This window comes from Odocoileus virginianus, chromosome 20 (assembly GCF_023699985.2).
Source record: "Odocoileus virginianus isolate 20LAN1187 ecotype Illinois chromosome 20, Ovbor_1.2, whole genome shotgun sequence".
In the NCBI taxonomy this organism is placed as follows: Eukaryota; Metazoa; Chordata; class Mammalia; order Artiodactyla; family Cervidae; genus Odocoileus; species Odocoileus virginianus.
The window spans coordinates 40513407-40657585 of NC_069693.1; the positions used below are offsets into that span (position 1 = coordinate 40513407).

The 144179-nt window shown below is 44.9% G+C and overlaps 1 protein-coding gene, 2 long non-coding RNA genes and 1 other non-coding gene across 15 annotated transcripts; 2 read left to right on the top strand and 2 right to left on the bottom strand.

The window, feature by feature from the left end:
* Positions 1–2869: 2869 nt before the first annotated feature.
* Positions 2870–81645, bottom strand: LOC110139726 (uncharacterized). Of its 9 annotated transcripts, none has more exons than XR_011482233.1 (8): positions 81301–81645; positions 77057–77236; positions 52942–53081; positions 51611–51657; positions 50917–51479; positions 47690–50762; positions 4482–4703; positions 2870–3375 (listed from the first exon to the last, which is right to left on the bottom strand). It is a non-coding gene; the product is annotated as an uncharacterized lncRNA (long non-coding RNA). The 9 variants fall into 9 exon arrangements; XR_011482237.1 differs by lacking the exons at positions 2870–3375; positions 4482–4703 and adding exons at positions 38689–43019; positions 79662–79949; XR_011482240.1 differs by lacking the exons at positions 2870–3375; positions 4482–4703 and adding an exon at positions 38689–43019 and having other exon boundaries at positions 47690–47744; positions 50015–50762; positions 81301–81642.
* LOC139029922 (uncharacterized) lies at positions 78255–79342 on the top strand. Its single transcript, XR_011482241.1, has 2 exons — positions 78255–78345; positions 78961–79342. It is a non-coding gene; the product is annotated as an uncharacterized lncRNA (long non-coding RNA).
* Positions 81152–97519, top strand: SALL1 (spalt like transcription factor 1). 4 transcript variants are annotated; one of them, XM_070451310.1, is made up of 4 exons: positions 81152–81174; positions 82194–82286; positions 91331–94764; positions 95919–97519. In XM_070451310.1, exons 2-4 carry the CDS (start codon positions 82211–82213, stop codon positions 96357–96359), a joined length of 3951 nt encoding a protein of 1316 aa, XP_070307411.1. In that variant the 5' UTR covers positions 81152–81174; positions 82194–82210; the 3' UTR covers positions 96360–97519. The 4 variants fall into 4 exon arrangements, with proteins under 4 accessions (XP_070307411.1, XP_020753421.2, XP_070307412.1 ...); XM_070451311.1 differs by lacking the exon at positions 81152–81174 and adding an exon at positions 90041–90246 and having other exon boundaries at positions 82199–82286; XM_020897765.2 differs by lacking the exons at positions 81152–81174; positions 82194–82286 and adding exons at positions 83488–84984; positions 90041–90246.
* A 4392-nt stretch (positions 97520–101911) lies between these two features.
* TRNAG-CCC (transfer RNA glycine (anticodon CCC)) lies at positions 101912–101984 on the bottom strand. The gene has a single exon. It is a non-coding gene; the product is annotated as a tRNA-Gly (tRNA).
* Positions 101985–144179: the final 42195 nt, after the last annotated feature.

The following is a 144179-nucleotide window of genomic DNA, read 5'->3' on the forward strand; positions in this document are numbered from 1 at the left end:
TACTCCTTCCTGAATCTCTTATCAGGAAAGAGAACTCATACAATAAATCTTCTTACCATTTATTACCTGGCTGCCAGGAAGCTCAAGGATAAGTTTAATTTTAAAGCACTGTGACTATATTTTATAAAACTCATGGAAAAATTATCTCCTCCCTTCTCCCAGTTCTCATAGTTTAATATGATTTTTAAATGTTCAATTAAAAACCACGTGCTTCTTATTATGAGCAACCTCAAAATACGCTATGTGAGGAATAAATTCTAAGCAAACTAGGCTATAAGAGACAAGCTGCTGTGATGATACTTTTATAACCAAGTATTATAGGTGTTCAGGAAAAAAAAAAAAGGATTGTGAAAACATGTGTGCAAGTGTTTGAAGTGGCTTCAGTCATGTCCAGCTCTTTTGCAGCCCCATGGGCTATAGCCCACCAGGCTCCTCTGTCCATGGGATTCTCCAGGCAAGAATACTGGAGTGGGTTGCCATGCCCTCCTCCAGGGGATCTTCCCAACCCAGGGATCAAACACATGTCTCTTATGTCTCCTGCATTGGTAGGCATGTTCCTTACCATTGTGCCACCCGGGAAGATACCTATGATAACACACCTTATTAAACGTTTGCTTTATGTTTGTGAAGCTTATGCTGTCATGTCTGCAGACTTCCCCAGGCCCAGAGCTGACTTCTCTGCATCCTCCCCCTTGAAATGGGCCCTGTCTCCAATATTCACAGCCCCACCTCAAGGCTCAGCATGGAAACATATACACTGCCATATGTAAAATAGATGGTGGCAATTTGCTGCATGCCTTGGGGAGCTCAAACTGACAACCGAGTTGGGTGGGATGGAGTGGGAAGTGGGAGGGAGGTTGAAGAGGGAGGGGACATATGTATAACTATGGCTGATTCATGGCGATATATGGCAGAAACCAATACAATATTGTAAAGCAATCGTCCTTCAATTAAAAATAAATAAATTTTTAAAAATGATGGCAAGGTAAAGAAAAGAAAAGAAAGCCCTTTGGTATATGGTAATCTCAAACTCCTAATTCCTCCTTCCTAATCCCTACCTCCCTTTCCAATTTGGTAACCATAAGTTTCTTTTCTCTGTCTGGGTCTCTTTCAATTTTGTACGTGAGTTCATTGGTATCATTTTTTTAGATTCTACATATAAGTGATATCATAGGATATTTGTGTTTTTCTGTCTGGCTTATTTCACTTAGTATTGAGTTGGCCAAAAGTTCATTTGGGTTTTTCAGTAAGATAATATGAGAAAACCCAAACGACTTTTTTGGCTAACCCCATATTATAATCTCTAAATCAAATACAATAATAAAATTTTTTTAAAGTCTTTTGGTTTAGTAGCTCCATTTTACCAGAGGAAACAGTAACTCCTAGATTTGAGGAGACTTCCCAGAGGCCACTTAGAGTGGACACTTCCTGGGATGCCTGAGGTTCTTCCAACCACCACCCCTGCCCCCCGCCTCTTCCTCTCAGAACTGCCTTCCCACCCTCAGGGTTGACTGTATGTCATCTTCATGCTTTCTGACCCTGATGTTCTAACCAGAGGTTTTGGATCAAAGGTCAACCTCTGACCTAAGCTGGTTCAATTAACATCTGCCTCTTGGGAATGCTGAACTGCTAATAAGAGACAGCAACTAAATGTGTTGACCAGAGGGTACTGGTGGGGTGCTCCTGTGAGAAGGGAGAGTGATGTAGCCCGCATGCAGGAAGCATCAGAGATGCAGATCAGAGTTCCTATTGCCAGTCACTTCCTGGGCCCTTATTCCATTCCTGGGCTTTGATTCCATGACAGAGCTCTATAGAAAGTAAGAGGTTTTTTGGTTTTTTTTCGCTTTAAGTAAAAGAAAACTTATATAAAGTGACCTAATATGATAAAAGTATTACCAAGTGTCACTCATGTAGCTAAAAGTCCAGAAGTGATTCTTGACTGGTTTGGTTGCTGACCAAGGACCCAGCTTCTCTCTGCCTCTCTCTCCTGTGTTTTGTGATTAGAATTCATTCTCAGAAACCGTAGGGCCCCTTCCAGCTCTAGGCTTTCTGTGGTGGTACAAAATGGCTGCAGTAGTTCCAGACCTCACACCATAAACAATGCTATCCAAAGGAAGAGAGAATCCTTTGCCCTGTACATGTCCTAGGATTCACACTCATTGGCCCAGATTAGGCCACATGCCCATTTCTGAACCAATGGACAATCCAATATACTGTTTGGATTGAACCAATCAGGACTCTCCCTTGGGGCAGAAGATGGGATCTATCCCTCCAAAACCATGTGACCAATTGATATGGGAGAAAGAATTCCAAAAAGGACAACTGGGTATTTTCAGTGGACAAGAATTAGATGTTAGACAATTAATTAGACAAGAATTAAGAAAAAACAACACAAACCAACAACACCCTAAACACTTAACACATGATTCTTTTTTGTTTAATCTTTCTTTAGTTAATTTTTAACTTTTAACCAAAAAATCCTATCTAAATAGGTACCTTTAGTAGTAATCTTCACCTTTTACTTTCATTTATCCTAGTCATTTCTGGGAAGCCCCTGGAATACTCTTGACCAGTTGAAGTAGGCAAGAAGAAAAGAAGCCAAATCTTACTCATCAGGGAGATAGAAGTTCAGTTGGTCTTGGTAAATTTCCTTATCTCTACAAAAACTTAACAGAAATAGACTTATTGTGACCAATAATAAGATATGAACAAGATTTGAAAGAATTATACTAGTAAAATAATGAGTTAATTCATAATATTAAAAATGCAAATCCTACATAATTCATAATATTTAATTTACTTATAATAATCCATTTCAATCAAGATTTTGTTGCCTGACTCATAGTGAAGGAATCTTAGTTTAAGTCACTGTGATTTTTTTAAAAGACCATTTGTTTTACTAGATTTCTCATATTCACATAGTATGCACACAAATATTTGCAGAGAATAAACCTTTCAAAATCTTATTCAGTGAGAATAGTGAATAAAATTTCAAATCATCACCAATATTTAAGCCATCAATAATGCTGTATAATTTGCAGAATGGATGTACTGCCCGGAAAAAAAATCTAAAAGACAATAGCCATCCACCCTTTAAGAAAATGCTGAGTCACCAATGTGCCTGATGGCAGAGAACAATGTTGTATGAAGAACACAGAGGCTGAAGTCTCAAAGAGCAATAAAAACGTCAGACTTTTATACGTTGAAGACACTTTAGGAGTGCCTTATCCATGGATTCTCCTTTTGTTGTTTTAGTTGCTAAATCGCGTTGACTCTTTTGCAACCCTATTAACTGTAGCCTGCCAGGCTCCTTTGTCCATGGGATTTCCCAGGCAAGAATACTGGAGTGGGTAGCCATTTCCTTCTTCAGGGGATCTGTCGACAGAGGAATCAAACCTGAGTCTCGCGCTTTGGCCAGCAGGCTCTTTACCACTGAGCCACCAGAGATTCTTCTTTATGTTTACTCAAAAGGAATATGGGATTAAAATCATATGTAAATATGTATACAAAAATTCTTCCAACCTATTTAACTTCAAAATCCCAATGCTAAAATGCTGCCTGTTATTTATTTGATGATATTGTTTTCCTCCTTAGTGCTTTGTGAAATGATCACTACACCTTGACAGCATCCTGGACTCCACAGAAACATGATAGTTTCATAACCTAAGAGCTCCCATGATACAATCCCACTGCATTATTATTGCAGGTATAGTTTACTTTGCTGCTAGTGGCCATATGTTCCTAATGCTACTACATACATATGTGTGTGTATGTGTATGTGCTCAGTTGTGTCCGACCCTTTGCGACCCCATGGACTGTAGCCCACCAGGCTCCCCTGTCCATGAAATTTCTCAAGCAAGAATACTGGAAAGAGTCGTCATTTCCTTCTCCTGGGGATCTCTCCGACCCAGGGATCTCACTCAAGTTTCTTGTGTCTCCTGCACTGGCAGGCAGACTCTTTACCACTGTGCCACCTGCGAATCCCACATACATATATATACATACATATATATACATGTGGCTCAAATAGTCAAGAATCTGCCTGCAATGCAGGAGACTCAGGTTTGATCCCTGGGTTGGGAAGATCCCAGGGAGAAGGGAATGGCTACCCACTCCAGTATTCTTGCCTGGAGAATTCCATGGACAGAGGAGCCTGGCGGGCTACAGTCCTTGGGGTGGCAAAGAATCCAACAGGATTGAGCCACTAACACTTTCACTTTCATACTCCTTACACTATTTTCTCTTTGCCCCGCTCCCTGCCCCATATGCCTGCATCACAGCCGAAGTATAGTAAGGCTTCATGTAGAACTCATTCTCTGGTAAGAATACTATTTGTGGTTCTATCCAAAAAGGTCAGTGCATTTTTGCAAGTTTACAATAGCACAAATGCTATTATATTCAAACTTTCTGTGGTTGAACACCTGACTTCCTCAATGAATGTAAGATCTGTAAAACATAGTAACCATATTCAAACACATTACCATTTACTGACAGGCACTGATGATTCCAATGCAAATGAAGAGCAATTCAAACAAACAAATCCTTAGTGTTATCCAATGAAGTGCAAACAAGATCCAAATAAATGAGTGGGCACATTTACTTCCTGCTTGGGTATCTGTTCCTTATTGGTTGGCCTTTATGTCTTCAGTGTCTCCATCCAAATGGGATTCATCAGCCAAGTTGCCTTGTATCTCTGGCTGTTTCTAGAAAATTAATGCTAGAATTACTGTTTGATCCACGTGAAAACATGATCCTACCTCTTGTAAATCTTTCCCCTTGTTCATGGCTGATCATTCCATTACGTCATAATTATCATACAGCTATAGCGTAAATACATAGTTATTTCCATCTCTCCATCCAGATGGTCGGTTACACGATAATTACAGTATGTTTGTACTTACTGGGTTTAATTACCAGATAATCAGGAAGAACATGCAAATTGCTAGGTTGTTGTAACACAGTCCATTGAATCAAGGAAAACCTGTGTATTGCACATAAGTAAACAAGCTCTTACACGGGATTATGCCCTGTAACCTGTGACGACAAGGAGGTCTGAGGTTTGTTATAGGTCCATTGTGTGGGTTCGCATTACACTTGTTGAGCTCCGATTAATGTCCAGATTATAAGGAAATGTAATGGAAGAGATGATCGTGCTGCCACACCTGCCACGGGGACAATAGGGAACCCGCCGGAGGACTGACTGAATAAGGCGCCAGCTCTTGGCTCCAGAGTCCTACTCTGTTCCAACCTAGTGCTTTCCAGAGTCACGTGCAAGCATCCACTTTCAGCCCAAACATGTACCTGCCCAAGGGCTGGCAGAGAGCGAGGGCAAACCATCAACCAAACCAACCCCTCCCAGGAACAAAACGTCACTCGCGGAAGTCAACTTCCAGTGTGACTTCCGGTGTGTCTTCCGCTGTGTCCTTTTTGCCCCCAGTGCTATGTAGCTAAGCGCTTTTCTTCCTTCATCACACCAAGGAAAGCTGCCCAGATCAACATCTGATTCCTGTGACCGGACTGCTGTTGCACACTAATTTCCCTAAGTTTCCCCTTCGTGATTCCCTCTTGGAAATCCATCCGAGCTTCCAGAGTAAAGCAGTCAGCCTCTCCCCTCAGGGACTGGCTTAGGGTTGGACACATGCCTCAAGCCACTTAAGGCAATCTTAGAAGAGAACATTTTCCAGAGATGCCAGGAGAATCCCTTTTAGGTGTGAATGGTGAAATCGGAAGCTCCAAGCGCCACTGAAAGCCACCTTGCAACCATTAGGAAGAAACTTCAGTGGCATCACTGAGCGACAGGATCACACTTTACCTGAAACCTATATGGACATTTTCCAATTACACTGAAGGTACAAACTCCCTTTATTGTTTACCTCCCTTAGAGTTGAAGTTTCTGTCATTACCATGAGAAGCATAAAAACTTATAACTCTACCATGATTTATCTGCTGGTTTATCACAGAAAATCCCTTATAGATTTATCATGGAACTTTCTGTCCTACTACATAGACGTAAGCATCCTTCATGTTCTGATACATCATTTCTTCCCCCCACCCCAGTTTCATTCAGATATAATTGACATAATGTTGTATCAATTTTAGTGTAAAACATGATGAGTTGATATACATATATATTGCAAAATGATTACCACAATCAGTTTAGTTAATATTTATCATCTTACAGTTACAGACTCTGTGTGTGTGTGATGAGAATGTCTATCTCAGCAGCTTTCAAATATGTAATACAGTACTATTGACTTTAGTTACCAGGCTGAACATTACATACCCAGAACTTACTTATCTTGTAACTGGAAGTTTTTATCTTTGGATTACTTTCACTCATTTCACCCATCTCACCTTTGGTAACCGCCAATCTGCTTTCTTTATCTATGAGTTCGGTGTTTTAAAATTCCATATATATGTGAAGGGCTTCCCCAGTGGCTCAGCTATAAAGAATCTGCCTGCAATGCAGGAGACACAGGAGACATGGCTTTGATCCCAAGGTTGAGAAGATCCCCCAGAGAAGGAAATGGCAACCCACTCCAGTATTCTTGCCTGGAAAATCCCATGGGCAGAGGAGCCTGGCAGGCTACTGTTCATAGGGTTGCTAAGAGTGAGACACAGCTGAGCACACATGTACACATATATGTGAAATGCAATATTTGTCTTTCTCTATCTGACATCACTTAGCATCATATCTTCAAGACCCACCAGTGTTGCCACAAATGGGAAAATTTCCTTCTTTTTATGACTGAATAATATGCCATTATGCACATGCCAATATACGTTCTAGGTCACTTCAGTGTATATATATATACATATATACATACATATGTGTGTCTTTTGCATACATCTTATTTATCCATTCATCTGTCAATGAGCACTTACTTAGGTTGTTTTTCCATATTTTGGCTATTGTAAATAATGCTGCAATTAACTTGGAGATGCACATATCTTTCTGAGATAATGATTTCACTTCCTTCTGATACATGCCCCAGAAGTGAAATTGTTGGATCATATGGTAATTCTCTTTTTAATTTTTTAAGAGACTTCCTTACTGTTTTCCACCATGACTGCACCAATTTACATTCCCACCAACAGTCCACAAGTTTTCCGTTTTCTTCACAGTCTCTCCAGCACTTGTTATTTCTTGTCGTTTTGATGATAGTCATTCTAACAGACATGGAATGATATCTCATTGTGGTTCTGATTTGTGATGTTGATTATTAGTTGGTCATTAGTGGTGTCGAGTACCTTTTAATGTATCTGTTGGCCATTTGTATGTCTCTTTAGGAAAACTATCTATTCAGTTTCTGCCCATTTTTTAATCACACATTAATTTTGTCTGTGTTATTGAGCTGTACAAGTTCTTTGTATATTTTGGATATGAACCCTTTATCAGACATATGACTTACAAATATTTTCTCCCATTCCATAGGTTGCCTAATACATCATTTCTAAAGCTTATACACTTATTGCCTTTCCTGCAGACAGAGATGGCATGCCAGCATCTACTGTGCAAAAGGCAACGCCATCACTCAGAAATGAGAAGCAGAGAAAGCAGTCTCCACCATGAGTGGGGCTCAGGGGAAACGTGGTCTCCAAGGTTCTGCCCTGCTGTCTGTAGAGAAGCCTGGTAGGAGGACCCTGAGGCAAGACAGGTGCAGTGTTCCTTGAGGTAACTCAAGATTTACAGGGCAGGATGGAGAGGATCCAGGGACACTGCTAGGAATACAACTGATCAGCAAAACTAGAGGGCAAAGAAAAGACATGTGGCAGAAGCAGTGGAGAAGGGTCTTGGGACGGAGAGGCAGAATCAGGTGTGTGGATTGGTCTTGCATCCCCAGATGAAGAACATGTACTGGGTCACCCTGAACAGGGACTCCGTTATCTGACTTAGAGTCAATGCTCTGTTCAGTCGCTCAGTCATGTCCAACTCTTTGCCACCCCATGGACTGCAGCATGCCAGGCTTCCCTTCCTTCACTATCTCCCCAAGTGTGCTCAAACTCATGTTCATTGGGTTGATGATGCCATCCAATCATCTCATCCTCTGTTGTCCGCTTCTCCTCCTGCCCTCAGTCTTCCTGAGCATCAGGGTCTTTTCCAATAAGTCAATGCTTGGAAAAGCCATATCAGGCTGGACACTCATTCATTCCACAGATGCTCACTGCGTGTCAAGGTATAGAGACAGAATGGGTGACAGATGAGTGCAGCAACCATCACAGCCATAGAGTAATAACATGGGTACCCTATGTGGCCCTAGCTCTCATCCTTGTATCTATCAGAGGCAGACCATTAAACCAGCAACTGGCTCAGCTGGTGAAGAATCTACCTGCAATGAAGAAGACCTGGGTTCGACCCCTGGGTTGGGAAGATCCCCTGGAGAAGGGAGCAGCTACTCACTCCAGTACTCTGGCCTGGAGGAGTTGCCGAGAGTTAGACACAACTGAGCAACTTTAAAAACTAATAATAATAAAACATAGAAGTTGATAGTCTAGAAAAGATAATAGATGCTGTGGGAAGATAAAAGGAAAGAAACCAACCAAACTCAGGTTCATGGACAACTTCCTGCAGGAAACAAAGTCTGAAGGATGAGAAGTTTAGCTAATAGGCGAGCAGGAGGGGAGATGCTTTAAGCAGGGTTTGAGAGAGTTTTTCAGGAGGCAAGAGGGGGTACCCAGATTTCTAGGAGTAGGAAGGAGCCCGGAGAAGTTGGAGAGGGAACAGGAGGGAGAACATGATGAGAGGTGCAGATGCAGAGGTGAGCAGGGGCCACATCTCAGGGCCACGTCTCCAAGTCAGGCAGGCGGGAAGCCTATGTCTTTGCTGAAGGACAGTTTTTCACAGATAGGATGATGTGATCACATTTGCATTTTAGTTGACCATTGCCCACATTTTACTCCAAATACATCTCTAAACTACTTTTCAAAGGTCTCTCTCAAAGAGGCATAAAGGGCAGGGGAAACAGTATCAATAATTAATTTTTTATTAGAACTAATTTTCCTCCGAAACCTCTATCCAGAAGTGAAGAACAACCTGTGGGTACTTTCAGAGGGACTTGCAGTGGGAGCCCCTTCTGCATAGCTGTTTGATGTTCGAGAGGCCTTTGGAGCACTTTCAATAAATCTTTTAAACTCCATTTTTTCTCAGAGTTGGAAGCCTTGTCCTCAGCATAGGATCAAGAGGCACAACCAGCTTTTTCCAGACTCTGCTCATTGTGCATGATGGAGCTCCCAACCCCACCACATGCCCTGATCCACCTTGATTGAAATGCACTCAGAACTTCTTTTTTCTGATACACTGAAGCTTAAGAGGGACATTAACCAAGGATGCACTCAGATTCAACAAAGAAAGAGGTGCCTTGAGATTGATGACCAAAATTATGCCCTCAGCTGGGCTCTTAGGGACCCAGACAGATTACAAAGAAAGGTGAGATATGAGTTTTTATTCTCATGATTTGGCCTCCCTGGCATTTCTCCTATTTTCTTTTTTATGTGACCAACAATAATAATAATCAGAGGAAATAATTAATAAAACTCACGATCAGTAGCAGCATTGATAATCTTGTCTGCTGCTCACCATGTTTACAATGTACCAAGTCCAGAGCCAAGCACCTGGATTAAACCATCTCATTTAATCCTCACAATAACCTTGCCAGGTGGATATTATTATTCCTATTTTACAGGTGAGAAAACTGAGGCCCAGAGAAGTGAACAGCAGTTACCACTGTTGGGAGGGTTTGAACTCAGCAATTTGACTAGAATGCCCACAGCATGCAGGACTCTTGATTTCTTAAGAATTATTAGGAAATTGGTCCCAGGTTCCACTTGTTCACTAAGTTCTGTGCTGCCCGTCAGAGGGTAGAGATCTGTCTGCTTCCCCAAGCATTTCAGTCTGATAATCTCCCTGGTCAGAGCATGGTACGGAGTCAAGGGAGGCCCAGTCACCTGGGCCAAGTTTTCATTAGACTGTGTGCACTGGGGTTGGGGAGGCTCTTAATGATTATTTTCAGTCCCCGTTCCTGCTTATTCGGTTTGAGTTTTGCACGATTAATTAGGAACCTAAATTAATGAGAGGGGAAACACGTGTCCAGCTGGTCCTCGCAGATGTTCGTGGAAACAAACTCTCCAATTTGCACGGCACGACAGAGTAAACATGATGTGGGCAAGTCGCTCTGAGCTGGTTCTGTACCCAACACTCCCGGCTGCGAGGAATGGCCCCTGCCTTGGAGTCCGTGCTTTCCCAGTTCTGAAATAACATCCCCGAGGCGTCTGCTGATCCGATTCTCTTTGGTTCCAGAATAGGGCAGCCATGGTTATACTTCCTCACCTGAATCCCTGAAAAGAAGCAAAGTGAAATGCAGCACAAGAGCTGGAAACAGAAGGAGATGAGGAAAGAGCCATCCCTAGTAAGGACGAAGAGGAGGAAATGGTCTCCACACTTCAGTGATGAAGCGCATTCATAGGCACCTACCGGTAGTGGCTAAATTTCGTGTGTATTTTACCACAATAAAAAAAGAAGATCTCTTGGATCTCAGTGGACACAAGCTTCCTGGATGAGTGGGCAAGTTGAGATCACTCTGTAAACAATATCCCCATCCTATACTTCTGCAGCAAGCACCTTAGTCAAATTGGACCATTATTGGTCTACACAGCATTTATTCATGACATGTTTCCAAGGTTACTCTTGGCAGTGGGAAAATTGAAGTCATCAAGACAGAGAAGTATCCTGCCTTCACAGGCTTATATTCAAGCAATAAGCAAGCAAATTGTAAATCCCATCCCCAACAGGCTCTGTCCTGACCCTGTTTTATTTTTATCATTGACACTTATCATAGTTTAATATAATATATATGTTACTAATTTATGCTGTGTGCCTGTATCTTGTCACGAGAATATAAGTGCTGTTTTATTGATGTCATTGATATAACCCTGAATGTAGATGGAACGGAATGTGGCACCTAGTGTGTGCACGCAGACTCAGCCACTTCAGTCATGTCCAAATCTTTGCAACTCCATGGACTGTAGTCCACCAGGCTCCTCTGTTCATGGGATTTTCCAGGCAAGAATACTGAAGTGGGTTGCCATGCCCTCCTTCAGGGAATCTTCCCGACCCAGGGATTAAGTTTGCTTTGGTCTGTGTCTCCTGCATTGCAGGTGGATTCTTTACCCACCCAGGAAGCCTGTGGCACCTAGTAATCACTAATAAATGTGTAAAATGAATAAACATCAACAAAAAATTAAAAGGATAATTTTTGATTGTGAAAAAGGAAAGAAATAGGGTTCTGTGATGAAGTGTAACTTACGGAGAAAACATATTAGATAATTTGAGGTGTACGATTTTAATAGATGATCAAGGATGTGCTTTATTAAAATAATATGGCATTTGAACTAGCATCTGTAGGGAAAGTGCAAGCTCTCCATGGAGCCAGCTGGAGGGAGAATATTCCAGGCAGGGGGAAACAGTAAATGCAAAGACCCAGTGGCAGGAAAACTTTTTGTGTGTTAAGGGAAAAGAAAAAAAGCAATGTGACTGAAGTGTAGTAAGTGAAGGGGAGAGCAGTGGCAGGTGAGGTCAGCAGGGACCAAGTCCTGGAAGACCTCACAGGCCATGAAAGGAAATTAGATTTTATTCTAGGTGTGATGGGAAGCCATTGAAGCATTTTTTTTTCTTCATAAGATAGCATTTTTTTTTTAATTGCAGTAAAACATAAATAACATAAAATTGAACATGTTAGCCACCATCCTCATTTCTGTCTCTATAAATTTGGCTATTCTAAGTACTTATGACAAATGTCATCATATGATATTTGTCCTTTCATGGCTTATTTCACTCAGCATATCTTCATGGTTCATCCATGCCATAACACATACCAGAATTTCACTCCTTTGAATGTCAGTCAGTTCAGTCGCTCAGTCGTGTCCAACTCTTTGCAACCCCATGAACCACAGCAAGCCAGACCTCCCTGTCCATCACCAACTCCCAGAGTTTACTCAAACTCATGTCCATCAAGTCGGTGATGCCATCCAACCATCTCATCCTCTGTCGTCCCCTTCTCCTCCTGCCCTCAATCTTTCCCAGCATCAGGGTCTTTTCCAATGGGTCAGCTCTTCGCACCAGGTGGCCAAAGTGTTGGAGTTTCAACTTCAGCATCAGTTCTTCCAATGAATATTCAGGGTTGATTTCCTTTAGGATGGACTGGTTGGATCTCCTTGCAGTCCAAGGGACTCTCAAGAGTCTTCTCCAACATCACATTTCAAAAGCATCAATTCTTCTGCACTCAGCTTTCTTTATAGTCCAACTCTTATCCATACATGACCACTGGAGAAACCACAGGCTTGACTAGATGGACCTTTGTTGGCAAAGTAATGTCTCTGCTTTTTAATATGCTATCGAGGTTGGTCACAACTTTCCTTCCAAGGAGTAAGTGTCTTTTAGTTTCATGGCTGCACTCACCATCTGCAGTGATTTTGGAGCCCAGAAAAATAAAGTCAGCCCCTGTTTCCACTGTTTTCCCATCTATTTGCCATGAAGTGATGGGACATTTGAATGTATATACCCACATTTTGTTTATCCATTCATTCTCAATGGATATTTGCTTCCCCTTTGGATTATTGTGAATCATGTTGCTATGAACATGGGTATACAGATATCTCTTTGAGACTCAGCTTTCAATTCTTTAGGGTTCACACCAGAAGTGAAATTGCTGGGTCATATGATCATATGGTAATTCTATGTTTAATTTTTTGAGGAACTGCTCTAATTTTTTCTACAGTGACTGGACCATTTTACATTCCCACTGGCAATGCAGAAGGGTTCTAATTTCTCTATGTCCATGCTCACACTTGGTATTTTATGTTTTTATTTTATTTTTTTAAATAGCCACCTAATGGGCATAGAGTGGAATCTCATTGTAGTTTTGATTCACATTTCTCTGATAAGTAATGATGATGAGACTCTTTTCATGTGCTTATTGGCCATTTGTCAGTCTTCTTTGAAAAGATGTCTATTCAAGTCTTTTGTTTATTTTTTGACTGAGCTTTCATTTTTCTAGTCATTGAATTTTAGGAGTTCTTGTGTATTCTGGATATTAATCCTTTATTAGATATATTATTTCACTATATTTTCTCTGATTCTATGGTTTGACTTTTCACTCTATTGATAGTGTCCTTTGGTACACCAAAGTTTAATTTTTGATGAAGACAAATTTATCTAACTTTTCTTTTATCACCTATGCTTTTGGTATCAAATCCAAGAAATCATTGCCAAATCCAATGTCCTTAAGCTTTCCCCCTACTTTTTGTTCTAAGAGTTTTGTACCTTTAGCACTTACATTGAGATCTTCAATCCATTTTGAATTAAGTTTTGCATATGGTATAAAAAGAAAAAAATACAACTTCATTCTTTTGTAGGTAGATACCCAGTTTTCCCATTACCACTTGTTGAAAGGTCATCTTTATCCCATTAAATGGCTTTAGCATCATCATCTGACCTTATATCTCTCTTCTATTCCATTGATCTGTATGTTTGTCCTTATGCCAGTACCATAGTTTTGATTTCTGTAGCTTTGCAATAAGTTTTGAAATCAGAAAGTGCGATACTTTCAACTTTGTTCTTTTTCGGGGTATTTTGGATATTAAGAATCTCTTGAGATTCCATATGAATTTTAGAATGGTGCTTTCTCTTTATTTAAACAGCTGAGTTTTGATAGTAATTGCATGAAATCAATAGATTGTTTTGGGAAATATTGACCTTAACAATATTAAGGCCTCCGATCCATGAGCATGTGGATTTTAATGTATTTATGCCTTCTTTAATTTCTTTCAGCTATGTTTTAGAGTTTTTAGTGTATAAGTTTTATATGTCCTTGGCTAAGTTTACTCAAGTATTTTATTCTATTTAATGATATTGTAAATCAAAATTTTCAAATTTTTCATTGTTAGTGTATAGAAATGCAAATGATTTCTGTGTGTTGACACTGTATCCTACAACTTTGTTGAATTTATTTATAAAATTCTAACAAATTTTGGTTTGGTGAGTCTTTCTGGTTTTCTACATAAAAATCAGAGTATCTGTAAACAGAGATAATTTTACTTCTTCCTTTCTAATTTGAATGTCTTTTATTTTTCTTGCTAGAATTTTCAATGCTAATCTGAATAAAAGTAAAGATAGTGGGTATTCTTGCCTTGCTCTTGCTGTTAGGCAAAAAGCTTTCAGCTTTTCACCACTGAGTACATTAAATGTGAATTTGTCATATCCAACTTTTATTATGTTGAAGTATATATATATATCTATATCCATTTTGTTGAGGTTTTTTACACATGGATATTGAATACTGTCAAATGTTTTTCTGAATCCACTGCAATTATCATATGATTGTTGTCTTTCATTTTGTGAAAGTGGTGTATAACTTTAATCAACTTATGGATGTTAAAACATCCTTTCATACCTGGAATAAATCCCACTTGATTGTGTGTATGATTGTTTTAATATATTGATGAATTTGGTTTGTAAATATTTTCCCAAGGATTTTTGCATCTATTTTCATCATGGATCTTGGCTTGTAATTTACCTTTTGTGTGGTATCTTTGTCTCCTTTTAGTATCAGGGCAATGCTGGTCTTGTAAAATGAGCTTTAAAGCATTTCTTTTTCTTCAGTTTCTTGAGAATAATTTGAGAAGGACATGCAAACTCTCCTGTAAATATTTGATAGAATTCACCTGTGGTACCATCTGGCCCTGGACATTTATTTGTTGCAAGTTTTTAAATTATTGATTCAATTTCATCACTAGTAATATATGGGGAAACAGTGGGAACATTGTTTGGCTTTATTTTTTGGGGTTCCAAAATCACTGCAGATGGTGATTGCAGCCATGAAATTAAAAGACACTTGCTCCTTGGAAGGAAAGTTGTGATCAACCTGGACAGCACATTAAAAAGCAGAGACATTACTTTGTCAACAAAGGTCTGTCTAGTCAAGGCTATGGTTTTTCCAGTAGTCATGTATGGATGTGAGAGTTGGACTATAAAGAAAGCTGAGTGCAGAAGAATTGATGCAGAAGAATTGATACTGTGGTGTTGGAGAAGGCTCTTGAGAGTCCCTTGGACTGCAAGGAGATCCAACCAGTCCATCCTAAAGGAAATCACTCCTGGGTGTTCATTGGTAGGACTGATGCTGAGGCTGAAACTCCAATACTTTGGCCACCTAAAGCAAAGAGCTAACTCATTTGAAAAGACCCTGATGCTGGGAAAGATTGAGGGCAGGAGGAGAAGGGGACAACAGAGGATGAGATGGTTGGATGGCATCACCGACTCGATGGACATGGGTTTGGGTGAACTCTGAGAGTTGGTGATGGACAGGGAGGCCTGTCATGCTGTGGTTCATGGGGTTGCAAAGAGTTGGACAAGACTAAGCGACTGAACTGGAATTGCAATCAGTCTATTGAGATTTTCTATTCCTTCATGGTTCAGTCTTGGAAGACTGTGGGTTTCTAGAAATTTATCCTTTCCTTCTACACTGTCCTATTTGTTGGTATATAGTTGTTCATAGTAGTCTCTTATGATCTTTGTATTGTTGTGGTATTGGTTGTAACTTCTCCATTTTCATTTCTGACTTTATTTTTTTGGATCTTCTCTCTCTTTTCCTGATGTGTATGTCATTTGCTCAATCTTTTCCAACTCTTGGAACCCCATGGACTGCAGCCCACCAGGCTCCTCTGTCCATGGAATTCTCCAGGCAAGAATATTGAAAAGGGTTACCATTCCCTATCCAGAGGATCTTCCCAACCCAGGGATCAAACCTGGGTCTCCTGTATTGCAGGCAGATTCTTTACCATCTAAGCCACCACATAAGCCCCCTTTTTTCCTTGATGAGTTTGTCAAAGACATCAAATTCATTTATCTCTTCAAAGAATCAGCACTTAGTTTCATTGATCTTTTCTGTTGTTCTTTAGTTTCAGTTCCCTTTATTTCCATTTTGGTATTTATTATTTTTTCCTTCAACTAATTTTATTCTTTTTCACACTTTTAGGTGTGAAGTTAGATTTTTTTTAATTTGAAATCTTTCTTCTTTCTGAAGGTAGGCCTGTACTGTTAGGGACTTCCCTCTTAGAACTGCTTTTGCAAAGTTATTTTGGCTATTCTAGGTCCTTTGCATTCCCACATGAATTTTAAAATCAGCTTGCCAATTTTATAAGACAAAAACCTACTGGATTTTGACTGGAGTTGCTTTAAATCTAAATCTATAGATCCAATTAGAAAAGATGACTATTGAGACTTCTGACCCAGGAACATGGTGCACCTCTCTGTTTACATAGAACTTTTACATTTCTTTAAAGATCACTTTGTAGTTTTAAGTGTACAGTAGACAATTGACCAGTGTTAGTCACTCAGTTGTGTTTGACTCTCTGGGACCACATAGACTGTAGCCTGCCAGGCACCTCTGTCCATGGAATTCTCCAGGCAAGTATATTGGAAGTGGGTATTCATTCCATTCTCCAGGGGACTGGGATCAAACCCAGGCCTCCTGCCTTGCAGGCGGATTCTTTACTGTCCGAGCCACCAAGTCTTTGTCAAATTTATCACTGAAGAATTGGGTTGGCCAAAACATTGTTTTTGGGGTTTTTTCCCCATAAGTTGGTTCTAGTAGCGCTTCATTGTTTTGAACTTCATTTGAAACAATTTTGTTAAATTGTATTAAATACTGTGACAGCAGCAATCTCAGAGTGCATTTTTTAAAAATTTATCAAAATTGGTAAATTTTTGTGTAGCTATTTGAATACTGAAGATGGAAGGGGAAAAAAGCAGTATTTTCAGCATATTATGCTTATTATTCTAAGAAAGCTAAAAATGCAACTTAAAGTCATAAAAATGAGTTGTGCAGGGTATGGAGAAGGTGCTGCAGACTGATTGAACATGTCAAATGTGGTTTGAGAAGTTTCATGCTGGAGATTTCTTGCTGGACAATGCTCCATAATCAGGCAGATCAGCTAAAGTTGATAGCGATCAAATTGAGACATTAGTTGAGAACAATAAATATTATACCACATAGGAGACAGCCAGCATACTCAAAATATCCAAATCCAGTGCTGAAAAATATTTGCACCATCTTGGTTATGTTAATTGCTTTGATGGTTGGGTTCCTCATAAGTTAAACAAAAGAAAATCTTTCCTTATCATATAGCTGCATGCAATTCTCACTGAAATGTAATGAAAATATTCCGTTTTTAAGACAAATTGTGATGAGTGATGAAAAATGGATACTGCATAGTAATATGGAATGGAAGCAATCGTAAGGCAAGCGAAATGAACCACAACCAGCCACACCAAAGGCTAGTCTTCATCCAAAGAAGGTGATCTGTGTATACAGTGGGGTTGGAAGGGATTGGAAGCTCATAATCCTCTATTATGAACTCCTTCCAGAAAATCAAATGATTAACTCGAAAACATACTACCCCCAATTAGACCAACTGAAATCAGTGCTCGAAGAAAAGTATCCAGAATTAGTCAACAGAAAATGTATAATCTTCCATCAGGATTACATAAGACCTCATGTTTCTTTGATGAACAGGCAAAAACTGTTACAACTTGGCTGGGAAGTTCTAATTTATCTGCCATATTCACCAGACATTACACCTTTGAATTACCATTTATTTCAGTCTTTACCAAATTCTCCTTAATAGGAAAAATTTCCATTCCCTGGAAGACTATAAAAGGCACTTGGAACAGTTCTTTGCTCAAAAAGATAAAAAGTTTGGGGAAGGTAGAATTATAAAGTTGCCTTAAAAAAGGCAAAAGGTAGTGGAATAAAACCGTGAATAAGTTGTTCGATAAAGTTCTTGATGAAAATGAAAAAATGCGGACTTCCCTGGTGGCCCAGTGGCTGAGACTCTGCGCTCCTAATGAAGTGGGCCTGAGTTCAATCCCTGCTCAGGGAACTAAATACCATGTGCCACAACTAAGACCTGGTGCATCCAAATAAATAAAAATATTTTTTAAAAAAAAAGAAAATGAAAAAAATGTATCTTTTATTCTTACTTAAAGAGCAAAGGAACTTTTGACCAACCCAGTGTATTAAGCAGGAGATTGACATGGTCCACTCTGATATCTAAGCTAAAGAATAAAGGATTAGAAGAAAACTAGAGTAGAAAAAGGAAGACAATTGGAGACCAGGGCAAAGTCCAGGGAAATGATTATGGTGTCTTGGACCAGGGTGATGGCAGTGGTGATAGAAAAAAGGGCTGATTTAAGATTTAATTACATTGAGTCATAGGCAATTGCCTTTTTGTAGGTCAAAGAAGCTATATTATTGGCAGCTTCATATGGTTCAACCTGATATTTTAGAGCTAAGTTGGGACTTGGAATTTGCTGGTTGATTAGATGCAGAGGACTAATGAAAGGAAAGAATCAAAGATGGCTCTAAGGTACTCAGTTGAAGCAAATGAATGGATGATCATGCCATTTCCTCAAACTGGGGTAGGAAGGAACCATGTCGCCCATTCTCTTTGACTTCTTCTTTATTCCCAATTCTTTTTTCTTTCTTTGCGTCATCTTTAGTTTTTCAGGGAACACAATTATCACAGAGCTACATGTTTACTTTTAAACATGCATTTTTTCCCACCCAGCTCCCTGTCTGACATTTTAATGACTTTTGCTGGCTTAGCCTTTCATGATCAGGGCACACAAAAAGAACATATTTTCTGTGCACAGTTTGAGATTCGTGCATACTCCCTTGATTTTAATGCCATAGCAACATGCCCTTAACTTTTTATTTCTCTGAGCACGGCCCTCATCTGGAAGGGTTCTGGGCCACATTTTCAAGCAATTTGGTACCGATCATCATGAGGCTTCTGAGTTTATGGAGGGAAGGTTAGGAACGCAGGCTTGAGTTTATACTTAAATTACTATCCTAAATGACTCCACGGGGGGTTTCTTTTAGGGGTCACTGAGAGCCAGAGTGGAATGTTTTTCCTTCTTCACTTTATCCCAGACCTTGGGGCACAAGGACCATAAATGCAGGTAATGTGTTTTATAGCCAGATTCTCTAGGTTCATTTTTCCACCTCTCTCCCCACCCCCAGTGATAGGCATGAAACTCCACAGAACTGTCTGGAGACTCACTTTGTATGGCCTTGTTTCTACTTAGGCTGAGATGGGTGGCTGAACAACACTGCCAGATACACTTGAAGAGTGTGACATTTTCTGTCTGTGATTCACAGGACATATGTGATTGCCCTCCAGCCCAATAGTGAGGTCCAGACTGAAAAAAGGCCATTCGTAGGGAGTGAGCTTCTCATCATTGGAGGCATTCAAGTTGTGGTCAGACAACTGCCTGACAAAACTGTTAGAGCTGAGATTTTGCATCTGAGAGGAATAAACTTTTAAGTGTCCTTATTAACACAGACTGTTCCTGAGACTAAAATATTCTTTCACTATAGAAATTTATTGAACATAAACTGTAGGGCTGGGAATTGTACTCTGCATAGCAGTGAATGAGATGGACATGGACCCTGCCCTTGAGAAACCTTCAGTTCAGTGAGAGTGATAAATGGTAAATAACTAATTTACAGTGAGGCTATTAAAACAACTGTGTATGTCAGGTAATGGGTCAGAGTACTTGCTGGTCTTTTACATGAGTTATCACAGAGATGCTTCCTGATCTTAGGAGGTCAGACTACTTTACAAACTATGAAGTGCAGGCTCAAACAGGTTGCATAAATTGTCCAACCTTACACAGCTGTTACCTGCTGAAGCTGGAGCAGCAGCCCAGATCTTGCAGTCTCCAGGGTCTATACACCTACCCAAAACTCTGGTTAAGATTCTTACAAGACAGAGCTAGAGCCCAGGTCCTGAAGGCTCGGGTGTCCACACACCCTACCCCCACTCTCACCTCGAGAAAGGTAAACATTACAGGTCCCCTCAGCCCCTCTCTTCTCACTAAGCATACTAGTCCTTCGAGATTTTCAAATAAAAACCATCTTTCTGCTTTATGCAATTAAGTTTGCAGTTCAAAAAAAAAAAATTAGAATAACACATTTTACTTAAAACTTGAGGCCTGATGCTTGCCAGAACTCCCACTGTCATTTTGAAAGTGGAGAATAGGAAAGGAAAGGAGAGAGTGACTGTGAAGACCCTACTATGTGCTTGGGGCTTGTAAGGGCCCTACTGTGTGCTCGGCCCTGGACGAGAGCAAGGATTGGGCAGCTGGAGTGCGATGCACAGATGAAATAAAACATCTACTGCTTGCTCTTGATAAACAAAGTCTTGTTGCACAGATTAAAAAAAAAAAAAAAAAAGATGTGTAGGAGGTTGGCAGCAGAGAATCAAGGAAAGGATTAAGACCTGGCAGCGAAATGGGCACTTTTCAAATCTTGGGTCTTGCTGTGTGTCTTAGACAAGTCTATTTGCCTCTCTGAGTCTTGATTTCTTCATCAACAACAGTGTGGCCAAAGGAGCTTTCTGCGAAGATGGAAATGTTCTCTATCTTCAGGGCTCAGTACCGTGGGCTTTTGAGACATATGTGGCTTTTGAACTCCTTGAAATGTGGTCAGTGTGATTGAGCAGTGATGTTTTCATTTTATGTGATCATAGCCATCTTACATTTAAATAGTCACACAGGGCTAGTAGCTACCATATTGGGCTGTGCAAATCTAGAAAGCTGGGAGTTAGGAGGCTTCATCTAGTCCAAATAAAGTATAGAAAGAGAACCTCAGATGGGTCGATTCTGCTTCTGCAACTGTTTTTTTTTTTTTTGGTGAAACACTTGGGCTCTGGAGACCAGAGCTGCATCCCAGCTTGAACATACCTAGCTGTGAAGCCCTAAACAAGTCACTGAACCCCTCAGGGTCAGTTTCCTCATCTGAAAGATGGGAATAGCAGTAGACCTGAGTTCACAGGGGGGTTGCAAAGAAGTTAGGGAGGTAGTAAACAGGGCTTTCTCAGAACAAGGTCTAAGTCTTGGTAAATGCTCAAGAAATGGAGCTGCTTTTTAAAAATTCTTTTTTATTATTACTATTGCTATTGTCATTATCAATGGTATTCAGCCTCTGGGAATCACACTTTGTCTCCTAAGCAATTCACTCTTTATCAGAGAGGCATTGGAAACTCCCGAAAGCCATCTTTTTTTATCTCAGTTGCCAAAGTGAAAGGATGAAAGACAAGAGTCCAAAGTCTAAGGGTATCCTCTCTGTCAAAGAAACACATTTTCTCAAGTATAGAGAATCTCCTCCTTTCCAGCACCTGAGAAGATATTTGGAAAGTTTCACATCTTTAGGGCATCAGTACCCTAGAGAACTTTGCCAAAAGGATTAAGATTGTTCTCGGGTTTCTAGATTGCATGCTAAGTGCAAATCAGCAAGATAATGATTAAGACAAAACATTCAGATATTTTTATCTGGAAGAATATGTTTAAGATTGTTAAAATTTGCACAGATCTGATCGAGAACACAGAATTTTTTCTTTTTTTTTTTTTCTTGGCTTATTTTTAATGCTTTTAAGAAAGGAAACAATTCTTCCAGTATCAAAATCTGTTCTTAAATTGCTTTGGATCCCACTCGATGCAATGGTTACTATGGGATTTCTGTGTACGGGCAGCTCCCTGTGGAGTGCCTCTGATGTCACTAACTCAGCATTGAGCCAAGCAGGTCTCAGAAATGAGTGAGCTGGGCTGAACAGTAACCAGGGTGAAACAGAGAACTCACAACTCATCTAAAGACGGCTGTTGCTCTGTGTCTCCAACTGATGACTCCATGTTGGAATGTGGGCATTTCTTGACAGATCTTCAGCTTTTGCAAGAAAAATCAGAAATCTGGGTTTTTAAGTAAAACCCAGCATCCCAATTTTAAATGTTGGCTTAAAAAAAAAATAAAACCCAGGGACTCCCCTGGTGGTACAGTGGATAAGGATCTGCCTGCCAAAGCAGGGCATGTGGGTTCAGTCTCTGCTCCAAGAAGATTCCACATGCCTCCAAGCACTAAGCCCGTCATGTGCCACAACTACTGAGCCTGTGTGCTGCAGCTACTGAAGCCTGAGTGCCTAAAGCCCATGTTCCACAAGAGAAGCCACCACACTGCAATGAGAAGCCCATGCACCGCAATGAAGAGTAGTCCGTGCTCACCACAACCAGAGGCAGCCCGCACACAGCAACAAAGACCCAGTGCAACCAAGAACAAACAAATTAATTAATTAATTTTAAAAAAGATCTCAGTGGGTCACACAGAGAAGGTGAATAGGATGAACTGTCCTTATCCTTGCCCTTCTAGCGTCATGTGGAGAGCCTGCGTCTGGGACAGACCTCGGAAGGTGATTTTTAAAAGAAATCTAGACATCAAGCCAGTTCTTTTAACCTGAGGTCTTTCTGCTAAAAAAAATCAACACAATGACCTTTGGCCAAAAACAGTAAAGTCCAAACTGGACTAAAAATCAACAGCAAACAAGATTCAGGGAGCTGGCATTGCTGGGTCAAGGGTTGATTTTTCAAGCCCTATATTGCACTCCATTGGTTTCCAAGAAACTGAACCCAAAAAGTCCTGGATTATCTTGAATTCCTGGGCAGCAAAGCGATCACTGCTGTCATAGAATCACTTTCCCAGAATTGTTAAGAAACCAATGTCCAAGGTGAGGTCCAATTTCCATATAAATCATCCTGGAAATGATGGATGTCAGGACCCTTTTCATTCCCTACCATAGCAGCCTATGTCTTTCCTAACAGGAATCACAATCTCTAATTTTTACAATATTTGGTTTCCTTGTTTATGGGCTGCATCCTCCACTCCACTAAAACAGAAGCTCCTTGAGAACAAGTACCCTGCTGCTGTCGTTCACAGCTATTTCCCCAGATCCTATAACAGAATCCAGAACAATAGGGTTCCAAATATATATTGCTAACACATAATAAATTAATGACTCATCATCAAGGTCATATTTTACTGTCTCCAGAAGCAAAAGTTGTATTACTTCCCAAAGCAGGCCATTATTTCTTTGGACCCTCTCAGCAAACAGAAAGCTCTTCTAGAACAGTTCTATACCCCCACAATCTCTAATAGCTTCAGTTTTATCTCTGTGATCGCTCAAACTAAGCCTAGATCACACAGGCTCCTAAGTGCTGAAAGACATGTATCACATCTCTTTGAGCTTTGTTTTCTTATTCTTTTTTCTTTAATCCAGGCAAAGCCTATTCATTTCTCCATCTGATCTCTTTAAAAGGGAGAACAATGGTTGGGGGTAAGAGGGAGGTGGGAAGAGAACAAGAGGGTTCAATAAACAGTAAACCCTGAACATAGTGCCTAGTTGACAGCCTCACTGGTACTCTTACTTTCAATGGATAGTTTAAAGCCAGATGATCTGGTTTTTCAAAATGTGCATTTTTCAGCTACATCTGGAAACACACATTGAGAAATAAGCCAATGTCTTTGGGCCCAAACACAGTTCCATGTGAATGAAATAGAAGGATTCTTTGACTGTGTCTTTTTTTTTAAATTTGTTTTATTGAAATATAGTTAATTTACAATGCTGTGTTAGTTTCTTGTGTACAGCTAAATGATTTTGATATAGATATCGATTCTTATTCATATTCTTTTCCATTATGGTTTATTACAGGATATTGAATATAGTTCCCTGTGCTACACAGTAGGACCTTGTTGTTTATCCATTCTTTATATAATAGCTTGCATCTGCTAATCCCAAACTTCCAACACATTCCTCCTCCCATCCCCCTGGTTCTGTTTTAAGATAATGTCTTGGGTGCTTCCAGCCTAAAGATTTTCTACGACTCCATGAAGAGCACCAAGCACTATTGTAGGTGTAGGGTGTGTGTGTGGGTTTGACTGTAAGATCGACTTTCCTCCTAAACACGTGACTCTGAGAATGCCCTTCACTGAGGGATTCAAGTCAGCAGCAATGAACCCAGGAGTTATGATGCTGGCTTTGAAAGACCCTCATCCCTTTGGTGTCCTGAAGAAAATTGTTTTTTATGGAAAACAGAGCAAGGCTCTCTTGTTTCCCGAGCTTCCTACTTAGCTGAGCAAGCCTATTAGTTATCTGGCAGAATGGATGGAAACAGATCAGGAGGCTGAGTCAAGACTCTCCTGAGGCCCAGACACACGAAGCTGTATCCCGAGCTGGAACCCACATGCTACTTCCCAAGGGTCCTCCTTGGTAAGGTCCAGTGCCCTGTAAGGAACAACTTCCAAAGCACCAGAGAGCCAGAGGTAAAGAAGTGGATAGGACACTATGTGTGATCTGCTGAGCCGCTTTATAAAATAGAATCAAAATGCCAGCTGAGATAGCTAGAGACTGTATACACTTGAATATCAGGCGAGCTTACTTCCCCCCCAAATTATTTCTTCAATAAGAGGGAGTGGATTATATTTTAAGTCGGCCTGAAGTCTCTCATGTTGTAAAAGGCTCTCTCAAGTACTTTACTTTGAACAAACAGTACTATTTCAGGAAAACAAATAAGCCTGAAATAACCTCAGCCAGCTGGTTTGGGATGCTAACAGAGATCACCTGACAGAATCAATAAAGTAAGAGGACAAAAATATTTAAAACAGATTTAGTCATTCTTCCTGGGGGTATGACTTTACAAGAGCAAGTTTCAAATGTTGTTGTACACAAGTCTTTAAATGGCTGGTTCAAAAAGCAACATAGTAAGTTATTAACATTGAAGATCATGAACAGTACTTGTTCATTAAGATGAAATTTCCAGTGAAAGCATCATTCAAAGCTTCAAAGAGCCCAGTGCCTGGACATAAAAAGGACCTTTTGTAATGGTATGTGTAGGTTCAACAAAAAGATGTACCAACTATAAATATATATGCATCTAACAACAAAGCCCCAAAATTTATTAAGCAAAAACTGACAGAATTGAAAGAAATGTAGGCAATCAACCATAAAACTGAGACTTAAATTCTCACTTTATATAATGGATAGAACAATTGTGAAGAAGATAAACAAACAACCAAAAAAAAAGACTTGAATAGCACTATAAACTACTAAACCCTGTAGACATCTATAGAATACTCCACCATGAACAACAGAATATACATTCTTTCAAGTGCACATGGAACATTCTCCAGCATAGGACCATATGTTAGGTCACAAAACAAATTTCAATAAATTTAAAAGTCTTAAAATCATACCAACTATATTCTCTAAACATGAAATAAAATTATAAATCAGTAAGAAAAAGAAATTAGAAAATTTTATAAATGTGTGAAAATTACACAACACTCTCCCAACTGAAGAATGGGTCAGCAAACAAATCCAAAGAAAATTAGAAAATACCTTGATATGAATGGAAATGAGAACAAAACAAAATATGAGATGCAGTTAAAGCAATGCTTAGAGGGAAATTTATATCTACAAATGCCTATATTACAAAAGAAGAAAGATCTCAAATCAATAATCTAAACTTTCATCTTGAGAAACTAGAAAAAGAAGAGCAAACTAAACCCTTAACAAGCAGAAAGAAGGAAATAATAAATATTAGCAGAAATAAATCAAAGAGAGAATAGAAAAACAATAGAGGAAAACAATGAAACCAAATATTAGGTCCTTGAAAAGATTAAGTACAGTATCCATGCTTTTGTTGATACTGACAAGTCAATTATAAAATTTATATGAAGAATCAAAGGAACTTAAATAGCTAAAATAATTTTGAAAAAGAACAAAGTTGAAAAACTTATATTCTCTCTCCTCCAAGACTCAGCATAGGTGTTATATTTCATTTGCAGCCCTCTTCAATTAGGTCCAATCAGATTTCAACACATCTTTTCCATGTTCCAGTAGGAAACTACACAAAACCTCAGAATCAATGTACCATATTGTCTGACCTGTTTCTTGAAGATAAATATAGCTTCTTTCCTCCTTGTACCCTCATGACCCAGCAGAATACCCCAAAGAGAAAAGAAGGTTAATAAATGTTATTTTATGGAAGGGAGGAAATCAACCTGAATATTCATTAAAAGGACTGATGCTGAAGCTTCACTACTTTGGCCATCTGACGCAAAGAGCCAATTCATTGGAAAAGACCCTGATGCTAGGAAAGATGGAAGGCAAAAGGAGAAGGGGGTGGCAGAGAATGAGATGGTTAGATAGCATCACTGACTCAATAGACATGAATTTAATTTAAGCAAACTCCAAGAGATACTGAAGGACAGAGGAGCCTTGTATGCCACAGTCCATGGGGTTACAAAGAGTCTGACATGACTTAGTGACTGAACACAGCAGATGTATGATAGGTGGATAGTTGATGATTTTAGAATCCTTTACCTGTGTACAAATAGATGAGACAGTGTGGTTTCTCTTAGATCATTAACACAGAAGAAACGTGAAACTGGGAAACCAGAAGACCTCCAGTTCTGCCACAAGCCCCCATATGACTCTAGTCAAGTCACTTCCTCTTTCTGATCCTCAGTTCCATCTGGAAAATGTGAGCGTTTTACTAGATGATCTCTAAACATCATCCAGATTTAGGTTTTGCTATCCTTGGACTAAGCAAGTTCCTCCATCTATGTCCAGCAAACTTACCATTTGATGGAACTGGTCTTTTAAAAACCAAATTTGGTGGACATATTCATTAAATCTCTCAAAGGGGCTAATGCAGCTGAATACCTAAACATGATACTCTGTCTCTCTCAAAACCTTTTAAACAGTTTAAATTCGGTACCCTTTGAGCTCCTTTGCAGAAAATGTACACGGCACTCAATCAGCATTCACAACAGGTTTTTGGCATGAATAATTTGTCAGCCACAACAATGTCACCCCATAAACTGACCCTAAATTCCATTTTCTGTTACTGATGGGGAAGCCCATGTGATGGGAATTTATGGGGTGCCTCAGCTTTGACAGACAGTCATGGGGGTAAGAGAAAAGGGCAAAGGAGGTCTCCTTTGGTATTTAAAATCATGGATCCCTCTGTAAAACCTGCAAGTTTTTTCTGAACGTATCATAGCAAAGAAAAGAATTGCTCAGTGATTTTCTTGCCTTTGAATTTCAAAGACATTCTACCTTAAAACTATTATTTCTCAGAGATTTTCTTACCACAAGGGGAAAAAATGTCTTGGTCTAATTTCAGAAATTTAGCTCTTTTTTTAGTTTTGGCCAAGACACCCAATCAACTCCTCATCCTGATCCCAACCACAGGAGATTTGACCACGGCTTAATTTCATCATTCTTGCCTTGGCCAAAAATTGTTGTTTCAATCTAATAGTTGGACACACACTCCTGAATTAACTCAACTGTCCCAACATTGTAACAACACTCAATTTATGTAAGAGCATTTTCCAGGGATGCTGAGGACCACAAAATCTCCTCCTTTGGTAAAAGCATGACCCTTTTTAGCAAAAGAAAAAAGTCATCCTTTTTGGAGTAAGAGAATTGGCCATTTTTTTCCATTCATTTCCTAGAACTCATTGTTCTGATTCTAGAACTATTATAGTACAAAACATGCAGAGATAGAATCTGCTTCTTTAAAAGTACCATTTTATAGTAAATATGCAAAGTGTTTTCTTTTAGTATCTATGAGAAATTCTTAAGCATCACTAAAACATCTAAATGTTTTAGGCAAAATTATAATTTTCATTTACCATTTCCCTAATTTGATTTCTCAGAGAGAAAGACAAAACTAGATAGTAGATTAAAAATGAAAAAATTTTATTTCTCTGCTTTTTTAAGGGAGCTTGCTGAAAGTCTATTAGAAACCAATGGAAACACATTTGGTGAAGGATACAGTCCCATTAGAGAATGCAAAGGCATCTCTACATGTATTTGGATGGTGACCTTAGAACATAGTTTCAGAATTTCAACTACAGCATACGTGTCATGGCAGGGGCCTGAGATTTTTTTTTTTTTTTTTTTTTTTGGGGGGGGGAGGCGCTGAGATTTTAACTGGTGGGAACAAAATGAAAGTTCCCTGGTGCATTCACAAGTCAGAACTCTCACTGACAAACTATGTGCCTAGTTCAGTTCAGTCACTCAGACATGTCCCGACTCTTTGCGACCCTGTGAACTACAGCACGCCAGGCTTCCCTGTCCATCACTAACTCCCAGAGCTTGCTTAGACTCATGTCCATCTAGTTGGTGATGCTATCCAACCATCTCATCCTCTATCATCCCCTTTTCCTCTTGCCTTCAGTGTTTCCCAGCTTCAGGGTCTTTTCCAATGAGTCAGCTCTTCACATCAGTGGCCGAAGTATTGGGGTTTCAGCTTCAGCATCAGTCCTTCCAATGAATATTCAGGACTGATTTCCTTTAGGATTGACTGGTTGGATCTCCTTGCTGTCCAAGGGACTCTCAAGAGTCTTCTCCAACACCACAGTTCAAAAGCATCAATTCTTTGGCACTCAGCTTTCTTTATGGTCCAACTCTCACCTCCATACATGACTACTGGAAAAACCATAGCTTTGACTAGATGGACCTTTGTTGGCAAAGTAATGTCTCCGCTTCTTAATACACTGTCTAGGTTGGCCATAGCTTTTCTTCCAAGGAACAAGAGTCTTTTAATCTCATGGCTGCAGTCACCATCTGTAGTGATTTTGGAGCCCAAGAAAATAAAGTCTGTCACTGTTTCCATTGTCTCCCCATCTGTTTGCCATGAAGTGATGGGACCGGATGCCATGGCTTTCATTTTCTGAATGTTGAGTTTGGGGCCAGCTTTTTCACTCTCCTCTTTCACTTTCATCAAGAGGCTCTTTAGTTACTCTTCACTTTCTGCCGTAAGGGTGGTGTCATCTGCATATTTCAGATTACTGATATTTCTCCCAGCAATCTTGATTCCAGCTTGTGCTTCATCCAGCCCGGCATTTCGCATGATGTACTCTGTATATAGGTGAAATAAGCAGGTGACCATGTACACCCTTAACGTACTCCTGTGTGCCTAGTACAAACTTAATGAGGGGAATTTTAATGTCTGACTTCCTAGAAAATAAGAGATCAGGGGGTTTACTAGCAGCATCAAGCCTTGATTGCCCAGATCCAAGGAAAGAAGCAGCAGCCTGGAATGCCAAGAGGTACTGCCACTGCCTTCTCAGCACCTTGAGAGGTGCCCCTGCCCCATTTTTTATTCCATTACCTCCCTCATGGATCAGTCTCCTCCTCTGAAAGGCAATAGTTTGTGGACTCTGAAAATGGATTCAAGGAAGAATCCTTTATGTTTAAAGAAGTCAGCTAGAAGCAAATTCTATTTGCATCTCAATGTGTCAAATGGTGAGACCAATGAACTAAAAAAATAGAAGAACAAGTCAGGTCTGCTCTCAGCAGAGATTTGGGGAGCAAGGGCTAGAAGCGTTGGGGCCATGGGCCTAATACTTCATCCTTCAGCAGTCATCTCAGCTCCCGGGGCAGAGCATCCTTCTGCACTTCCAGGCAGGAAAGGACAATGGTGACGACACTTCTCACGCTTACATCACCAATTCCCATACAAGATTCAGTCATCTCTCATCATCAGGACCCAAACACCCACCCCATGATAGAAAAGGAATCCTGGCAGTCTTTATACAAAAAGAAAAGAAAGAAAGAAACTTAATAATATTAATAAATAAATTAGATAGATAGATAATGAAAGGAAGGGAGGGAGGGGAAAAAGAAGAAAAAAAGAAAAAACAAGAATAAAACGAGTTGAAGATTATGGTTGTCTAACAATGCCCATTGGGATTACAGAATATAAATCTTTTCCTATCCTGAAATGCTATACTTCATCTTTGGCAAATTAAAGAACATATCCTTTCAAAATAACATTTAGTAGACACCACTACTCATATTCATGGGCTTCCCTGATAGCTCAGCTGGCAAAAAATTCTCCTACAATGCAGGAGACCCAGATTCGATCCCTGGGTCAGGAAGATCCCCTGGAGAAGGGACAGGCTCCCCACTCCAGGATTCTTGGGCTTCCCTTGTGGTTCAGCTGGTAAAGAATCCACCTACAATGCGGGAGACCTGGGTCGATTCCTGGGTTGGGTAGATCCCCTGGAGAAGGGATAGGATACCCACTCCAGCATTCTGGCCTGGAGAATTCCATGGACTGTATAGTCTATGGGGTCACAAAGAGTCGGACACAACTGAGTGACTTTCATTTTCTCACTATTCATGGAGTAAAGTACCTCACAGATTTGGGGGCATAGCTTCCCATGTCTGGCTAAATCACTGGGAGAATTCTTCAAAAATACCCATTCCAAGGATCCATCCCAAAGATCCTGGCTATAACCAAGGATGAGACTGAAGTCTCTCTCTCTCTCTCCTTCTCTTCCTCTTCATTCATTTACCTGATCTTGGTGGCTTGAGAATTTCATCTATATGGCATTCAGAAGAAAGCCAAGACTTGGGGACTTCTGTCCTAGACAAATGTAAAGATATTCTGATTCCCACCCAAACCAAACTGCTTCTCTGAAAATGCTAGAAAAGAACAGGGCTGGAAGCTAGACCTGAATACTAGCTCAGCTGCCTAATCACACGGTCATCTTGGCCAAGCCACTTAAACTGAGTTTTCTCTAGTCTAAAGTGAAGAGCCTCTGTCCTGTGGGGTAGTTGAAGGGATGAAGTAAACTGCTACATATAAACTTAGCACAAGGCCTGGGACAAATGACAAGCATTTTTAAAAGTTGGCGAGTGTTGTTTCTACTCTTTTCACAGGTAAGTTAGACAGGTCAGGCCCTATTTAAGTGTCGTGAAAGACAGCAAAGGGGAGCTAGGTTGAGAAAGTGGTATTTGTCAGGGATAATGGTAATAATAATAATAACAAAAAATAATAATAATAATAACAGTTGGGAGTTACTCTGTGTCAGGCCCCATGCTTGGGGAGGTTTTATTTTTATTTTTTATAATTTATTTTAATTGGAGGACAATTGCTTTACAATATTGTGTTGGTTTCTGCCATACATCAACGTGAATCAGCCACAGGTATACACATGCCCTTCTCTCCTGAACATCCCTCCCATCTCTGACCGCATCCCACCCCCCTAGGTAGTCACAGAGCCCCAGGTTTGAGTTCCTTGCATCATACATTGTTATCAGTTCCAAATAGCAAGGTTCTCTTTTCAACCCTCCATAGTTATTTCCAATCCTCCCTATGGTTTAAGGAGTTACAAGCCCTTCCATAGTCATTATAACTGGGGTCCAAGCCAAGCTCTATTCATGCTGAAGACAGAGGTCAGAAGCCAAGGATGGACCTTGGCAAAACCATGACACTGGAGGGTTGAGCTCATCTCTGCTTTCTTGTTTGCTCCCCGTGGCCTGACATCAAGACACTCCTTAACCAACCTTGAGACTTGCCATTCCTCCCAGGAAAGGACTGATCAGCTCAGTCCCAGGTGCTATAAAATGATACATGGAGTCTAGAAAATGGGTCCAAGTTACCCACTGCCACCAGGAAGCTTGCACATTTGCTGAGCTCTAGAAACCTTAAGCCAAGGAGTTTATCTCTGATAGAAGAGCCAAAGACACCTAGGGATCAGACAGGAAGGTGCTTTCATGGAGGCAGGAGCACTTCCCCACATGTCAGACCCTCTCCCACTCACAGGAAGTGAGGACATGCCCGGTCCAGAGGGGTAGGGGGGAGCAGGTAGCATGTCATGGTTCCGCACGTCCCCTCACCCCATGCTCTCACCAGTATCTCTCAGCAGTTCTGTGATGTAGACAAGGAAGATGAACCAGCGGTTAGGGCCAGAAGAGCCTTAAAGATGATGGAGTTCAGAATTCTCAAAGCACAGGGTGTACTTAATACACGAGCTGATTTGAGCTGCTGTAGGGTGCAGCCAGCCCTCACATTCAGCTCTTATCCTATCCTTCTGAACAGCTGTAGAGGAAGACAGTTCTCTGTGGGTCTTAGGGTGTCTCTAACACTGGTCCAGGCCCCTTTTTTTAGAAACCACAAGTGAACCTATAGCCCAGAATCCTTAGCAAGCAACAGAGTGTAGCTAGAAGTTTTTTTAATTGAGCATAATTGCTTTACAATGCTGTGTTGGTTTCTGCTGCATAGCAACGTGAATCAGCCGTAAGTACACATGTGTCCGTCCCTCTCGTACCTACATCCCACCCCTCCAGGTTGTCACAGAGCACAGGGCTGAGATCCCGGTGTTGTATAGCAATTTCCCGCTAACTATCTGTTTTACATATGGTAATGCACATGTTTCAACGCTACTCTCTCAGTTCATCCCACCCTCTCCTTCCCCTACTGTGTCCACAAGTTTGTTCTCTATGTCTGCATCTCTATTCCTGCCCTGCAAATAGGTTCATCAATACTATGTTTCCAGATCCTGTAAGTATGTGTTAATATACAATATTTGTTTTTATCTTTCTGACTCACTTCACTTGTATAACAGGCCCTAGTTTCATCTACCTCACTAGAACTCACTCAAATGCATTCCTTTTTATAGCTAAGTAAGATTCTATTGTATATAAAGTGAAAGTGAAAGTCAATCTGTGTGTCTGACTTTTTGTGACCCTATGGACTGCAGCCTGCCAGTCTCCTCTGTCCATGGAATTCTCCAAGTCAGAATACCGGAGTGGGTAGCCTTTCCCTTCTCCAGGGGATCTTCCCAACCCAGGGATCAAACCCAGGTCTCATGCAGGCAGATTCTTTACTGCCTGAGACACCAGGGAAGACCAAGAACATTAGAGTAGGTATCCTATCTCTTCTCCCAGCTCAGGAGTTGAACCGGTGTCTCCTGGATTGCAGGTGGATTCTGCACCAGCTGAGCTACCAGGGAAGGCCTCCATTGTGTGCTGTGCCACAGCTTCTGTATCCATTCATCTGTACAGACTTTTAGGTTGCTTCCATGTCCTAGCTATTGTCAATAGTGCTGCAATGAACATTGGGGTACACGTGTCTTTTTGAATTATGGTTTTCGTAGGGTATTTGCACAGTAGTGGGATTGATGGGTCATGTGATAATTTTATTTCTAATTTTTTAAGAAATCTCCAAACTGTTCTCCATAGTGGCTGAATCAATTTACATTCCTACCATCTGTGTAAGAGGGTTCTCTTTTCTCCACATCCCCTCCAGAATCTCTGGAATTTAGCCAGAATTTGATAACAGTTTTTTTTGTCTTGTGTTTTCCTTATATTTTTTTTCTTCTATCATCTTCTTTTATGCCAATTGGTTCTCCATCTGTGAAGGTAAGTAAAGATGTCTTTTTCACAAAAAAAAATTTATTGAGTAAATGTAATGAGTCAATTAAAAGGAAAATATTAAGTAAATAAGAGTATATGTTCATAAACATGATTAAAAATTGGAAAAATGATATACACACATGATTGGATTCTAAAAAACCCTGACTAACCCAACCCATCATCCTGCCAATAGTGGACCAAAGCCAAGTTCAAGGTCACTTGCTTGCTGGTAGAAGAATTTATCTGGGCTCTTTGTGTGCATGCAGCCAACTCCAAGACATGAGAAACCAAGGAAGTGTGGTGTCCGGTTCCTACTGAGCAAAATGAAGCCTCAGAGATTGAGTCAGGGAAGCCAAAGGAAAAGGCCTAGGAGAGTCTGAAATCTGATCAGCAGTGAAACTGTGGTAGGAATCGGCAGGATTAACTCTACTTTAGGAAGCAAAGTTCAGAGAAGGAACACAGCTAAACCCTGAAGTTCACAGCCCTTTCCTTCTATAGAGAATCTATCTGTGACTAAAATAGAAACAACTCAGGACCAGTCTCCCTGGCTCAGTTGTTGGACTTTAGAAAATAACATATGAACGTGTGAACTAAAAGAGCCAGTAAAGGGTATCACTGAGTATCAGCACAGATTCTTACCAGAATGAATAGTTACCAGACTGCATTGGACCATCTTCAACAGTGACTCAAAGATGCAAGTATAAGTATTCATTTCAGTTCACTTCAGTTGCTCAGTCATGTCTGACTCTTTTGCAACCCCATGGACTGCAGCACACCACGCTTCCCCATCCTTCACCATCTCCCAGAGTTTGCTCAAACTCAGGTCCACTGAGTCAGTGATGCCATCCAACCATCTCATTCTCTGTTGTCTCCTTCTCCTCCTCCCTTCAATCTTTCCCAGCATCAGGGTCTTTGCATCATGTGGCTGAAGTATTGGAGCTTCAGCATCAGTCATTCCAAAGAATATTCAGGGTTGATTTCCTTTAGATTGACTGGTTTGATCTCTTTGCTGTCCAAGAGACTCTCAAGAGTCTTTTCCAGCACTGCAATTTGACAGCATTGATTCTTCAGTACTCAGCTTTCTTTATGGTCCAACTTTTACATCTGTACAGGACTAGTGGAAAAGCCATAGCTTTGACTATATGGACCTTTGCCGACAAAGGATAAGTACCAGCAGTAATTTATTGACTAACTCGTCAATTCTGTCTTTGCTTGATGTTTGTACTGGAACCAACCTCCTTGGGTTAAAGTGTGGCTTCTCAATTTTGGCCTTAAGTACATTAGTAGGAGGCAATCATGTGCATTGTAAGATGTGTAGATACATCTGTAGTTTCTACTAATTAGATGCCAATAGCAGTTTATCCCCTCCCCCCACCCAGTAATGACCAAACTGGTCTGTAGACATTGCCAAATATCCTTGGGGAATGAAAGAGCAAAGTTGGCCTAGGTTGAGAAACCTCTGGCCTCAAGTAATCTTATGAGGTTCTTGAACAATTTAAAGAGTATAGAAGAATTCTCAAGAGGGAAATACTGTACATCTTTGTTCTAAAAGATTCAGGAGTCAAGAAATTTACTAGGAAAAGAAGAGCTTATACAACAGAACTTTCTAGATATAAAAGGGCCTGGTGTGTATCCAGTGCTCAATAATGTTTCAATTTCCTTTCCCAGCTCTTGCTCTCTTGTACGTCTAATCTTCTATGAGCTTTTAAAGATCCTTGTGAATATGTATATGCTAATTTCAAAATTGAAAAGAAAAAGTAGAGGGAATAAAAAAAGCATGCATTTTCAGTTAAAGTTTTCTTTTATATAAAGTGGTACAAAACCAGTGGCAGACATCATGGCTTCTTTGCTTTTGTCCGCTGGGTATTACTTTACCTCTCCTTCTGGGTATAGCATCCATCTTTTCTTTTTGCAAAGGGACAGCATGCCACCTCACTCAGTCTTGGCCACCAAGAGAACAGAGGCTAACCAAGGTCAGTCAAAGGGTCTATCTCAGGAGCTTGATTCTTAAGGAGAGATACACAGACACAGGTGTTTGGAGTTTGGCCATAGTGTGGCTGCCCTTGAGAAAGCTAGGTCATGGCTGAGATCACCAGGGATGCTCTGGGTCTAGCCAGCTGCCCTTCCCTATTCCTTTTCTTTTTGCCTAAGTTAATGGAGGCTTGTCTCTATTATCTGAAACTAAAGAACCTCATAACAGAGTTTTTCAAACTCAGAGTAACACAGACTGGACCTGTAATGGGAGACTTTTGAAATTACATTCTATTCAACAAATGAGAAGCATGTTGAAATCAATGACAGATACAGGGGAGGGAAACTGAGTAAATTGCAGGGGAGGTTGGGGTGCAGGAGCAGATAGTTTAAACGTAAAAGAGGAAAAATTAAATCAATACAGCCAGCATCAGGCAGCTGTAATATGCATTCTACACAAAGAACCACTATCATCTTATTCTGCTTGAGTTGGACATAGGAGGGGTAGTGTAGTTCTTACATTAGGGGAGTGGAGTATGTAAATAGATACAGAATTGCATCATAGAAGAATTGACTTTGCTGAAAGCCAACTCATCAAGCTTAGCAGAGGTAGAGAAAGAGAACTGTCATCCTCCGTTTCTTCATGCCTCACATAATATGCACTTCTTGCCTCTTAGTGTGAGTGTGACTCTATACTTTTCACACACAGCCCCTAAATGAGTTAATTCAATGCTCAGCTAGCAGAGCAAGCTGCCTTCTAGAACTGTATGAAGCTTTAACAGAGTTGGACATGCTGAGAAGATGACAGTTACTAAAACGTTTTGGTTTGAAACATTCGTGATTTTTGTTTTTACACTTTACAGTCAGAATCCTTGTCAGGCATTACTTATCTGGCCTGGTATAATGGCCACAGTTGGTGTGTGCCCGTATCCTGCCATTGTTCCACTTTGTAAGCTGAAGGCGTCTCAGTTAAGAAGACCTGATTCTCCACTCAGGGTCTCTTCATCTGGCCTTGGGAGTGGGGAGTGGTGGGCTATGAATCCCTCCAAAAGCAGCCCTCACTTAAGAGCAGACGGGAGTTAGAGGATAAATAGAGCTTTCTCTCCCACCAGAAGGTTCAACTGAAATGACTCTTCTGCTCTGACTTTCCAAGTTCTCAGTGGGACCGAGTCTCTCTTACCCACACTGACCACCCTATTTTTATTTCACTGCTTTTCCTTCCCTGTGTCACTTAAAAACTACTTGCTCTCAAAATCCTATCTCAGAATCTACTTCTGGGGGGAACTCAAACCAAGATTCCTGCTTTTGTTTCCATCTAGTATTCTCACTTGGGGCTTCCCTGCTAGCTCAGCTGGTAAAGAATCCACCTGCAATGCACGAGACCCCAATTTGATTCCTGGGTCAGGAAGATCCCCTGGAGAAGGGCTAGGCTACCCACTCCAGTATTCTTGGGCTTCACTAGTGGCTCAGGTGGGAAAGAATCCACCTGTAATGCTGGAGACCTGGGCTGGATCCCTGGGTTGGGGGCATCGCAACCCACTCCAGTATTCTTGCCTGAAGAATTCCCATGGACAGAAGAGCCTGGTGGGCTACAGTCCATGGGGTCTCAAAGAGTCAGACACGACTGAGTGACTAAACACAGGCTCAAGCACATCCTCACTTCACTGCTACGCTCCAAAAAGGAAAGTTGAGTCATTTTTGAGACTTCCCAGGTGGCACTAGTGGTAAAGAACTTGCCTGCCAATGCAGAAGACACAAGAGATGCAGGTTCAGTCCTTGCATTGGGAAGACCCCCTGAAGGAGGAAATGGCAACCCGCTCCTGTATTCTTGCCTGGAGAATCCCATGGACAGAGGAGCCTGGTGGGCCACAGTCCATAGGGTTGCAGAGTCAGACACGACTGAAGCAAGTTAGCGTATGGTGGTTTTCGAGGGTCAAAATCCAGCATTACCCAGACTTCTCTGGTGGCCCAGCAGTTAAGAGCCTCCCAATGCCGGGGATGCAAGCTTGACCCCTGGTTGGGGAACTAGGATCCCATATGCCGCGGGGCACCTAAGCCCTGGGCATCGCAGCAACAAAGCCTGCACGTGCCGCAACCAACACCTGCCACGGCCAAATAAATAAAAATATTTTTAATCCTACATTGTCTACCAAGCCATTTTCTCAAATAGAACTACAGTTACACATACAGCCTGTGTACTTTTCAAGGGCCTGCAAAATGCTTGAGACCCAAGACAAAAGGCATTGGCTCCAAAATATAAAAAGAAATCTACAAAACCAAATGTAATATACATTTGCTTAAATGTCTACCAAATATAGTATGAGATCAACTAGTCAACCTCAGCTCGAAGTGATTCACATGCAGTTGTATATGAATTAGAATGAATGTGAGGTGTGGGTATTTTTAAATGTTTGAAAGAGGTAGGGCAGACTGTGAAAAGCATGCTAATGGGCTATGAATGTTATAAAAACAGTCCTGGGGTTGAGACTGGAATCCGTGTGTCCAGGACAACACTTGGACTCTTCAAAACAGAGGGAAAAATGTCTTTCCTGATCACCCTGCCTCCTCCAGAGTTATATATCACTATCTGCAGACAGAAATCTTTTCTGGGGAGAAGATGTAACCAGCGTGTAGAATCCAGTATTTGCCCTGGCTTTGTTCTGCCTTCTCAGGAATCCATGGTCTGCGGCAGTTTAGACGAAGTCACAGTCTGCCCGGTCAGTTCTGACACCTCTGGACCCCTCCCCCATATTAGCTTTCTATCCAAATGTGACTCAGAGGTGGGCGAGATTCAAGGTGATCAATGACAGCTCCAATCAAAGCCACCCAGATAGGCAGTGCCCTCACCACTCCTTGATATAAAAGGTGTTTTATTTCTCATCCCTTTATTTTTGTCACTGAAAGAATGCTTCCCATGTGTGGATTAATTAAAGTGTAAACATTAAATATTGATTGATGCATTATCAGCGTGGAGCAGTGGCCTCCCGTCTGATTGATTCCTGCAGTGATTTATTGTCATATTTGGGGAGTCATTTCGCTTGATAACCAAGAGGGATGGCCTGCCTCCCCCCGCCCTGTCGGCTCCACTCCCCTCTTTTTTTCCCGGTACCTCCTCTTATTCTTCTAGGTGACATCTGAGTTCCAATAACTAAAACATCTTCATCTTACTGTCGAGAGAAAAGTGTGTGGCCTGACATTTGTTTTGTGTATGTGTATGTCTCTGTGTGTCTCCCAGGCAATTATCAAATCAATTAACAACTTAACACAGAAAATAACAAATCTACTCTCTCCAGTGGGATATTTCTGATGAACAGAGCTTGCCCTTCCAGAGTTCTGTGAAATATGATGATGGACAAGTTCTGGGGAGAGGTGAAGAAGACTATAAAATGAAACAAAGAGAGAAAAAAAAGTCCCATAGGTGTAGTCTAGTCATTTTTCTGAGATGTGTTTCACAATGGAACTAGAAAGAGAAGCAACCACTCATATGTGTAACTGGTTATAAGGCTCTATAGATATAAATTGACATACCACATGTCATCAGATTGGCACACAAGAAGTTGCAGTTTGTAGAGGTCAAAATGATCAAATATTGACAATTTCATATGGATCAACCTTAAGTATTCTTTAAATTTTTTATTATCTTGGCACACCTTGCAGGATCGTAGTTCCCCGACCATGGATTGAGCCCAGGCTCACAGCTGTGAAAGCAGAGTCCTAACCACTGGACCACCAGGGAATTCCCAACGTTACATATTTAAACTCCATTCTGAAGTAGGGTATGAGGGTTATTTATTGTTTTTCCTCTTTTCAAAATGAGAGAATGGGCACAAAAATGGAAAGTCACAGACAGCCACCATTTAGTTTGAGTTTTGGCATAAACCAGACATTCATTGAAATGCTTTATAATCTCCTCATGGAAAACCTATAGCAGTCTTTGAAGTAGTACTATGACCTGAATGCTTGTGTCCCCTCAAAGTTCATATGTGGAAATCTTAGCCCCCAAGGTGACGGTGGCGCAGTGGTAAAGAATCCGCTTGCCAGTGCAAGAGATGAAAGAGACGCAAATTCAGTCCCTGGGTCAGGAAGAATCCCTGGAGAAGGCATGTTAACCCACTCCACTATTCTTGAAAATTCTTGAAAATTCCATGGACAGAGGAGGCTGGTGGTCTACAGTCCATGGAGTCACAGAGAGTCGGCCATGACTGAGTGACTAAACGTACACACAAGGTGATGGTATCAGGAGGTGAGGCACTGGAGAGGTGATTAAATCAGGAGGGTATAGCCCTCATGAATGGTATTAGTGCCTTATATAAGCAGTCTCCTGATAAATCACTTCTGCTGTTCCTTTCTACCCTCATAAGTATATACTGAGATATCTACAACCCAGAAGAGGGCCCTCACCCAACCATGCTGGACCCCAGCCTTGGACTTCCAGCCTCCAGAGCTATGAGAAATAAATGGCTCATTTAAAAGCCACCTTACTATTTGTGATATTTTGTTAGAGCAGCCTGAATGAACTAGGACTAAGACAGGTAGACACGATCATTTTGCCCATTTTACAATAAAAAACACAAAGAGCAAAAGAAGGCTTCAAGAAGTTGAATATCAGTGGAGACCTCATTGGACTCATAAGTTTATAGATGTCAGCATCCCTGCAGTATGTTTAGTTCAAGGCATTTGTGGGCCATAGGAGACTCCAGGGGTCCTGAGTCCAGTCGGCAATATGCATGATCCTGCAGCCCCATGGATGAGTTGCAGACTTTGGCTTGGAAATCTTCCTATTTCCTGGTTCTTTCCTCTGGGCAGGAGAGAAGGTGCAGGCACTGTCCAAAATACAGAGGAAATACCAACGCAAGGTGTTCAACTATTCTTTAAGTTGCTTTAAGAACAAAAGCCAGGGAACTTCTCTGATGGTGCAGCGGTTAAGATTTCGCCTTCCAATGCAGGGGGTGTGAGTTCAGTCACTGGTCAGGAAGCTAAGATCCCACATATCTCCGGGCCAAAAAACCAGAACATAAAACAGAAGCAGTGTTGTAACAAATTCAAGAAAAACTTTAAAAATGGTCCACATCAGAAAAAAAGGCAAGGAGTCCAGAGTCAGGTGTTACTTTAAAGAACTGAGAATGTGAGGCCTTCTTTGCTCCAGAAGAAAAACCCAGAGAGGATTTTCCAGTGCCTTCCAGACACCAACATCCAGTCGATATGATGTCCCTAGGGAGGTGAGAGTCTGGTCTCCTATCAGACTAATCATCAAATGGACTTTGTTCCCCTTCTGCATGCATATGTTCTCAGTGACTCAGTCATGTCTGACTTTGCAATCCCATGGATTGTAGCTCACCAGGCTCTTCTGTCCCTGGGATTCTCCAGGCAAGAATGCTGAAGTGTGTTATTATTTCCTCCTCCAGGGGATCGTCACTGACCCGGGTTTCAAATCTGCGTCTCCTGCATCTCCTACACTGGCAGGCAGATTCTGTACCACTGAGCTACCTAGGAAGCCTGTTGACCCTCTACATACCTAGAAATCTACCTCCCTGGAAATCCCAGCCAGGGTCTCAGGGTCCCCGCTCCCCACAGGACCCTGCATTTTATATTCACGCCTCCAGGGCCTCACTAATGCTGCTACCATATTGTATAAAATGACTCACTCAGCAACATGCTTCTTCACATGCTCTTTGCTTGGTCAAGAGACCAAATGAGCCTTCTGCTTTCTCTAGGACCTGTCAGATCCACCACAGTCCCTTCCATCTTCTTCAACTGGCACTTTTCTAAGGATGATCTGAATAAAATAAAGCATGACTGCTCATTAAAGACTGGCTATATCCTGTAGAAAACTTCTTATTCTGCATAAAGGCAATATATAATTGCAAACTATTGATTAGTGGAAAATGTGTCAATTCATGACCACTTTCAGAAATTCTCCCGATATAAACTCATTCAACTATTGTAAGACTTTTTATGAAAACATTCTACTGAAAATGTTTTTCTTCCTTTGTGTGTGTATATGTGTGTGTTTACTGTGTCTTTCTTGTTATTGGTGGTGGTGTTTATTTTCCCTGAGAAGGGAAAGGCTACCCACTCCAGCAATCTGGCCTGGAGAATTCCATGGATTGTATAGTCCGATTTGATGGGCATGAGTTCGAGTAAACTCCGGGAGTTTGTGATGGACAGGAAGGCCTGACGTGCTGCGATTCATGGGGTCGCAAAGAGTCGGACACGACTGATCGACTGAACTGAACTGAATAGTCCTTGGGGTTGCCAAGAGTTTGACATGACTGAGCGACTTTCACACGTTTATTTTCTAGTTTGTTGAGTTGAATGTTCACATTTTTAATCTTATGCTTTGATAAGTCAATTTAAGGCTATAAATTGTTCTCTGAGCACTACTTTGGCCACATCCCAAGGTCACATCTGGTACATGGTACCTTTAATTTCTGAATAGTTTATTATTTCAGTTTTGACTTTGTAATTCAAGAGTTTATTTGGAAAGTTGTTTTTAAGTTTCTAAGAGAAAAATATTTGCAGCATATTTTCTAGAAATATTATCTCAGTAAATTCTAAGACTAACTACATTTTCTTAAATTGTCCTTTTCAAGTCAATTTCATATCTCTTACAATTCAAAGACTCAGTAAGATTCCATAGGCATTATTCCAGCCCTGTTCAGTAGACATGATGTCACTGATATAGCAGATGAACAAAATCCACAGGGCTCAGGTGAGCCTTCCAAAGCCTCAGAGCCGAGAAAGGACACATTTGAAGGCCTCCTGGCTCCTAGTGGAATGCTTGTTCCTGCCACCTTCAGTCCTGGTTCTTGATAAGGTCTATTTTCTCAACAATATTTCTTGAATGTTGAGTATATGTCAGGTGATGGGAAGTGTACTAATGAATAATACAGACTGAAATCCTGGCCTTCCTGGGCATTTGTATGGGGTGCTTACCTTCAGGATGAGGTCAAACATGTGAAAATAGGACCTGGGAATAGCAGAGAGCCCTGAAGTGCAGAGGAAGGGCCACTACAAAGTCAAGGAAATCACCAGGTCCTTGTCATAAGCGCCAACAGAGCCACATCCACTGGAGACCCAGGAATTCTTCAGGTACGCTGACCTACTCCCTGCAGGTGCTCCATCAGTGACAGAGCTGCCTTGCACTGCTTCTCTCCAGAGTCACCCTTATATCCTCTCCAGAGTCACCCTTATATCCTCTCCCAAGACATGGTATGTTTCTAGCCATCAGACATCAGCTCCGTACCTATCATGCTAAGTCCTTGTACCCAGGATCTCTTTCCATTTAATCCTGACATCTCTGCCCACTTTATAGAATTCTCCCAAAGTTGGCAACCAATCCAAAGTCTGAATCTGACACCAAGATCTTCTGACACTAAGACCAGTGCTCATTCCAGGGGCCCAAGGCTTTGGTTTCTTTTTTGTCTCATCAAGAGGAGCCAGGGAAGAATTCATGGGATGTCCATTGTTCTCTTATCTTCTGTTATCTAAATGTGCAAATCTTATTCTCTCAACCTTGTTGCCATCATCATCTTCATCATCTCATCAACGGGATAATCATCTTCATTGCTATCATTTCAGGAGCAGTCAGGGACTGTGCTAAGCACTTCAAATATCCACTGCACTCTTTAATCACAACAGTTGCTTAAAGCAGGGACTCTGGAATGGAGTTCCTGATTTCCATGCTGGCTCTCCTCACCAGCTGGGTGAGAATGGCATTGGCCTGAGCCTTTTGCCTGCTATTGTACATAAACTAAATGGCAGTCTGGTCTGTTGGGCACAAAACTCATGTTATCCTGCTCCGAGGCTGGTTACAACCTTCAAACAGTCCTTGGGAAAAGAAATCTAGCATCTTCAAGGGAACGTGGGGTTCTATGACTCTCCAGGCCCATGGATGTCACTGCAGGCACTTGAAAAGTGCATAGTTGTATTGGAAGTACATCTGGCATCTACAGGTGGAGAGAGAGAAATGAGAAGTATGGACTGTTTGGGATTGCAGATGGACCTGGGGAAATCAGAGGCCAAGTTTGGTGGTCATGCAGAGCATTCTTGCCTGGAAGTCAAATGACTTAGGGAGGGTTCCCTGGAAGCCCCACCTGAGAAAGGGATCTGAAGGCATGGGCTCTTTGGAGGGAGTATTTGGAGGAGGCGAAAGGAGCAGGAAGGAGAAAGGAAAGGCATTGAGCAAGGCTGTGGTCTGGAGCTGGGTCTAAGCATGGTCTGTGGAGGTGGGCACTCTGAATGGTGAACTGTCCCCTAGGGCTATCAGCCCCCGGGGAATTGGCTATCTACTGGCCATGAGCTGCTCAGGGAAGAATAGGTGTAAGTTTACAGGGAAGGTGGCAGCCCTGAGCCATTGGCAGCCAATGCTCTCAGTGGCTGGGGTGGGGGTGTCCTGACCTGAAGATGGGGATCTGACCAGAACTCATTATCAACCCCCATCCCCCATGCAGAGCTGAGGTGTGCATTGCTGAAATACTCTCTGTGGTGGTGATTAAGAACCCACCTGCCAATGCAGGAGGCGTGGGTTCAGTCCCTGGGTTGGAAAGATCCCCTGGAGAAGGGAATGGCAACCCACTCCAGTATTCTTGCCTGGAAAATCCCATGGACAGAGGAGCCTGGAGTTCTATCGTCCATGGGATCATAAAGAGTCAGACACGACTGAAGCAACTTAGCACACATGGTGATAATACCAGGGGAACACTTTTAGTTGGTGGTTGCTTTAAAATTCTCTGCAGTTAATGCACCCCCTGGTTGTACCCATCCCCCTCTTGATTATTGCTGCACAGCAGGGCTTCCTGAGCAGACGGGAAGCCAAGGGGCCCTTTGCAGAAATGACTGGGAGATGCCCCACTGTGCTTCATGATGTTCAGGACTATTTATCCCACCAACCAAAAAGCTGCTCCCTTAGGAACCCAGAAGGGTAGTTTGAGGTCTTGTCCTAGAAGAAAGTGTCTACCATCCTTACCTCCAACTTCTCCTTCAATAAGAGAACAGAATTTCTATCCACAGGAAGAATAGTTCAAGTCACACCCAATCTGACCATGTTTCACTCTTTAAAAAGTTATGAGATCCAAAACTCTAATTCAAAAACATATGCATCCCAGTATTCATAACAGCACTATTCACAGTAGCCAAGACATAGAAACAACCTAAATGTCCATTGGCAGATGAATGGATAAAGTAGATGTGGTGTGTGTGGAATATAACTCAGCCACTAAAAAGAATGAAATAATGCCGCTTGCAGCAACATGGACAGACCCAGAGATTATCATACTAAGGAAAATAAGTCAAAAAGAAAGACAACTACTGTATGGTATATGTGGGTTGTCACTCCCTACTCCAGAAAATCTTCCTGACCCAGGGATCAAACCTGCGTCTCCTGTTTCTCTTCCAGTGGCACGTGGATTCTTTACCACTGAACAACTTGGGAAACCCTATATATGTATAACTGAATCACCTGCTGAATGGCAGAAAGTAACACAACATTGTAAACCAACTATCCTTCGATTTATAAAAAGTCATGAAACCAAATAGCCCCATTTCTGACCTCTAAGGAATGTCAGCATTCAGAGAGTTCGAAAACAATGTCCACACGGCTCAAGGATGTTCTGGATCAGAAAACATACAAACTCAAAAGGTATATTCTCAGGGACATCAGCCTAGATGGACAGTCCCTTCCTCTCAAGAGAGAAAAGTCTGATATCTCAGTGGTGTTGCTGTCTGCCATGGACACACCTCAGAGCAACTCACCGCCAAGTCAATCAGAGGCCTCCTTGATTAAAAAAAGAGGGCTCCCAGGAGGAGACAGAGATGAGAGCTGCCTTCTCTCTGTGCCAAGCAGCCCCACTTCAGCACAAACTTTAATTTAGAGGGAAAGGAACACCAGAAAGTCACTCCTATGTGGCAGAGGGAGCTCAGAGTCTTGATAGAGCAGGAATCAGATAAAAGATCACAGAAATAATATGTTTGAAAGGTCAGCGGAGCTTTATGGAAACATATTTTGTGAAATGGCATGCGATTCTCCTTTTATATAAAAGCTGTAGCTGTGGCCAACTGCTGGTCTCTTTTACATTATCTAGAAGAAATTATAATCTGAAAGGAAAAGCATCTAATATTTTCCTTTATCTCCTCCTCCCAATCAACACTGACACAAAAGTCATCCTCATCACACAAGCTCCCTAATTCTACTTGAGCTTGGACCCTCTTATCACACAAGCTTACCTAGTGTTCCAAAAATGAGGATTAGGAAGAGAATACTGTGTTCTTTCTTACAAAAATGGCTTTCTGATTTTTTTTAATCAAGCAGCACAAGTCATCTCCTAATGTTGGTGTGTTATTTCCTGAAATTGTATATAATAGGTCTAGAAAAGTTTGGGGAGAGAAAAAAAAGAGTTTTGAAGTTTACTAAATGCCCACCATCTCCATAACCACTCAAATCAGGCTATTTTTTTTTAATTCCTTTAAATTAAATATCTTTGATAATAAATGCAAATTAGGGGACAATAAATTATAACTTCTAGGCTGACCAGTGACTAATTACATATATTATAATTAACTTCAGTTTCCAGCAGAAGGTATTTATCTTAATAATCAGCCCATATACATTAGCATATCTTAAAGGGATTTGCAAAATAGGCTTTACCATTTGAAGAGTCAACTAAACTTCCTCCTGGGTCTATGAAAGGGTGCAGAATCAGAAGAGATGGAATTACTTTAAAAAGAAGTTTGGACTAAATATAAGTTGAGAAACTTAGATTATAGGCATAAAACCCTGACTTAAAAATATTTATCCTAAATATACCCTCTGACCATCACTACAGAGCTTTCAGGTTCTAAAAATCTACAATTTCCCACATCTTTGTTCAAAAGATCTTCAACCCTACTCTTGTGAGCGCATCCTTCAACATTTTGGGTTAAGTTTGAACTTTACTGAAAAAGGATGGTCAGATTTTTCAGGAAGCTTTTGCTTGTTTTCTATAACAAATGAGCATGGTTTTTCTAAATCATCAAAAAGAACCCACCTTGGGTGGTGGCAAGATGGATACTACTGATTTCAGTCTTATCTCGGATCTTCCATTTACTTTCAAAACAATTACTTCCCTGGCCTACATTTGGAGGAGATCTTGGGATTATAAATAAGGGACTTCATTGGCTTTCTGAGGCCCAATTATCTGCTGGTTTTTTGTAAATTTCAAAGTTTTGCTTTCTCCATTTGCTGTGGGGTTCAGGGGTACTGACTAAATGCACAGGAAGACAGTCCCCAGGCTCTCCCCCTCCCCACCAGCAGCTTGCAATCCCTTGAAGGCGATGCAAACCTCCTCTTAGGGGTTTTTTCTCTGGCGCTCAGGAGTCTCTGGGGTGAGCAGTTAAGCCTTTTGATACAGCTGGTAATCCCGGCCCTGGCCATTATTTCTGCATTTTCCAACCGTCCCTGGGTAATTGTCCAAGGGACTTAGACAAGGCGGACCAGCCAAAGGCACCAGGAAGGTCAAACCACAATAGAGCATGCCCTGATTTTATCCAGGAGATTGATGCGCAAATCACCTTGATTTCGATTTGGCACTGGGGTTATAAAACGCACTTGCAATCACCGATAACACGGAAGCTCTGGCCCGGGCGTGGGACAGTGTATTTTACACTCTCTGTGGAGTTTTCCCTAATGCAACCATAAATCAGCTCGCGAAGCAGGACATTTGGTCCATGCTAATAGAGACAACAGTAAGAAACCCTGGGGTGCACGGGGATGGAGACATTTGAGGAAGTTGCCAAGACCTCTTTATCTTGCGTCAGAGCCACCCGGATGTAAACTTCAAGGGGATGGGGTGGAGGGACAGAATACAGCTGGGGGCTTTAGAGGAAACCACAGAGGAGACCGGGATCCCCCAGCGAGAATATATGCACACATCCTCGTGTGGTATAGATTTCTGAGTCCTTGAGCAGAGATTCAAAATCTTGACGTGGAAGAAAGAAGAGCAGAGTAGAAAGCAAAGTCCTTCTAAGATACACATTTAAGCATGGGAAAGAGAGTCAAGTGTAGCAAGAGAGAGAAAATAAGCAATCCAATAAGAAAATCACACAGTGGGAGACAACTTTTGGCAGGAGTTACAATATCCTTCCTAATGGGTCTTTCCTGCCTGCCTCCACAGAAAGCTGATATCAAATTCATTTTTTTTTTTTTTTTGAAGGAAAGCAAGGTCTCTAAATACTTAAAAACTCACAGCTGCAGTCAGCCTAGTTTACATAATTGTTTCATAAGGTGTCCTGGGTGGGAGGGTCTGCTGGGGTTGGGATGTTGAATTCAGTATCAGAAAAAGAAAGAAGTAGCTGGTACCTCCAAGCAAAATCATCCCCTTGGCCTGGTGGCCTCTGGCTGCAGTTCAGCCCCCAATTCTGCTAATGCAAACTGCTCAGCTGCCCCGGTCTTCCATGCCTCCCGGAGCTCCCCCCATCAAACTGCTTGTGGGAGTCCAAGCCAGCAAGCATCTGGCCTTGGTCCGAGGGGGCAGCAGGAATGGGGTGGAGAGCAGGGGGAGGAAGGGGAGCCTGGGGGGTGCGGGGAGCTACAGAAGAAGGAAAGACAAAATCTAGGTTGGAAAAAAAGACAGTAATTACTTACATTATTTGTTCCCAACATCTTTCTTCTCCTAGAGCTTCCAAACCTCTCCACGCATCTAAAGCAAGTACAAAAACATCTAATGAAAATGATTCCTTGGCTTAGGGTGACACAGATGGCCCTTTCTCCCCCAATAAAACAGAAACCCATGGGCTGAATTTGTGGAAATTTTTCCTCTACCTCATGCAACTTGAGTTTAAAGAGAATCTGCTTCACATCCTTTATGTGTTTTAAGCCTTTTGTAAAGTCTCACATTTGTAGTTCTGAATGTCTTTTAAGAGTCAGCATGATTTGAGTTTGAAGTTGATGAAACTGGAGAAAGCCAGCCCTGGTTGTAAAGAACCCTACTTGTAAGGAACCCATAGGGTAATATTTGCTGAGCAGAAAACCTGTTTCTTTCTTTCTTTTTCATCTGGTGAATTTAATATTTTCTAAATCGAAGTATAGTTGATTTACAATATCGTGTTAGTTTCAGACATGCAGAGCAGTGATTTAGTTATATATATACATGTGTGTATGTGTGTGTGTATCCCTTTTCAGATTTTTTTCCTTTATAAGTTATTACAAATTATTGAGTATAGTTCCCTTGTTGCTTATCTATTTTATACATTGTAGTGTACATATTAGTCCAACTTTCTAATTCAAGATAATCATACTAAATAAAGTTAGCCAGACAAAGACAAATATCACATGATATCACTTATATGTGGAATAAAAAATAATAATAATACAAATGAACTTATTTAGAAAACAGAAAGAGACTCACAGTCATAGAAAACAAACTTATGGTTACCAAAATGGAAAGGGGTTTTGGGGGAGGGATAAATTAAGTAGCCTGCTTCTTAACAGACTATCATTCTATGTTTCTGCTTTTCTTTTCATTAAAGTAGAAAACACACACGGACACACTTCTTTTTTTTTTTTAAGCCATCCTTTCTCTTATCAAGGTTAGAGAATAAGTTACTAAGTGGAAAAGTTGCACTGAGTTTTGAAAGGGGAAAGAATCCTAACCAATTCTCAAAGCTCAGAGTCCTGAAGGTAATATGTGTTTCTGGTATCTGCCTTCATTGTATCCAAATTAAACTCTCCAACGGTTGTATACAGTTGAAACGGACACAAAACAAAAAAGAAAAGATAGGAATAAAGGGAAACTCCCTGCAGCACTTTGCCCCAGGTCAATTTGAAATAACCAAAAAAAAAAGAGAGAAAGAAACACAGTAAAATCACATTCTCCTTTCCCAAAGGCGGAGGCTGCGCTGGGTGATTAGAGAGCTGGGCGACGAGACAGAAACCCCAACGGGCAGCTGTGCAGGCGTCCATCACTCGCCTGCACGAGCTGAAAGGTGTGGGCGCCTGTGCCGAACGGCCACCCCACACCAGGAACAGTCTTCTCACTGAGGGTCCCTCGGCCAAGTGGACACACACAGATTTCCTCCTTCTGCTTCCAAGCCAGAGGGAGCTTTCTGGTTGTTGCTCCCCAACCCCCCGCCCCAATCCAGAATGAAAAGGCAGAATTCAGAGGAGCCCTGTGTCCCTGCCTCCTGGGATCCTGGGCGGCCATGTGTCCCCTAGAGCTGGAAAGGCTGTGTGCATCCTTCAAGGTGGTGGGAGATAGGAAGGAGACGGGGGGACGTGTGGGACCATCCTGGAGACTCCCAATGCAGGCCGGGTTTTATTGTGTGGCCTTCATTTTCACTTCAACTTCTCTGGGAGGTGGGGGACCCGGTCTAACCCCATCTGGTCACTTTGGGGAGGTGTGAGGCCCTGGGCGTTAATCTGTCCAGGCTCTCTGGGAAAGGTGGTGATGGCCCTGGGCTTGCGGGTTGGCCTGGGCATCCACTAAGCTTGGGCACCTGTGAGCTCTGTGACAGGGAGGGAAGAGACAGCTCCCACAAATGAGGGAAGAAATAGTTGCTATCGGTGCCATTGAGATTAAGCGCTGACTGAGATAATGCTTGTAAAATGCTTAGACCGGTGCCAGGCACACAATAAAGCCCAAAGTAAAACTAGTTTGCATGTGTGTTTGTTTCTTTTAAAAAAAAATACTAACCTTAAAAAAAAAGGACATGGGGAGGGACTCTGCCATTCTGAGTGTCACCAAAGCATGCCTCCTATAAGACCATCTCTAATACATTCCGAAGACACACCAACCCCAAATGACTTCAATTCAGGCCAGTTGTGTGCTGATAAAGGTCACTAGGTTCCCAGATCAAATGGGACCAAGAAAATGAGCACAGATTCAATAATCCTTTCTGGTGGGGGAGTGGTGAGACCTCAAAGTGTTGGGGATCAGAAAAGGCAACTTTTCAAGAGGGCTTCACACGATACCAGGTTAAGCGGCAACACGGCAGAGCTCACGACAGCGGTGGGTACACCAGCTCCTGGTGACAGTCTCATACATCCGTTCCAGAAGTGCTGGATCAAAAATCGCTCAAGTGATGGGCCCAGGGGACAGCGGTAAACTCAGGGATGATGAAGACCCCGGTGATGTGAAAGTCGTGTTTCTAAAGCAATACATTGCAATCTATATTGACGTCGCATCTCAGCCTAATCAAATGAATGGATTCGATCTTGTCAGTGGAATCCATTCTAATATTGAGGCTCTGATATTCTTTTTGTAATGCAAAAAACTGATATGGCTGAGGACTTGGAGAATTTAAAAAGCTGAGGGCTATTTAAATAGGTGAGACACCTGCTCTTGTGCCTTCTGCCAGGCCCATCAGCAAGGATGGGGTGTGGGGGAGGCCGCCGGGGGGGAGGGTCTGTGTACATCACACCCATTCTGCTTCTCCCCTCTAGCTTTCCCTTCCTTGGGCGCATGCGTCTTCTGCATCTCTCAGGATGTGCGCGTGTGTCTTGCTCTGCCCCCTCTTCTGTCTCTCTCTGTCCACAGGACTCCACACCTCCCACGGACACCGTTCTTGATAATTATAGTTTATTGATTCTCCTGGTGTCTGCTGTGCCCCGGGCGCCGTGTTCTTCATCTTAGTTGGGGCACCATCTCGTCGTCCATCACAGCCCACATTTCTCAGGAGGCAAAGTGCCGCAGGTTCCGATCCAGAGAGAGAGCGGCTGTCTGGACCGAGGCCCGGGAACCTCTCAGAGGTGGGCCTGACCCCTCCTCCCACCCCCAGCCCCCCAGCCCCTCCCGTCAGCTAAGGCCCTGGGGGCTTAGTCAGGAGGGCAGTTGAAATCATCGGGGGAGCAGTAAAAGGTGTATTGACACTTACCACATGCCAGGCAAGTTGTCAGTGCCGGTCACAGGCAGTCTCCACATCCTCCTACCCGGCTACGAAAGAGGCTCAGAGAGGTGCAGGGCTCGCCTGAGGTCACACAGCTGCTAAGTGTCACAGCTGGGGTCCTCACCCCTTGCCTGCACACACAGATTCCCAGCTGTGCCCCCCACCCCCCGGAAAGGTGCAGGACCAATGAGGAGGGTAAAGCAGATGGTGTGAGCTGAAGGGAAAATGCCCCAAGACGCTGGTTTAAACAAAAAAACAAGTCTTCCGAGACTCGCGTGACTGGCAGATTCCCCGCCCATTGCCACCCAGAAAGAGAGGGTCCCCAGCCAGCTCGAGCCGTGCCCCAGCTGCCGTCGGAGACGACCTGGCTCGCAGGCTGTTTACTTCTCAGCCATAAACAGGAAGGCCATAAAAGGGGCCCCTGTGGGTCAGCCGGCCTCCTCTCCCTTTTCCTCCTTCCCCAGTACGTGTCCCCAAGCAGAGGGAGTGTTTCTTTGAAGGCTGCTACCTTCCAAGTGCTTCGTCCCTTTGCCTTCTCTGTCTCCTGTGGGCTGGAAATTCCCACTGTGAAAGTCAGTCCTTGGAGAACAGGGGTAGTCCCCAGAACACAGAGTGACCGGGACTCATATGCAAGGACCTGCTGCCCACGCCACCCCGCCCCAGTCTCCACCACACCACCTACTTGTTGAAACTAAGAGGTAAGTAGGAGCAGTAGAAATGACCCATTTCCTGAAAAGAGAAAAAGTGTTAGTTGCTCAATGGCATCTGACTCTTTGCAACCCCATGGACTGTAGTCCTCCCCAGGCTACTCTGTCCGTGGGATTCTCCAGGCAAGAATACTGGAAAGGGTTGCCATTCCCTTCTCCAGGGGATCTGCCCCACACAAGGATCAAACCCAGGTCTCCTGCATTGCAGGCGGATTCTTTACTGTCTGAGCCACCACCAGGAAAAGAGAAAATTGTCATTCTAAAAGAAACCTGGAAAGAAAGAGGCTAGGATATTGAGACGTGAGGAGAAAAAGCCACCAAGGAAAAACCAGCCAGCATGTCTCCAAGATCCTCCTTGTCACATTCTTTCCCAAGAGATTTGGGGTGAAGAAAAAGGGGTCCTCCAGCCAAGCAGGGTGCCATGTTGTTCTGTCGGAAGTGCATGATGCTCAGGCTTATTAAAGTTCTGAGAAGTCATGCAAAGGGGCTTGTTTCATTATGGGACTCGGTTTTCCAAATCTTGGCCTCCAAGATTCTGTTTCCACTGGGGGTCCATTTATTCTTAACGCCTTTCATGCTCCCCTTTGCACTTTGGGGACCTGCAGGTTAATGCATGAGGTCAGACGTTCTGAACGCACACTATTCTCTTCCGATCTTGACTTTCCTTGTCAGAGCCTTCGTGTTGAAAGTCTCGTGGACATGACCTTCTTAACTGCTCATTGTTTTCATTCACCACGAACGTGCTGAGCCTCATAGACAAACGGCGGAAGAAAAAACAAGCAGATGGAAATACCTTGGGCTCATCAGGGATTTATGAAGGACCACTGTGTCCGAGCGGATCTTCTGTTTCCAGGAAGTCCCTTCTCTCTTCGGCTCAGTGACCCCTGACCACATCCTGCTCCATCTCACAGGCTCACGTTGACAGTCAAGCTCCCAGGTACTCACCACATAGAAGGATGTGTGTTTCCTTGGAGGTAAATTTGTGTCTAAGGATAGTGGCTTTCTAGAAAACTTTGAATAACCCTAACAAAACATTTTGTTTTGTTTTTTTTTCCATTTTCTATGTTTTTAAGTCCTTGAAAAATCTATGTGAACTTTCTTTACTTCCAGGAACAAAAACCCAAGCTCAGTCATCTAACTGCATGAGACCTGTCTTCTCTGGACACAAACATCTGCTTGCAACCCTCCCTGCCTGGCCTTATCAGCTCTTTGGAGGCTTCTTAGACCACTGCATCTATTCCCACCCCCTTTCTCTCTGGCTTTCCCTGCCCAACTTATAAGCCTGACTTTGTCACTTAGCACATACCTGTTACTGGCTTGAATTTTCAGTTGCTTTCTGTTTTGTTTGTTTGGTTTTGTTTTTAGTGAGAAGTTGGAGGTTAGGGTTGGAAGGTCTCACACTGGTGAACAAAATCAAGCCCTCTGATGTCTTGATCTCGCCATGTTCTAAAAAAGAAAATCACTTCAATCAGCTGCCTATGTATAGTAATCAGGATTTCACATTAAAACTCTGGATTTACAACCTCTCTTTAAAAACAAAAAATCGGAAGATCTGGCAACAATTGACTCACATTCCTCTTTTACAACCGTCAGCTGGAGCTGAGTAGCAGCCTTAGATGGGACAAACACCGTCAGTGCACAAAAGGACCCACCCTTCCCTGGTGTCACTGAGAAAGAGTCATTGACCCCCATCCACCGCGGACTAGCTGTGTGACCTTGGGTGAGTGACTAAACTTCCCTGTGCTTCAATTCCTCCTCCAGAAAATGGGAACAAGAGTCCTCTACCTGTATCAGTTAGTTTAAGCTAGGTATGCTGTGATTAAAACAAAAAAAAAAATGTTTTTTTCCAGCATCTGCAGGAATGAATATAACAAAAGCTTATTTCTCACTTATGCTCTGTTTACCGCAGGTTGACAAGGGCAGGGGACGCAGAGAGGATGCTGTGACCATCATAACGACTTGGAGGCCCAAGGGCAAACGAAGGTCCATCTTAGCACACACCCCCATCATCTGTCCAGGGATTGTGAATGTCAGGGTCAGGGAGGAAAGTGGGGAATCACATACTGACTCTCAAAACTTCCTCTTGGAAGAGACACATGTGAAATTTATTCACATTACATTGACCAATGCAGGTCATGTGGCCTGGCTAACTTCATGAGGGTGGAAAGAGACAGCCCTGATGTTTGCTGAGGAGGAAGAGGGAACCCGAGGCAGATTTACCATGATGCTTCAGAGCCTTTCTCTTTTTGGGGTGCCTTCCAGGACCTGGTACCTAATTTTGTTCTGGTAACTTTGGATTCCCTTTCTTGAAGTTGCCTGCATGCTTAGTCATGGCGGACTGTTTGTAACCCTTTGGACTATAGCCCACCAGGCTCCTCTGTCCATCAGGTTTTCTAGGCAAGAATACCAGAGTAGGCTGCCGTTTTCTTTTTCAGAGGATCTTCCTGACCCAGGGATCAAACCTGCGTTTCCTATGTTTCTTGCATTGCAGTTGGATCCTTTACCTGCTGAACCATCTGGGAGGCCACTGCCAAATCACATAAGCTCCAGGTTCTACAAAACCTGTGCCCACCTCTGGCCAGAAACATTTGTTAAGAGCTCTTGAGGACTTCCCCAAGACCTCATGGACTTGCCGTTCAGATGAAATGAGTGAACTAGAGGCCCTTTCAAGACAGTATCCAGCAGTGGGTCTGCACTCTATCAGCATTGGACTTTATTATTATTACCACAAAAGTAAACGCTTAACGCACTGCTGACTCATGCTGGACACGAGACACACACACTACATTTGGTTAGTAAGGAACTCTGATTCATCAGGAAGTGATCATTAACCAACATGGACAACTGCTGTGATAAGATGGCTAAGTATTGGGGTGTGTGTGTGTGTGAGTGAGTGAGTGAATGAGTGAGTGAGTGAGTGAGTGAGTGAGTGAGTGAGTGAGTGAGTGAAATCCCTGAATGGCAAGTCAGGGCACCTGTGACCTTGAAGGAATCTTGTCACTTTCCTGGACCCTAGGCTCCCCATGTAGACTTCCAAGGAAGTGGAGCTCGGTGACTTCTCTGCTCCGTGATGCTAAGTTAGGGGCCCTTTGAAGGGCTGTGGGCAGCACGGGTAGAAATGCTACTTGTGGCAGAGAAAGCAGATTGTTTAGGTTGACAGCCCCACCTTGGCAAACCACCCATCTGGGAGGTCGGTCTGCAGACACTGTTCCTCTCAATATTATAGGCCTGTGTGTCTTGCCCTTAGTCATCCAAATAAAGCATCCCTGCTGTCCACTCCCAGAAGCCTCCACGCACCCTGCCCCATCACACTGTCACTGGCTCACAGTTGTAAGTCCATTTTCTACCATGCTTTTCTGGTCAGAGACAAGGGACGAAAGCAAAGACCTCCCTGACAAAGTAGTCAAACCCTTTGTCCGATGTGTTCTTTGAATTTTTTTTTTTAATCTTCTTTTGCAAGTTCCCAACTGCAATGTCTCCCATTGCTCACATTTTTCCGATTTGAAAGAAGAAGGAAGTAAAGGAACACACCAACCCTAAGTCACAAATAGCCCCCTTCAAGTCATCTTGCGTGCATTTACCGGCTGAGTGACTTGGGCAAGTTCTTCAATCGCCTGTAAAAAATGGAGACACCTGCCCTACTCATCACTGGTAGGACCTGATTAGATGAAAATGTTTTGCTATGTGTAAGACACCCTACGGGCTTCCAGGTGGCGATGGTGGTAAAGAACCTGAGCATGCCTGTCAATGCAGGAGACATAAGAGACACAGCTTCAATCCTTGGGTTGGGAAGATTCCCTGGAGGAGGGCATGGCAACCCATTCCAGTATTCTTGCCTGGGGAAGTCCATGGACAGAGGAGCCTGGCGGGCTACAGTTTATGGGGTTGCAAAGAGTCAGACACGACTGAAGTGACTTAGCACGCATGCAAGACACCTTACAAATGTAATGGGATAGGGAAGAGTGGACTGCAATTAATTCTGCTTTGATTTTTCTGAATCAGCATGTGTTTGTTTTTTATCACTAAATCAAGAATGAATTTCTACAAACAGTGCCTTAAAACAAGACTCATTTATTATCATACTGTTCTGTGGGGCAGAAGTTGATGTGGGCTCACCTGGGTTCTCTGTGCCAAAATCAAGGTGTCAGCCAAGTCGGACTCTTGTCTGGGAGCTCTGGCTGGAAGAATCTGTTTTTAGTGTCACTCAGGTTGTTGGAACAATCCCATTCCTTGTAGCTACAGGTGTGATGCCCCATGTCTCAGCTGGCTGTCAGCTGGGGATCACTCTCAGCTTCTCCAGGTCATTCACGTTCCTCCAAATGTGGTCCCCTTCAACTTCAAAGCCAGGGAGTGATGGAACTTCAAGCCTCTCACTCTTTCAATCCAGGACTCAACTGATTATGTCAGGCCCACCCAGATCATCTCCCTGCCGTGAGGTCAGTGTAGGTAGGACTTTAATTACACCTGTGAAATCCCTTCACAGCATTATCTGCATTACGGTTTGATTGAGTAACCAGAAGAAGAAAGTCTTGGCAAAGGGGGAGCATTTTTAGAATTCTGCCCATCACACAGTGATTCTGAAACTAGGTTTCCTAAGAGTAAGATGATGCTAGCCATCCTGTGAAGAAAGGAATGCATAGCCAAATAATTTTGGGGAACACTAATTGAGCAGAGTGAAACCCATTTTGTTGGGGAGGTTTTCATTTCAGGACATATCAGAGCGATTGATAGACCATGTGACTCGTCACGATATATATCTCCCAGATATATTGGGTAACCCTTTCTTGTGAGAATACCTTTTATTCCTCATAAACCAGATTAGGATATGATTGTCCGACTTTTAAAATGAATTTTAGCTATTTGGATAGCCAAGGATCCAGGAATTCCCTATATCCTTGTTCATCAATTTTTAGAGTCATGACTTCATGATTCTCAGTTGACTCATTACCTCTTAGGTGTCCTTCGAGCCATAGCCTGGAATGACCGCTTACCAGAAGGGGTTAATTATTTGTGCTCATCCAAAGGGCCTCCACCCCCCGCCTCAAAGGGCGAGGTCCACGGTGTCATGCCTCACTGGCCCTAAGACAGCCGCGGTGTTCATAGTCTGATGGCAGTCACTACCTCAGGCGGATCCCCTTGCCCCAGAATTCAGTTTGCCTTTGGTTAAGTCTGAAAGGCTAGAGTGAGATTTGCTCCCACGAAGCTCAGAAGGAAGGGATGGTGTGTGTAGCTGAAACTGCACCCTGAGCAGAAAGGAGTGCCTTTTCTGGGAAGGCAGAGGCCCCCAGCATGCAGCCTCATCCCCTGCTGCCCCCTTCCCCCTCCCTGGTACACATCTGGTCCCAGCAGCGGTCCCAGGGCTGCAGCCTAGGCTGGACCTAAGCTGCTGCCGCCCCGTGACTCAACCCTGTGCTTTCAGGTTAGGAACTCGGCTGCAAGTTCGACATTATCTCCCCTGACACTGACTCCAAAACAATGATGGTTTTCAATCTGTTCATCTGTGACCTTGTGCTTCATTTGAACTTGTGGTTTCTTTTCCCTCTAAGGATCCCCCCAGCCATCTTTTGGGTGAACAGCAAGTGTGCTCTGGGCACGCTAATAAACTGCAACTTCAGATGGAAGGTTTCTCTTGCTGGAGGCGAGTGATTAAACATTTTAATAGTGCAGCAAACTTATCAACGGACTCAAGGAGTGGGAAAAAAGGAAGTCTTTTTTTTTTTCCTCTCAGCTTGTGTTTAAGAGTATTTTACTACTGAGGGTTATGTCTGTCAAAGAGTTTTGGAGCCCAAATTTGACTTTGAACAACCTCAAAGGTACCTGTAATGCACACTGCATCAGGCCCTATAAACAGCCCAGGATTTTGCCTGCATATGTCTTACTATCCCATTCAATATCACCATGGTGCCTAAAAGGTTTTTAATATAGATATTAAATATATCTATATCATCACTTCACTGCCAGCAGGAGCTGTATTTTTTCCTCTGGGGTCTTCTGAGCTATTTGCTGCTGACATACACTATTAAAAATAAACCTACCCTGAGGAACTAGTCATTTTACATGGTACTAGAACTAATGTTATCATTTAAGTAGCTCCAGAGATTTGCCAACTAGAGAGGCCCCAGATAACGATGGAAACATGATCATGTGAGATAATCTTCTGTGAGGAAATGACTTTCATCATCTGTAATATGTCATTTAGATGCTTATTTAAGACTTATACTATTGAACGAATATCGATGCCTTCAACAGAATAAAAAGCATCAATGCCACAGTGAGATAAAGAATCAGAATTACTTCCTGGGGCTTGGGAATGGACCAGATCTGAAATATCCCTAGAATCTGTGTAATGACTAAGGAAGAAGGGTGGAGGGGAAGGAAGAAGTTCCACTTTAATTTCTCTAGCTTCCTTGTGGGAATCTGCAGGCACCGGAAGGTACAAGTTTCAGCAATCTGCATAATAACCTTATAAAGGAGGCAGTATTTTTATCCCCATTTTACAGAGGAGGCAAACTGAGGTTCAGCAAATTTTCTTAAGCTGAAGTTCCAATTGCTAGGACACGGAAAAACCAAGGTTTGAATGTGGTTCTAACTCCAAAGCCCATCTGTACTACACAACAATTGTCCTCACCATTTGTAGAGGGACCAGGATTCTGCAACTCTCTACTCTGCCCAGGAGGCAGAGAAATAAATTTATGATGTGATTCAGTATCTATTCATCCATTGATTCAGACAACCAATAAATATTTCTTGAACATCACCAATGCTACTAGGTACTGTGTTAGGCACAGAGCATACAGAAATGAAAAAGGTCCCGATTCCCACACAAAAGTCGAATGTCCATATGCAGAGCCTTATGGTTTGGCAGAAACTGGATGCCCAAGTTGAATGCCTGCACTGCTTGGTAAAAGTCAGTGCCCATGTAGTCTGCCTGCACAACTTTGAGTAATTTTGACTCAAAGTTTGGATGGGAGCAAGGTCCTCTTCAACCTATCTTCAACCCGTGACATCATGCTTGGGGCCCTCAAGAGATGCAGACACCATTATTCCATATATAAATTAATTTCTGTGCCCTACTCTTATGCACCATGACATTTATCCACTATTTGACCCTCCTAATAGCCCAGGAAAGTAGGCAATGATAGCCCACTTTACAGATGACCAAACAGGTTCAAATAGGTGAAGTAATTTCTCCAAGACTGAGGGATATAGTGCACTCAGGACCTGAGCCTGATCCTTGACTCTCATCCCCCTCCTATGAACCCATTACAAAGAATAACATCAGGTACGAGCTTGCAGCCTGCCAGGCCCTTTCAGGTTGGTACCCCTATTATGCCCATTTTAACGGGAGGGACCTGGGGAACAGAGAGGTTAAGTCGCTCACCCAGGCTCACACCACCAGAAAGAAGCAGACACACAACTCAAACCTGAGACTTCTGACTCCTGACACCAAACTTCCTAATATTGTTCCTTCTGAAAAAGGGAATTTAGTCTCAGTAACAATTTGCCAGGTCTGGCCATGTTGCTGCTACTTTAGGAACAGAACAAAGCCCAAACAGTAAAGAGGATCTCTTTTCTCATCCCTCTTGCCTCTCAGATGCTAAGCTTCCTGCAGCCTCATCAGATCTGGGGTTACTGAGTATTTGCAGAAAGGGTGGAGGGTCTATGGGCTTCTCTGGTAGCTCAGTTGGTAAAAGAATCTGCCTGCAATGCGGGAGACCTGGGTTCGATACCTGGGTTGGGAATATCCCCCTCCCCTGGAGGGCATGGCAACCCACTCTAGTATTCTTGCCTGGAGAATGCCCATGGACAGGGGAGCCTGGCAAGCTACAGTCCATGAGGCTGCAAAAAATCGGACATGACTCATTGAAAAAGATCCTGATGCTGGGAAAGACTGAAGGCAAAAGGAGAAGGGAGCAGCAGAGGATGAGATGGTTAGATAACATCACCGACTCAATGGATATGAATGTGAACAAACTCCAGGAGATAGTGGAAGATGGGAAGCCTGGCATGCTACAGTCCATGGAGTCGCAAAGAGTGAGACCCAACTTCATAACTGAACAACAGCTTGGGGATCTGTTTTTGTATGGAAAAGAATAATAATTTGTATGAATGGGTCCAGTGGAGGAGGGACAAGCAGATGGAAAGAGGGTGCCAGGGCTGGTTCTGGGCTGGGCTTCTGGGTGAGGGGCACAGCCGGTCTGACAGGACTTGGCAAACTGCAGCCTGTCTCATCGCTAGTCATTTTTACCTGCTGTATTAGCATATACATATGATATCTGTTATCCTAATTATATCTATTTTCCCAGGTACAGACAGACATACCCCGGAGTTGGGGGGCCCATTAGCAGATCACACGGGCTTCTGCAGCTGTGTTTTGATTAGCAGAAAAGGTTCTTTGGCATCGGAGAACTGAAATCACCTTTTAGGGTGTGACAAGCGCAGCCAAGCGTCTCGCAAGTGAAAATCAGAGGTTTCTCTAAGGAAGGAGTGAGAACGACCACAAAGAATTAAAAGGAGAATAACCTTTAATGGTTTCAACTGTGGAAGCTCAGTCACGCTAAGGCCTTGCCATCCATCAGGCAGCGTGGCACTGAACTCTCCGCAGACCTGCCTTCGCCCCCATCCCCACTTGACTTCCGGGAGTTGGGGGGTGGGGAAGGCAGGAGCAGCCCCCCAGGGGGAGCCCAACCCACCATTGGTCCAGGCTGGGCTCCAGCAGGGGAGGGGGCGGGGCCTGAAGGTGTAGAGGCCGAGGGTGGTTGGAGGAGGGATCAGACACCTGCCCGAATGACTGGCAAAGGATATGCAAGTCATTATGCAAATAACCAAAGCCGTCCTTTAGCCCCTGGGGCTCAGGATTCCTTTTAGAAGCCAGGTAGGTATTTTCTTGTTTGCTCACACCCTCCACGGTCTTCTAGCCCACACTCTTGCAGCTTCCTTGGGAGGGCTGTGCTTCATCTTACAAATGTGGCTTATGGGTCAGTATCTTAGATGTTAAGGGTGCAAATCCTTTTAGGTGACATGTTCATGAGTTCTATCTTAGTTGACCCTTGACAACTCTATAAAGGAGCTTAAGGGGGTTTTCTTAATATCACCCCCATGGTACTGAGCCTAAAGGCATGAATAGGCTTGCCTGAGGTCAAACAGCCAGCCAGGCTGTGTGTGAACTCTGCCTTGAATGCAAGGGCCCTAACTTGCGCAAGCTTAGTTGCTCAGTCACTCAGTCATTTGGGACCCTGTGGACTGCAGCCCACAGGCTCCTCTGTCCATGGGATTTTCCAGGCAAGAATACTGGATTGGGCTGCCATTTCCTCTTCCAGAGGATCTTCCCCGACCCAGGATCAATCCTGCATCTCCCTGCATCTCCCACAGTGACAGGTAGATTCTTTACCCCTGAGCCAGCTGGGAAATTCTAACATGAGTCTGATGCTATTCGCTCTATATTTTTGTGATTAAAATATTACACGCTGAGATGGTGAAGGGACTGGGGAGGCAAGGACTGGAGAATCAGGAGAGGGGATTCTCAGTCTTTTTTCTTTCCTTTCCAAAACAGTGGCAGGGTTTCTCACTAGAAAGGGCCAGGTTGGAAGAGTGGAACAGGGCTTGATGGACTGAAAATACCTCTCAGGTGATTAGGATGTGTTCCCAGGTACATATGGCTGAGAGTTATTCATTAATTCATTCTTCCCTTCAGCAAATATTTATTGAGGACCTACTGTATGCCAGGCATTGTTCTTTGCAGCTTCTGTCAACTGGGGGCAGACAACTATCAATTGTGCTAAGGGCAATGACAAAATAAATCGGCTAAGGCTCACTTAGACAGAAGAGTCTTTCTGAGAAAGGGCATCTGAACCAAGAACCTTTAGGGAGCTTGAGTCAGCCCTGCAGGAGTTGAGAGAAGAGTCTTCCAGCAGGGGTGTGTAACAGGGAGATTTGGGAGCAGAAAGATCAGAGTTTGAGAACCAGAAAGAAGCCTGGGAGCTTCCCTGGTGGCTCAGTGGTAAAGAATCAGCCTGCCGATGCAGGAGACACAGGTTTGATCCCTGGTCCAGGAGGATCCCAGGCCACGGAGCAACTAAGCCTGTGCACCACTACTATTGAGCCTGTGCCCTAGGGCCTGGGAGCCACAGCTACTCTGCCCCTGTGCCATGATTACTGAAGCCCGCACGCCCTAGAGCCTGTGCTCTGTAACAAGAGCTCTGCTAGGCTTAGTTGCTCAGTCGTGTCCAACTCTCTGTGACCCCATGGACTTTAGCCCACCAGGCTCCTCTGTCCATGGGCATTCTCCAGGCAAGAATACTAGAGTGGGTTGCCATGCCCTCCTCCAGAGCATCTTCCCAACCCAGGGATTGAACCCAGGTCTCCTGCATTGCGGGCAGATTCTTTACCATCTGAACCACCAGGGAAGCCCAAGAATCCTGGAGTGGTTAACCTATCCCTTCTCCAGGAGATCTTCCCAACCAGCATCTCTACACCCCAGCTGGATTCTTTACCAGCTGAGCTACCAGAGAGAAGCCACCACAATGAGAAGCCTGTGAACAGTAACTAGAGAGTAGACCCCGCTGGCCACAACTAGAGAAAAACCCAGCAAAGCCAAAAATAAATAAATATAAAATTATTTTTAAAAAGAAGAAGGTTGGCTGAAGGAAAACCATCCCAAAAACCAGAGCAAAGTTTTTGAAGAGCACATGGTAAAGATGAGTTTGGAAAGGGAAGATAGAAGGAGCCCCAGGGGGCTCAGAGATTTTCTAAAAGTAATTTTAAGTTACCTGTAAATGTGTGGCTTACAAACAACACTTTAAAAAAAAGAAACAGGTTAGAGTAGTATAATATTTTTATGCGGTCATTCTCAAACTTTAGCATGTGTCAGTCACTTGGAAGCTTTGGTATATGTTTTAAGAGTGGATCACGTTCACAAAAGTTTGAAATCTCAAGAATTAAAGACTGAGGACCTTTCTCTGGAAAAGAAACTGCCATTTCCTTGTCCATCTTCCCAAACCAGGTATCAACCCATGTCTCCTACTTTGCAGGGGGATTTTAGTGACTTATTATAGAGTTAGGATTCCAATCAGTATGGTGAATATATTGATGAGCCTGGGTTCCTTGTTGTAAGTACAAGGTGAGTTAAACTTATACACACTTATGGATATTTAATGGATATTATTGTTTCCATAGTGGACCACAGTCAACTCCCCAGTGTCTGAATCTCTACTCTGTCATCTTGGAAAGGCATGCAGTTGAGGGTTTGACACCAGCTCTAGTGACAGATTTGAGGTTAATCATATCTAGCCTGTGTTTTTGTCATGGTCACATGACCCAATTCTGGTCATTGAGACTGAGGGGGAGATTTACTGGAGGCTTCCAAGGAAGTTCTTTCATGCACTTTAAGGAGAGAGAATGGGAAAGTCTACTCCCACTTTCCCCGTTGAGACATGAGCAAGGAAGCCAGGAGTCCAGATGCTGGTGATTACCATCCTGCAGCCAGACGATGAGGCTGGCACAGGTCCCTACTGCCATGGCAGAGGTCCTGGATTCAGCAAGGCTGGGGCTGGAGGCTAATAAATTATCTTATTGTTAGATCAGGCTGAGAAGAGTATCATGTTACCGTCATCTGAGCTCATCCTAACAGATGCAGCACCGACTGAAAGGAAGAGCCTAACTTAGTGGTTAAGTGCTTGATGTCTGGTGGTGGTGGTTTAGCCGCTAAGTCATGTCTGACTCTCACAAATCCATGGACTGTAGCCCACCAGGCTCCTCTGTCCATGGGATTTTCCAGGCAAGAATACTGGAGTGGCTTGCCATTTCCTTCTCCAGGTGATCGTCCTGATTCAGAGATTGAACCCACGGGTCTCCCACATTACAGATGGTCTCCTGCATTGCATTCATATTCCTTACTGAATGAGACACCAGGGAAGCCAGTGTCTGGACTCTGAGTGCATATCCCAGCTCTGCCAATTCATGTCTGTGTGAAGTTGGGCCATCTACCCAACTCTTATGAGCATCAGCTTATTAATCTGTACAGTGAGGCCATTAATGTACTGTGGGAGTGGTTTGCCAGTGCCTGCTATCTTGAATCCAGCCTCCCAAACATCCAACTCCTTTGGGAAGATCCCAAATAGAGTATTGTGTTGGTGAAAGATGAAGCTTGCCTGGCATTACTGATGCTTAACAGACAAGATCTTTTTTTTCCCCCTGCCCTGGCCCAGCCACATGGCAGCTCCAGATGCAAAACTCAGCAAATCCAGATTGAGGGACTAGGACCTGGAGAAGACTGCAAGTCATGGTGATTGGAGCAGCACATGGGTCACCAGGACCTGCTCTCCCCTGCCGCCTGGCTCTCGGGGCTCACTGGGTCCCTGTCCCTTTCCACAGCCTTGAGTTCCAGCCTTCTGACAATTAACATAAGGCCAAGCTCCTGAAGAGCAAGAGTCATCGCTTACATTGCAGCCCCCAGTTTCTTCCAATAAATTCCCTCCTTCTGAAACAGCGAGTCAGCTTGGGTTGCTTGCAGCCAAGAAGGCTTGCCAGATAAAAGCGCCTCCTTGTCCGGCTGCTCTGAAGCTTCACTGCAATCGCACCTGGAGAGTAGAACACTGAATGCCTGGCTCAGGACGGGGCAGCTCTCGAGACGATTACAGACCTAGATGGCCCCCAGGAAGGGATGAGCTGAGTTAAACACAAGGTTTGAAGTCAGCAGGAAGGATGCACAGAATCCTGGTTGCTGAACCGGCCACTCTGCCCTCTGGACTCAAGTTCTGGCTGCTTGGGATGTCCTGTTGGCCATCTTTACTGAGAACTGGCATCAGCGGGTGAACACAATGGAAGGAAGGCACAGACCCGTCCACCAGCCACACCAAACCAACAAGTGTTGAGTGATGATTTGGGCAACAAATGTTCCTTCTTAACCGTGGTTCATCAGCCCTAATGTGAAAATCACTTCACAGTCTGGGGATGCACGGACGATGGGCCCCAGGAGGAAAACAGATGAAGGTGAAGGGCTCACAGGCAGAGGTCCAAGACCAGCTCCGGAGGTCAAACAGTTATCCCAGGGACGTGTCCTGTAACTGCTCCGCCTGGCCCATTTACCACCAAGCACGCTTTGAAGTGGTCAAACCTGCTTTTTACCTGACAGGTATGGATCAGGCATGTGGTCTTACATTGTCACTTAGTACATTCCACACACCAAGGGACCATCGCTATCAACAACATCATCACCAACAGCATCTTTTTCTTCTTCCTAACATTTATGAAGCTACTATTAAACCCCAGGGAAATGCCACAAATTTTCTGCACGTTAGTTCTTTAATGCTTAGAATTGCTTTATGAGGCCAGGTACTATTACTGTCATGAATAAACTGGTGCTTGGAGAACCTGGGTGACTTGTCCAAGGTCACACAGCTAACAAGTGATGGAACCACAATTCACAGCCAGGATTGGCCATGTCCTTAGCCACTCAGCTCTGCCCCAGCCAATGATGGTTCCAGGATGCTCTCTTTCCACGCCTCACACTCAAGTGTTCTGACTCTCATTTCAGCCTGCCTTATTCTCAGCAGACCTTTCTCGGCAGCCTGAGCAGCCACAGAACAGAACTTTTGCTAAAGTACCTTTGTGGGTTTTGTTTGGAAGATGAGTTTTATGCCCTGGTTGGGGCTGGTGGAGGATCTACATTGTAAGCTCTTACGTACGAGCCGTGAACAAGGCCCTTCAGGGACCCAGGTGGCTCAGTGGTAAAGAATCCACCTGCCAATGCAGGAGACTCAGGAGATGCAGATTTGATCCCTGGGTCAGGGAGATTCCCTGGAGAAGGAACTGCAACCCACTCTAGTGATCATGCCTGGATAATCCCATGGACGAGGAAGACTGGTGGACTACAGTCCATGGGCTCGCAGAGCGGCACACGACTGTTTATGCATGCACAGGACTGATGACAATATACTGATGACGGCCATTGAATGTCACATGCAAAGGTAGAGGGTTGGGTACACACTCTTTCCTGTGAGTTTGGGCTTCAGACTTTGGATTCGTAAAATCTCCCCTGGCATACCAGTGCTCAAGGAAAGCATTATTTATGAATGGGATTTTCAGGTGTTGCACCCCAGATTAATTACTTTCAATCCTATTTAACAGAGGTCCAATGTGTCAGTGATGGAAAAATGAATCACAGTCACATCACTCCGAAGAGGAAAAACAAAATCAGAAGAGGCATGCTTCTTTCTGAAAGGCCATCATGCAGGCAGACTCAGGCCGTCCCTGGGTGTGGCGGGGGGGGGGGGGGGGGGGGGGGGGTGGTTGCACAGAATGGGCATCCGTAGGGGAGCAGTCTTGAGAACTATCATGTACACGGGCAGGTCCCAATACTACACTGCTGGGGCTACTTTAGCTCCTGACTTTTTACTCCTCCTTTGATCCAGGGACGCACGAGCAGAGCTAATCAATGAGATGTGTTGACAGAGGTGCCTGTAGCACGGCCATTTCTCAGGCCCGACACAGATGCACCATCACCAGCAATGAAAGGCTGCCAGAGACAGGAGGACGGCCCATCCCCTGGTAGACTTGTCTGATAAACGTCCCCCATAAGCTCCCAGTGAAGAAACCATTTCCAGGAGGCATCGCGCCACCAGCCTGTCACCTGGCCTCCTACATCCCAGTGGACATTTCCGTGTGTTGTTTAACCTGGCTTTACCCTGGCTTGCCGGTACTGAGCAGGCTGTCTCCAAGGGCGCCTCTGCCTACTTTATTCCCATGGGTCATGTTGAGAGAGCAGATCTCCCGAGGAATGTTGATGGAGGGTTGGTGGTGGCTCCTGGCTCCCTGGGAGGTGTGGCAGAGACTCGTGCTCCGGAGAGGCGTTCCAGATTAAATTACCCCAGGGAGGCCACACCTCAACAGGCCTTCCTCATTTCTCGGAGAGGAAAAGGCATGATGCTGCCAAACTAGTTGCCTAACAGGCTTTTTCCCCTTCTTCTTCTGTCTTAAAAAAAAAAAAAAAAAATAGAGTCTGGATGCTGCAGCCAAGGCGGGGCCAAGCGTTCTGCCTCCTCACTCCAGGCAGACGTCCCTGGCTGGGCTTGGTCAGAGTGGGATGGGAAGTAGCCAAGAGTTGTAAGGCCTCGTTCTGAAATAGACAACACAGACACACCCCCACGGGGGCCCTCTCCTTCTGCACTCCCTACACGTGTTAAAATGGGCAAAACAGTTGCTCCGCTCACAGCATTCTTACTGTAAAATGCAGGTGGGAAGGGCAGGGAGCTCTCGCTGGCCTCAATTTGAACCCATAGCATTAAGATGCTATTGGTCTGAGGGGCTTCCGTGGTGGCTCAGTGATAAAGAATCCGCCTGCCAACACAGGAGATGCAGGCTGGATCCATGGTCTACGAAGATCCCACATACTGTGAAACTACTGAGCCCGTGGTCTGGAGTCCGGGAACCCCAACTACTGAGCCCTTGAGCCACCACGACTGAGGCCGGCACACTCTAGAACCTACACTCTCCAACAAGAGGAGCCACCGCAAAAAGCCCATGCACTTCTACGAAGAGTAGCTCCCGCCCTCCACGACTAGAGAAAAGCCTGAACAGCACTGAAGACCCAGCCGAGCCAAAAATAATACATTAATTAATTTTTTAAAAAGATGCTCTAAGGTCTTAAAAGTTAGGAAAATAGCCTCAGGAGATTATTCTACTCCAAAGTCAGCTTAGAGACCCAGAGGGTATTCACAGGTAGAACTGGGGACCGTAGTCTCTGGAGGAAAGACTGGCTCACCCAGAGTCTCAGCCTGAGCACTATGACATTTATTTTACGCTCTGTAACTATTAGTCATGGGCAGGCTGTGCTACGCACTGTAGGATACTTCGAGGCATCTGTGGTCTCTACCCAGTAGGTGCAGGTAGCAAACCCGTCCCCCAGCCATGACAACCAAAAATGTCTCCAGACGCTGCCAAATGTCCACAGGGGTGGAAACTGCCCCCAGGGGGAACCACTGCTGCAAGCAAAGGTGTAGAGGTGAGCCTGGTATGTCCAGGATCTAGAGAGACACTGAAAGAAAGTAAAAGTCTCACAGCCAAGCCCAGCTCTTTGCGATCCCATGAACTATAGCCCTCCAGGCTCCTCTATCCATGGAATTCTCCAGGCAAGGATACTCAAGTGGGTTGCCATTTCCTTTTCCAGGGGAATCTTCCCGACCCAGGGATTGAACCCGGGTCTCCTGCATTGCAGGCTGATTCTTTACCATCTGAGCCACCAGGGAAGCCTGTGAGAGACGTTCCAGAGCCACAAATTAACACCCACACCGTCGGGCTGCCAAGAGAACTAAAAGAGATGGACAGGACCTCATAAAGCAATCTTCATCAGCGGTGGCAGCAACCTCTTCTGAAGCGCCTCTCACGTGCCAAGCTTGTGCCGACCGCTCAGCACACACCACCACGCCTAACAAGTATGAGTGGTTATTAATGCTAGTGCCATGCATGGATGACTCAGAGTAATGGGCAGCCAGAGGGATCATTTTCACCAAATATGGACACCACAGCCAGGCCGCACTCACTGCCACATGAGAAGAGTGAGCTCGTGCTTTCTGTCCCTTCACGGACGTGGGGTCGCAATGGAGATACTCCTGGAACCAGGATGAGCTGGAGAGCTGAACCATGCACCTACTGGAGGATGACTGGCCTAGGGGACCCATCACACAGCCCCACCTGGCATGCCCTCTGTACTTACTGGCCACTCAGTTCCACCCTCACTACACTATGAGTGGTCTGTGACCTGCAGCATCCACATCCTGATGCCTGGAGCTGGTTAGAAATTCAGAATCTCAGGCCCCAGCCCTGACCTTCCCATTCAGAATTGGCATTCGAACACAATCCCCAGGTCATGTCTGAAGGCTCTGAAGCTGAGACATTGCTTTATCGTTAACAATACGAGACATGAGTTTGAGCAAGCGCCGGGAGGTGGTGATGGACAGGGAAGCCTGGTGAGCTGCAGTCCATGGGGTCACAAAGAGTCGGACACAACTGAGCGACTGCACTGAATGGAACAGTACAGGCTGCGAGCATCTGGCAGCATTTTAGAGTGTGCCCAGACCCATAGCTTTCTCTCGCTAGATTCATTCATTCCACAAACATGTACTGAATGCCTGCTATGTGTCCTGCCCTAGTGGGGCAGACAGTCTTGTGGCCCCTCACCACCACCACCCCAGACAAGTGACTGCACAGATGAAATCCCTTGGGTTACCTAGGAAGAAGTGAATCTCTACCAGCTCAGGAGACTCAGGGAAAATCCTGCTGCTGATAACAAGAGCAAGGGTTTTTACTCACACATCTTTTTCCCAGATCTTGGCTCTTTCTCCTGCACCTATACTATGTTTCAACTACAGTCATCAGAGTAAAAAGAAGACACAGAAGTTTCTGCCTGTTTTAACTACTAGATCACAACGAAGGCAGGATTGGGGGCTGAGAGGTCACTGACACTGACCACCAGCTTCAGTTATGAACTCACCTAGAACCAGAGATGGTTTAATTTTCTAAGGTGGGTTAGCTTTGCTCAAAGCAATTCAGTTTCATCAGCTCCAAATCACCCATTATGAAAAATACAAAGCAATCACAGCTCCTGAGATTTTAATGAAACTGCGCCCTCAAACCCCACCTTCCCATCCTTTGAAATCAAGAAAGAAGTTCAGATTATGTCCATAGTGTGAAAACCAAAATGCCACTCCAAGTCCCTTCCTCACCTGGGCCTTCTAAAATCTGAAAACTTTGTTGTCATTTATTTCCATTTAGTTTTGTTTTCTCATAGAGATGTCTTGAGACCTGGTCTCAGGCCTCCAGCAGCTCCATGGTGCCAAGGACATTACTCAAGAGTCTCAGTTTTCTCATCTGTAAAATGGGGGCATTTGTGGGGCTAATGTGTGCACTGACTCCACCCCAGCCCAAGTCCTGGCCTGTGTACAACCAACAGCAACTACCTTCTCTCCCCATTTTTCCTGAGAACATTCCAGGGGGCTGCTGAGGGCTGATGGTGCCTGATGAGGCTTCTAAGGGATCCTCCAACACTTCTGGTTGAATTGTAAAGAGTGCAAAGGAGCCCCATTCAAATGTAGAGGACGGAACCCTGCAGAAGGGCTGTGGCTGCCCTACAAGCCTGCAGGTGAGCTCACTGTTGCCTCTGACAGTATTCTCTGGGTCTTTTGTGATGCCCAAAAGAAGAAGAAGACAGCTGTGAAGGTCTCAGATGGGGAATGAGGCTGTGAGTTGGTAGGGACACCTGACTGACATTGCCCCGGTTCACCCAGCTCAGAGAAACACCCCACTGCTAGAGCTTTCTCTCACTCCTGGGACAGAAGCTGAAGATGCCAGTGATCATTTCCCCAGCTTCCCTTGCAACTATGAAGCCATTACCAAATTCCCAGCTAAAAACTGATTCCCAAGCCAGGGCCCATAAAGAATCCAGTTCGCTGAGGATGTCTCAGGAATGGGGTTCGTGGCAGCTTCTGTGGGCTCAGCAGTGGGACTGTTTCCCGCGGCATTACAGTAAGACCCCTACATTCGAACCTTCAAGTTGCAAACTTTTCAAAGATGCGAACATGTGTTCACATGTCCAATCATGTAAGTTAGTTCACGTGTCTTGGCATTATCTATGACAATTGAATACCTAAGTTAACTCTGTTGGACTTAGAAACAAATTGAACTTAGAAATACTCTCTTGGAACAGAACCCATTTGTATGTAGGGGACTTATGTAATGATGTCTCCTGGGAGCTCTTCTGGAGATCAAATCTAAGACAGTCCTGAGTCTGACTCTCTTGCCCTCCTAAAGGATCTGTGAGCCCCTCCCCCAAGTCCCTTCAGAGGTTATTTCTCTGTTGAAATAAAACAGTGTCTTTTGCTGAAGCTAAGCACACTGATGGAAGCATCTCTCAGTTTAACTTCTGACCTTAAATGTAGCTTGCAGAGAGAAGGAAGTACATATTGATGGAGAAAACCCTGTCACTGACTCACCTCCCCTATGTCTGCCTGAGTGCTTCTCCAAATGAGGTCCTGGAACACATGCATGTGAGTTCATTAGCATGTACTAGGGTATTGATAAAAATGCAGATTCCTGGCCCTTACTCCCCAGATACTGAATTAGAATCTATGGACCTGTGGTTCAGAAACATGCATTTTTAGCAAGTCCTGTACCACAGTTGTTTTGCTCCCTCAGTGTGAGAACCACCAGTCTGGGATGCTTTCTAACCTTTTCCACAGACACCCCTGGAACACCCGTGTGGCTCAGTGTGATCAAAAGGAGAAGCTCTTTGTGATCAGAGGCAACTGGCCCTTGGGAGCTGAGGATGCCCCAACCCCCATCCAGCTTCCTTGAGCACTGACACACCACTACCCTCCTTGTGACCACACTGGCTGAGAGGTTCTGAGCTACTCCAGAGTTATTCAAACTGTGATCTGTGGATCACGCTTGGTCCAGTTTGCTGTTAATCTACTACACCCTAGCCAGAGAAACTGAAAGTAAGCAGCTAGGAGTTACTTGGGCAGTTTGCCAGAATAATTTGATGTTGCTGAGACTGTACAGGTGAACCTTGTTTTACTGCACTTTGTAGATACTGCATTGTTTTAGAAATTGAAGGTCAAGGCAACTCTGTGTTGAGCTGGTCTATTGGCACCATTTTCCCAACAGCATGTGCTCACTTCATGCCTCTGTGTCACACGTTGGTAATTCTTGCAATATTACAAACTTTTTCACTCTCATTCTATTTGTTATGGTGATCAGTGATCTTTGATGTTACGACTATGACTTGCTAAAGGCTCAGATGATGGTTAACATATTGTGGCAATAAAGTATTTTTAATTAAGGTATGTACATTTTTTTAGACATAATGCAATTGCACACTTAATAGACTACAGTATAGTGTAAACATAGCTTTTATATGCACTGGGAAACCAAAACATTCGTGTGACTTGCTTTATTGTGATAGCAGTTTTATTGCCATGGTCTGGACTCAGACCCACAATTATCTCTGAGGTATGCCTGTAATACAGTTTGGGGCTTATACCTTGTATGACTCTGTTTTCTTTTCCTTTTTTTCCCTAATACTATATTTTTATTGTATTCTACAAAAGTATTGGTCCATGACATCCTAGAGAGAAAAAGAAAAACTGAGCCATCAACAAAGATTATCCTTCATGGTCAGCTATGGACTTCGGAATTTCAAAATCACCATCCAATCAATAATCCATAAGTCAGTTTGAATAGTCTAGTGCCTCAGACCCTGAACTCCATCTGATGTACCTGTCACTGGGGGCTGTGAGCTCCCACTATGCATAGGTCCTCGGATTCCCAGACTGGATTAGTATCTGGCATTCAAAGAAATTTTTGTTTGAGAGTCACCAGTACTCAAAACCACAAGGAGATGTTTGCACTTTTTCCAGGGTCAATGCAGGAGCCAATGCCAGTGCCACCCCCACTCAAACCAATATCCATACCCACATGAAGTGTGACCAAGCCCCAAAGAACTCTTAAGGACTCAAGTGTCCAAATATGATAGCGACAATTTCCATTTTCTCTTCAAATTCCTTAACGAACATCCATTTCCAATACTGGCGAAAATGGGAAACCTTATTTTTCAACTTTACTGAGCCATGATTTAAGTATACTGAACCACCCATATGTAAAGTATACAATTTGATCAGTTTTGAAATATGTCTGTAACTGTGAAGCCTTCAATCAAGATAGCAAACTATTCAATTATCCCCAAAAGTTTCCCTGTACCCCTCAATAATCTTCTTTCCTTCCCTCCCCCTCAAACCCCTCAAACGTTAAACTACTAATTTGCTCTCTGTCACTATAGATTGGTTTTCATTGTCTATGTGTGTGCTAAGCCACTTCAGTCGTGTCTGACTCTTTGCAACCCCATGGACTCCAGCCCTCAAAGCTCCTCTGTCCATGGAATTCTCCAGCAAGAATAACGGAATGGGTTGCTATTTCCTCCTCCAGGGAATCTTCCTGACCCAGGGATGGAACCTGTGTCTCTTAGGTTCCTGCATTGGCAGGCAGGTTCTTTGCCACTAGCACCACCTGGGAAGCCCTTCATTTTTTATAGTGTTACATAAAAGTAGTGATACTTTGTGGTCTCTTTTGGTTCTGGATTCTCTCATGCAGTATAATACTTTTGAGATTCATCCACATCACTGCAAGTATCAGTAGTTCCTTTTTTGTGGCTAATATTTTATTGCATGGATGTTCCACAATGTGTTTTAGACTCTCAACTAGAAAAGTCAATTTTTTTTTAAAGAATAATTTCCCTAATCCTCCTAAAAGCATAATAACAAAAAAGAGGAGAGGAAAGGGATGAAGGAAATGGAGCAACCTTTTTCAAGCCTGATGCCTCCTAGTGCTTAAAACACTGAGTTGGCCAGAAAATTCATTTGAATTTTTATACACTGTTACTGAAAAACTGGGATGAAATTTTTGGCCAGCCCAATATCGATAAGGAGCATATAGTAGGTGCTTAATAAATGTGGGTTGAACGAATGATAGAATAAATGAATGGGAAGCTCTGCAGTCACTATGGATTGAATGGTATTTTTTTTTTTTTTAAGTTATAAAACTTCCATTTTGAAAAACCTCAGAACTCCCTGATACAGTAAGGATATTTGAGAGGTCACCCACCAACGCTGGGAGGTGACTCATAGACCAACTCTGAGGCCAGGAGGTGAATGGACAGAGTATCCAAGCAAGACATGGAAACCTATTTAATGCAATGGTGAGAAACCCAGTCTGGGCTGTCACCACTGTGCTGGCTGGCTCCAGTGCGCCCACAAATCATCTGAAAGGCTAAATCATGTTTAAATCCCTCTGATGGTGACTACTGGGAACTATGAAGGACACTCACGCATAATTTACATACTGCCAAGCTCCTAAGAGCCTCTAAATAAAGCCCATGAGAGCCCCCGGGCACTATTTTTGAGGAGAAGGACATCAAGAGACAGATTAAATCCAGTCTGCTCCCTCAATGCTGGGGCAAAAAGCAACCTCAGCCTCCGCTCACTGACATCTGTGATGGTCTTAAACTGCATTTGCTGGCCGATGCTTCCCAAGGAAGCTGTTATTACGTCGAGACCGGTGCACATCTGCTATTGTCTCTCCCATTTTACACAACAACTCCACTGCTAACAGGTATTTTTGCCCAGGCTCTTTTATTCTTTTTCCAGATTCTAACCATAAAATGTGTTTTAATCTCAAAGCACAGGGGAAGGGAGGGGGTTCACAAGAGCACTTTGCATTCCACCAGTAAATGTTAAATTACATTTGGTCACAACATGGTTCTAATACTAAGTTGGTCCACGCGGCAGCCACCAGAGGTTTTGCATCCAGAACAGACCAATACCTGGGGGGAGCAGGACAGACTGACAGGGGATTTTCCCATCTCACCCACTATATTTGCCTACAGAATGCGCTACTATAATGACCACGGTTCATTTTTATAATCAGACAAAAATGGAAAGCAAAAAAAGCCAGAAAAGAGGGATCTAAGTGAACACTGTAAGTGATTTATACCTTTCAAGGGGGCCCAAAGGAAAACAGCACCCATTTTATTATTTTGTTTTCTGCGCAACTCAGAGGAGTCCATACCATCAAAAAGACAAATATGTGAGCCAGATAAAACAACCAGGTGCATACAGCCTGGAACATAAGTAACAGGCCACTTACATGTCCACTGGTGCTTATGAACCTTCTAGAAGCATGAAGATGATCTGTCCCTGGCCCAAAGGACCCACACACACCACAACAGGACGGGGTGCGTGCATAGCCTGCTCTGATTTTAAATTTCTTTATGAGTTGGGACTTCCTATTAGAATGTTAAAAATTGCATGAGAATAACTTAAAAATTAACACGCTTTTACTTTTGCTCCTATACTGTTCCCCTCAGGCCCAACACTTAACAATGCTCTGATAACAGGATCCCAGGAAATAGTGTTTGATTAATTGAAAGGATTGATAGTGTTTGTTTCAGAGTTATTCTCCATGCCTTGCATGTTACTATGTAGCGTGAATGAATAAATAAATAAATAATGAATGGATGGGTGGATGAATAGGGCTTCCCAAGTGGCGCTAATGGTAAAGATTCCGCCTGGCAATGCAGGAGATGCAAGAGATGCAGGTTCAATCCCCGGGTTGAGAACATCCCCTGGAGAAGAATATGGCAACCCACTCCAGTATTCTTGCCTAGGAAATCCCATGGCGCCTGGCAAGCTACAATCTGGGGGTCATGAGTTGGTGGAGACTGAGTACACACATGCACGTGCATGAATAGAGAATGATATTTTAGCCATATTGTATCATTTGATTCCCACAACAAGCCTGTGAGGTAATAACAATAATAGTTAACACTTATGTTGTGCTAATTACATACCAGCCACTATTCTAAACTCTTCACACATATTAACTCTTTTAACCCTCAAGAGCTCTATGAAATAAGGACTATTATTATCCCTATTTAACAGATGAGAAACTGTTGGAGGCATATGGAGGTCACACTGCTAGGAGGAAGCAAAGCCGAGTCCTTGCTGGATGCTCTTAAGCTCTGCACTTCCTCTCCATTAGCTACACTTGACAGAGCAGGAAACAGCGGCCAGTGAAATTAATTTGACCAAAGCTACCTACCACATGGGTGCATACCCACGACGGTGTTCCCAAGACACTGTCAAATAACAGAGCTAGCATGTGAACCCCAAGAGTCCAAACCCCAACTCCCAAGCAAGATGTGCATAAAGCAAGTTCCTGGCTAATGTCTGAGATCAGAAGAGGCGAGATCATAAAGGGGGGATTGGGGGGGGGGGGACCTGAGCTAAGAGGCTGGTTCTCTTAGCACTATCCTTCCCAACTGGAGGTACTAGGGGGCCCAAGGGGGAAAGAGAAAATAAAAACAAACCTGGAAAATCTTTCCAACCCAAATTCTCCTGAAATCTTTCTGTTTGGGTTAGAGAAGGAGAGATTTGCTGGCATCTTCCCATTTTTCGGGGCCTGGGAAAAGGCCACAGGCAGTCCTGGGCCAAGTGCTAAGTGGAAGTTACATGCATTACAACCTGACCGAGATTCTGAGCAAGGCTTCCAGGGATGGGGTTGTGCTATGGATTCTGTCAAAGAGTCTGGGGGTGAGGGGAACCCAGGATGAAAGAAGAGAGTCCGGGACACAATGAGCGTTATAAATGGGAAGAGGCACAAAAAAAGTGGAACTGATTTCTTACATAAACATGTAGGTGTTGACAACTGTATAACTTAAGAAGTAATGGTCTCTGTTTTGAGAAGGCACAAGGAAGGAAGGTGACAGGCTTGGAACTGGGAAACTATAGTCTCTTACATGTAAAATTCCATGTTAAACTGGGTATTAAGACAGAAACAATTGTAACTGTGGCTGGAGAAATGAGGGTGAACATTAGGAGAAAGAAATATCAGTGCAACAATTTATAAAACTTCCTTGAGCTGGAAAAGGTGAAAGGAGGAGAAGAAAGCAGTGGGTTATCCCCTTTCCCCTTTTTTTTACTCATCATACATATGGAGCTAAGAAGGATGCAGGTTTGAACTGCACGGGATGGATGAAGTTTGCAGCGACAACTCTGACTCACTGCATTCCCCAAAAAGAAATATGTCTCTCAGAGAAAGCCCTTTCTCAGTAGAGAGAAATATTCCCTAAGAAAGTCATAGCTTGCTGAGATGTGGGAGATTTGTAAATTACCCATAATGTGAGTGACAGTCCAGCCTTGCTCACAGGCTGCCAGGCAGACAAGGGCCAGGCCCCCGGGATGGTTCCATGTGGCCGGCCATTTGATTGATCAAACAGAAACCAAATGGTGCCTCCCTCTCCAAACACTGACCAACAAGAAGCGATTGCCCCATCAAGGTCTCACTGTATGCAGCTTCCTGCATACAAAACCAAGATGCACCTCTCTTTGGGAACTGTTGATCTGTTCTATAAAAACGGACCTTTTGCTGGAGAAAGGGGCAAAACATATAAAGTTTGTTGCAAGAGATTTGCCAAATTAGCTCATTGAGGCGTCCCATAGGGAGGTCATTTAAGCGAATCTCTTTTACGAATGAAAATGAGCTTCCTGACAGACCCCCAGTCACACCCCCACATGCACACAGAGTCCAGGGCTTCAGAGATCCCACACCTATTCCCAACAGATAACATATAAGAACTGATCTCTAGTCACTGGATCCAAAAGTCCTACTTCCTGAGCTCAAAGATGGGAATGAATCTGTGAGCCCTGCTGGGCTTTCTGGACACCCTCCTAATGGGTTCCAGGAATTAGCTACACTCTATTGCAAGGTGATTTTTTTTTTTTTTCCACACTCAGAAGACCGCAAAAGGATTTTAACCAAAAGGAAGCAAAGGTTTTCTTTTTATAAATTCGATTAGTCTTTTTCACTTTCTCTACCTCGAAACATTTCCTTGGAGAGGCATTTTGTACTCAGAGACCCCTTAGCGAGGCACTGTGGCATGCAGGGCTCAGTGAGTTTCAGTACAAGACGTTCAATGTAGACGGAAAGTAAAAATCACAGGCACTTGCGGTCGCCAGCGAAGAAGTCAGTTTCTAAATGCCTGCATGCGGATGGCCCTGCAAGAGAAGAAAGAGGAAGTTTGCCGGTAGTGTGGGACCCTTGGCTGGGATGCGCGCGACAAGTTACCAAGCCCGCCCTCCGCTCGCCACGGCTGAAATTCCCGCCGGAGCCGGCGCCTGGGCGCCTGGTCCCCACGCTGCACCCGGCCCGAGGGTTGCAGCTAGCCCTTGGCTGCGGACTGCGGGTTCCCCCAGAAAGTGCGTCTTTTCACTGGCACTGCGGAGACTTGATTACCGGGGAGCCAGTGCGCAAAGCGCTCACAGCACATACTCCGCCGGGGCAGGGGGTACCCACCTGAGCAGGCTCCCCGAGGCCTCGGGTCTGAAGCCTCTCCAGTGGCCGAGGAGAGATGAGGATTTGAGCAACAGCAGTTAAGGAAAGAGTTTCTGAAACTCCCGGGGAAGCGAAGTACTGGGGTTTGATCAATAACCGAGCCTACGGTGGGCTTCCCAAACTTGGTCTTTGCTTTTGATCACTTTTCCTGTCCCTCCTCCACCCCCACCCCTCCACTCCAGCCTCAACCCTGGGAAAGACCTTAAGGGCTAGGGTACTAGCCAAGTCAATCCTTCCTCCTCCTCTCCTCGCCACCCCAATTTACAGACAAGAAAATTATAAATAAATCCCAAGAGTGGTTAATGCGGGTGCATTCAGCTACCCGCGTCCCAGCACACCCCAACACCAACGCCGCCGCCACCCACTCCGTCCGTCCCTCCCACCTCCGGGTAGGGGAGGGACCGGGAACCTGATCTCTGGGCTCCTGCCCCTAATATTTCCCCATCAATAACGTTGATACCATCGGGTGTGCCTCCACCCCCGCCCCCAGGACGCCGCAGCCGCCTTTTCGCTGCTTTCTGCTTGGCACGAGAAAACGAAACCTCCTCTCCCGCCCCCCTAGCCTCGGCTGGCGGCCCAGCGGGGCCTGAGGCCGGGGACCACGGAAGCAGGGGCTTGGGGCAAGGCTAGTGGGGGCGACCTTCAGCTCAAGGGTAGAGTGTCCAACCCGCACCGGTGAAAGGAGAAGGAGCGAGAAGGAACGTCCTGGGCGCAGGCCAGGCCTCATTCTAGGCTCTATCAGAAAGTGGGGGTCAAACTGGGCCGAAATAAGGTAGTTTTACTGGTGGAAGAATCGGGCCTTGGGGAAAGGAGGCCCAACACCCTCTCCCCTTCCCAAGATCAGGGAATGAAAAGGAGAATTCCCTTCGCTGGGAATTCACCTGTGGCTCGCTAGCCTTGGGGCCCTTCGGCCACCGTCAAACCCACCAAGGACTCTGTAGGTGTTGGGAAGACTGGGGGGGGGGGGATTTGTTAGTAGAAACACAGGCATCCAGCCCCCCAATGTGACTTTGGACAACTCGCCAAGCGCCTCGCCCGGGTGCGGTTCCTGTCGACCCACGAGGTCACGACCCTGGCGCAGCCGCTGCCAGACTTCGGGCCACCTCCAATCTTTAACATGGAGCAGCCCCTAAAAGCCAGGAGCCTAAGTGCCAGCCCCGTCAACCAGAGTCCCCCAGCAGCTGCCCCACCCAAGGCAGGGACCCGCGATCCCCAGTAGAGCGCGCAGGTCTCTCGAGTGAGCAGGGCGTGGGGAGGGGCTGCACTGCGGCACCTCACTGTGCTCCCTGCCTTCTTCCGACCCGCTCAAAAGTACAAATCAACCCCCATCGGTCTAACCCCACTCTGTCTCCGTTTATATTAATTTAATAATTTCTCTGCCTTGCAGCACACGAAGCCTCACCCGAGCGCCCTGACAGCGCGGCGCCCGCGTCTGCGAACCACGGAACTTGGGCCCAAGACAATGGCCCGTAATTGATGTATTGCCGTCAACAATAAAGACCAATTCTCCTCTCCCCGCCACTCCGACCATCCCCCTCTTCCCATCCCCCCTCCTCCACCTCCCCTCTCCTCTCTCCCGGCCACGGAGGGAAAGAAAACAAACAAGAAATTAGCGGGGGACGCTGCGCTTCGAGCGAGACGCCTGCCTCTACGTCTTCGAGGGCGCAGAAGAACGAAAAAAGTTATTAAAGTTTGGATCCCCCCAATTAATTCGTCTCTGCTCTCCCATTTTTAATTAAACATCGCGAAGCTGCTTCTTTGCGTGTGCATTTCGTTTGGTTGTTTGTTTTAGTGTTTTGTTGGTGGGGGGGAGGGAAAGCTCCCCCGCCCCTTAATCTTAATCACACATAGAGCAAGTAACGAACACGTGTGACGCTAATCCCGGGAGCTTGCCGCGGCGCTTACGGCGCGATCCAGGAAGAAGGATTTGCGGGATCGCTAGCTCTGTTCGGTTCCTGGCAGCACGCGGTGCCCCAGAGGCCCGGACTTTCAAGAAGCCAAGATTGTTAGAGACAGATGCGGCCGAATCCAAACACGGGCAGAAACGGAGAAACGCGTGTGCAAGTGCATACGGCGGCGTTGGTGTACCTGGAAGAGTGTGGGTTGGGATGCCTGCGAGGATCACAGTTTGCGGAGCGGGGGATGGGTTTTACACGTGCTCCCGCACACTTTCCTGGGGGTCTGGGGGAAGCGAGAGGCTGGCACCCCAGGAGCACGCAGATCCATCTTTGCCGAGGGATCTCTTTAAATATTCAGTGAGAAATAATGGCATTTGAAGCACCACCTATGGAAACATTATTATCTTCATTCTTCAACATCAGCCCCACTGATAGCTTCGTTTGTCTTTTTATCAAAATCTACTGTAACCAACAGGACCTGGGGAGAAAGAGCGAGATGCAGAGGGGTGTCAGCGTGAATGTGTGTGTGTGTGTGTGTGTGTGTGTGAGAGAGAGAGAGAGAGAGAGAGAGAGAGAGAGAGAGAGAGAGATCGAGCGAGGCCACAAAAGAGGAAAAATAAGCGGGAGAAAAGGTGAAGAAAGGGCGAACAGGAGAAAGGAGAAGTTATACCAAGAGAAATAAAGTCGTCAGGAGGAAAACAGAAACATTCACCCGCACACAAAAGATTTAGATTTTAAACAGCGGGGGAGGACCAAAGTGGCTAGAGAGACTCTTGCGGGAGCGCAGTATGGTCCGGAGTACCCGAAACTCTACTTGGAAGACTGGTGCCCACTTCGCGCGAACTGACTGTATGGCTCTCCAGGCTCCAGGGCGCTCCCGAATTGGGGCGTCCTTATGAGCCCTCTCCTTTCCCGATCGCGAGATAGGGTGGGGATTGTGTATCTGCACCCCCCCCCCCTCGTCCCCATTACTCAGCCGAAGTTTAGAGTGTCCCTCCGGCGCAGGACTTCGGGAACCAGGAGCGAGGAGACCCTGAGGCACAAGGGGGAAGAGCTAGGCTGACCGAGGACTGAGCCTCAGGTTCGCGGGGGCCCGAGCCCAGCGGACTGAGTGCGGGCCCCGGGATCCCCACTCCGGGCTCAGGGCCGCGGGTGGGAAGGCTGCCTCACAGCCTGGGGAGATGGAGCTGGTGCGAAAAGTTTGGGCGCCGCGCTCAGCAAGTGCCTGAGAAGTGGAGGCGAGCTCCTGCGGGGCCAGACAGCTGTGGACAAGGACTCCCCTCTCTTCAGGCTCAGAGCGGCCACCTCCTCGCCAAGAGCCTGGGACACGGCCCGCTCCCCCAGGACGAAGAGCCGCGGGGTCCCGGGGACTGGCCGTGCCCGGAGCCCAGCGGGGCAGGCCCGCGCCTCGCGAGGCCAGGGGAGGGTTGCAGCGTGCTGGGTAAGCGGCGGCCCCTCCCCTCCCCCCGGCTAGAGCTGAACTCGGATCCCAAGCCGGTCCCCGCTCGCCGCCTGCCCTGGGCTCGGCGGCGCCACCGCTGCAGCCGCCTCCCCGCGGAGTGACGCGCCCTGCAGCCAACCGGGGCAGCCGAGGGGGAGGTCCGGGAGGGGTCCTGGGCGGAGCCGGGCCGCCCCCTTATCCCACGGGCTCGGGGCCGCTTCTCCCGAAAACTTCAGCCCTAATTGTCCTGGGAATGTCCGAGGTAGAGAAAGGGAGCGGGGGAGCAAGCGAGAAGCTAGAGGATCGGGGCATTCTGAGGAGGAACGGGGTGGAGGGAGAGCTGCCCCTCCCCCCCCCCCCAAGCCCCAAACCCATCACGTTCCCAAACCTTTCCTTGGTCCTCTTCTCCGCGCCCCCGCGAGCCCGGGATCCAGGGGATGGAGAACTCGGGGCGAAGGAGCGCCGAGCCAAGCAGCGAGCGGGAGGGAGGCCGGGCCGCGGGCGGGAGGCGGACCGGCGTGGGGCTGGCTCTTCCCCACTCGCTTATTTTTTTTTTTAATGGGGGTGGGGGTGGGCTGCTTTCTGGTAGCTCTTAAAGAAACGAAGAAACACTCACGAAACGGGACTTCCTCCCCCCAAATCCCGCCACGGGACTCCCTCCCCCCGCGGGCCGGCGCTCCTAGCGCCGGAGTTGGGAAGTTCGCCGCGCGCCCGCAGCCCGGGTCCCCAGCCCCCGCCGCCCGGCCCCACCCCCCACCAGGGGAGGCTTAATTCCGGGGAGGGCATGCTAATTTGGGTCGGCCCAGCCCGGGATGGGGGGGGCCGAGGGAGGGAGGGGGGCGCAGGCCGGGGCGCCGGGTGCTCAGAGGCGAGGAGGCAGGCCCCCGGCGGCCCGGCCGCGGAGTCCCGGGCGGTCGCGAAGAGGGTTAACCCAGTGTCGGGCGGCGCGGCTCGCAGAGCCAGCCCCGCGGCCGGCTTATTGGGCCAGCGCGCGGAGAGACAGGGGTCTGCAGCAAATCACAAACTAATTGATTAAGGCGAGCGGGTTTGAATAGCGCTGGCCCGGTGCCAATCGCCTTTCAAAGAGCCCCTCTATGATTAATCGCAATGCATTATTGATAATCATAATTATAGCAGGACACATGCGCGCTGCGCCCGGGGCCGGGGAGCCGGGGAGGGGGCGGGCGGGCCGGCGGGCGGGGGGAGCCGCCGCCGCCGCCGCCGCTCGATTTCCGTAATTTTGAGAAGATTTTTTTTTAGTAATTTTTTATTCTGCCCCAGCTGATGTTTGAGCCAGCATGTCGCGGAGGAAGCAAGCGAAGCCTCAACATTTCCAATCCGACCCCGAAGTGGCCTCGCTCCCCCGGCGAGATGGTGAGTGCTCCGGCCCGCGCCGCGGACACACACGCGCACACACGTACTCGCACTCACACTCACGCACACTCGCGCCCACGCACACGCGGCTGGCCCCCGCGCCCACCGCCCAGCCGCCGCGATCCGAATCACCGTTTCGACTCCGCGATTTTTTTTTTTTTTTATTTCAATTTGCCTTTGCTGGGCTTCCCCACCCCCAACCCCCCTGCCCCGAGGAAAGCAAACACTTCTCCAGGCTGGATCTTTCCGGAGTTGTTGGGTCCTCCTGCGGGGAGGAGAGAGGGCTAACCGGCCTTGCTCCTGCGTCCCGGCTGTCCCCGGGAGCGGATCCCGGGACCCTCTGAGCTGAGGCCGGGGCAAGGGTGCCCGGCGGGGCGCGGGTGCGGACAGAGGCCGTCGGCGCCTGCCTGCGCGGTGCTCCACGCGCTCCCCGGCCCGCTCCCGAGGCCCAGCCTGGCCTCCGCCGCCCTGGTCCTGCTGCCTGCGGGAAGGAAGTTTACTTTGTGCTCCGGGCTGAACTTGGAACGTGGAGGGGAGCTCCCTGCGCGGCGCTCCCCCCCTTCCCCAGCGCTCCCACTCCTCCTGGGCCCGCGCCGCGGAATGGGGTTCCTGTGGGAGTTCGGAGTTCCAAGAAGATGGGAACCTGTATTGGGGCCACCGTGCCTGACACGCTGGGGTAGAGGCCGTGTTGGAGAGTGCTCTTTGCTGCCGGGTGCTCCCCAGACAGAGTGCAGGCGGACGGGGGAAAGTGTCGGGGTCCGGCCATCCCACTTGATCCCCGCATCTCTTCTCCCAACACATGCACACTCGGCGCCCCCAAGAAATCTTTAGACTCGGTCGGCTCCCGCTAAGGATCGTGGTACCTCGCACTTCCAGGAGTCGTAAGGGTCGTTCTTCAGAGCTGGAGGTGGGGTGGGCTATCTAGCCACGAGGGAGTCCCCCTAAATCAGAGGCACTCGCTTCCTCCGATGGAGGCAACAACTGCCGGGTCCCAAAGGGAGTGAACAAGTCCAGAACAAAGTTTGTATGACGGAGCTAAGGCCGAGAGTGGCAGAGATCCGGGCAGGGAATTGGGGGTAGAGAGGACAGACACCTTGAATCCCTTTTTATCCCTAAAAAATATTACACTTTAGGGGCCTCCGAACTCCCAGGCCCAAGGCCGGAGGCGATGGAGCGGCGCCCGGGCTCGGTTCCCCGGCACAGTGCTCGCCTTTCGGCTGCGGAGGTTCGAACGGCAACCCCGGAGCTGTCTCTGCGACTCGGGATGTCTCTCGAGGTGCTCCATTTTGGGGTATAGAGGAGGGAGCTGGACCCCGATAGGGCTCGGAAGCCTGCCCTTCGGTCGGCACCTCAGTCCTCTAAACTCTGCGGCCGCCCGGCCCTCACGGTCCTCCGGTCCTCCCTTAGAGGCCTGCTTCTCTGCAGAGCTGGGGCGCAGGGACCCATGAAGAACCCAGGCGGAGAAGCCGAGGGGCTCCCACCCACTTCACCCCGGCTGTCGGGAAGGGGGACTCCTGTGGAGGGGGTGATCCCTGTAAGAAAGGGGGGAGAACAGACACAGATGAAGATATTTGTGTACAATATTTGGCCCCCTCCACCCCAGTACTTTCTCAAGCTTCAAGCCTTATCCAGAGCCTCTGATTTCTCAGTCCCCTGAGAACCCGTGATCCCCGCTTTCCACCCCACGCGAGACTGGGTGCTCAAGGTACAGAGAGGTGAAATTATCCAAGGCCGCTGCCACAGAATTTTTCTGGGTTTTCCCAGCTGGTTTCCTCTGCATCTCGTCCCCACACCATCTTTGCTAAAGTTTCTGGTGAGATCTTCCTCACTGTGATACTGTTAAAGTCAACAGTTTTTAAAGGACCAAACCTAAAGGGAGGAGAGGAAAGATTTATTTTTAAGTCTTTTTTTAAAAATTAATGTGTACTGATTTTATATATTTTCAAAAAAGGAAAAAAAAAATAAAGACTTAGGCTTCTCAGAGAATTGATGCTTGCTAGATCTTTACCTTTTTTCCTCTCGCCTTCGGAATCCGGAATTTTTAATAGTTAAGGCTTCTCATAAAGCGATAGCATAAAAGGAGTTCACTACCTCTGACCATTATTATTTATTAGGACTGTTTTTTTGGTTTATTTGGGCTTTGAGGTAAGTTAGTTAAGTTACATTAAGTTTCCTTTCTTTCTTTTTTCTCTTTCTTTTACTTTATTCCTTCCTTCCTTTCCTTTTTCTTTCTTTTTTATCCCCAAAAGCTGTTTCATTGTCCTAAGGAGGAGTAAACTGGTCGGGGCACCATAGGAATCACTCCCCTCTCGGCCTCCTTTCTCACCTCTCCCCACCCCCCTCTATTTCTCCAGTTGTAATGGTTTTAGGTTATGACTGTTTTTACATGGTTGAACAATAAGTTTGGGAGAAACTGCCTAGAGGGTAGATTTTGTAATAGGGTTACAGGATTTAGCATGTTGTAATAATATTAGTACACAACTAATCCTCCTCCATGTCTGATTTTACAGGAGGGCCTTACACACGCCAGTTCTTTTTATTTGGGAGTAGTTGTGAGATAGAGAACTGAGCAATCATGTCTCCAAGTTACCTTTAAAAAGTCACCACCTTTCATGCAGTGTATCCAGCCACCCATTCTCCTGTCCGCACAGAACACACACTTTAAGGAGTCATTGGAGTTCTGTTTTTCAGTTTGCAGGTTTGTTTGTTTGTTTAATCTACATGAAAGTTGTTAAATTTTTAGAAGATTAACCTTCCTTAAACGCTGTGGTTACTTTTTTTTTTCTTTCTTGAGATGGGCTTAAAACATGGCAAAGGAAATGTTAAACCTATCAAATTAAACCTAGCTGGTGGTGCCCCCAGCAGATGCTGGCACCTCTGATTTCATGACTTCGGTCCAGAGTGAGACCTAGAAAAGTTTGTAGGCCCCCCGTTACAGTTTCCCTGAAGGAGCGACTCCCAAGCCTGGGAGCAGTCAGGCTTACTGCGCGGCATGTCACGCCTGTGTGTGTTTGAGCGTGTGCGTGCGTACAAAGAAAATCCGAGCTGGTCTCAGCAATCTCCAGGATAACTTCATCAGAACAAGTTCAAGAAAACAAGATCATTTGGTCAGTCTTACGATGTTCATATTTTAATTCTATTTTTGGTGCTGCTATATTCTCTCCCAAAATAAACTGGGAGATTTTTACTGTTTCTTATGAAACCAAGAGTATGGCGCTTATTACTTGTCTCTTAAATGATATGCAACAAGTCTCGAATTACTTGTAGAAAGATGACTGCCACTGGGAAAATTATTTAGCAAGGTAAATAATTTTGAGGAAAGAGAACATTAGAATGGAATGATTTTGTATGTGAATTCTTTACTAGCGATTTGGATTTCAGGTGTGTGTGTGTATGTGTGTGTGTTGCCTTTTTCTTCCTTGGGTAGTGTTTTTTAAGATTCCTGGAACGACATGTTTGGCCCACTCATACTCCATTCATTTATTAAGAAAGTATTTCTATGCCCAGCTTTTTCAAGCTTTTTCATATTGGAAGAAAGATAAAAACATCATGAACTGCAGATAAAACACTGCCTCTCATATAAAGTATCATTAAAAAAAATTCCTCTTATTTATATTAATAATGAAATTCTATTATTTACCAAAGTAATTTACTCAGTGTGAGCAGCTTAATGGCAGCACATTGATTTCTGGGCCCAAAAGGTTAGAGAGAACTATAATTAATTGCTTTTTTTGAAAAACCGACACCTGCATGATAAGGCAGTTGCACAAAACTCTTGTTTAATCAGGCCTATTTTAAGTTTGTGGCATCATGGAAGATTTTGGATGAGAAAATGCAAGCTGTTTTGGGGAATTTGCTGGAGGCCTTACATACTTCCTAAAATGTTACAAACAAACAAATACAAACAAGCGAAGGTGGAAGGACAGGAGAGAGCGTGTGTGAAAGTGAATTTGTGATACCGAAGGTTTTGTGGTTTATTTTCCATCCAGATTCACCTATGGTTTATAGGCACAAGTGTCAATTTATAGGTTATTCTTTGGGGACTTTATTTCATTTCTTTCTGCTTTGGCAGGTAGCAAGTTGTCTTGACCCACAGTCCTTTGGAAAGCAAAAATCTGAATTTTCGAGGCAGAGCTCTCACGGAAAAGCGGGGGGTGGGAATCAGGTAGACCAGCAGTTCAGTTTTTTGAAATTGAGAAAAGCCAAGCTCAGTGGAGTAGCCAGAACTAATTCCTTCTGCAGACTTAATTCGGTTTATCTAAGGTACCTCCTGATACCGCTCACCCTGTCTTCCCAAATATTCTTAGATTACCAAAAGGGCAGTCATGGAGCATTTGAAGGGAGGAGGTGGTAAATTATCCCAAGAACCAGCACCCCTCCCCCTCCAAAAGAAAAAAGTCCCTGTGCCAGGCTTTGGAAAACGTAGATGTGTCGAGCTGTTTTAACCTTTGCTAGCCTCCTCCCATGCAGAGGTGACAAGGTCCAGATCATAATATGTCCTTCAGTATCTTCCCAGTGACCCCCAAATTGAGTCTTGCTAGTCACTTAGCAGGAAGTTCGGAGTTTATTTTAGTTTCACCTTATCAGCTTGGCTTCTTTTCCTAACCTTATTCCCCTGTCACCCTCAGATGCCAGACCCCCAAAGGGGAAGATTGACAGGTAGTTCCCATAGCTCAGTTTTACCCTCAGACAACAGGGATCTAGTTTCTTGTGCCTTTGCCAATGTTTATGTAGTCAAAGTTTAGATCTCGCCTTAAGCAGTCTCTTTTACGCGTCACTGGAAGAGGAAAGCCACAAAGAAGTTTTTGAACAAACCCTTGCAACTGGAACCCCATCTAGTGTTCAGTTTGATTCATCCAAGGGGAAGATATTTTCCCCCTTTCATTTATTGTGTACATTAGGTGGGCTGGTATCAGGATTTTCAAAGGACTGTCTTGTCCATGTTGTTATTTTGTCAGAGACTTCCCCTTGTATTCTTCCACTCGAGAACACGCTAATCCCAGTCAGAACACTGAGGGGACTTGAAGGGAACCAGTAAAATGTGTCATCTGGCTACAGATCTCACAGAAGAAACTTAAGACATTACAGAAAATATGCGGAGCATATGTAGTGGTGTTTAAATTGCTGTGGAATCTCAAGCTGAACATTCAGATGCAGGTTTTTTCCAGGTCTGTACAAGAAAAAGAAAAAAAGAGAGAAAAACCAATCAATCAGAAATGTTTGTGATAGCCTTTCGAAATTGGTCTACCAAAAGGAACAGCCAGTTAAAACTATAGGCTCCAAGATCATAATCTTGTGGGGTTTTATTAAAAACGTTAATGTGATCTGAAGGTACTGGGAAGTCAAGCGAAGGGTCTTTCTGAGAAGCTCCAAAAAAAGAAAACTCAGCGTGGTACAGTAGGGCTGTTGTTTTGTTTTGTTTTCCTGGCTGGCCAAATCTTTCAGCATGGGGCATAGTTTTATTTTTGTTTTCTCAGCAGACAGATATACTGGAACACTTCAATTTTCTGCCTCCCATTCTGCAGTGTTTAGTTCAGATGATGAAAAGCTGACATATTTGAATTGGGCATCAAGAACCTAAATAGTACAATGAAAACTAAAACATCTGGGATTTTCATATAAATTGGATAAAGCTATAAGATCACCTCTTTCTCTGGCCCAGAGGGGGTAAAAGAAACCCAGAACATTCCAAAAATCTTTTTGTGTGTACATACTTAGAAAACCACCTCTTCTGAAATTTTCCTGTATGACCACGGTGACAAAATTAATTTGAATGCATAATCCATAGAAGAGGAACTAGAATATTGTTTTTACTATAGTACAGGGAACAAGGCAACTGTATTTACTATAATGGGGTCACCAGTTGCAATCTTGTGTAACAGATTATTGAGAGAGATACAAGATAGCCAGACGGTCAAAAAAATGAATTAGAATATGTTAGTTTGTGATGTGAGTGTATGTGTGTACATCTTATTACGACTTAAAATATTCCCTTTGGTAGTTAAAGATTCAAACTAGACCTCATGTTTTATCCCTTTTTTTTTTTTTCATATAAAACTGTTTCATTGGAATTCTGTTCAGAAGGCAGATGGATTTAATGTTAAGAACTATTATAATGTAGTGACACCTGCTTTTGAAATAAATCAAAATAGGTATCAGAATTTTTTTTTTTTTGGTGTTCATAAACATCAGGAAATTAAATTAGTTGACTCTACAGTGAGATCAAATGTCAGCTTATTAAAATGTTGTGAAAATCTAAGCTAAAATATGGGCAGCTTTTTTAACACAGTCTCTTTCTTAGAAGCAAGCAGGCACTTATTTTTAAGTGTCTGTATTTTCCTTCCAGTTAGCACAACCCTAAATATAAAAATGTTCAGGTCGAAAAACTTGAAAATTCTCAAGTGAGTCTTGAAGCAGCACAAGTGCAGAATTGGAGCACAGGAAAGTAATAATCAGCTAAATCCTGTAAAGTAACCTTTTTAAAATTTTCTCTATATTATGAGAATATCAGATGTTTGCAAGTTATAAAGAATTAAAAATGCCCTTTAATCGTGAGCACAGATGTGCTAAATATTTGAAGCAACTACATTGTAATGTGTACAATTGATGAAGTCAGTTTTCTGATTTCCCTTGCTAGTTATTTAGTTCTGAATCTGTCATTATTTGTCTAAGCCCAGCTGACCAAGCAAAACTGTGTTTTAAAGTGGCTTTATGTTTTGATAAATGTGAGCTGGTTGAAAAGTATTTTCCACTGAATGCAGAGCTTAATAGAACATGCTGACATAATAGTTTTAATGCATTTTGTTGAAAATGTGTGAACAAACAGAATAGCTTTTGTTCCTTCATAATTGGCTGTAAAAGTAGATGGAAACATAACCATTACATATGGAAATGTGCAAAGAGAAAGAAATAACATTTCGGTTGAATATATTAGGAACTGCATTTCCTAGTTTAAAATAAGCATCTGAAATGGATGCATCATTTAAAATTGGTTGTCAAAATAAGAAGCTTTAAACAGAATTTTTGTCACATTATTTTCGTCCCCAGTTAAGAAACATAACTTTAGCGAATTTCGTTTAATATTTTGTTTACATTATTTTTAAGTAAAGCGAGAGACAGAGCTTAAAACAGCACCTTGAATGTGCAGAGGAATCCTGTGCCAATTAGGATGATTAAACATTAAATTAAAACTGAATCATTATTGGTATTTTCTGCTCCAACCGAGATTTGTTTGGTATTGTTAATGCATTTTGCACTATACCCTTACGGAGATTAAAAGATGGGTATTAGGGAAGCTAGCTTGTTAAGTATAACTTAGCTACTCAAATAACCCTCCCAGTGAATAAAGTGTGCATACATTTGGCATACTTTACCAGGGTTTCTAATCATCTGCGGCATCACTCAAGGCAAACAGAGTTAAGGAATTTTCAGAAGTTAGTATTTGGGTATTAATTATATTTTCTGGAATGTAAAACTACTCAAGCTTTTTTGTTTTTGTGTGTGTGTGTGTGTTTTATATTTACTGCAAAGAGGCAAATGGCTGACTCTTTTGACTCAATTCTAAGTTTACTGAAAAAAGCGGCATTTTGATTTTGCATTTATTCATATTTGCTATTAGTTTTTTTTTTCCCTGCAAGTTTTCTGGGAGATTCAATTTGGAAGTCATGGAAACTAACTATTATCTGATTCAGTTCTGCAGAAAAGCATGCAGGGAGGTAATCCTTGAATTAAACAGTTTTTTTTTTTTTTCACAGCCTACGGAGATGACCACACACCATTTGTACAACAGAAGTTGGTGTTCCCCATGCTGGGCAAACAATGGGACGCCATCCTGTCTTTGAATAGGATGTTAGCTTGGAGTTGGAGATTTTTATGTTTAATTTACAAATGGATCTTAGTGAGAAGAAATCTGAGCAACCAGTGGAAACAAACATGAAATAAAGGGATTTTATAATGAAAGGTTCGGGACAATCTGTTAAACAATTGATAACAGTTAAGAGCAAACTGTTTTTAAAGGCATTTCAGACAAGGAGAATTGCAAAGCATTTCCAAACTAGAAAACAAGAATTATTTCTTCACTTCCCCTTAACTGCACATCTTTCTTTAAGTTGATATTTAATCAGAAATGTAAATCTTGTGCCAGTTTTTATAGATAGAAAGAGCACTTTTGATGAAATATTTACAGGCATAATGTTGCCATTTGGAGCATAGTGGCATATATTCCTTGATTAGTGGGATGGTAGCCAGTTGCATTCTTTAATTTTAAAAATAAACATGCCACAGCCTGATACATAGGTGCCAGGCAGGCCTTGCAATGGATTTTGATCATTGTGTTTCTCGTGTGTGTGTGTGTGTGTGTGTGTGTCTGTCTGTGTCTCATTGTTTTCTCTTGTATTCAGCTGAGTCTTGAGTGTCCAGAGGATTTGTTACTGATGTGGCTAAAGTGTGTTTGTCACGGATCAGACATAGCTCAGGTTCCAGGTAGGGTCTGGAGGTGATTTTCAAGTTGTCAGTCTTCACCTTGGTGATAGCCATTTTTTTTTCCCTTGTCAACCACTGATTGGAACCTTGAATGACTACAAATTAGTTTAGTGACAGAACAAACTGTCACAGATATCTTTGAATCAGGTGAAAATGAATAAGGTTGACAGAAACTCAAGAGCCTAATAAGTCCTCAGGATGGTGGCTGGACCCTCTCTGGATGGACGAGTAGACAATAAGGTGTATAAAATATTGGAAATCAATATTTTGCTATGGAATTTCATTATGCACCAATGTCTGCAGTTCATAGTATTTTATATTTTGATGGATTACCTGAAGGCCACGGCTCTCGGAGATACCAGATTGATAGGGAGTCCTCCAACAGCCTTAACATTTAATCAAGAACGTTCTTAAGGAATATTGATTGGTTTTCTGGGGCCATAGTTTTCTGAGTTTCGCGGGGAGGAAAGAGTTGATCTGCCCCCATTCTCTCTGTTTTGAGGTCCTGGATGACTCTGGGTGTCCTGGCTTCGTTGCTAACCCTGCTCCTTTTCATTTTGCAGGAGACACAGAGAAGGGCCAACCCAACCGCACCACTAAGAGCAAGGATGCTCACGTCTGCGGCCGGTGCTGCGCCGAGTTCTTCGAATTGTCAGATCTTCTGCTCCACAAGAAGAACTGTACTAAAAATCAATTAGTTCTCATCGTAAATGAAAGTCCAGCCTCCCCACCTGAAACCTTCTCAAGCCCCAGCCCCCCTCCCGATCATCCCCAGGAACAAATGAATGACACGTCTAACAAAACAGAGCAAGCAGAGTGCAGCGACCTGGCGGAAGCCCAGGCACCGGACAGGGACGAGTCCATGGAGGTGGAGGCCCCGGCAGCCCCCAAAGGCACCAGTGGGCCCCTGAGCGGGGGTGGCGACAGCAGCGCCCCACCTAGCTGCAGCAGCAGCAGCTCCGGCGCAGGTACCTCAGCGATCACAACCTCTCTACCTCAACTCGGGGACCTGACAACACTGGGCAACTTCTCCGTGATCAACAGCAACGTCATCATCGAGAACCTCCAGAGCACCAAGGTGGCGGTGGCCCAGTTCTCCCAGGAAGCGAGGTGCAGTGGGGCCTCGGGGGGCAAGCTGGCCGTCCCGGCCCTGATGGAGCAGCTCTTAGCTCTGCAGCAGCAGCAGATCCACCAGCTGCAGCTGATCGAGCAGATTCGTCACCAAATATTGCTGCTGGCTTCTCAGAACGCAGACCTGCCAACCTCTTCCAGCCCTTCTCCAGGTACTTTACGAACATCTGCCAACCCCTTGTCCACCCTCAGTTCCCATTTATCTCAGCAGCTGGCTGCGGCAGCTGGGTTAGCACAGAGCCTCGCGAGCCAATCTGCCAGCATCAGCGGTGTGAAACAGCTCCCCCCAATCCAGCTACCTCAGAGCAGTTCCGGCAACACCATCGCCCCCCCACACAGCGGCTCTTCCCCCAACGTTCACATACTGGCGGCGGCAGTTCCCACCCCATCCTCGGAAAAAGTGGCTTCGAGCGCGGGCGCCTCCCACACCAGCAACCCCGCGGCCTCTGCCTCATCCTCACCAGCTTTTGCAATAAGCAGTCTGTTGAGTCCTGCATCTAATCCACTTCTACCTCAGCCGGCCCCCGCTAACTCGGTTTTCCCCAGCCCTTTGCCCAACATTGGAACGACAGCGGAGGATTTAAACCCCTTGTCCGCCTTGGCCCAGCAAAGAAAAAGCAAGCCACCAAATGTCACCGCCTTCGAAGCCAAGAGCGCTTCGGATGAGGCGTTCTTCAAACACAAGTGCAGGTTCTGTGCAAAGGTCTTCGGAAGCGACAGTGCCTTGCAGATCCACCTTCGTTCCCACACCGGAGAGAGGCCATTCAAGTGCAACATCTGCGGGAACAGGTTCTCCACCAAGGGGAACCTCAAAGTCCACTTTCAGCGCCACAAAGAGAAGTACCCTCATATCCAGATGAACCCCTACCCCGTGCCTGAGCATTTGGACAACATACCTACCAGTACCGGCATCCCCTACGGCATGTCCATCCCTCCAGAAAAGCCGGTCACCAGCTGGCTAGACACCAAACCCGTCCTGCCCACCCTGACCACTTCTGTCGGCCTGCCGTTGCCCCCCACCCTCCCGAACCTCACCCCCTTCATCAAGACCGAAGAGCCAGCCCCCATCCCCATCAGCCATTCTGCCGCCAGCCCCCCGGGCTCCGTCACAAGCGACTCCGGGGCCCCCGAGCCGGCCGTGAGAAACCCAGGTGGGCTCCCGGAGGAAGCGGAAGGCCCCACTGCGCCCCCTTCCGGCGGCAAAAGCGAAGAGAGCGGTATGGTCCCCAGCTCGGCCCCAGCCCTGAACGCCGGCGTGCTGAGCTCCCTAGCGTCTGAAGGCGGTCCGGGCAGCGCCTCGACTTTCACCAACCCTCTGTTGCCGCTAATGTCGGAGCAGTTCAAGGCGAAGTTTCCTTTTGGGGGACTCTTGGACTCAGCCCAGGCCTCAGAGACATCTAAGCTTCAGCAACTGGTCGAAAACATTGACAAGAAGGCCACTGACCCCAATGAGTGCATCATCTGCCACCGGGTCCTCAGCTGTCAGAGCGCCTTGAAGATGCACTACCGCACCCACACCGGGGAGAGGCCCTTCAAGTGTAAGATCTGCGGCCGGGCTTTCACCACGAAAGGGAACCTGAAGACCCACTATAGCGTCCATCGAGCTATGCCCCCGCTCAGAGTCCAGCATTCCTGCCCCATCTGCCAGAAGAAGTTCACGAACGCCGTGGTCCTACAGCAGCACATCCGAATGCACATGGGGGGCCAGATCCCCAACACCCCGGTCCCTGACAGCTACCCCGAGTCCATGGAGTCTGACACGGGCTCCTTTGATGAGAAAAATTTTGATGATCTAGACACCTTCTCCGATGAAAACATGGAAGACTGTCCCGAGGGCAGCATCCCAGACACGCCCAAGTCCGCAGACGCGTCCCAAGACAGCCTGTCTTCCTCGCCTTTGCCTCTAGAGATGTCGAGCATCGCCGCTTTGGAAAATCAGATGAAGATGATCAACGCCGGCCTGGCAGAGCAGCTGCAGGCCAGCCTGAAGTCAGTGGAGAACGGGTCAGTCGAGGGGGACGTCCTGACCAACGATTCGTCCTCAGTGGGTGGGGACATGGAGAGCCAAAGTGCAGGCAGCCCGGCCATCTCAGAGTCTACCTCCTCCATGCAGGCTCTGTCCCCATCCAACAGCACCCAGGAATTCCACAAGTCACCCAGCGCCGAGGAGAAGCCGCAGAGAGCAGGGGCAAGTGAGTTTGCCAACGGTTTGTCTCCCGCCCCAGTGAATGGTGGGGCTCTGGATTTGACATCTAGTCACACAGAGAAAATCATCAAAGAAGATTCTTTGGGAATCCTCTTTCCTTTCAGAGACCGGGGTAAATTTAAAAACACTGCTTGCGACATTTGTGGCAAAACCTTTGCTTGTCAGAGTGCCTTGGACATTCACTACAGAAGTCATACCAAAGAGAGACCATTTATTTGCACAGTCTGCAATCGTGGCTTTTCCACCAAGGGTAATTTGAAGCAACACATGTTGACACATCAGATGCGGGATCTACCATCACAGCTCTTTGAGCCCAGTTCCAACCTTGGCCCCAATCAGAACTCGGCGGTGATTCCCGCCAACTCGTTGGCATCTCTCATCAAGACAGAGGTCAACGGCTTCGTGCATGTGACTCCTCAGGACAGTAAGGACACCCCCGCCAGTCACGTCTCTTCTGGGCCTCTGTCATCCTCTGCCACGTCCCCAGTTCTGCTCCCAGCTCTGCCCAGGAGAACCCCCAAACAGCACTACTGCAACACGTGTGGTAAGACCTTCTCCTCGTCGAGTGCCCTGCAGATTCACGAGAGAACTCACACTGGAGAGAAACCCTTTGCTTGCACTATTTGTGGAAGAGCTTTCACAACAAAAGGCAATCTTAAGGTACTTCACTCCATCTGCACCTCACCCACACCCACCCCAGCAGCCTTCTTTCTTTCAAGGCCACTGAGGGTTTGTAAGGCACGCTCCCAGAGTCTTTGGTCCAGACAGTCAGGGGGCGAGTTCTCGCGAGAGAACCTGCTGCCACGTGGCTTATCTGGAGAACTGTGGGTGCCTATGCAGGTCAGGATCATGGCAGGGACCAGGGCAGGCTGCAGCCTGCTGAACGTCAGAGTGCCTTGAATAATTTGGTACCTAAGCGAAGCAGCGGCCTGGCCCTGTTGTCTCGCTAAGTGCACCTAATGAATTGCTCTACCTACCAGGTCAGGCAGCCCCGCATTGCCATGGGGTATTGATTAAAGACCTCCATGTGGCCTGTGTGCTGCCCATATCACTTAATAATTACACTTCTCCTCTGCGTGGGCATCTATTTTTTTCATAACTCTGCAGTCCAGCGTGGTTTGTCTTTCTAAAAACAGTAACGTCACCACTCTGCTAATGGGTATTATGATAATTGATCATACAACATTTCCTACCGATACGTGTTGGAAAGAAAGCAAATATGCTTAAGTTCTAGAGCAACAGTTGAGCGCTCTTACTGTGCACATTTTTCTGTTGACAGAGTATTTCTCTAGAGATTGCTGCCAGTAATGCAAGATGAATAATTACTTTCTGGCTTTTTCGCTCCACGCACAGGCCCTCCATTGGGCAATCAGTGAGGGGCACTCTCTTCCCATCTGAAAAGGACATTTATAGGGTAAAGGGTGTCAGATACAATACTTGCCATGGCAATGAGAGTGGACATAACAATTCTCACCCTGAAAAGAGCTATCTGCAACTGACTGGCTTGCTCAAGGCCATTATAAGCTAAATACAGGTAATAAAAAAGGAGTAAGTAAGGCATCCTTGCCCAGGCAGAGGAGAGGCAGACCAGGGTTGCAGAGAGTGGACACCTTATTACTAGCAGACTTGAGTGGACAGTTCTTGTTACCCTTCCCACTGTCCGGCATGTAATAAGAATAGACGCTGTGGCCACTGGCCCTGTCGAGTGTTGGGATGTGAGTTGAGACAGATTCGACTATTAAGCTTCTCCCTTCTCTCTCCCCCCCCCCCCTTTCTTTTTCTTCTCCCTCCATCCCTTCCTCCCCCCATCCCAGGTACACATGGGCACTCACATGTGGAATAGCACCCCGGCCCGCCGGGGTCGCCGGCTCTCTGTGGATGGCCCTATGACATTTCTAGGAGGCAATCCCGTCAAGTTCCCAGAAATGTTCCAGAAGGATTTGGCGGCCAGGTCAGGAAGTGGGGATCCTTCCAGTTTCTGGAATCAGTACGCAGCCGCGCTTTCCAACGGGCTGGCGATGAAGGCCAACGAGATCTCCGTCATTCAGAATGGGGGCATTCCTCCAATTCCTGGAAGCCTGGGCAGCGGAAGCAGCTCACCTATTAGTGGGCTGACGGGAAACCTGGAGAAGCTCCAGAACTCAGAGCCCAGTGCACCCCTGGCTGGCCTGGAGAAGATGGCAAGCAGTGAGAATGGAACCAACTTCCGTTTCACCCGCTTCGTGGAAGACAGCAAAGAGATCGTCACAAGTTAAAGGCCCTTTGGCTGGAGAGGGAGCATCCCCCATTCAGAATGAGACCCACAGTTGCTTCCTCCTCCTTGCCCTGTCCCCCCCAAACCTTCTGGTTCCCCCACAGCCCCCCCACCCTAGATCTCTGAACTACAACCTTCTGAAGACATTCTTTTGTACCTTGTTCAACTTCTAGAGTTCTAAGAAAGCTTATTTATTAGTGATATAACCTGGCTTTGCAAACAGAATGCAAGCGTTAACTTTGGTCTTCTGTATTTTTGGACTAAATACTAATTGACTAGAGTCCTGTAAACTTGCTGTAACATTTATGGCAATTGCAAGTTGCCCTGCTAGGCGGTCTTAATCTGGCATTAACTTATTTTCTATATCCAGTTTAATATGAATCTGGTGTTGATGCAATGCCTCAGTGATGCATTAGATCTCTAATAAAATCTGTATATAAATGTATACTTTGATCCTGCTGGAAAATTTTATCAGCAAACACATTGTCTAATCTTTCGAAACAAATTTAAGGAAAGGACTGAAAGTACAGACTGAACTGTGTGGTTCTTTGAAAGGTTTGGGTTTTTTTGGGGGGATTTTTTTTTTATTCTAAAATTCAACCTGCTTTTTTTTTTTTTTTTGTAGATTTAACCCTTTCCGTTTTGAACTGCTATTTGTATTGTGCTTTTTACTTGAGTCGTCCTCAATGTTAATAAGTTTCTGTACAGTGATAAGCACGCAAAATTCTTTAGAGAAAAATACAAGTGTTGTTTTGGTAGTTGAAACTAAGACGTAACATTTTGCCTTGTAGGTATATTCACAATAGAAAATGTGTGCTGGAATTTCACAATGCTGCTAAGAATAGCATCTTGAACAACCTTCAGTGGAGAAAATGTAGATGCTCTTGTATATACAAAAAGAAATATCACTTTCATTAAAATGTACATATGTTCCTTACAAGAGCAAATGCTTCTTCTTGATCAAGAGAGCAGGTATAGTGTTTGTTTATTTTGTATTAGGTATGGAAGGAAAAAAAAATGGACTGTTACATGCACTTTCTTGGAAAGTTGAAAGGAAGGGGGGGGTCCAATTTCTTTAACATTTAATACTTACTAACAACAGAGATACTGTAATTTTACTCAAGTAATCAAATACATTTTTTTTTGCAACAGATAAAACAATATACTGTGTCTGTGTTTTTAGAGTGCATTTCTATTTAGCCAGGCCCCAAAATGTATTTTAGCATTTCCCCAGGCACCAGTAAATTGTGTATGTATCTCTCTCTCTCTCTAAATAAGGAATTGTAAAAGGCATAACAGAAACAGGTTTGCATGAGCATGTGTTTCCTTTTTCTCCTTGTTTTTTTTAATTTGGAGGATCTAGATATTCTCCCAATATCAATTACTTGTTTGGCTACTTTTCCTACAACCTTTCTGCCCCCAAGAAAAAGGAAAAAAATGGTGTGAAATAAAAAGTTGGTATAGGAGGTTCCATCGGGCCAGGTAAGTTTCCTTAAGCAGGACATTCATGGCCTTGGAGACTTTGGCTTTATTTCTCCTGTTCCGGTGGTTTCACTTCCTTTGATTCAGTCATTTTCCAGGCGGCTGTGAGCAGCATTGCTGGAGAATTCCCGGGGCAGCTGGGGTTATATAATCTGAAACTGGGCCTCAACCCAGCGAGGTCAACTTGGTCTTTATTTAATTAGTCTTTTAGGCATTTAAACACACACGCATATTTGAAAGAAAAAGTCCATGACAAAGGATATGTAGAGTCGACTTGAATATCGCATCACCAGAATTCAGTCTGATTTCCTCCTCTCTCCTTTTGTTCTAGGGTTTCCCCTAGAACATATTTCCCTCCAGAGCACTATTTTGGGGTCAGCAAACGGACTGGGTGGAAGTTGGTGTCTAGAGGGGTCTGCGAATTTTTTCTTCCAGAGCCGCGGTAAACCGCCGGCAGACAGTGGCCCTGCGCCCAGGTAAGGGAGAAGCGTCGGGGCCACCTTCCAGGAGAAGTTTCTATTGGGGCACAGGCCACTCCATGGCCGTTCGGCGCGAGCTTCCCCAGGCTAAGTGGTCTGGGGCCCAGGAGGGGCGTGCCAAAAGGTGGGCGCTGACCTGAGGCTGTGACCATATGGGGACCGGCGCCCCCAAACTTTGAAAGGGCAGGCACTGGGCTGTGCGCTGCGGAGAATCACCCAGACGTTTCAGCGCGCTAGCAAGCATCCGCGATTGCGCCTCTAGGGTCCCAGCCACGTCACCCCCAGAGAGACCCCTCTGCTCAAAAGTGGGGACCAGGCGAAAAGATGAGATTCTGGCTGCTTTTGTCATAGGCGGGCCAGAGGGGAACGTTTTCTCTGCGAAGGGAGGCATGCAACCTCTTAGGGCTGGGCGCGACGAGGACTGGGTGCCCAGGCCTGAGTGGTCTTTGGATCCGGGTGCTTCTCTGGGGACCGAGCCTGAGACCTGCGGGGGGCCTCCGAGAGGGACCTGCTCGTTACACGCCCCTCGGCCCTCCCCCTCCCTCCCGCGCCCTTGAGCCCCACGCCCACCTCTCCAAAGGGGTCCCATCTGCAGAGCCCCGACATGGGTTTCCGAGCACACACACAGCTCCGCGGCGGGACCGCTCCCCCCGACCCCCTACATCCCGCGGCCGCGGCGCGGTCCCCACCCCCGGGCTCCCACCCGCGGCGGGCGTGGGGGTCACGGCCCTGCGCCTCCCCAGCTGCGGGTCCATTTCCGCCAGGCTGGCGGGGCGGGCAGCGGGCGAGTTTTTTTTTCTTTCCCCTCTCACCACCGACCTCCTCCCTTCTAGCTTTTTCTGATGAGTTAACGGGAGCAGAAGCAGCGTTTCGTTTGGACAGACTTTCAGAGGCGACCGTAGCCCTTAGGAGAAAGTCGGAGCCTCGCGGGCTCAGTCGGCGTCTCTGTCCCCTCCCTTCCCTCTTCGCCTTGGTTCCTGCCTATCCATCCATCGATCGACTCTCTCTAATCTATTGATCATTACCTGCCTATTCCCCCTTACATTCGTTTCCAAAACAAGAAATCGCCCTCAGCCTGCTTCCTCTCGGGGTGAGAAATACACTCAGCCTTTCGGCTCACCCCGGCGGAAGAGAAAATTTATTCATATTTATAAAGCTACAAAGTTTATTTTAAGGCCGAAGTGAACACGCCGCCCCACCCCCTCCCGTCTAGCCTCGCCTCACTTTTTCGCCTTCCTTTGCCCCCCTTCTCTAATTGGAGGTGCGTCGAGGTAGTTTTGGAATCGCCGGACACCGAATTTCCTGGGCTTGTTGCTGCCCGGAATGATAACAGCCAAATTCACATTTTTGAACTAAAAATATTCGTTTTGGTGACATTTGCCTCAGTTCCTTAAAAAAAAAAAAAAAAGTGACTTGTAGAAAAAGAAAACAAAACAGGAGGACTGCAAATAACCAACTTTCTTGTACCCATCACTCAAAATTTACAAACGTTAGCCACTCGGGTTATTTTCCCCCACTTTTCGGAATAAGGATGCTTTTTCTTTTTCTCTGGGTCTCGACTGTGTTGCTGTCGTTCTTTCACCTTCTTCTGGTCCCTTATCTCCCCCGTCTTTCCTTCCCTGTATTCCTGTGTGGTTTTTTTTTTTCCTCCCCCTTCATCTGCGTTGCTCCCCACCCCTACCCCTACTCCTATCCCCATCACCCCCATATACATACAGGGGCTTCCCTCTTTCTGGAAAATAGGCTTGGAAGAGCAGTTTGGTGATTGACAGGAAACTAGGGTGATAAAAAGGGAGCCCAGAGACAAGACCCAAGCTACCCAAGGCCCCTCAGGCCAGTGGCTGTGGAGGGGGAGGGGTGCATAGGGTAAGGAAGGAGGCAGGTTTCTCCAGATCATTTAGGGAAACCGATTGGCTCAAGAGTCAACTTTGAGCTTTAAGTCTTTGCCTCTCAATTCTCCTGGGCCGGGTTTATTCAACTGATGTGTAAGGGGGTGGGGGACAGTTTTTTTGTTTTGTTTTGTTTTTTAAATTCGAAAAAAGTGTCATACAGAAAATCCTGACTGATTTGCAGTTGACATAAAATTTCTAGCAGTAGATTATTTGCTTATTGTTTTTGGCGTGTTGCGAATGTCAAGAAGGAGAGAACTTAAGAAGAAGAAAAAAAAAGAAAGCTCCCACTCTGTTAAAACTTAGCAGTCCTGTTAGAAAAATAAAGCATTGGAGTCTTTTACTAGGAGCTACACACCCCTACCCCAAATGAAACAAATGTCAGAGGGGGTAACAAAGTGGGAAAAAATGTAAAGTGAATTTCAAAGGGCTCCACAGTCAAGCGCAATCTGAGATTCACAGAAAGTGGAGACGGATAAGACAGGAATTAGGTCATCTCGTCCAGACCCCAGGAAATATGTTTAGATCAAAGCCTGCTCTGGTAGAATAAACAAAACAGGGCCCAATGGGTCCTACCAATATTTTCATCTCCGTGCTAAGAGCTGCTAATCTAACTGGCTCTATTTGATGAAAGGGGGAAAAAATTACAACTGTAAAAATGGCTAAGTAAAAAATGTCCTCTCAACTATACTAGGAAGATAAAGATTTAGATTGAAGCTAAAAAGTAACAAGATCCAGGCCCAGATCAACACAAACTTCCTGGAATTTTAGCACTAAGTAAATTATCTAATCCCAGCCCATTGTTCCCTCTTTGCCACCCCCAACCCCCCATGCAATTGAACATACCAGATGATTTACATAAAAAAAAATTGTTAAATTTTAACTGCAGCCTAAGAACATTGCAGGAGGCAGACTTTTGGGTTCACTTACTCTACATCCGTTAAGGACCTCCCCCACCACCCCACTGTCCCTGCCCCACCCCTCCCCCCCCACCCCCCCAGGCAGTTGGGGCCCCATGCTGACCTGGCCTTTATTGTTAGGGATGGTTCTTTAAGCCCTGTCTTCAAGTTTGGCCTCTTTCTACTAAGGACAGATAGATGGAGGCTGGGAACATGTGTCTTGTAAGCCTGCCTTTGGGTTGATTGGGTAACCACAGATATTTTAGCAGCTAAACCCAAGCACTGTGTAAGGTTTTCTTTCACCACCGTTCAGTTGATGACCTTAAACCAGTTGCCAGTGAACATTTGGATAGATAGAAACATCCCAAAAAAAGGACAGGAAATCCCAGAGAAGGAAAATTCACCCAGGCTAAATCCAGGATTGTAGTTCCTTGCTGAGCTTGGTTTCCTCTTAACTGTTTAAACATACAATTTGGCTTCTCTTGTGTTTCTACATCCATCTGAGCTCAGGTTCAACAAAGACCCAGAGACTGCCTGTCAGCTTGGCTCTGATCGGCCCTAAAGCCAGGAGGGCTGGGGTGGGGATGTGATGGGGCCTTTATAAACACCTTGAACAGGCTGTGGCTACTCAACTCTGCAAGGCCAGTTCTAGGGTCCACTTTTTACTTATGTTCTATGGAGGACTTAGAAGACACGAGACATGGTGTTGGAGGCCGCACAAATCTGTCCTTCCTTTTTATTTTTTAAATTTATTTCTCATGTATTTGGCTGCACTGGGTCTTAGTTGCAGCTTGTGGTATGTAGTTCCCTTGCCAGGGATCGAACCTGGGCCCTCTGCATTGGGAGTGCAGAGTCTTAGCCACTGGACCACTAGGGAAGTCCCTTGGTCCTTCCGTATTAGACCCAAGATGGGACCCAGTCCAGCTGAATCCTGACACAGCACAGTCTGGGTGGACATGATGCAGAGAGACCAGGGGTTACATCATCTTGTTGTAATCAAAGCCACATTCAATAAGAGGCCCGGACAGTCACATGGATGTAAACATTGATACAGATGTAAATGTAGCAGGCAGGCTCTTATCCTGATGGAAAGGATGCGAAAGGGAATACTAACCAGCCTGCAGAGCTTGCTTTAGTGTTTAGAATTTGGGGTGTTTCCACCTGTCTTATCTCCCACCAGTCCAGGGAGACAGACAGGGCCACTGTCATTTATAACAAAACTGAGACCCAGAGATCAGAGAATGAACAGCTGGACCCCAGAATACCTGGAGCTATGACTGCTTAATAGCCAGCTCTGGGCCATAATCATAATTTGTCTGCTCCATGGACTGGTTTCCGCATGTGTACCCTGAAAGGTTCAATATCCATCAAAATTTCCCAGCAGCTTCCATCAGTCTTACCGTGTTCACAATTTCACATTATCATAGTCACTTATACTGTGACCTATTTGATCATTTCACTTAAGTTAGTCCCTTTTTAAAACATAAGTATATTTCTTTTAGAAGGAATAGAAAACACTGGATACCGTTTTCTCCAATAGTCTTTCTAGTCCCAGGCAGGAAAAATACTAACAATTCACACCCATTGGTGATGTGCCCAAATCAGAACAACACAGACACATCCCACAGCTTCTTTAGCTGCATCCTTTCTTAGTTTTTTCTAACCAACCGTCTCTTGCTTTAGACAAGTGTGAGGTCTGTGGCTCTTAAAGAGTGTTTTTTCTCTACCCGTCTACCTATAGACACACACCTTGGAATTGGCCCAGAGTTTTTCAAACTGTGGGTTGGGACCCTAATATTAGCACATTATGAAATCAGTCTAGCAGGTTATCCTGAGCATTATTTTTTAAGGGTAATGGAATAAAAAATAGCAGTGTAGATCACACTCTGTATTAAGTGTAGTATCTTATGAGGGCTTCCTAGGTGGCTCTAGTGGTAAAGAATCTGCCCACCAGTGCAGGATACGCAAGAGATGTGGGTTCCATCCCTGGGTCAGGAAGATGCCCTGGAGGAGGAAATGGCATCCCACTCCAGTATTCTTGCCTAGAAAATTTCATGGGCAGAGGAGCTTGATGAACTTCTTTGTGTCCATGGGGACACAAAGAGTCAGACACAACTGAGCGACTGAGCACACACACAGTGACTTATGAAGCTGTTTCAGCCTTATATGTGTGTGCACCAAGCTACAATGATCAATGTGCTTCTTAGCACAAGTTGTCACCAGAAAGTCTGAAGCCACTGACAAAGGCTTGGATCTCTCCTTTTTCTTAGCAGGAATCGTGGAACTGGGGGCTTTGGAGAGGGTGTCTGGGGCTCAGATTTAGCAGTGGGAAGAGTACTGATGAAGGCACAGGTAGACCAGTTGCCCACCTGTCTTTGTACTCATGCATCCAAGTGTTGTTTCCTAGCTGTTACCTCTGCCAGTAAAGAGCGCTAAGCAGCTGGACCCCTGGTGCCAAAGAACCTGTGCTCTCTTCTCCCGGGCTGCTTTGCTGTTGGGGGATTCTCCTTAAATACACATGTAAGTGCAAAGAAGAAAACAAAAACAGAGTAGGAAAACTTAATTTCTGCAACAAGCTGCCCTGTGCCTTTAAGAACCCTCCTGCCCTGGTTACTGGGCCAGAGCTCTGGGGTAGCTAAGATAACATCCCTCCCCAAACCTGCCATTCTTAATCATTGTGCTAACTAGGGGGCTTACCATGGCCTAATAGTACGTCATCCTGAGTAATCATTTCTAGAAGAGTTCTTTTAGGAATGCTGCTCAAATAGATTTTCTGCAGATGTTAACAAAGATCAGATTCTATCTAACATGTGTGCGTGCGCACATACACGCACACACATGCGCACACACTTACCTAAATCTTCAGAGCTAGGAGTGGCCAGGAAGGAACTTCTTTGGCTGTATAGAAGGTAGGGTGAGAGATGGAGCCTGAGTTATTTAGATAAACAAATTACACCCTCCTACTCTGGGGGGAAGAGTGATTGCCCAAGGTCAGCTTGTTGGTTGAAGGTTAGGATATACTTTCTTGATGTGGTTTCTCAGTCTAATATTTCTTATGTCTATTATAATAAAAAGAGTTACTATGGTAGTTCTCATTCTGGGCAACAGTTTGCCCTCTCTTATCCATAGCCTTTGCCATGTGACTTGCACTGTTGACCCCCAGGGCAGGGTGTATTTGCCTGTCTCTTTGGGTCTGACCATGCGACTTGATGCAATGGTGTGCTAGTGCCATGACTGGGCCCCGAGATGCCTGTGTGTTTCTTCTTGTACCCTGTGCCTCTGCCACCACCATGAAAAGAACGTGCTCGCCAGTCTTGGCGGAAGAATAAAAGCCACATGATGCAGGGTTATCCTCTGCTAAGCCCAGCCAAGATCAGCCAAGCCCCAGCCAGCACCTGAGTGAGACCAACTGACCAGAACCCACAGAACTAGGGGAATAGATGGGCACTGTTTTAAGTCATTGAACTTGTGAGTTCAATGAACTTGAACTTGTGAGCCATTGAATTTGTGAGTGCTCCCTTACTTTGCAACACTGGGCCACAATCAACCATTTAAATAAGCTGTAATTAGTGATTAGAAAGTGTCACATGATGTTTCAGAGGGTTTACTTGAATTAACTGACTTAATCCCTGCAACAACCAAGTGAGGTGGGTGTTATCATTGCACCCATTTTATGGATAAGGAAACTAAGGTACAGAGAGGTTAAGTGAAATGTCTAAGGGCCCAATGCCTGGCAAGAATTTAAACCCAGACAGCCCAGCTCCAGAGCATGCATGTTCAGCTCTTCACCATTCTCCTCTCCTTTTGTCCTGTCACAAATCTTCCCAAGAAGATTGAGTACTGCCAGTCTCTCTCTAACACAACCCCAGATCCAGAATTCTACAATAAGTAAATCGAACCTCTGCACCCTCCCTTTTCCCTACTCTCCTTACAGGTCTCTGGAGGAGTAGAATCAGCTGGGATTCACAGGAAGTGATCTGCTCTCTCAACACCTCCCTCTAACAGGAGGACTCTCCTGACCAGGGTCCTTCCAGCTCACTATGCAGTGCTGACAGAAGTGGCAGGAATGCACATGGATTGTGAATCCACACACTAACCCCATTCCCTTCCTTCAGCAAGCACTGAATGCTTTATGGATATGATAAGTATTACCTGCCCTAGGAAGACCTTGTTAACATTAATATTTAGAGATAAAATTATTTTGATGTCTTTTTCATAGAGGAAACGATGCATCCACATAGCAGTGTGTGGGGCTTTATTCCCCATCTCTCCCCATCTCTCGCAGAAAAACAAGTTCTCTTTTTCTCCTGTGCATTTCACAGACTGCAGGTCACACGGTTGTTCATGGAGCAGAGAAATGTTTCATCTGAATTATCACAGTGGAGAACTAGCTTGCAGGCTTGAGCGGCTGGAATATTTTTGTCTCCCTGTGAGGAGGATCAATGAGATTCACATGTTCTTTTGCACACAAAGCTCGATTTTAACATTCCTGGTAAATCCAGGGAACATTTAACGAAGTAGTTAACATTTTAGGAAATTTAAGAAACTGAGAGGAGGGTCAGATTTTCATGGTCTGAATCTGCCCTGAGGGAGGGAAGATGATGGTGGCTGATCTGCCTTCTTTTCCTGGTGCCCACCCTCTAATTGGCCAGTGTATTCATTCTTAGGGCTGCTGTAACAAACACAACGCCAGAAACTTAGTTTCCCACACTTTTGGAGGCTTGAAGTAAGTCAGGGTGTTGGCAGAGCCATGTACCCTACAGCCTTAGGGGAGAAGCTATCCCATGCCTTTTTCTTAGTTTATGATGTTGCCAGCAGTCCTTGGCTTGTAGACACATCACTCCATTGTCTGCCTACATTGTCACATGGCGTTTTCCTTCTCTGACTTCATATCATCTTCCCACTGTGCATGTCTGTCTCTGTGTCTCTTCTTTTCTCCTTATGAGGACACTAATCATATTGATTTGGGGTCCACCATCATGACTTCATTTCAACTCAATTATATTTGCAGACACTATTTCCACATAAGGTCACGTGTGTAGATTTGGAGGGTTGGAGGGAAGCTGTCACAGTAGCTCAGTGAAGTAAAAGTCACTAAGTTGTGTCCAACTCTGTAACCCATGGACTGTAGCCCGCCAGCCTCCTCTATCCATGGAATTCTCCAGGCAAGAATACTGGAGTGGGTTGCCATTCCCTTCTCTAGGGGATCTTTTCAATCCAAGGATTGAACCCAGGTCTCCCGCATTGCAGGCAGATTCTTTACCATCTGAACCACCAGGGAAGCCCCACAGTAGCTCAGGTGAGACACAAAGAGGACTTGAGAGGAGAGGAAAGGGTGGAATTTGCTTGGGGTGTTTTTTAGCAACTTTCACGTCCCAGAAGAGCCACGGCTCTTAAAGCTTAAAGGATGCTCAGAGACCTCAGGTCACAAAATGGAGACTCAGAGGCTGAGTTCAGCCTGCATATGTGTTTTATTTGGCTCCCAAGGCATATTTAACAAATTTGAAAGCATTGCCAACATTCAGAAGTCAGGAGATCTCATATAAAAGTTCAAATTTCTGGATTTTTTTTTTTGAGTGTCAGATGACGTAGTGCTCTCATTTGCCCACATTTCAACAACTGGCTGGCACTAAGGTGTCACTGTCCCCTTTGGAGGGAGCATACCCATTCTCCACTTTTCTTCCATTCCCCCTACCACAGACCACCTTACCCATCTGCCAGCCTGCTGTCCTCTGTATGCATTTGATTTTTCTCCCTAAATGAAGTCCAATCAGCTCATTTTGCAATGGAGGAAGGGAAGGCCACAAGGCAGGAGCACCTTGTTTAAGTGGTGGATGCAACCATAGGTTGATTCAGCAGAGGAAGGTTGGGGTAGAAGGAGGACATGTAGATACTGTCAAGGTCAGAGAGAAGAAGGTAATCCACAGCACAAGGACATGTCAGGAAAAGGGGTCCACCAGGAAGCAGATCTCTGAGTTCAGACAAGACCCTGGATTTCCTGCAGAAATCTTTGCTGGAGATGCTAGATAAAGGACAGCTTAAACTGGGCTTTCCTGGTGGCTCAGATGGTAAAGATCTGCCTGTAATACGGGAGACCTGGGTTCAATCCGTGGGTTGGGAAGATTCCCTGGAGGAGGGCATGGCAACCCACTCCAGTATTCTTGCCTGGAGAATCTCCATGGACAGAGGAGCCTGGCAGGCTATAATCCATGGGGTTGCAAAGAGTCAGACACAACTGGGAGACTCAGAACACTAAGCACCCTAAACACACATATGAGGTTGGGGGAAGGCGATTTCCCTGACCATCCTGTGCATGCTAGAGGCTTTATGCTTACAAAGCACTTTCACATTCACTGTTTCACTTCATCCTCCAGGACAGAGCAGACGGCAACACCAGTCTCTTTAAACAGATGAGGAAATCGAGGTCCAGAGAATTGAAGGAGATCTGCCCAGGGGCAGAGAACTATTTAAATCCAGCATTTCCCTCTGCTAGCCCAGTGCTCTTTCTAATGAAACACTCCCAAGTTTAGGAGTTGTAATTGCCCTCTGGCCAGAAGGTTCTTATAGTTCTGAGTTGGGAAGGTTTAGTTCAGACCCAGCCATGACAAAGACATACGGAACGTTAACAAAGCTAACTTACAGGGCTTCCCTGGCGGTCCAGTGGTTAAGAATCTGCCTTGCAATGCCAGGGACACTGATTCAATCCTTGGTGTCCAGGAAGATCCCACAGGTTGCGAAGCAACTCAACCTGTGCATCACCACTACGGAGCCTGCGCTCTAGAGTTTAGGAGCTATAACTACCGAGCCTGCACGCCTAAAGCTTGTGCCCTGCAACAAGAGAAGCCACCGCAATAAGAAACTCACATGTGCCAACTAGAGAGTAACTCTCACTCACCACAACCACACACAGCCCCAGAGACCCAACACAGCCCAAAATATACAAAAATGAATAAAGTTTTTTACACACTAACACATATAACATAGCATAACATACATGTGATGCACAACATAGCAAAGCTCACATAGTTTAGCTTCCTCGGATCTAGATGGAGTTATCTTGAGAGGGTGACCTTGGATGAACCACCTACTAGAGCCTTCCTTTCCACCCTCCCACCTTCTCTTTGCCCTCACCTCTTTCCTTCCTTCACCAAATGGTTATTAAAAGCGGATTCAACTATGAAGCACCCACTTAAGTGCCAGGCACTTTGGGGAGTCCCAGGGTTGCCCTCTGGTGCTGGCAGAATGAGGGAAGCCGCAGTGCAGTGAAGTGAGCCAGAAATCTGTCCACAGGATGGTGGAGCACAGCTCCAAAGGGGACAGGGGCTCTAGAAGTCGCCAGAGACCCTGGGAACAGCACTGGCTTGCTGGGTGTAGTTCATTCATTCATTCATTCATTCATAGAGAGCACCTGCTCTTTGCCAGGCACTAGTCTTGGTCCTGGGACACATCAGTGACCAGCGCAGAATGACTGTCTGCCCTCAGGTTGCTTGCACTCTTGTGAAATGGCTGGACAAATGGCCCATGTGGCTTTAGGCTGTACTTTTCTAATGGCTGTTGTACTGCCCAACCAGTGTATCACCAGCTCTATTAATGGTACTGACAATGACACTGATGCTGTCGGATATTTACATTGTGCATCGTTAGAGAATAGAGCAATGTCACAGCCAGTGAGTTGAGAAGTAGCCCACACAGGCCATCTACTAAGAGAGTGACCTCATTTCCGGCAGCTTCTGCTTCTGAAGTCTGGAGGATGGACAAGTCCTCCTGCAACAGAAGCTCTAGATCCAGGAACAACCCTCTTCAAAGAGTTTAACCAAGACAGGCACAGACTGCACTCAGACCCTTGAGTAAAACAGCCCCCATCGCTGTCCCAGGCGGGGGCACTGTCCCCAGGAGAGGTCTCCTGGTCTCCTTCCTGTTCTAATTAGTATCTTTAACCAGGTTAGGGGCAAAGATCAGATCTTTTCCAGAAGAAATATCTTTCTGATGGAGGCAGGCAGGAAAAGTGCAGCAGCAGCCACTGCTTCCAAATAAAGAAAAAGTTTAAAAAGATAGCTCTCCTTACCTATGAATCCTTGTTTATACTTTGCAGTGAATCTGTGCAACACTCTTCGGTGGGTGGGCTTGGCCATTATCATATGGAAGGAGAGGGCTAGCAGGTGAACGTGGAGAAGACACATTTTGCCTCTGTTCTCAAGCCTTGTTGCATTCTGCTTCAATATCCTTCCATAAAAATAAATGGAAAGCTGATAGAAATTGAGACTTTCCTAATTCTAGCTTCCTGAAACAGAATGCAGCACTTTGGGAGAAAGCAGAGTGTTTATTCTTGAATTAGTGATGGCCGCTAGAAATAATAGCTTTTGGCTTCAAAGGACAAAGAGATAAAGTTAGGAGCTGTGGTCTGCTGAATGAAAAAAGCACCCGTTGATTAGCGAGAGCCAGGGTAAACACAGGACCTCTGAACATGTGGTTGCTTCCAGCCACCGAAGAGAAAGCAGCAAGACCCATCCTGGAGCTAAACTGTCCCATTAAAAAATAAAATAAAATAAAGATGCCATGCTAATGAGAAAAGAAAGAGACAGAGATTTTACAGAGTAAAGGGAGAACATATAGATGCTGACGCAAAGTGCAATGAGGTCAGAAAAGGATTACAAAGCATGCTGGGTAAGAAGAAGAGAGACTGTGAACAAGACTGATGATTTTTAAAGGTTAATGATAGAAGTCTTTCCTGATATGATAGTGTTTGTATTTCTGGAAGTCTTATGTATTTTTAAATATTATATAAAATACTAGTAAAAGAGAATAAAAGTTGATACTTAGTTGCTTTAATCAATAACTTTCCCTCCCTTAAATCTGAATGGTAACATAATTTTCAGTGTCTATTACTCAGTTAAGGGCACCTTTATAAAGCCCCCAAGTTCAGATTTCAAGGTTTCAGTTCAGATGCTACAGTTCAGTCTAGGAGGCTTAATACTGGCACAGCTGGGGACAGATTTTTACTTGGCTTCCTTTTTTTTCTGGGACTCCCTTATACCAGAGAAAGTGATAATATAATCGGGTATTTTGTTGCTCTATAATCTTCTTTTGCTGAATATCATAGTCTCCATTTTTTTTTCTCAATAGAAGATTTATTATAATAGATAATGTACTGGTTTAAGTTGGTGCTCCTCAAACCTTCCTGTCAATCATTTGGAATGTGGTTGAACTGCAAATTCTGATCTGGAGAAATGACCTGAGAATCTTCATTAGTAATAAGCTCTCAGATAATGCTGGAGCTGCTGATTCAGGGACCACCCTCTGAGTAGCAAAACTTTGAATTTAGTTGACTAAACGCTTCTGTCAAAGAGTTCCCGCACTTTCTGAGAAAACTGTCCACACTAGAAGGCTTCCCAGGTGGCTCAGTGGTAAAGAATCCACCTGCCGATACAGGAGACAGAGGAGATGGAGGTTCGATCCTGGGCTGGTAAGGTCACCTGGAGGAGGAAATGGCAACCCACTGCAGTGTTCTTGCCGGGAAAGTCCCATGGACAGAGGAGCCTGGTGGGCTACCGTCTGTGTGGTCCCAGGGTCGCTCACGACTGAGCAACCTGCACATGTACACACTAGACTGATGGCTCTCAAATCTTCCAGCGCCTCAACATCACCTTGAAAGCTTACTTTCAATTGCAGGTTCCAGGGTTCTGACACCAAACATTCTGGTTCATAGCTACTACCTCCCAGTGTACCCAGATCTAAGCCTGGTGGAGCCAAGGCTGTCTAATCAGGGGCCTGCTCACTTCCCAGCTCATTGTTTGCAAATCTCCAACCTCACTGGCCTTTCTTCTCTCCTTTGAATGTTCCAGGCTTGTTCTGTATCTTTGGACATAAAAATGCGTGCCGGATCTTCCCCATTTTTCCTGGCTATCTCTTCTTATTAATTAACTCTCAGCTCTAATGTCACCTCCTCCGAGAAGTCTTCCAGGAGCACTTCTTCCCTCCAGTCTAAAATAGTGCTTTCTCCTTATTCTCTTTGACATATCACCACATTTTATTACCATCACAACTCTTATTACTATCTAGAATTATCTTGTTTGTGTATGTGTTTATTGATTTAGTATCTCTCTTCCATGAAATGAAGGACTCTCCCTATCTTGTTCCCACTGAATCTTCATGACCCAGCACAGTACCGGGGTATGGGCTGAATGAATGAATGAACAAATGAATCAGTATATCCAGGTTGAGCAGCAAGGTGTAAAACAAAATAAATAGTGTTGTGAATTCTGGCCTTGGAAACTTAAGGCTCCAGAGTGAAGCAGATGTGAAGGTTTAATGAGCAAAAGGATCAGATGAGAAGGAAAGGAATTGCTATGCTTCCTTCAGGGTGTGGAGGAAAATTAAATTAGGAATAGAGGATGGCAGTGTGTTTGCAGCTTTTTGTTCATGTACCATGAGCCTGCTGTATAAGATTCTTTGTCCTTTTTTGTGTCAGCTTTAAAATTGTAAAAATACATGTTCATAGTAGACTATTTGGGAAAACAGAAAATTTTAAATAGAAAAAATATACTACATTATCCTACCACTCAAAGATAAGCATAGTTTTCATTATTTTAAGGTGTTTCTAGAGGTGTTTCCCCTCTAGAATATTTTCAATATTTAAAAATGCATGTGTCTTAAAAATTAGTTAAAATTTTAAAATGTGTGTGTCTTATAGAATACATACATGACAATATACTCTCATGTTCTGCTCTCTTATTGTTTCACATTGTAAGAGAAGCAAATTTTCTTGCCTACAAAGTGTCTATTAAAGTATATTTTTAATGGTTGTTTAATATTCCACTAAATGGATAGAAATACATCATTTACTTTCTTTCTTTGTTTTTTCCTCCATTGTCCAGAAAAGCACTCTAACTTCGTTCTGCTCTCTTTGAAGTAGAATAGAAATGTTTAAGAAATGCATGTTTCCCTTAACAAGAGTAGCAGCAGTTCTCAACTGGTGGCAGTTTTGCCCCAGGAGACACTTTTTGTCACAACAGTGGAGTTTGCTGTAGGCACCTAGTAGGTTGAAGTCAGGGTTGCTGCTAAACATCCTATAGCAGGACAACCCCTACAACAAAGAATTATCCAGCCAGAAGGTCGATAGTGCTGAGGTTGGGAAATTGCTGGCCAGGACAGCATCAGGGTTAATATTCAACAGTCACTTAAAATTCAAATTAGCATTCTGCCATTAAACTATAGGACTTTGCCCTGGAATCCTGCTTTACAGTAATTAGAACTCCAGGTACTAAAATCTGGAATAACTGATATTGTATCTGCAAAATTTTGATTTTCTTTGAAAACTGTAGATGACAGTTACAGAAGGTGGAACTAGCGATTGTATATTTTTTAATTAAGTTCTAAGGATTCACTTTATGATCCTGGGGTTCATCCCCGCTGGGGTCCAAACATTCATGCAGACACAAGGGCTGGGGAATGTACAGCCACAGGTTGCTAGTCAGGCTCCGTAGAAAACAGCATATTTCTAAGGCAGAGAAGTGATCCAGCTGATAGAGAAATAGTTTCTAAATTGCCAAGGGGGGTTGGATGAGCCGTTAGTTAAATTTGGATATTTGGAATCTTCTTCTCTGCACTGTTCCTGGAGTGGAGGTTTTCCTCCCTTAGAGTTTTTGTAATATTTGAACTCATGGGGTGGCTGGGGAGGGGTGGGGAGTGGGGGTTCCCTGTGTAGTAAGCAAAAGTCACCCAAAGCACCGCCCTTCCCTCCTGTTGAGAAATGTGCTCTTGAGCTTTGGGACTTTACCCAACCTTTGCAGAAACAATGGTTAGAGAGACAATTTGTTATGATGCCTCCTCCAGAATGATCCAGAGACCATCATTAGCTCAGTGCAAAACAAAGGAATGTTTCCTGCACCTTTTTCTTCTACCTGCATTCTTTCTGGGGTTTCTGGTGAATGGAGGAGAAGTTTACCTTGGAAATATTTGGAATTGTGTTTTGGATATTTAAAAGATGGAATGAAAAGGCTTCCCAAATAGGCACTGGGTAAGAGACGTAAAACAGTGGAACCAGGAATCACTTTCTGGGCTATAACAATGGAAATGCGATCTTTAGTTAACAGGGACTCAGAATTTAGAGCGGGTGAGCGTGGACGGAGGTCAGTGATTCACGCCTTGAGATCGACCTCTGCCTCTGACCTAGATCCCTTCTGTGTACTGACTGCACTTGTTGGCAGCTTTACCTTCTGCAGTATTTTTGTGGCTCCTCTGCGGAGCCTCGGACCTGCAGTGAGAGGGTCAGGGGGGCTTCGCTTGCTGTCAGATCATCTTCCAGGAGGAAGACACCCCCCTTCTCCTCATCTGCTCTCCCCTGGGTTGGCTGAAGACAAGAAGCATCTCTGGGCTCTCCATCAGCTACATCGCTAATGGCACAGACTGTATCATTTGGGAGGCCCCTGGAGAAGGGGCGGGCAGGGAGGAGGAGGACAAGGAAGACAGAGGCTGGGAACTGGAAGACAATTTAAAATAAGCAATCAGGGACTGGAAGAGAATATGCCAGCTATAAAATAAGTACAGGAATAAAAGAGATGGATGGGAAGTCAATTCCTAGGTCTCTGTCTTCTAGGTGATGTGCAGTCTTTTTTATTTTCTGCTCTTGGTCGGCAACCTTTGGTTTCCAAATACTCATCTTCTTTGTACTTTTCCATTAAAATATTGACTCAACTGCTGCTGATGCTCTCAAGAACTGCAGGGCTATAGAAAGGCAGGCCCACTCCTCTGGCAAGAGACACCCATCTGCAGACGTAAATGCACCCAAACACGTGGGTAGCAGCACACACCAGAGACTGCTCTAAACGTAGGCGGCGTGGCAAATGTCACCTGTTCATCTTTAGCTGAATCCAAGATTCAAATCCTTGGGACAGGAATGGATGCAAGTGATAAGAAAAGCAGGTCGAAAGGAATCAAATGCAAACTATGGACGAACATAGTTCCTACCGCAGAATGCCTCCACATTGTGACTCCAGCTCAAGTAGAAGCCAGGAGGTTTCTTGATTTATTATTTCAATCTGCTTTGTCTTTGATTGAAGAGATACTTAGGTAGCATCTCTCTGCCTGCCAGATACCACAGTGTTGCCCCATGAATATGATAGTGGCATTGCCCTCAAGAATTAGAATAGAAATGAAACATAAGATGGTATCACACTTAGGTACAGCCCAAGTTATCACACCCTGGTTCAAATAGACTTCTTAATTCCAAAGAAGAGTATTGGAATTGACACCTACGTTTCTTTCAAGTAGCTCCAGTCAATGCAGCTGGGCCTCCCAGTGGATGGGACAGTCCAGGTAGCAGGTAACACTTTTTTCCTCACCTATGGATAGTGGAATCTGTGAGTTGGATTTTTTGTGAAGACAAAGGGAGCTTCTTTATCAATGGGATTGCCAGTACTGCAGTTCCAGCATTTTTAGCCCTAGAATAAATTTGCCTGACACTAAAGGCAACTAAGACCTACAAAGGGTCAGATGCAACCAAGGATGCACAGCTCGTTATTTGAAAAGACTGGAAGTAAAATTCAGGGTTGCACATTTTTCTATTTTCCATGTCTTCCTGTCACAGACATCATGCTACATTCATGTCTAAGAACCAAGTAAAACAAGGATCTTCCCTGCGTTAGGCTTATGTACCTGAAGATGTGTCCTAATTTATGTGCAGAGATGGAAGAAGATTCCATTGAGATGAAACATGCAAATCCTGTATAGCAAAATGCCTGCTACCTAACAGTCCAAAGGACATGAATGCCCATCCTGATCTCCATCATCCTCATGTTTCCATCATCATTGTGTCTTGCTTTTAAAGGAAATTCAACCTAGGCAAGCCTCTACTTCAAAAACTGGTAAAACTCCCTTCTCAAAAACAATTCTTCACTTTCCAAGGGTATCTTCAGTGGTATTCAGTTAAAGTTTGATCCGCCCTCCAAAAAATTTATGCAAATAGATATTATTATGTGAAAGAAGATCTATTTAACTCTCGAGTATGTAGTCACATCACATAAGCAACGTGAACTAGATTTTCACTTGTACTGTCTACATGACAGTGATAATAAAAGATGGCCATAAAGTCTGGAAATATATTATTAGTTGTTTTTAAGACTTAAGATGTTCTTGACCACATTATTTATATTTGCCTATGTTTCCAGACTAGATGGACATCCTGTAACATAATAAACATCATAAACATAATAAACAAGAATAAATTGCTTGCCATTTTGGAGGAATTCTTAATGTTTTGCATACTTGGTTTTAAAAAAAAAACATATTTTATGATGGAATCTCTATGTTTATAAACAAAACCCCAAAAATTTACAGGGAAAGAAATCATTTTGACCTTCTTTCTCAATATTGGTTCCATAAGCCATGACCAAATTATGGCAAATCCTGACTTGAAGGATGACTGAATCATTTTGTTTGAGTTAGTTTAATATGTTCAGAACTGGGCAAGGTTTTTTGTTTTCCCTAAATTTTATCCTCTGAAGTTTTAAAACTTAATCATTAGGGCTAATTTTTGTTAGACATCTCTGAGCTCTCCAATGTGGAAAATTTTGTTCTGTGGCAGTTTTCTTTTGGTCTTATTCCTCAGGTACAAACTGAAAGTGAAAACAATTTAATTTAAAAAAAAACACACATTTTTTTTTAATCTAAAAAGTACCCAACAGATTTGATCCTTAAAATGATCAGAGGGTTATCTGTAGGTATTAAGCCAAATGGAAATAGGAGACGGTTTCTTAGTTTTCTGTGCCCAAATTAAACTGGTTTCCAGGTTCTGCAATGACAAAATCATAGCCCGGGTGACCATCTGCCTGGTCAATGAGTGGCCAGCGCTGGCCTGAGTCAGCTAATTGTGCGTAATTGGGATTATGTAGCAGAGATGACACTCCCCTCTTCAAACAAAGAAAATCACATTTGTGCTGTTTCATGTGACCGCTGATCTTTCCCGGCCAACAAAAGCAGAAACTTGGGTCGTCATAAAGTCTGTGTCTGAGAATGGCCAAGATGGTAGGAGGGATCAATTCTGGGATAAGCATGAGACAATAGGCAGTCGGGGAGAGAGAAAAGGAGAAAGAGACAAAGGAATCAGGGGGAAAACCTCTAGTGCTGGAAAATTTAGTGTCACTCAGCTTTTAGATTCTGAAATACAGGCACATTCAGTGTCTAATTCTGTACTTACACTGTAGAGTCTGGAGCGTTACCCAGTAGCTTCAGAGGGTCAGTGTGTGGTGGGCTACCTGACGGAGGGAGAGGTTTGTATATGCAGTAGGGGTGAGGGGTAATAAGGGTGTGCATGGAAGGGGGGTTATGGAGAGCAGAGGTTATGCCACTGATTTCCAGACTGAGGATTTATCTCTTCAAGCCCTTCCTGTGAGTCAGGCACCTCAAAGGCCAGGCAGGAGCACAGGTAGACAACTCATAGCAAACAAGTGACTTGTTGGTATGTTGGAAGTATTCAGAAGGGCTTGTCCTCAAGAGGCCCCAGAGCCAAGATTCAGAGCTGTAGCAGCAGCAATGGGCCAGGGACAATGGTTGTCAGTGGTTATCAGTCAGAGAGCCCTGGTACCCAGCCACGACATCAAGAGAGAGGGGCATGGAGCCTCACACTGCTCATCCCCTTTCTCCTACAGAGCTTGGGTCCTTTGGATGTCCAAGGCTCTGTAGTTGAAACAGGGCCAGCAGCCTGTCAGTTCTGGCCAGAAAGACACCCTTGGTGCAGCGTTAGCTCAGGATTTCTCAATCTTGGCACCACTATCATCTGGGGTTGGAGAGTCCTCAGGACAGCAAGGGCTGTCCTGTGTATTGTAGGCTATTTGGCAGCATCCCTGGTACCTACCTTCTAAACGCCAGTACCTTCTTCTCCCTCTCAACCCCTCCCCCTATATGACAACCAAAAATGTCTCCAGACACGGTGGAATATCCCCTGTGGGGGGCAAGATCATTCCAGGATGAGAACCACTGTTTGGGGACCTCGTATACTAGTCGTTGATGCCTCCCCACATTTAGATTCTCTGGGGACTCCTGTCTGCTTTGTGTGGGCATCTGTTCAGGTGTGAGGGTTTGCCTGTGTGTGTACACACAGCCCCACACGGCTGCCTGTGCTTACTGAGAATCCTTGGGCGCTGCCCAGCTCTTCTTGTGTTGATGGTCAGTCCACACTCCAAATGCAGAGTGCAAGTTCCACAGGTACAGCTGCAAGACACAGAGGCTGACCAACTCAAGACCTTCAGGAAACTTCTGGAGCTGTTACATGAGCCTGTGGTTCCCCAGCAGACCCCAAAGAGCAGCCCACTCCCAGATCCCCCTACTCACCAGTCACCTACTAGGTGAGAGGTCCTGTGCTCTGGGGCCAGACCCCTCAAGGGGCTTACATTCAAGAAGCGGGGCGGGCAGCATGGAACAGCATGGATCAGATGATTTCAGGGGGCCTGGACTTTCTCTGGGTCACATTCTCCCAGAAATTAGGAGGATCCAATTCAGCCCCCCCCCCCCCCCCCATCGATCTCAAACCGGGAGGAGCCTTGGCAATGTGTTCCCATGTTTTTATGAAATTTGCAAGAGTGAGATAGATTTTCTTCACGACCACCCTGCCAAACTGCATAAACTTCAGGCCCCACAAAACCTGGATCTATCCTGACTTCTGACTGCCTGTACATTACAGAATCAGATTCTCTTTCAAAACGTATCAGGAGGGAGAAGAAAAACGTATGGGTTTTAATTCACTGACAGCATGGGGAAGGAAAACAACACCCATTCCAACCACAAAGTCATGAGAAAACAAACGAGTTCATCCACTGGGTGGGTGCTGGTTTCGGAGACCGGAGTCCTCATAGAGGAACTTGTAGACGCCCTGATCTCCAGAAGGCTGGGGCGGGAAGCCGCAGTTTCTGGCCAGGAGGGGCTGAGCAGCTGGCCGAAGCCCGCCTGATAGAAGCCGGCCGCGTTGCTCCGGGCGGGAGGCTGGGCTCGGAGCGGAGCCGTGGGCCTGCCGCCTGCCCCCGGCGCTCTCCGGGCCATTGTGCGCCCCGTATTGATCCAACGAGGAAGCAATAGGGCTTCGGCAGCTGAAGCTCTGGGGTGGGCGGCATTGATCTGGCTCCCCTCCCCAGGTTATTTATAGGATGCGCCGGCCTGGCGAGTAACCGGGGAGAGTTTGTTGAACGAGGGGTTCAGAGCGCTCTTCGCTAGTTGGTTAACTTTAACTATTGGAAATGGAATTGATGCGCACATAATAATATTATGATTCATACAAACCACTTCTCGGGCAACTCAATATATTTCATTACCTCCTTTCTAGCAAATGTATTGATTTCTGTTTTGCGGTTTTATAACACAATTTCAAGGCTGTTGTGGGCTTAATGAGCCGTGTTCTTATGATGTTTAAAAAGATTTGAAGCTATTGTTGAAATAAATATTATGGATCACCCCCTCCCGAGGCCCCCTCCCTCGCGCTCCCGGCTCCCATCTCCCTGCTCGCCGCCCCCTAAACACCCCCCGCCCCAGCCCCTCCCCGGCCCGGGAGGAGCCGCAGGCAGAAAGCAGGGGGCTGCAGCTCCGCGGCCCTTTGTGGCCCAGATCAAAGGACCCAAGCGCCACAAAGGCGGCCCACTCGGGCCGCGCGGCCACACACAGCCGCACCTGCAGCGCGACCAAATGTCATTGTCGCTTCTGCGGGGCGAGCGCGGGGGACGCACCTCGGAGGCGGCAGATGACTCTAATAACGCTTGATGGGAATTGATGGGGAGGGAGCCGCGCGGTGCCCAGGGCTTTTTATTAGCTGCCCCGACTTCCCGAGACGGAACCCGAGCGCCTGCACCTGTGGACCCCTTCCTCTCAGCCTTTATGGAAGTTGACAGATTTTATTAACTTTAAGGAAGAACTTTCCAGCGTGCGGAGGGCCGCGGTTTATTTTGTATTCATTCGAAACGGAAACCGAAAAAGCCATGTTTACATATTTACCGGCCCCAGTGACCTCCCTCTGGGGCTCCGTAAGTCACGCTCCAGATTAATTTTGTCATAAAATTGACTAGTGTGCCCAGGGATCCTGGGAATTTGGGGGCTGTCGTTGGAGGTGCGAATTTTTTTTTTTTCAATGGGAGAAAGCTATATTCAATTATCTAATATCTCAGAGGAACCCCCAAAGACTTTCCAAATCGTGCAGAAATTGGAATTCTTTTACCAGGCGTTTGCTCCTGGGCAGATTACATTTGCCAGCCACCCAAAGAGTCTTCCCTCTCCGCGAGGTTTCCCGAATCTTCTGGATAAACTAGAAACAAAGGCAAGGACCGGAAGCGTCCTCGAACTTTGTGGACATGACTTTCCTTGGAGGTTTTGGGGTGGGGGTGGGGGCTTCATTGCCTTGCTGTGCTCAGATCTGGGAGGCAACATCCCAATACATTGGAAAGAAGAAAAAAAATCGGTTTTAATAAAATGATCTGCTTGGTGGGGAAAATAGGGTTACATAATTTGAAAGTGGATTTCTATAACTTCTAGACTCAGAATTATCCCAAACGGGGACAAAGAACTATGATTTTGTTTATGTTCCTAATTGTCCCTTGCTCTTGGGATATTTTGGGGTTTTGTGTCTCATGACAAATGGAAATTCACAACTATGAAAATTCATGTTCTATGAATGGCCAACTGTGAAGATTCAGCCACAGAGTCACCAGGGTGTATTGCTTATTAACTTAAAAGCATACAGCTTTCTGAAGCTTCCTTTTGTGTGCCAAATAGACTTCAAATGAAGCGAGGATCATTTTGCAGGAAACTCTTAAGACAAGCCGTAATAGAAAGTAGTTAGTAAATATTCCACTTTTCACTGGGGCAAACAGATGGAATGCCTGCTTTTCGATTTAATCAGGGGTTGACAGACAGGTAGGATGCAGGCATATTTGAGTTGGAGTCTCTTTTCTTTTCAGAAAAGAATGAAACCACTTAATATTCAGTATACCCGTCCCTCTCCTCCAGCCCTGCCCGACTCTTCCACCCACCGTGCCTCATGACCTGGAGCTGCCTAATTTTTTCTCTTTTCTGATAACATTTCCAAGTACATAGGTCATCTAACTGCAAGCGAATCTATGTCTAAGCACATCTTTTACTCTGTTCTTTCTTTGCCAAAAAAAAAAAAAATTATGGACGTGGGTGTGGGTGTACATATATAGGGTTAAAAAAGTCAAGTTTCCTTAAATCCCCGAGAACACACCCGAATCTCCATTTACATAGACAAGACGTAAATAAATGATTGAACAATTTGGGAGTCATGAGTCTCTGACCTCATGCTTTCTCAACTAACCTTTTGAAAAGATTTTGATATCAATTGTTTCTCTTTTTTCCCCAGAAGCATAATACATGGTAACCTTAGCACACACAATCTGTTTCCACAGAGGCATACAGACAAGCAGAGCCAATGGTGAATTGTAATATCGCGGCAGAGCTTGTATTACCTTGCTGGAAACAAAATCTTCCCCCCTCTTCAAATGCAAGTCCCTTGACACCCCCATCGGAGATCGCTTGTTATGCAGAGTTTTGTGAGGCAATCAAAATTAATTCATAGTGATCTTTTCACCCAGAACCTCCAGCTTCTAATAATGGTCTTTCTCAACAGGTGTTCATTGTGGTAGTCTGACTTCAAATTGCCAGACTCAAGGTTTTATTCTTTAGTCATTTCTTTTTTTTTAATCTTGAACTTGTAATTTACTAATCTGTGGCAGCTGCCAAGAAGGACACAGCTGCTTACCAAGAAGGGGAAATGGACTTCCGAGGAGGTGAGAGCAGGAGAACACCTCTGGACAGCCAGGAGGAAGAAATGGAAACTCACAACCTAGAGAGAGGGTAGAGCCCGAGGGGCCGGCCCTGTTGTCTCAGAAACTGTTGTTGTTTAGTCTCTAGGTCATGTCTGACTCTTCTGTGACCCCATAGACTGTAGCCCGCCAGGCCCCCCTGTCCGTGGAATATCCCAGGCAACAATACTGGTGTGGGTTGCTATTTCCTTCTCCAGGGGATCTTCCCAATCCAGGGATTGAACTCTCATCTCCTATATTGGCAGGTAGATTCTATATCACTGAGCCACCTGGGAAGCTGGCTACCTTCATCTGAGACTGGCCTAAATTTGCTAATATGGGATTGGTCATATCAGATCCCTTTGCAGAACCTTCAGAAAATTCCTGAGTTTTGCACAAGTGAGTGAGAGCAGATTTTAATGACAGCAAACAAGCATCACTAGAAAAATACCAGGCAGAAGGAAAGGATTTTAAGAACTTGTATGTTTTCCATGAGGCCAGTTTAACTAGCCCCTGCTAATGGTCTGTCTTTGTCAACTTTCAAATCTGCCTCCTTTTAAGGTAACTCTAGAGCAAGATGGGTGGAATTAGGTTTTACTGCAGAGATTCTTGGACTTCACAGTTCATCAGACTCGAGCTGGGTAAGAGTGTGTAAGGAAGCAAGAGAACAGATTGGTGATTGCAGATTACTAGAACTGTAGGTGCCCGAATTCCGGCCCCAGAGGCTCTCATATTCTGAGTTGGCTTGGGGCCTGAAGATATGCATTTTAACAAGGATGACAAGGTTCTGATGCTAGAGGCCTTGCATCACTTTCATCACAGCTAGTTGTTCCACTTGCCTCCGTAAGCCTATCTCTACAGTGGGCTCCCCTCTGCAGTTCCTCAATCACGTGGTTTTCCCCATAAAATGCAGTGAGGGCCTCTGAGCAGATTCACTTAGGAGGTGGAGCACTGTTCCCAAGGAGATGGCATCTATCAGGTAGAGTGTAGACAAGACCATGAAAAAGTAACCATCTTTGCCAGGCTGTAAATCTCAGCCTCCTGGGTTTTGTTTTGTTTGTTTTTTTACAAATGATGACGACAGTTTGTTGATTATCTCTGGACGGATATCTGAGAGACGTGGCCCAGGCAGAGCTGGGTGCTTTGCACAAAGGCTGGAACTAAAAGCAGAGGCTCCCTAACGGGAAGGGGACAGTGCCCCCCCCCCCCCCCCCCCGCCCCGAGGGTTAGGAGAACATTCCTAAGTGTCATTTGCAGCCCTCTGACTTGCCAGAGCCTATAAGTCAGCTTTCTGCAAGTGGTCAGAAAGGAGAGAGGGTGATGCTAAATTTCTTGTCTGCCCCAAGACTCATAGAAGGAAAATGTGTATTCCTTTGATACATGCTGAGAGGAAGAGACCCAGGCAGCTTCTGAGTCAAACTGGCTGTCTCATGAGAGTTCAAAGCGAAGATGGAGAGTCTCAAACCACTAGAATAGCAAGGATTTATCGGAGATCTCATTGTGCTGTCGGCCATTCCCCTGCAGTCAACCCTCCATGGAATAATGGCTGTTTGGGAGGCAGGATGTGTTTTTGAGCCACCATTCAGGAGACAATAACTCCTTAGCCTTTTAGCTTGGATGTTTCCTTCTTAGGGTCCCCCCAGATCCGTTCAGAACTTAATTACGGTTGTAAATTCTGTGCAGGGAGCAAAGCCATGTTGATGTGTATGTTGCCCAGTATCTTCTCTGCTACATTTGTCCACACGTGGAGCAGCGTAGCCACTCTGAGTACTGATGGGCATTGATTTTGTAATACATGAGCAATTTCGTTTGTTCTGCTCTCCTGCGCCTCTTTCCTTTTGTGGGGAGAATGGAAAGGTTTCTTGAGCCCCAAACACTAGGGGACCCCTGCTTGTACCAATAGACTACAGATGAGAAATCATATTTGCAACTTCATTTCTGGATTGGACAAAGCAACCTCCGTATATTTCAAATGAAAGAAGATGTTTGTCAGCCTCTCTAAGAAAATGTGCTTTTTATCCTGAGCCTCTGTGGGGACATTTTTATGATGGACACTGCTAAAGGGCACCCAAATAAGTTTCTAAGTGAGAACTGCCAGGTAGATGAGGCATCTTGCAGGGCTTGGTGGCTGACAGACCTGGAGAGGCTGGCTGCTGTCAGCTTGGAGAAGTATACCTGGGGATGATATTATACTCTAACTGCATTCTCAGTGTGATTTATTTCTATGTTTATATAAATACATAAATGTATATTGTATTGTATCCCAGCTCCATATATGGAAGGTCTCAGAAAAGATTAACTTCATTGGACAGACGAGGAAGCCAAGGCCCAGAGAGGGGAAGATTCTTGCTCAAGGTCACACAGTTCAAGGGCATATTACTCAGAGGGAGGGAACCATTTTTGACCTGCCATTCAGAGATTTTAATCTGTTGAACTAAGAAACTCTTATTAGGGGGATGATCATACTTTTTTTTTTTTTGGCTTAATATATTTATGTCACCATTCATTCATTTGAATCATTCATTCTTTTTATTCAATCATTCAACAAATATTGTCGAACATCTAGCATGAGCCAGGAACATAGGAACTGGAGATATAGTAGTTGGTTAAACAGATGTGGTTCGTGTCCTTGTGGAACTTTTGTTTTCATAAAGAAAATAGACATTAAACAATAATTAATTACACTTAACTAAGTAATTGCAGCCAAAATAAATGATCTGAACAGAGAGTTTGAGTGTTTTATAGGGATCTGAGCAAGTGTGGGAATGAGACTGGGTGTTATTAGCTAGGTTAGGTTAGGCTTTGTTGTGTAACAAGTAGCTCCCAAGCCTCCAAGTTTAATAGGACATATTTGTTTTTTTCCTTATGTAAGTCTGCTCCTTGTGTTCACTCGGGAACCATCTGAGAGTCTCCGTCTCAATCTGGCTTCCACAATCACAGGAGAAAGAAATGCATTTCACTCAGTGTCTCTTCTTGGAGGCAATGCAGGTCACTTCTGCTCACCTTCCATCCACCAGTTCAAGTCACATGGCCACACCCAACTTAAAGGAGTGCTGGAGAGGGGCATTCTCCATACTCTAGGATGCCTACCAGGGAGGGTATAGACAGCTTCTCTAGTTTTAGCAGGGATCTGAAATGTGCATAAGTATTGACCAGGGAAAGGGTAACATCATGGCGGGGGGGGGGGGGCGTGCAGAGGCTGTGAAGTGGCCACAGTATGTGTGCAGGCCCTGAGGCAGGAAGCACCACAGCCTGTCTGAGTAGCAGAAGGAAGGCCGGAGTATCTGGAAACACCCAGTGAGCAAGGGGAAAGTGGCTTCCATGCCAACAGGATCCATGGGGCATTAGATGCCAGTGGAAGGCTGGTAGTCATGCCCCAGGGGAGAAGAGTGGTCACACAGGGTTCATTTTGGCTTCAGTATTAGGGACAAGTGGGTGCAGAGAGGAGCTTCAAGGAGTAGGCTCTGCACATCACAGCACACATGCCAGGTGGGCAGAATGCCCATGGTACTGGAAGCAAACAGCGGGCCAGAGAGATGAGTTGCTTGGCCAGAGTGTTGCAGCTGGTAAGTGTCTTTAGAGCCAGGATTCAAAGCCTCTTCTTTAGACTCAGACAGTGTCTGGTCCCGTCTGCCCACGGAGGTCTTCCACATCTCGCATCCTCCCTCAGTAGCTGCTGGGCAATGCTCGTGGTTTCAAGACTCACTTACATTTTACTGGATGCAGCATCTGGGCAACGCATGTACTTATGTTCATATTCCACCTGCCAGGAAGTTCCTCTGTGTCATGCTTCTGAGAAAACTTCCAAAAGATGATAGTGTATCAACAAGGATGAGATGCTGGGGACATCAAAGAGAAGTTTTAGAAAGGGCTGCTGGAAAAAGCAGGGCTGGCTTTTCCATGCTGAGCTCCTATCTGCCAATTAGCATACAAAAACATTTTTAAAGGAATAACCTTTGCTAATAAAATGCTATAATCTCAATAAGACATTTCAGCAGGGGAATTATTAGATATTAATTCATGCCTAGTTGCACTGACAGCTCTCGGCCATCAACGCTAGCCTAATAGCACACTAGGTGAGAATTAATATGCCATAATTCACGCTCTGTCATACATTATTGCTTAAATAAGATACATGAAGAATAACCTATTCTGGTGAAATAACTGGGATTCTCAGAGTTCTCCTGGCCAAGTTATAAATAGTGATGTTAGGATCCAGAATTTTTTTGTATTACTAAATTTGAAATAAATTGCATATAGGTATCCTCATCTGTAATTACTGTGAACATTTTTCTTAAGTACTAACATTAAGTTCAGTCATATTCCATGTTTTAAAATTCAACTTAAGCAAAATCACATAATTTTCTTGAGACCAAAATAGAAGTTTCTTCCCTGCATATATAATTGTATCTGGTGCCATGGCAGGGCATAGCTTTTACAGATGATGATTTAGGAGAGGCAGAATGGCCTGCCTGAGAGGAGCACAGAGGAAAAACAGGGGCTGTAAGGGGGCTTAGAGGACATTTTATTTATGTTTATGCAGAGTTTGTGTCTCTCCGGACAATTACAGTTTCAAATGCCTGTCTTCTTAGCAAGGGAGTGAAGCAGGAAGTAATCCCTGTCCTCCAGCTTAGAGTCTCTGGAAGGGACAGTATTGATGTAGGGGATAAACTCACCTTGTCCTCATGAGGTTGTACCTAAAAAAAAGGGCCAAGTATGAAGAGAAAGACCACACGTTCTGTAGGCAAAGTGGTAGACTCACAGGATTATGAGATAAATCATCAACAAATCATTCAGGTCTATCATTTATTTAGTGAGCACCTTATTCTATGCCAGACCCTGGGAGGGACATGGAGTATACAAAGAAGCAGTCAGGTTGGTGAGAGAAATGGCACATATATAGATAGATAGTCATGATGCCACATGGCAAAAGTCAAAACCAAGGTAACTCTGGGGCTTGGAAGGAAGCCATGCCTATCTCAGACTGGCAGTGGTAAGTTGATCAAGGAAAGCTTCCCAGAAGAGGTGACAGCTGAGATGAATCTTAAAAAATAGAAGAATTAGGCAGTTAAAATATTGGGGGTGAGGGGAAAGAGTGAACATAAAGGAGATGGCAATAGATATAAACAGGGGAGTTGCAAACAGAAGCCAGAAATTGGAAGATCTGGCAGACCATAGTAAGGGGCTTGTATGTTGTCCTCACATGCCTGGGTTTTTCTTTGAAATCCATCCATCAGAGAAACCTGTGAGGTCTGCTTCTGAGCAGAGAAGTAGGGAATCAGGGAGAACAGGTAGCTGTCATTTTAGTCCATGAATGGGAAGGAAGCCTAGGACCAGAGCCGAGGGAGTCACAGTGGAGATCGGGCAGCTGGGAGGCAGACCGGGAAACGTCTAGAGGCTACAGGGATGAAGATGGGTTTAGTTTGGCATATGATGTGTTTGAGACCTTGAGCTTCTTGGGAGAGGAGTCTAGGATGAAGGTCAGGACTTAGGGCTCATCCACATTTGTAAACCTAAAACATCAGAGCTGATGGGTTATTGGAAATCACCTTACTCATCCTACTATCATTTTAAAGATGGGGAAAGGGGAAGGACCTTGTCAAGACCACAAAGGTCTCTGGAATCCTTTCCCAGATTGATTATTCCCTTTCAATGGAAACATTTTCATTTTACTTACCAATAAGAGACCTGACTCTGAAAACAGGAAAGAGATATCATAAGTGGAGTAATGATTTAAATGATATTTCTCAACTTTAGTCATTCTCATCAATTTCACCACAATTGGTTACTATTTTAATTAACTCCAGTTTTTGCTTAAATGAATTTATTTAAAAGAGAAAGTTTGTATCATTTACATATATGGAAGTTAACCTTTCTTTTCCTATTAATAGAAACAAATCTGAAAAGTAACTCTGTAAAAATAAAGCAATCAAACAGTTCTAGCCAGATATTGTTGCCTGCCCTCCTTAAGTAGAGAGACAGTCGAAGTTTGGAGAAGTCTTAAAGACCTGTTAGCACCAAGTCAAGCTTTTCTGTTTGTCTTTATAGAATGGAAAGTGAATTAAAAGGGAAATTTTCTTACTACATGATTCAGGTTAAGTAATATGTCTCTGTACCTCCTACAGCATACCACACTTTGGGAAATCCTGAGCTAGAACAAGATGAAATAAAATGTTTCACTTCCATATGCCCCCAAAATGCATTGTTTTACTGATAATCAAAGTAAAGGAGGAAGTGTCAGATTGGCATGCCTTTGTTTAATGATTTTATTAAAAAATGTCATCAAGCCTATTTCAAAGGACCCTTTGTGAGAATGCTTTTGGTTTGCCATTGGTCCAATGAGGATGAGTCCCTGTTTTGTCCTGCCTCCTGGGATGGTCCTAGGCTCCAGTGAAAGTGTCACACATCCAAGAGCTGTGCATGTGCTGATGAGCTGTCCCTAGAGGTGTCCTGATCCTTCCTCCAGGCCACCTCCACCACAGGAAGGAAGCAGGGCACAGCCTCAGGATAATGCCTCCTGGGGAGTTAAGTCTGTTCCTGCTGTGTGGGGCATCGCCAAGGCACAGCACACAGCCTCCTTGGTCTGAGCTCATCTATCTGTGCTGTCACTTCAGTCAGGTCTGACTCTTTGGCAACCCCATGGACCGCAGCCCGCCAGGCTCCTCTGTCCATGGGATTTCCCAGGCAGGAATACTGATGCAGTAGGTTGACATTTCCTTCTCCAGGGGATCTTCCCGACCCAGGAATCAAAGCAGTGGCTCTTGCATTGCAGGCAGATCCTTTATCACTAAGCCACCAGGGAAGCCCGAACCCATCTATGGGTTGTCAAAGATACTTTTCCAGAAAGACTCCTGATCTTTCATTTCCTTTGTGTCTTAAGTTAGGATTCCCCCCAAAGCAGAGCCTAAAGATAAGACTTGGGTGAAGGTAACTGGAGATATGGTCCCAGGGGACAAGTTGAAGGATAGGGCAGAGTGGGAAAAGAAGGAGAGGAAAACCAAATAAAGTTGTTGAGCTGATTACTGCCAAGGGCAGAGAGGTCCCATTGCCATGGGGACTGTCTGGGGACCACACAGGACTCAGCTCAGTGTTGGCTTCCCAGGGAATGAGCCTGGATCATCTACTGTCTCCCACTTCCATTGGTGGAGGGTGGCCCCTGGGGGTGTGAGGACAACTGACTGGACTCCAGGGCTGTACCTGCACCAGGGCTGACTCACACTTTCTGGAACACCAAGATAGAAAGGTGGAGAGACCTGAGAAAGTAGCATTGACATATATGCGCTGGCATGTGTAAAATGCATAGTTATTGGGATGTTGCTAAATAACACAGGGAGCCCAGCCTGGCACTCTCTGATGACCTAGAGGGGTGGGATGAGGGGAGGGGAAGAAGGGGAGGGATATGTATATGTATCAACAATTATGACTGATTCACATTGTTGTAAGGCAGAAACCAACACAAAATTGTAAAGCAATTTTTCACCAATTAAAAAAATTAAAAAGTAAAACAAGCTGGTATACCTAGCTCATCACACACACAAAAAGACAATATCATAACAGGTTACTAAAAAGATACTACTAAAAACTCTACACTCATAAATTCAACTACTTAGATTAAATAGTAACATTCTTTGAAATGAAGAAAAAAAGAAAAGTGGAGAGAATTCCCAAGGGAGGCTAGTGGTAAAGAATTCACCTGCTAATGCAGGAGACATAAGAAATGCAGGTTCAATCCTGGGTCAGAAAGATCCGCTGGAGAAGGGCATGGCAACCCACTCCAGTATTCTTGCCTGGAAAATCTCATAGACAGAGAGTCCTGGCACCTGAAGCGACTTAGCACGCACGCACGCACACACACACACACACACTCACACAGGCCAGGCATGCAGGTACTGGGTGTAGAACCTTCTATCATTCTGTGCTGAAATCTGTGGGGCCTCAGGAATGTGACTCAAGCCACAGAAAGCCAAGGTCTCAGTAGATCCTCTCCAGCTCCGAGAAACAGGGGTGGCGTAGAAGCCAAAAGTAGGTTGGACCCCAAGGAAGGAGAGTCTGTACCTTCCCCCAGGTAGTGGTGATGGAAGGTGGTGATGGAGAGGACTTGAGTCTCTCTCTCTCGTCTCTCCACCCACCCACCAAACCTTCTCAACACAGTAGCATCACTCTTGTGATTTCCTTCTGGGAAATGTTCCAAGAGTAGAACCCAGCTTTGGCTTCCTTGAGCCCCACTGACTGCTTGTTTCCTTCGCTGTGGAACTGGCTGGAGGAGGCTTTTCAGGGCCACTGAGGCTTGCAGGGCTCAGTGGCCCCTTCACAGGCGTGTCTTGTGATTGGAGCAAGTTGGTAGGAAGGAGGGAGGAGGAGGAATTTCTGGGAGGAAGGACCATTACTGGGAATCGCTGGACATCACCCTAGATGTCTGTGCCTTTGACCCTCCCCCAGACCTGGTGAACGCCTTATCCTGCTTAAATCAAGGCCCAGGTGGAAATTCGGGGGGCGGCCCCTAGGGAGAAGTGGGGATGGATGGACTTCTGCAAGTCATCCCACCTGCGCCCCTCCCCAGCTGTCTGAAAAGGATGCAGATATGTCAATTGTCTCCTAGCTCGGTTACTTGGCTAACCCAATCGATCCATATGAAAAGAACAGATTAAATTGACCGATCCTCATATATTTAATGATTGCTGCTATTTGACCAGGATGCATTTCTCAGGAAGCGCCTGTCACAAGCTATTGATAGTCTTTTAATCCCGAGGTACCAAATGTGGGGCTTTCTTGCTCCCCAAGATGGCAGGATTTTTGAGCTCACACAGTGAGACAATATCAAACAGTTCTTCACTAGCAGATGATTGGGTTTAACTCCTAGTTTATGGATTTTTCAGCAGATGTAGCTTCCTACACAAATGATTCCGTGCCTTCCCTCCCTACCACTGTAATTTTCTAGGGAGATCTCTGCTAATCAGAAAGGGGTGCCATGAATTTCTTAGACAAATTTCTCTAGTGAAATGTGGGACTATTTGCAGTGATATTAGGCGTGCGATGATGATATTAGCCTCCAATTTCAGAGGTTTTGCTTTACATATTTGATTTTCTAGCCACAGAAATCCCCAGAGGTTGATATTTTTATTTCTCTATTTTGTGATGAGGACACAGAGGTAGAGAGGTTTGGGAACTTGTCTGAAGTCACCCAGCAAGCCCGTGGCAGATGTAGGATGCCCAGCATGCAGACTTCAGACTTCCCTACATGTAGGTCAGACTTCCCTACATGATGGTAATAAAGCTCATGTGTCCTGATGAGTCCTGTGTGTGACGATTTTGTGCCCTGTGATAATATTTGGTTAAGATACCAGGCTTAAAAATACAGCAGTTATGGTCTCCTTTATCCCTAAATCTTCACTGTCTCTTTGCAGCCTTGAGTCTACAGAATCTCCAAGACAGCCTGGATATCTCAGCTAGCAATGTTGCAGGAACACCTCTTCCACCATGCATATTTCCCTTGTCTCTCTCTGCCTGACTCTCTGTCTGAGTCTCTTTCATGGCCTCTGTCTTTTCTCTGTCTCTGTCTCTTTCTCCACAGCTGAAAGTTTGCAAATTTCAAATGAACACATATTCTAACTGTCTATGTTTTAAAGGTCCCTAGCCTCCATGATCTAATGCCTGATGATCTGCAGTGAAGCTGGTTGATAATGATAGAAATAAAGTGTACAATCAATTCTATGTAATGCACTTGAATCATCCTGAAACCACGCCCCTCACCCCCACCCCCCCACCCCCACTCCATGGAATAATTGTCTTCCTAGAAACCAGTCCCTAGGTGCCAAAAATGTTGGGGACTGCTGTTTTAAAGACATGCTTCATATAGTCACTGAACAACTGTTTACCAGGTATCTACCACATGCCCATCACTTCTAGAGAAAAGAAAAGAAAGACATGGTTCCTGCTCTCAAGAAATTCACACTCTGGTTTCTACAAATACGTGGAGATAATTACAGTATGATAGAAGTCTTGTGGCAGATGCCTGGGGCACTTTGGGGGCACAGAGGCCGCACCCTTCACCTGGACCATGTGGGGAAGGCTTCATGGAGGAAGTGATGTTTGCAGGAAGCCTTGAGCATGTGATGATAACCAGCTGGAGGAGGGCTTGTGGTCAAGGATGGCCTGTTTTTTAAAAACATGGCAGGTTACTTCTGGTAGCTTACACTGGTAGGCACATGGTGGTGAGACATGGTGGGAGAGCAGAAGATAGAAGGGTAGGAAATGATGCTAGAAAATTAGATAAGGTCCATTCCCATCCAGAAGGCACTGAGGCTCCATGGAAAAATTTTCATCATGGCAGTCATAGGTAGCTGGGAGTATGATCTCAGGCATTAGGGATGATTCAAGACTCAACTATGTGTGTCTTTTTCTTCTAAGCCTTCAAGTCCTTCTCAAGTAATTTCCATCTCAGAGGGTAGCTGATAAGGTTACAGGGGAGATGAAAGGCTTAGTGCCTGAGCCAGGTACCTAGTAACAGCTATCTAGCTATACATTAGCTGTTTTTATGATCAGATCTACTCTATAGGAAGCTCCTTCAGGAAGGAATGTATATGAAGAAATTCAAGCTGGATGAACAGAAATAAATTAAGACACTGATTGGGTAACTGGGCAAGAGGTGACAGAAGTCTGAGTCATCACTACAGCAGAGAGAAGAGATATTAAGGGGATCCTATGGGCAGTGGGCTGTTAGAAGTGGATGAAGGTGGGACTTCCCTGGTGGTCCGTGGTTGAGAATCCACCTTGTGCTTCATGGGACGAGGGTTCAATCCCTGGTAGGAGAACTAATCCCACATGCTGCCATGCAACTAAGCCTTTGAGCCACAACTGAGGAGCCCATGCAAAGCAATGAAAACCCTGCACACTGCAACTAAGAGCAGACACAGCCAAATAAATCAATGAATTAATTTTTTTTAAAAAAAGAAGTGGATGAAGGAGCTGGAGGAGACTAAGATGCCTTCCTGATTTCTGATTTGGTGAATGAGTGGACAGTGGTATCATTTCATGGGACAGTTATTATAGGAAAAGCCAGAGGCTTGGGAGGGGATGAGAGTTCAGGCTGGGAGGTGTTGGATTTGAGGTGCTTTGGGGTCCATCAGTGATGCTGCCTGGAATGCATTGGATAGAAGGATGGACTCCTGATAACTTCCTTCTCCGAAAGCTTCTCATAGCCTGGAGCATAGTTAGTTCTTCGTTTGTATCTTCCAGAACCGCCCTCAGGGCAGGGTCTGGAGAATCCTGTCTATCTCTCAAAGAGACCCCAGAACAGTTGACTACCACCTGTAAGAAGCTTCTCTGACCATTCCCCAACACAGAGCTCTCTCTCTTCCCTTAAAGCATGACTTCTTCTTTGGGGTCACTTAGGAATCGTTGTTGTTGTTCAGTCATGTCCGACTTTTTGCAACCCTGTGGACTGCAGCATGCCAGGCTTCCCTGTCCTTTACCATCTCCTGGAGTTTGTTCCAACTCACGTTCATTGAGTTGATGATGCCATCCAATCATCTCATCCTCTGTTGCCTGCTTCTCCTCCTGTCCTCAATCTTTCCCAGCAATGGGGTCTTTTCCAATGAATTGGCTGTTTGCATCAGGTAGCCAAAGTATTGGAGCTTCAGCATCAGTACTTCCAATCCAAATATTCAGAGTTGATTTCCTTTAGGATTGACTGGTTTGATCTCCTTGCAGTCCAAGGAAGAGTCAATTGCTGCTATTTAATTGATACATATACAGTCATGGGTGACACACAGTTGTGGGTGGTGAGACAACTTCTTTTCTATCATCCCCCCTCACCAACCCCCTGTTCCTGGCACAGAGCTGGGATCTATTGCAAGCTCACTGATGAATGGAAGGATTCTGCCTCCAGAGAAAGCTCTTGGGGTTCCTCCACTTTGCTTTCTCTGTCTACAAAAATGGGAAGCTTGCTCAGTCCACATGGCAGGGGACATCTGCTCAGGGAGGTGAGTCCGTGTGGGGACCCTGAGATGTCTGTTCTGAGCTCACAGGGAGACATGGAGGAAGATGCTTTTTCAACCGACTATAATGCCATTATAGTCCCAGGCTCTGAGAAGGTGGTGTCCCCAAAGGAAATGACTCTTCATGGCTTTATTCCCTGCCACCCATTGCCTGACTTTCCCTACATCATCCTTGACTCTCTCCCGCCCCACCACAAGCCTGCCTTGAGCATTTGATCTGTGGTCTAAAAGTAGATGTAATGAAATGCCAAGTTTCTTTAAAAAGAAAACCACACACCCCCGAAGAGTCAACCTGGGGATTGTCCAATAACAGACAATACCCAGCTCACTCGTGTTGGGCTGAGGCATGCCGTCTGCTCGAAGAAGTCTTCACATCTCAGATCCCTGCCTCCTGCTTTGGTTTCACCAGTCATTTCTCCTCTTATCTTGTATTTATTTTTATTTTGTTTCTAGGAAGCCACAAATAGCTTATTTTAGTATAACATGAAAAGCGTGAGCTAGGAGGCTCTCATCTCTTCCCTGACAAATTCTTGCTTCAGCAAAGAGGTAGGACTGGAATAAAAGGGATGTTGGAGCTGTTCCTGGCTGACTTGTGAGTGTGAGCCATCCAGGTCTCAAGGGACAACCTTGTTCCTCTACTTCAAGGAAAAATGAAAGAGAAGATGCCCCAGATTCTCGCACTAGATTATCTTCCCCTTTCTAACCAGGGACTTTAACATCCTTTCTTAACCAAAGGGTTACTAGGTGGTCTTATAGTCTTATCAAGGCTTCAGCCTTTCCTTCTTTAAGATGATAGAGTAAATTAGGGGATTCCTATCCGAAGAGTTGGGCTTTCCCAGTGGCTCAGCGGTAAAGAAACCACCTGCAAGGCAGGAGACACAGGAGATACAGGTACGATCTCTGGGTTGGGAAGATCCCCTGGGGGAAGGCATGGCAGGCCACTCCAGTATTCTTGCCTGGAGAATCCCACGGACAGAGGAGCCTAGTGGGCTACAGTCCACAGGGTCGCGTAGTATTGGACATGACTGAGGAGACTCGGCACACATGCACGCATCAGGAGAGTTTGCTTGTCCAAACTGACAAGTGAGAGAGGGTTAGTGGATTTCTAGAGCCTCACTCTTCTGGCTGGAGTTAGGGGTGACTCCCAGAGTTACGGATGTGATGGTGCTATGCCCCTGCCCATCTCTTCTGCAAGACCCACCGAGGCCATTAGCCGAGGAATTCTACCTTCACCTAAGGTTTGCCTCCATAATGAATTCTATATGTGATTCTTGGCTTCCCTGATAACTCAGTTGGTAAAGTATCTGCCTGCAAGGCAGGAGACCCTGGTTCGATTCCTGGGTCAGGAAGTTCCCCTGGAGAAGGGATAGGTTACCCACTCCAGTATTCTTGGGCTTCCCTTGTGGCTCAGCTGGTAAAGAATCTGCCTTCAGTGTGGGAGACCTGCGTTCGATCCCTGGGTTGGGAAGATGCCCTGGAGAAGGGAAAGGCCACCCACTCCAGTATTCTGGCCTGGAGAATTCCATGGACTGTATAGTCCAGGGAGTCGCAGAGAGTAGGACACGGCTGAGCGACTTTCACTTTCACGTGATTCTTTGTCTGTAACAGAGCTTGGCACTACTGACATTTTGGACCAGAAAATTGTTCATTCTTCATCTTAATTGTCTGCACTTGCAGGATGTTTAGCCTCCCTGACCTCCACCCACTAGATGGCCAGTAGCATCTCCCCCAAGAGTGACGACTGCAGAGATCACCAGGCAGCACCCGGCATCCCCTGGGAGGGACGTAAAATCAGCCTGCTTGAGAACTACGGTCTACAACAGGATCACACTGGGCTGTATTTATTGCTCATCTTTTGCTCTAACTCTGAGGTCCCTCTGGGCCCAGGCTGTGTTTGTTCATTTCTGAAGCACATAGTAGGTATATGGAATTCATGGCAGTGGCAGGAGACACACTGGGACGGATGGGTTTCTGGGATGGATGGACTTTTTGTGCTTTTTACACCATAGTCATCCTTGGATTAATAAAGACTCCTTCATTACTGGTAGGTGTCAGGTGCTTGTTCTAGGGGTAATCTCAAGAACATGGCAGTCAAGGGAAGGGCCTCATGGGACTTATATTTTAGTGGGAGCAAGCTGGTCAGGGGAGATGTGCCATAAATAAATGGATAGGTGAACGAGAGAGTTTCCAGGAATGATCAGCCCTGAGAAGAAAATATTTAAAGGGCCAGAAGAGAGTGGTGGGAGTGGTGGTGCTTTAGACTGGGTGGTAGGGAATGCCTCTCTTAGCAGAGGTACTTATGTAAAATCTTCAAAAGACAACAAACTAATGAATGTAGCAAAAAAGAAACAGACTCACAGATACAGAGAACAAACTAGTGGTTACCAGAGGGGAGAGGCAATCAAGGTTAGGAGAGTGGGTGGGACAAACTATTGTATATAAAATGGGCTACAAGGATACATTGTACAATACAGAATATAGCCAATATTTTATAAGAACTCTTAAATGGAGTACAACCTTTAAAAACGTATTCTTCTTTGCATTTTCTTCCATCGCTTAGTGCTTGATACTTTACAGGTCCTCAGTCAATATTTGTTGGGAGCCCGAATGCCCCCTCTGGACTCTGCTTGTGGAGTCCGCACTGCAAATCCTCAATGCCCTTTGAATTCTAGCGTCAGTTCTAGAATTATCAGCCAGTGGGGTGTGAGTGTACAATGTTTGCGGGCAAAGTCTGAATCGAGCCCTGAATCCTCCTGTCTCCACTCGGTTCTGTTTTGACAAAGAGAGTTTCTTTAAAATAGACGGGACAGTAATCGCTCCAAATCAATCATTTAATCACACATCAATCATCGTCGTCGTCATTTAAAACCTGAAACCGCATCTGGGCACTCGGGCCATTTCCCGGTCCAGGTGTGAACCCAGGACCGGCGAGGGGGGAAATATGTGAGCTTCCCACCCAGGATCTACCTTGAGATCAAATGCCCCGGGAAGGGAGGACGGGGTAACGTTACCCTTGGGCCCGGATAAGAAGGTCCCCATTCCGGCCTCCACCCCACAGCAGGCAGGCGGAGAGGTGGAGGAGAAAAAGAGCTTAATCATTAATAACACTAACTTGCATTTCTAGAGCCTTGAAAATGAGAATTTTGCCCTTTTTTCCCTGGGAGTAAATTGGGTCAGAGAGTTCCCAGAATTTACATTTCAATTAAAAATACAATAATAACACATTGTGCTAATAGTGAATGATTCCGACTCAGGGGAAGATGACACCGCCCGCTACTTGGTTAAAGAAAAGCCTCCTTCATTGGGACGGGCCACACATCAGCGGTCACAAATCTCCTGTCTTGTTCTGGGTCTGGCGGGTGGGGTGGGCAGGGAGTGGTGCTGGTGGGGGCGGTGAGTGAGGCAACCTCCGCACCTTACTGGGGCTTCCAGGCAAACTGGGTGTTGGTCCCTCCCCGCCTCCACCAAAATGAACCTGACTTAAAAAAGAAAAAATCTAAAAAAGAGTTTTTTTGTGTTTGTTCAATTCCTTTTGGGTTTGTTGTTGTTGTTTGGTTTGGTTTATTTTTTGTTTTCCAGGCAATAGCTGATGCAGAGAGCTTGCTACAGGTTCCTTCCCACCCCAGTGCCTCTATGAGTAGATTAAACTTTAGAAACAAACCCCCCTCCCCCCATTAGCTCCTCAAGCTGGAATCTGATAGAAACTTCACCCCAGGTCTATACCACAACCTAAGGGCCTGGTGTTACGGCTTCTTTGAGAAAAAGTGATTTGCAGGTCACGGGGTGGCAGTTGTGATATTACTTCTGTGGTTTTCTTGAAAAAGGCTCCCTGCCTCACTGATTTTTTATAGTCTAAAAATCACTGACTTAATGGGTATGAACTGGAGCAAACTCCAGGAGATAGTGGAGGAGCCTGGAATGCTACAGTCCATGGATGTGCAAAGAGTTGGACATGAGTTAGCAACTGAACAACAATAAAAATCCCACTGGACTTATCCCTTTATCTGGGTGCCTGAATATAGGACAGAAAGAGAGATGTTGGCCTGGCAAGTGAGGCCTCGGAGGCTGCCCCCAGGACATTGCAAGGAGGAGGCTGAAGATGTAGGCTCACAGACTGTTTCTGAAAATAAAGAACCAGGCTCCATCCTGTTTTCATCAGAAAATGAACTTTATAGGTTGGGAAGAAGATCCTCATCAGTCCCTCTCCAGAAGGGAGAAACCTCAGAAGCAGGTATATGAACAGTTGGCAGGCAGCACTTACAAACCACAGATATCAGGACCCAGACCCCCTCATTCAGGTGTTCTGATGGACCCCTAAGGGGTCTCACGGTCCCTGTTACTCCCACCTGGGATGGGCCAGGAAAAGTGAGATGCAAACATCTAATGACATATTATGCCCTTTGTTGCCTTCCATTGCATATTATTCAAAATCTTTTAGTGGATTAACAATTTAAAAATTGTATATATTCATTGGGAAGAGTGGATGTTAAAGCCAAAGAGCCAATACTTTGCCCACCTGATGCAAAGAGCTGACTTATTGGAGAAGACCCTGACTCTGGGAAAGATTGAAGGCAAAAGAGAAGGGGGCGGCAGAGGATGAGATAGTTAGAAAGCATCACTGACTCAATGGACATGAATCTAAGCAAACTCCAGGAGATAGGGCAGGACAGGGAAGCCTAGTGTCCTGCAGTCCATGGGGTGGCAAAGAGTCTGACACAACGTAGCCCCTGAACAACAGTATATACATATATACGCATACATATATAGTTATATGGGCTTCCCTGGTAGCTCAGATGGTAAAGAATCCACCTGCAGTGCGGGAGAACTGGGCTTGATCCCTGGGTTGGTTAAGATCCCCTGGAGGAGGGCATGGCAACCCACTCCAGTAATCTTACCTGAAGAATCCCATGGACAGAGGAGCCTGGTTAGCTACAGTCCATGGGGTTGCAAAGAGTCAGACACGACTGAGTGACTAAACACAGCACAGCATGTAGGTATATACAAAATGAAATGAAATGCCTCAAACACCAAGTACCCAGGACACTGCAAACTTGAAAAGGCCCAAGCGCAAGAGCTCTTCTACAGCCAGGTGGAGACAGTCTGGGACTGTCCTCAAGCTGGCCCTGAAAGGTAACTGCGGTGCCCGTAATGGCTTTGAGGCTGGGCCTCTCTCTCTCCCTGTTTCTGAATTACTGAAGGAAGATGGAGATCATCAAGGTTCAGGCCCTCAAGTTTTAAGATATAATAATAATCAGAGTGTACTTAATATTCCCCAATAGTAACATTTTGTATACTACAATACTTGTTTTATCCCTAAATGTGGGCCAAGGTTCCTTGGTACAAAGATAATACACCGAGGTGGCATTCATTAATATTGGCCAATTATTCCTTCCTTTTTGTCTTTAAGAATCCTAACCATCCCCCGCCCTATGCTCTGCCTTGGGGCTGAGAACCAAGCCATACTTCACTGTCCACATTAGCACGACTTTGCTATTCCACCCTCTTTAGCCTGACTGGACTTTTCCAGGACTGTTCTGCTCAAGAAGATGTTTTTAATTTCTGAAAGAACCATCACTTCTTCAGTAAAAGCATTCACAGGCAGTTTGTGCCGTGTGTGTGTGTGTGTGTGTGTGTGTGCGCAAGCGCACACGAGCATGCATGCTCGATTGTGTCTGACTCTTTGCAACCCCATGGACTCCTCTATCCATGGAATTTTCCAGGCAAGAATGCTGGAGTGGGTCACCATTCCCCATTCCAAGGGATCTTCCCGACGCAGGGATAGAACCCCTGTCTCTTGCATCCTGTATTGCAGGGAGATTCTTTACCACTGTGCCACCTGGGAAGCCCAAATCTGCAGCACCCGGTATTCCCAGACAGTCTCCCATCCAAGCACTAACCAGGCCCAACTCTGCCTAGCTCTGAGATCAGATGAGATCAGGCTTATTCTGGGTGGTATGGCTGGTAGTTTGTGCCCTAAAATTATTTTGAATCTGTCTTCTCAAAATCCTTACCTTGCTGTTTCACTAATTCTGAACTGTCATCTCCTGGTTCTTACCCAATCTTCTTCAAGTCACTGCATTGAGAGGGCCTCCAATTCAGTAAATTCTGATCTACTCCTCCTCTTTTGAGATACCACTAGAACTCTGCCAAGATGATGGTCTCCCTTGCCCAGTAAGCTATAAACTCAGCTGTCTCTTAGCAACAGGTCATGTTCATAGTATTTGGAGAGCTAGCTTTGAACATCTTTCTATCTTTCTGACTACCTGCCTGGGAGAAGTCACTCCTGGGTGATAACTGTTTCTCATCACCCTCTAATTTTCCCTAATATCCTTTTATAGATAAAGAGCAGGCCTTGAGTGCAGAGCTTTGAACAGACAACAATGTCTAGTGAAAATTGGATCATCTTGCTTCGTTTTAGTTGTATTCATTTTTGATCCTTTGAAAAGTTGTGTCAAAATAACACATAAACATTGCTTAACCCAGAGCTGAATTGTCCAAAGCCTGTGATGAACAGCAGGTGTCTTGGTCCACCCCTCCCTTCCAACCCTCAAACATCAATCCCCCGAAGCAACTTCTGTCAATTCTTTGAGCTGTTTCTTCAGGGGTTTTCCCCCTCTATACTTTTAAATGATATGCTTCTGTTTCTGTCTCCTGATTTTTTTATACAACAGATAGGTATTATTTCCCAACATTAAACAATGGCCTCTTAGACCCCCTTCTCACTCAAATATATTTCCCCTTCCTTCCAACTTCCCACCATTGGTTGTTGTATTTTTTATTAAATCCAGATGCAGTGTTTATATTATGATAAATGTGTGAGTATTCACAGCTTGGTCTGATAGTGTCTTAGAGGATGTCATCCTTTCTTGGCTTTGGCTTGGCTTTCTTAAAATATCTGGGTGACTCTTCCCACATCCTCCAGTAGCTCTGTACAAAGGCTCTCAATCCAATTTTACACCTGGCCACACCTGTCAGTTAATCTGTCAGTTTCATTTTTCCTGGAGACATCCCTCCTGGAGCCAGCCACTCTCCTGCCCGATCTGATCGCCTTGCTCCCTAGGCCTACAACACAGCTGTCACCAGGGACTTTCCTTGCCCCTGACCTGTGCCTGAGCGCCTCTGCCCCGGATCTCATGTCTTCATCTTTCTTGATGTACTACCTTGTTTTGATGGAGCACACCCTCTGGTATGTTCCTGAGAAAGAGTGCACATTTTTGACATTTGATCTGACATCCCTTTAAAAAAAAGTGTTTATTATCCCCTTTCCTTTGATTGATAGTTTGGCTGTGTATAAAATTCAAGCACTGAAGTAATTTTCTTTCAGAATTCTAAAAGTATTATTCCATTGGCTTCTAGTGTTGCAAAGGAAAAGTCCATTGCCTCATCCATTCCCAATTCCTTAATATATGTGACCTGGTTTTTCTGTTGTTTTGTTTCTTTTTCCCCTGTGGAAGAGTTTAGGCTTTTCTTTGTTTCTTTTTCTTTTCTTTTTTTTTTAATTGAAGTATAGTTGGTTCACAATGCTGTGTCAATTTCTTTTGTACAGCAAAGTGTCCATTATACAATATATGCATTATTTTTGTTTTCTTTTTCATCATGTTTTGCCATAGGATGTTGAGTGATTCCAAGACCTATGGTTCAATATCCTAGGGTTTTTTTCCTATTCCTGTCACTCTGAAATTTCATGATGATATTCTTTGGTGTAGTTGGTTGTTCATTCTATTGGACGCTCAGTGGGGCCCACTGAATCTGAAAACTAAAGCCTTTAGTTTCTGGGAAATTTTCTTGTATTATTTCTTTGATAATTTCCTCCCCTCTGCATCCTCTATTTATTTTGACTGTAGAAGGTCTATTATTCAGATAGCAGACCTGTAGCAATGCACCTGTTTTTTATCCTTTATCTGCTGTTCTTCAACTTTTTGCCCCATCTCTTGCTCTTTGGGGGTCCCTTTTTACACTCTTGTGTTCCTATTTCATGGATGTAATCTCTTTTATGACTTGAGTATTGCAGAAGCTGCAATGCCCACAGCATCCCCCAGGCTTACCATTTTAGTGCATGCAGACCCATTGCCCAAGGACCGTGTACTTCCCGGGTCATAAAATACTAAGGATTTGTCTTTGTTGTTAGTTGCATTTTCAACTTTTAGAATGTGCTTTGTAACATTCTTTTAATGATGGAAGAACTCATTTCGTAATCATCTTCCCCAAATAACAAACTTCCCATCTTCTGCTAGAAGTGATGCCTGGCAAGGAATTGGTGGGAGAAGAAATCTAGGGATCTGACAGATTCTAATTCAGGCTTTCCATTAATTCTGCTAGTGTTAGCCATACCTGAGCTCCAGCCTTTTCTGGAGACTTTCCAGGCACTGCTACTCAGGGCAGCTTATCTCTCTGCTTCCTTTCTCTCAGACCTAGATGTCAATTCTTCTTGATCCATTTTCTCACTCATCCCCAAAATTTGCTTGAAACCTGTCATTTGCTGTCTTCCTCTCCTGTTCTCTTTCAGTCCTGTGACTTTATGTCTTTTCGTTTTCTTTTTCCCTAACTGTCATTTTGTTAGGTTTTCGGTGACAAGCAGAGGAAAGCATTTGTGTTTAATCCACCATGAACTCCCATTGTGCTTATTTTTATAGTCATGGTCTATTTATGGCCTGCAATATCGATTTTCCAGTCTGGGCAGGGAGGTGATAAAAAGTTTTCTTTAAAAATAAATGTGTTCTCTTTTTTTCTATGAAAGTGAGCCTATCTAAAGAAAAAAATTAAATAAAATGTAGGCTCAGGCTGAAGTCATGGTAGTAATATGAAATGACAGATATTTGAGATTTACTGAGTTAGACGGTCATGTTCTCCTGCTGTGGGAAATAAGACAGAATTATCTGTGGGACTTTCTTCATGGACATCTCAGAAATGGACACTGACAGTGATGCTGAGTTGCTCACAGAATTCATAATCCGAGATGGTGCCACAGTCCCGTAAGTCAAGTCTGGGAAGGTGGGACCCCTAAAAATTCCCCCAAGCCTCAGGCTGGGCCCATGGGTAAGGGAGTTGGAGTTGGGAACATAGCCAAAGTGAGAGAAGGTGGTTTCTGGCCTGTCAAAAGGGGCCACTCCCTGGTCATCTGGCCCAAGGGTCAACATGATTTTGGCCCCCATGGAATCCATTTAGTAGGAAAAGGAGAACTGTGTCCACAATCTCCCTAGCAGTAGTTCCCAGACACATGCAAGAATCACAGAGTGGACTCTCAAACTCTCGAGGTTGACACAGAGACTACTTGTGGATGGACCTGGTATTTCTTTATGCCCCGCCACCACCACCCACACCCCAGTCCGCTGCTGGCTCCAGGCAGCAGATGAGAGGTGATGGAAGATGCTCACTGTGTGTTCTCATGGACGGTCCCACTCCCAGGAGCCCTTTCACACTTCACTTCTGCCTCCATTTCAGGCACCCTGGGCTGTATCTGCTTCCTTTTCTCCCCGAGATCCCCCAGACTTGTGGGAAGGGACTGGGTTCCTCTCCTCCATGCTTTAGGAGGGTGCAGATGGGACACAGGAGCTTCACATCCGCCTGTGTGGAGCCGAGGCCCAGAAACGGAGTGCTGGCTGGGAGCGTGGTGTGCTGTTCGGGGCGCGTGGTGGTGCGATTAAGGGGCATTGATTCCTCTCTGCGTCTAGTGAAAGGAAATCATTCCTGCAGCGGCTGAGGTTCTGGCTGCTGATTGCCTGGGGGTTATTTGTTTATTTAAGTGAACAAAGTAATGGGCAGCAGAGATGTCTGGAAATTGCCTGGGTTTGTTCCCTTTCTGCTTACCTGTCCCTCCTGGGTACCATTACTCTCCGGCACCTATTGCGAGGGTGATTTCACCAATCTATCTCTGTTGGGTCAAATCAATCAGCTTGCAGGCTGGTCATGGCAGTGGCGGCAGAAGGAGGGTTTCTGATCTTTAGAGGCAGTGGGGGAGTCAGAGAAGAAGCCCGATCCTTCCTGGGACCTGGGTTCTACCTGGAAGGTAGGCAATTGTCAAAGTAGAGAAAATGCCAGCTGAAAGGGAGCTTAGAGCCTTGTTGTGGAAACAGGCTGCTACAGGGATGGGGCTTTGTGTTAACTTTATTCCAAAGAAACAACTTTGTTTTTTCTTGCTCTATATTTTGAGTTTCAAAAAACATGTGTTAAGGACATCTAATAACAACATATGAGATACAAAATTTTAAATATATTTGTGTAGGATAGGATTAATATAAATTAATTAAATATAAATTATCATATTTAAATTATTAATGACATCATTCAAGATGCTCCTATTCTTATTTTTTCTGTGCTTGATAAAATATTCAAAGAGAAATATTAGTATATCTCACTGTATGTTCTTTTCTTTTCTCTTATATTTCTTCTGATAAAAATCAGAAGAAAATACATAAATACATGAAGTAAAAGCTTTATGTATCTTTGTGTCTTTGTTCTTAGGTGTTTAATGGTTTATGATGTCTATCTTCTTTGTGAATTGTATTGTATCCTTTATCAATAAAATATTCATCTTTGCTTCATTAAAAAAAAAAGATGTGTTAAATAAAAGTTGCTAGAACCAGTGTTGTGACCCAACTCATTCACTGTACAGATGGAGTGACTGAGGCTCTGAGATACAGATGTTGGACTTTCAGCCTGGTTTTTGGCTTAAATAGATGCAAGTTATGGTCGATTATTATTTTCCAAGAATGGCCTCAGTCATATTTTAATTTCCATATGGTCTTTCCAAATTTTGCTTGTCGCCATCAAAATGTGGGGTCTGCTTCCCCTCCCCATGGCCCTGGGCAGGCCTTTGACTGCCTCAATGAACAGAATATGGTGGGAGTGATGCTCCATGAATTCAAGGCTCCATCATAAAAGATGAAGAGCTTTCTCCTGGCTCCCTTGCTCTTCTTCTCTACCTCCTCAGACCCCTTTGGAGCCCTGAGCTGCTGAGTAAGAACTCTGGCTGTCCTTAAGGCCTCATGCTGTAGACTCTAAGGAGAGATCACCTTGAGAGTTGTTCTAGGGACACAGTTTTCCAGCCCTTAGCTGGCCAAGCCCACATACCAGACAAAGAAGATGCTTTCAGCTACAGTCACCGTGTGACTGTAACGCTTGCCCACCCACCTACCCCTGAAGCAAAACTGGCCATGGGAGCCCAGTCAACCCCAGAACTGGAAGAGATGACAATACATCACTGCCATTGCTGTCAGCACTATTTTGTGATGGTTGATTATGCAGCAATAAATAACCAGGGCACAAAAGGTGCACCCTTGTGGA

What these genes read in the sequence shown, in the direction of transcription:
- SALL1 (XM_070451310.1), top strand. Translation starts at nt 82,211, where the DNA reads ATGTCGCGGAGGAAGCAAGCGAAGCCTCAACATTTCCAATCCGACCCC. An exon ending in CTCGCTCCCCCGGCGAGATG is followed by an intron (nt 82,287 to 91,330) that starts GTGAGTGCTCCG and finishes TTCATTTTGCAG; the next exon opens with GAGACACAGAGAAGGGCCAA. An exon ending in CAACAAAAGGCAATCTTAAG is followed by an intron (nt 94,765 to 95,918) that starts GTACTTCACTCC and finishes CCCCCATCCCAG; the next exon opens with GTACACATGGGCACTCACAT.